The sequence below is a fragment of the Hippoglossus hippoglossus genome, chromosome 8 (genome assembly GCF_009819705.1).
Source record: "Hippoglossus hippoglossus isolate fHipHip1 chromosome 8, fHipHip1.pri, whole genome shotgun sequence".
Taxonomy (NCBI): Eukaryota; Metazoa; Chordata; class Actinopteri; order Pleuronectiformes; family Pleuronectidae; genus Hippoglossus; species Hippoglossus hippoglossus.
This window is the reverse complement of record NC_047158.1, coordinates 15,879,182-16,000,768: the sequence shown is the minus strand read 5'-3', so window position 1 is coordinate 16,000,768 and position 121,587 is coordinate 15,879,182. Positions and strand designations below refer to the sequence as shown.

The window sequence follows — 121,587 nt, the reverse complement described above, 5'->3', positions numbered from 1 at the left end:
GCATCGCACTTCATTTATTGACGTGTTTGCATTTTGAAATCAATCCCAATATTTTGATGATTAACTCAATCCCCCTCGTGTGTGAACCTGGCTCCACGGAGCTTTACGGTGACCGATTATTCGCCTTTTTACATATTCATCAATCCCGTCTTTCTCAGTTTTCTCTGTGTGTGTGTGTGTAATGGTGGAGTCGCATCATGAAGCATAAACAGCAGATCACAGAACAGGCAGCAGGGAGGGCAGCCCCCTGACGTCATCGCACATGCGCCGCGGGGGCTTCGGGCTGAATGACTGAGGCGCGTAAGCAGCACCGCTCCTCCTGTTCATGGCGTGAATCGTCGGCAGCGGGAAACTCAGGCGTTTTTTATATTCTACTGCGCTGAAAACGTCGTTCACAGATGGAGGAGGTTGATGTCGAGCCGGCGACCACCGTGAGTAACCGCTGCAGCTCAGTTTGATCCCTTTTTACCGCCACTGGTTAGTAATGCTAACAAGCTAACTGCAGCCGAACAACCTGTCAACGAATCTAAGTTGAACGAACCCGCTCAGTCCTGTAACGGGTGTCAACTACACGAGGAAAAACCTCAGAGATACACGTGAGGCTTAAGAGTAGAATAGATCCAGCCAGGCAACTCGACTAAAACAAAAGACGAGGGCTAAAGTACATTTTAATTTGACAATGAGTCGGGATTTGTGCTCGACTGCAGAAAATCCTGAATGTGAAAGCAACTAGAATTGATTTCCCAAGTCAACCCATGCATTGTAATATGTCTGCTTTCAAATATTACGTCAAAAATCACTATGGAATTTGAAACGAAGTGTTTGAAGAAATCAAATTCCAGGCAGCATTCAAGTGTCATCTTTCCATCAGCTTTTTAAAGTAAGATAAGAAAAGTTCATTCAGTAGTTAGAGCAGCAGGCAAGTCAGAATGAGGTAGACAAGAGAATAAAAAATCTAAAAACACACCTTTTTTTGTAATGGTTTGTATAGAAATGGTATAAAGTAAAGGGCAGTGGCACAGGATGACTGCTCGAGCAAGTAGAAACAAAGTTTGTACACAAGAAACACAAATATGTTAAAGTTATTTTCTGCTAGAAACACTGCAAATAGTATAAGTAGAGTGACATGACCAGTGTTGTAGAGTCTGACAGCCGTGGGAATGAAGGACCCGTGGAAGTGTCCGTCTCACACTGTGGGTGGAGCAGTCTGCTGCTCAAAGAGCTGCTCGGGGCCCCCACAGTGTCGTGTAGGGGCTGAGAGGTGTTGTCCAACATCCTCATCTCAGTGGAATCCAGAGGGCAGTCCACGACCGAGCTGGCTCTCCTCACCAGTTTATTTAGTCTTTTCCCAGTATATTATTAGAGTGTAATGACCCTGTCTCTCTGCAGAATATTCCCGCAGCCAGTCATGGGAAGCACTTGGGATTTGCGTGGGGCCCTGGTGACATCCTTGTGTATGAGACCCTTTACAAAGGTATGTGTCAATACTAACACAGGCTCCCTTTCTATGCTTTTGCTGTGTTTTTCTGATGTTACTTAACATTCATGGCTTTCTCCCCTTGTGTTTGCAGGTAGTGCCGGGTCGGCTGCTTGTCCTTTCATCCACGAGGTCAGGAAAGACGAGGACATATATTCCCCTATTCTGCGCAAACTCTTCAACGAGTCACACCACATCTTTGTTGGCCTGCAGACGATTAGAGAAGACCTGCCGAGCAAGAACAAAAAACCTCAGTAAGTCTTCTAGTCTTTTGCACTGCATTGGTACCAAGTGACATAATTAAATTAAATTCAAACAACTTTAATTTATCCCAGAAGGGCAATTTAGTTTGGCAGTCTACCAATCACAAAAATACCTAAACAAAACAAACACAATCAGCAGCAGCATTCAAACATCAACATCCACGTGCCAGTGTTAACAGATTGTAGCAAGGTCACGGTAACTGGAAATGATAAGTGACTGCACAAACATGTGTCTTTCTTACTTTACAGGTTTGTCAGCATCAGTAAAAACTACAGATCTGTGATACGAGCATGTATGGAAGAACTTCAGCAAGTTGCAGGTGAGAATTCTGAAATATAACCTCGACGCTTTAATCCCACTGAAGACCAGTGTGATCTCTCAGGGACAGTCAAATTTACCCCTTTGTCTTTTCTGCAGTTTCTACAAAAGATGCTCAAGTAGCAACACAATATGGAAATCAGGTATGTACTGCTGTTGTGTACATCTGTGCTGCTACATGCAAGCACAGATTTTTTTACTTAAATCTCCTTTTGGATTGTTTTGCTTTATAGTGACACTGTCATAACCTCAGTTTTGTTGTGTCCCAGGTGTCCATTCTGTTGGCCATAGAGCTGATCTGGAATCTGTGTGAAGTGCTTTTCATCGACGCAGCTCCTGGTTAGAGTTTGACTTTCTGCTTGTTGTTAATATCCCCTCCTTATGTTTTGTAATAAATGTTATTGTGATTATGAAAATATATCATTGAAAGAAGTGCATGTGTGTCTGTAGCGGGTTCCCTGTTGCTCCACCTTCTGGACTGGGTGAGGTTACACAAGGCTGATGTGGATGAGAAGGCCAGAGAAGTTCTGCAGAGTGAGAGCCCTGCTGAACACCACGACTACTGGGATGTGGTAGGTGCAGCACATACATGTCTTTTTAAAACTTGCAATAACATATATCTGATGTAGAGGTCCATGTGAAATCTCAGTTATCACATTTGTGTGTGTGTCTGTGTTGTGCAGGTGGTGAGTTATGTGCTGCAGGGCAGGTTGGACGAAGCCAGACACATGCTGGTGAAGCAGGCCACCCTACAGCCTGCTGCTAGAAAAATGTACAAGCTGATGGACACTCTGCTCAGCAAGATGCCCTTCTACAATGTAAGTTACAGTTTTAATGTATCCTCCGAATGACTGATTGCAGGGCTATTGCAATTTAAACAACATGTCGGCTCATTAACCAAACTATGGTGACTTTCACCTCTGAACTCTCTCAGCCTGGTGGCAACCAGACGTTGACAGAGTTTGATGTGAAGTGGAGACACTGGCATGAGGAGGTGGACCGCTGCCTGCAGGACAGCTCTTTTGCCAGCAACCAACACCTGGAGACCATCTGTAAGGTCAGTGACCTCTCTGTGTATCTGTAGTAATCTATACATGCTACTGGAGCTCCCATTCTCAGGTATTTGCAATGCCCTGTGTTGCATTTTATTCATTTAAAGTGATTGCAGAGTTTCTAAATCTTAAAATAATAATCCAACACCTCTTTTTTAGATCTTAGTTGGGGATGAAGACACTTTGCTTGCACACAAGGAGTTGCTGAGCACCTGGTACCACTTCCTGGTTACGAGGCTGCTGTTCTGCCACCCCACAGTCAAGCCCACTGAGTTACATTACTCTGCACAGGTACGCAACACTAACTGCTGCTGCACCAGTGAACATTCAAATGCTCTGCCACCTCATTCTTTTTATTCATCTTGTTTGTGTATTTTACAGTCGTGCATGACCATGTTTCTGGACCCGAGGAGCGTCCCAGAGCCCCTGGATAGCATTTTACTAGCAGCCTTTGAGTTTGACATCCATCAGGTCATCAAGGACTGCAGGTAAGACAATTTATAGTTTCTAAAATAACTGGGCATTATTATTTGAAGAAAGACTTTGTCTGTTATGTTTTATGTGTTTACTTTACTTACTGTATTTCCTTTAAAGGTAAACAAAACCACAATTTTCCAATATGTCACTTTTGCACACGCCTGTACTTCCCTACAGTCTGTGGTGTGTTAACCTTTCATCACACTTCCCCCGTTTCTCCTCCCTGTGTCTCCAGCATTGCTCTCAACAACTGGTGGTTTGTGGCCCATTTGACAGATCTGCTGGATCACTGCAAACTCCTGCAGTCTCACAATCTACAGTAAGCACTCTGTTTGGCCCCGTTTGTACTTGAATGCACTTTATTTCCGTGAACATTAACCATATCCTTCTGGTGTGTGTTCAGCTTTGGCTCCAACTTGAGAGAGTTTCTCCTGTTGGAATATGCGTCCGGCCTCTTCACTCATCACAGGTATGTGTGGTTGTCTGATGAGTACTTTCATTTCAATGGTGTCGGTGGCATCATGCTGTTATGATGACCCTATATGATGTTTGTTTGTGTGTTAAGTCTTTGGCAGTTGGCGGTGGATTACTTTGACCACTGTCCAGAGTTTGGTCGCGTCTACCTGGAGCTGCAGATTGAGCGTGTTCCTGTCGACACTGAGCGCAAAGCCCTTAAGGTGCTCAGGATCTGTGAGCAAAGGCAAATGTCCGAGCAAGGTACCACTTTGCACATTCTCTATCCACCTGTGTTACACAAACGCAGATGAAGACCTTGATTCAACCTTCAATGTTTTGTCTTCACTCAGTGCGGAGTATCTGTAAGATCATGGCTATGCGAGCTCTGAGGAACAACCGACTGGGCTCGGCTCTCTCCTGGAGCATCAGGGCCAAGGATGCTGCCTTTGCCACTCTCATTTCAGAGAGGTTAGTTCCCTTAACGATACTTATTCTTCAAGAGGTTTATCCACACTCTGAATAGTTGTTCTGGAACCTTGAGGAGAATAATCTTAAAAGACCACCAGTAGTGAAGAGGGTTAGTCAGATAACTCTTAAGAACTGGATGATGAAATATTGATATGTTCTACCGGATAAGTTACAAATACAGATAAGTTAGTATCAAGTAAGCATCATGTTCATAAATCCAATCTGAAGTGGTCAGAGCATCATCTCATTGTTCAAGTGGTTTATATGTGTGTCTTTGTGTCAGGTTCTTACAGGATTACTGCGCCAAAGGGACGTTCTCTGATCTTGACCTGATAGACAACTTGGGCCCAGCAATGCTGCTCAGCGACAGGCTCACTTTCCTTGGTATGGACAAGAAACACACACACACACACACACACACACACACACACACACACACACACACACACACACACACTGCAGCATCGGTAGCCCTCCTCCACTTGAACAGGTCTCTAGAGCGCTCTCACAACTTGAATTCACATATCAATATAAATATTTTCAGTGAGGGCAGATTGTGACTTGCACAGCTTCTCTTATCATCTGTCTCAGGCTGTCACATGAGACTAAGACTCACAAACATGTGTACACACACACAGAGATATAAATAAAGCTTAAAGCAGCAGCATGTGACTGTGTTTTACTGGAGGAAACAAAGTGAAAAGAGCCTAATCATAAAAAAATAAAATCTAGAGCACATTTAAATAAACGTTAGTTAACTACTGAACCATTAGCTTGTAAAAAGATTTCCATATTCATTAAGAAGTTAAATGAATCATGTGTTTCATTCAAGTCTCTTTGTAGAGAATCAGTGACGTCTAAAGCACTTTGGGAAGAGCCAAGACAAATTACAGTTTAGTAAAAAGTAGATTAGCTGTAAACAAGAGACGGAACAATTCGTAATTCACACAGATCAAAGGTAACATGATGCCGTTATCAAACTCTCACTGGTGATCAGAAACCTTTAACATGAATCACTGTCTGAAAACATTGCCCTCTTTCTATTCTCAGGAAAGTACCGCGAGTTCCACAAGCTGTACGGAGAGAAGCGCTTCAGGGAGGCGGCCAAGCTGCTCCTCTCCCTCATGACGGCAAAGATCGCCCCCCGCAGCTTCTGGATGACTCTGCTGACTGACGCCCTGCCGCTGCTCGAGCAGAAAGAGGTCAGTGGATTTGGATTCTAATAGTTTTCATTCTAATGATGATGTAGGAGAATATTAATGGTTTGCTGGAGATACAGTTAAACATAAGGCATTTTGAAATATGCTATTTTATCACACATCAATGAGACAACAAATAAAAATATGAAATTAAGGATTAATGTCAGTATTAGTCAATTGTTTGGTTCGTAAAACCGTAAAATAAATCCAAATCTATTCTGTTTACTGTCTTAGGAGTAGCAGCCAGTATTCATATTTCAGAAGCTGGAAATAGAGATTATTCAATTATGTTGACTAATTGAAAAACAACTTAAACGATGAATTGAATAAATCAAAAATAGTGGCTGATTCATGTTCTGTAAAACTCTAATCTAATTGTCATCAGCACAATTTCATTCATGTTGTTCCAAACAGAAACAAAGTGTCGACTATTGTCGTGTTGCAGATTTTATCGTCATGCGACAAACTTGTTTTTCTGTTAGATGTGGGGACACAGGAAGAAGGTTGTTCTGTGGTCTGAAATAAAAGATGTCTTTGTTGTTTATTTTAGGTGATCTTCTCCGCGGACCAAACCTACGAGCTGATGTTCTGTTTAGAGGAGCTGACCTCCTCATTGAACAGCGCACCTCCCAGCACCGACAGAACCATGCAGGTATGTATCTCCTCACAAAGACGGTTCCAATTAGAGTGAACAGCATTGGACCAATGGCTCATTTATGCTCCTGCTCTACATCCACCATACAAGGATTTGCTGCAATATTAAAGACGTACTATTTACTCCTCCTCTGATTCGAGTGTGTGTGTGTTTTCAGGAGGAAGACATTGAGCTGACCAAGGTGGAGCTCCTGAGACTCGCTCTGGCCAGGAACCTGGCCATGGCTATCGTCAAAGAGGGAACTGTGGAAACATGAGTGGTGACATTAAAGAGGAAGGCTCTTCGTTTGCATTTTTTTTGTACTGTATATAAAATTCAAGTAATCCAACCGTACTCTTTGATAATAAAACTTTAAATGATTTTCATTCATTCTTTTGTGATCATTTATACAACAAAATAAATGAACCTCAGCGAATCAGACATCCATGGAAAGAGATATTTATTTTATTTCATGCACCGAACAAATGGCACATCATACGGTATGTACAGACCAAACACTCTCCTACATGTCACATGTTCACATAACTTACATACAGTAACTTCACATACATTACATACTATGTACATTAAACACATCCCACATGATAAGCTGAGGACTGTCAGAGAGGGAACCTTAGGGAGGATCAGGTGAACTGATGAAAATGTGCTCATAACAGTTCTTCTCCATCCCACTGTTACACGCTGCTAACTGATCTGCCTGGTGACAGATCTCCCGAACTCACTTTTCCAGTTCACATTTTCTAGGTTCAGTGATGCACTGAAACACTAAAACAGAAAATAATAAATATGACAATCAAATACTCCCAATACTGAGACTGGTAAACATATTTAAATACAAAAAAATGGCTGAAGTGCTGAAACTAATCACATTAAATCCAACCAGTGTTGATTTCAGTCGACTTAACTAGTGGAATGTCCATTATTACCTTTGCCAAGGAGGATATGTTTTCACTCATGTCCAATTGTTGGTAATTGTTGTAAGTTATTTGCAGGATTGCGCAAAAACTTCTTAACAGATTACCACGGAAGTTGGAGTCACTTTCATTAACATTGCAAGATTTCAGGGGTATTTTTAGTCACGTCAGGCATATAGATTTCTACGAGTGTGTGTAATCTGGTGCAGCTTGATTGAATCTAAGGGACTGTTGGGCCATGGCGGAGGTTTGCACTCTACGTGGGCCTTTTGAATTTAAAATTAAATTCTGTGTATAGTGCTGTTGGTCGCCTCACTTTTCCTTTACTCGTCAGTATTTAACATTGTTGGTCCACGAATCGAGAACAAGGCTACATTAGCCTGTACAATGTTTATTTAACCATGAAAATCCTGATACTAAAATAATTATGTAGTAAATATCAGTCCACCATCTTCCTGCAGAAACAAATATGTGACAGTACTTTTCAATCAAACCATTTATTTTCTAGTGTGTTACTCCATCCTCAGAAATCTAGATACTAGTCTCCAGATTTCTGGATATATTCAAGTATTTTTTTTTTGTAGGCTGGTTACGTGTTCAGAGGAATAAATAAAAGCACAACCATTGTCTCTTAGGCTCTGTTAATGCAGAGGTTCACTTCTTTTAAAAACACTTGTGACGCTGCAGTGCAACATTTCAGTCTGAGGCAGAATTCTAATGCTTCTATTATTTAAAGTACATTCAGTAAAATCCATAAAAGTTCTCGTCTCTAAACCATCAACCTGTGAACACCACGACTAACTCACTCACCAGCGATTATCTTTACTTTCTCAGCTTTCTGCAGAAAAGCACAAGCTCTGCATGAATAAAACATTTAGTGTCTGTTGTTAATATCTCACTGCCAGGAACAACAACGACCAGAAAATGAAGAACGACTATAAGGAATGTGAAGCTGAAAGTTATTGTTACTGTAACAACGCTGCTGAATTTCCCCAGCCTCTTCTCCTTTCTCTCTCTCTGGGATGCATGTGAAGACACACACACCCCTTCATGGAGTATGAACCGGTCGGTCCCTGCTGAACGTTAGCAAGCGTGCACGCTGCTATAGATGACCCCATGCCTCTGGTGCGGGGAACTGGTCCACCTCTCCAACCTCGTTGCACGGATGATCTCCCAGTGTAAAAGCCAGCTTGTAGCGCAGACGCACTTTCTCCTGTGAAGACACAACGTTTCAGGGCCTGACACTATGTCTGACTGCTCTGTGGCTCAGAAACTCTGTGGTTTGTGTATTGCCTCAAGTGTTTTAATGTCACCTACCTTTGCTGGATTAGCCAGTAACATGATCTGGGTAATGGAGGCTGGAGGGAGGATGGGGTTGAATGGTGCCAGTTCAGTTCCTGATGGAGGCTGCAGCTTCATCTTCATCGACTGGTGGAGGATGAAAGAAAGAGTCTGTTATTTCCATGTATGCCTTTGTTAAAGGTTCATTGTGTAGAATTTGGTGACATCTAGTGGTGAAGTTGCATGTTGCAGCTGAACACCCCTCACCTCACCTTCCCTTCCAAACATGAAAGAGAACCTGTGGTAACCTTCAGTTGTTATAAAAACTCAAAAGGTGTTTAGTTTGTCCAGCCTGGGCTACTGTAAAAAACATGGCGGCCTCAGTGGAGAGGACCCATTCTATGGTAAAGAAAACAACAACACACTGAAAAGATCACTAGGATTATTTTAGATTAAATTTCTGCCAATAGATCCCTTTCACCTAAATCTTACAAACTGGACCTTTAAAAGACATTTAAACATTACTCTTTCAAATATGGTTTCTGTCATATTAGATAGTTCTTATCACACAGATTCATTGGTTAATAATGGGTCAAGTCCAGTTAGAGGGCTTCCAACAATAGGAGAAGCTGTGCACTGACAACACAACAGACAAAGGAACATATTAACAGAGAAATTGAAGTTTCAACCTTGGGAACAGCAGCTTGCAGTACCACATTGTGAACCGGCAGGGGCGCTGTATTGAGCATGGACACCACCATTACAAGCACATCAGGCCTGCCGGGGGGACAGTCGGACGCAAAGTTGATCAGCACGCGAACGCCATCCTTATCGTAGGCCGTCACAGGGATCACTTTACCTGAAGACAGACAGCCAATCAAGAACAAGCACACACAAGCTATATAACATTCCTCGCTCCCTCTCTCCTGCTCTGTCCTTACTTGGTCTGATGGCCTCCAGTGGGACGTGCACATTGCTCAGGGAGATGTCTGTGGCTCTGGCCGGGCTGCCCTGGAAGGGGGGGTGGCAGGGAGACAGAGAGCGGAACAGTGGGCTCCCCGGGGCCGAGCCCAGGCTCTGGACCTTAGCTTGGGACAGGGCAGGAGAGCCGGGCATGGTCCCCTGGAGAAGATAGGCTGAGGAGGGAGAGCCCTGTCCAGTTAGAAGAGGAGGTGCTGCTGCAAGTGTTCCCCCAAAGCTGCTTCCTCTGGCCGTCATCTGGCTCGTCACACTGACAATCACATTGTGCTCTTGTTACATTGGAAAGTGCAGATTTTCACTTGAACAGTAAAGAGAGAAACAATATAGATAACTGCACCTCTTTTGATCTGAAAAGCCCATCATGGCCAGGTCCTGCAGGTTCTGGAGACTGTTTACGCTGGCGGCTGGCTCAGCAGGGGGCGCCACTGGACCCGAGCAGGCTACACTGCCAAACAAATCCACACTGGATGCCGGAGCCTGACGAGGAGACGAGGAGATGACAGAATGAATCTCTGTTATTACACAATGACACCAGGTCGTCTGGTGAAAGTTGCTCACAAACTCTTTTTAGATTTACCTGCAAGGAAGTCCACTGATTGGACACTTCATTCAACTTGGGTTTTGATTGGCTGCTCAGAGAGGTAGGGGGGTCATTTAGCCCTGAAAGAAGCATTTTATATCGTCACAAGAGATATACTTTCTTCTCATACTGTCTTGGACAAGCAGAGTTCTGTTCAGTTCAGCTGGTTAAACTCTCAGTGAAGGTATCAACATCAGCGAATGCCATGTTCAGACTACACAACATTCAAAATCGTCACACTTCACACAACACAACTTGCGATCGGGAGTCTTGCAGATGTTAAGATATAGTACCTAGGGAGAGCAGCTCATCATCAAGGAGCGAGAGAGCGGTGGAGGCCGTGTCTAGGGGAGGGTGGCTCGGGCTGCTGCTCTGACTGCCATGGGAGCCGGCAAGGCGTTTGGGAGGAGGAGGGAGGAAGGGTATGGGGTTAGCCGTGGGATCGGCGAAGAAAGGTTGTGAGGAGTGAGAGGGAGGGAGGACAGGTTGAGGAGGGCTCGGAGTGTCAAGGCCGGCGAGGTCGATCAACGTGTCCGTGGTCTCTGTGAAGAGACAGGAAGGAGAATTGATTCCGGCAGCTGAATTAATCACAGAGAAGCAGGATGTCTGGTACATAAGCATGTGCACGATTAAAATCTCTCACCGCCCTCACTGTGACCAGCTGTGGATCGAGGCTCTTCACTGTCTCCGTTGACTGGCTGCCCCTCCACTATCTTCTTATAGGAGTTTATGACTCTGGAGAGCTCGTCGCTGGCCTGCAGGATGTCACCTGAGCAGTCAAACGCAGGGGTTACAGAACACACACAGTGACGTGATCAAAATGTAAAGACGGGACTTCTTCAGATAAACACAAATACCCAAACTGTCAAACCTAAATTGGTGTCATTGTCCTCCGTCTCAGTGGCCATTTTGAAAGCAGCGCGCCTCAGCTTGTCGCAGCGCTCGTAGAGTTCCTGAGGAGAAACACATAGAAGGTGCTGAACAGTCAAAATGCAGCTGTGCAAATCAGCTAAAAACGACTAATATTTTCATTAAAATATGGAGTATTAACGATCTAGTCTGTTCCAAAAGTTTTACTCAGGTCTAGTGGAGGACAGACAAATTCGTAATACGATAATGTTTATCCAGATCTGGCTATTATGTGCAATGGGAAGGGATAAGACTGGCATTCACTCTCACGTCAAGTAACTCTGCAGTAGACTCTGGTTTAAATAGTCTCCCATTCGGCAAATTTTGGTGTAAAAGAGGTATCTAGGAGCTGATGTCAGTTTACTATCTCATTTGTGTGTGTGTGTGTGTGTGTGTGTGTGTGTGTGTGTGTGTGTGTGTGTGTGTGTGTGTGTGTGTGTGTGTGTGCAGACCCACACCTTAATGATCTCCTTGTCGGAGTCAGAGGAACTGTCTTTATTGTAGTGGGACAGCATCTCAGTCAGCAGCTTGACGTTGATGTTCACCTCGTCCAGCGTGTGCAGTCGCTTTGAGAGCTTCTGCACTCGGGCCTCGTCCTGACAAAGACGACAAGACACAATGTAAAACTGTTGATTCCACATAGGAAAAAAATATATATAACTCAGCCAAAGTCCAACAGGTTCTAAGTTCTTTTAACGTGTCCCCATAGAAGCCAGCAGGTCAAATAACAGCAGTGTAACATCATGAATCATTAATGTTAACGTCTCACCTCTTTCACCATGTTTTTGATTAATCTGTTGGCTTCCTGTAGATCTTCTGGATTTTTACTGCGGAGAAGCTCAGCAAGCAGCTACACACAGACACACACACAGAGATCAGTTTGATTTTGCAGTAACAGATTTCCATCCTTCACTTATAAATTGTTTTTAAATTGACAGTCTGTGTTTCCTCAAGAACAAAGTATGAGAGTAAGACAAATAACTTCTTCTTTCACGCTTTCTTCTCATGTGTGTTCGATAAGGATGATGATGTTGTTGGCCTTCATTTCCAGCAATTAACTTTATAAAGACATAAGACAAAGAATGGATCTAGAAAGGAGTTGAGTGTTCTTTGCTTCCCAAAACCTGCTCCCAGTACAGAGCAGGTCTTGTGTTTCTGTAATGCCTCACCTTTCCCATGTCCTCATTGTCAAACACCGGGTGTTTGGGTCGTGTGGGAGGGGAGGGAATCAGAGTCCTGTCCAGCGGTAACTCTGGATCACGTGTCACGAGGCCTGTTGAGGAAGAGTGCGGAGCGGATTAACACGATTCCTTTGAGGCAGCTGTTTTGAATGAGGAAGTGAGAGGAAAGTGAAGTTGCTGTGTGTCCATCCACATCTCAACACACCCTGTCTTCTCAGCGTCTGGTAGGCTTCACCGATCTTGGCCTCATTGGGAAAAGCGATGGTCCAGCTGTACAGCATCTCTACAATCTTCAGCTTCACCTTCTCAGGTGCACTGTCGCCCATGTACTGGAAAGAAGGGGTGAGGAAAAAGAGGCTGAATCTTAGGATGTACAATCAGCCGGCTTTTCATAGAGTCTGAACCCATGTGATGACTCACCTTCGGAGACACGACTTTAATCAGCTCATTCAAAAATCTGTACTTTCCGACTTCGTTATGAAACCTCCTCCCGCAGTTCTTCATACACGCCTCCAACACCTGCACGCAAAACATTTAACGTGAATGGTTCAGTGTCGGAGAAATAGAAAAACAGCTTGTTGACATTTACAGTGTGGGCAGAGTTCTAGCTTACTGTCAGAGCCTGAAGTGCTTCCCATTCTTGTGGTGAGTGGATTTTGTGGACGAGCAGAGTTACAGCTATCTGTGGACTGCAAGAAGAAACTCCAGGTGAAAAAAATTTCCTGGGCTGAACCATGTTTTTCCAAAAAATTGTATTTCACAGACATACCCCTCCAATTCCTTGTTGATCTGGTCACAGAAGCCAATGATGTACTCCCAGTCCTCCTGTCTGTTTGATGGATGGGTGGCTTTATCTGTTGCAGAAAGACATTTATACTTTTATATACTTATTTAAACTGATGTAGAAATGCTCATTTTGCAGTGTCTGTTGTTGAGCTTCTATGATGAGTTGATCAATTGAAGAGAAACTTTATCGTTTAAGTAATATTTTATAGCAACGTTGCTGTTCCTAGCTTTATCATTAATGAGGATTTGAGGAATCACATATGACAGTATTTTTTGTTTGTTAGTTAGTAAGAAGGATTACAAATTAACTACTGGGCGGATTAGCACGACAAGGTAGAAGGATGCTTCAGGAAAGAACCTTTCAAATCACTCAAATTGTATTTGTGTCGCCCATATTCACAAATCACAATTTGTCTCATCGGGCTTAACAAGGTGCGACATCCTCTGTTCTTAACCCTCAACAAGAGTAAAGAAAAACTACCAAAAAAACCCTGTTAACAGAAACCTCAGAGAGAGCCACATGTGAGGGATCCTCTCCCAGGACGGACAGAAGTGCAATAGATGCCACATGTAACTGAACACATCAACAAAATTACAATATTTAAAACATCATTATTACTAGTAGTAGTAATAGTAGTGGTAGTGGTGGTGGTGGTGGTGGTATTGAATGAAAAATCTGTCAAATAAATGGAGTAAAATGTAAAAAGAAATGTCGTGGAGTAAATATACAAAATGGATCAAATATAAAGCATAACATGGGAACACAAAAGCAAAGTAAAAGTACCTCAAAATTGTACAGTATCTGAGTAAATGTTCTTAGTCCACTTCACCACTGACTGTGGATCATGAAGCAGCGTGGATATGCATCGCTGCGAGTCTGGTGATCAACATGACCGAGCAGTAATTGTTACCACCCTCCCTCTTTAGTGAACACTGGTGTAGTGTTGTGTTATCAGTGCAGCGCATTCATCTCACTCACACACACACACAACGTGTTTCATAGAGGATGGAGCTGTGGTGTGGGTGTTGTCTGTTTACCATATGTATGTGTCTTTCTGTCTGCTAGACTATGAATGTGTGTATCTGTCTGTTAGTCTATACATGTGTGTCTGTCTTAGTCTATATGTGTCTGTGTGTCTGTTAGTCTATACAAGTGTTTGTGTCTGTTAGTCTATACATGTGTTTGTGTCTGTTAGTCTATAAGTGTACGTGTGTTAGTCTGTGTGTGTGTGTGTGTCTGTCTGTCTGTTGGTCTATACGTTTGTGTGTCTCTGTCTGCTAGTCTATACTGTGTGTGTGTGTGTGTGTTAGTCTATACGTTTGTTTGTGTGTGTGTGTGTGTTTGTTAGTCTATGTGTATGTGTATGTGTATGTGTGTGTGTGTGTGTGTGTGTTTGTTAGTCTGTGTGTGTTTGTTAGTCTATGTGTGTTTGTTAGTCTCTATATATGTGTGTGTGTGTTGTATTAAATCTCTCCACCCATCCTCCTCCAGCTCGTCGCCGCTGACCGACACCGGGACCTGAAGCCTCCATCCCCGCTGACATCGCCTCCTCTCGCCCTCCCGCTGCTCTGACACCCGCACCAACCTCCTCCTGCTAATTCCACACGTTATTTAATTCATAAAATGTGATGAAACACTCACTGAGCCAGGATTCAAGCGACTCTTCTTCCTGGTACGCCATAGCACTTCAAAACATCGCGTGATGTCACCGGCGTGTGCGCCCGACTCCAAGATTGATGCTCGGAGTTATAAACAGAATAATTATACAGTTTATGACATTTGAAAATAAAAAAACATACATTTCATTGAAGTAAAGAATTTGCAGAATGAGGAAGTGCCGTTATTAATTTTTTTAACTTTTCCTTCAGGCACCCTACAGGATAACTATGCCGGGGTCCTACCTGATACTCACATTGGAAAGATGGCGGCCTCCGTGTCAGGACTGTTAAAACCCTGGATACCAAGGTTGGCAAATATTACTTTTGAGAACATACAAACCATATTCTTCGATTTAAAAATGATTATGCCACTTACGTATTTTTCTGATCTTTCATATCAAACCCCGCAATGTTGTTTCATGAGGTTTTATCGTTGTTATTTACAGCATTGATCCAATAATGTCACGAGAGTCGATCTTTTTAAATAATAGTATTTTACTGTATGATGAAATATTCCCAGAAAGATGTTTTAAATCTGGTTGATGAGGTAATTTAGTAACTAGTATAAAAGATGAGATATTATCCTAGTGGGAAGTTTGCCTAGGACATCAGTGTTTGTAGTATAGAAGCACAATCAAATACATTCATCTGCATAGACAACATTTATATAAAGCGTACATATTGAAAAAAAATAAATATAGAAAACAGTGATCACAGAGGAAGAAGACTACAAGCATCCACACCAAAGGTGGTGTTGAATCCGCTGAGTTCGATGGACACATAAAGTCACTGGTTAGTTCTTGAAACGGTGTTCATGTTGTGTTCACTGTCCGCAGAGTGTTCCTGGTGAGATGGAGCAGGTACAACCCTTACTACCTGGAGCCAGAGGTCAGGAAGGAGGCGTACAGCATTCCAGAGGCAGAGCTGACCGCCGAGGAGAACGAGCAGCGGCAGCTTAAAGCCATCCGACCCATCAAGGCAGCGACCAACGGGATCACCAGCTCGGTGTTCAACGACCCGGTCGTCAGGTGAAACCACCAAACCGTCTCAGGTCCCTGCTGGAGGGCAACACTCCTGACTACAGTTCAGTCAAAGCTGATCCTTTTTTTTTGTCTTTGCTTTTCAGTAAATTCATCAACATGATGATGAAACATGGAGACAAGATTCTGGCCAGAGATATCATGTCACAAGTAAAAAAAAAACACTTTAGAAACAATCTTCAATCTCTTAAAGCTCAAGGATTTGCTTTTGCCTAATAATCTACTGTCATTTGTCTTTTCTCAGACTCTAGAGAGCATCAAGAGGAAACAGGTGGAGAAATACCACAAAGCTCCCCAGGGGAAGAAGGAGGAGATTGAGTGTAACCCCTACACCATCTTTCACCAGGCTCTGGACAACTGTAAGCCTGTGGTTGGGCTGGCCAGTGTACAGAAAGGTGGAAAGTACTATCAGGTCAGTGTTAGGTTACTAAGGTTTGATTTGATCCTGTGGCAATAAAAAGCATAAGCATAGAACCTGTTCAGATTCAGATCCGATCACAAGTGGTCACTAGAGACACATTCAGGACGTATTTTAATGTCAGGTGTGAACAGATAGACTTAGTACTGTCTTCTTTTGATTGGAATTCTCTGGACGGATGCTCATACCAAGTCTGAACAGGTCCATAGAGAAGTCTGACTGTATTCTCCTCCCCCAGGTGCCCGTCCCTCTCAGTGACAACCGACAACGCTTCCTCGTTATGAAATGGATGATCACAGAGTGTCGGGACAACAAACACCGACGCACGCACATGTATGAAAAACTTTCCCAGGAACTGATGGCAGCGTACATCAAGGAGGGCAACGTCATCAAGAAGAAACATGAGATGCACAAAATGGCGGAAGCCAACAGAGCATACGCCCACTACCGCTGGTGGTAGAAAAAGATTCCTTTGGACTGAGGAGTGGGACCGAGCAGACGTTGTGCTGATCACGGAATATTCTGTGACACATTGTGTCACTCAAAGCGCCACTGTAAATAGTAACCACCATGATAGTCCTTCGGTGGAAGGACCCCTCTGTACAAAGTGCTGTTAAAGAAGTGAAATATACACAAACTGACTGAAAACCTTGTCTGATTTTGCATTGAGGAATTGTATCATATAAATAAATAGTTGTACTCAGTTGCATTATAAATTGAAACACAGTAACAAAAAACATGGAACTGATTTGAGGAACAACTTCCAGAGATTTATTAGAACAAATAAATTTGCATTCAATGTACAACTCAACCATAAAGTGAAGTAAAAATGCTGCAACGCTGTAATAAAATATAGAAACATACAGTATATTGCAGTCAGGTCTGTGCCCTGCCATTCAGGGACTTTAATTGTCTACAGCATGTAACCTGGTATTTTCTACTTTAATCATGTCTATTAAACATTCAGTCTGATTGTAGTGACAAATACCAAAGTTTATGTCTAAATCATCAAACTCTACTAGAGAGAAAAGATTCTGGGCGATATTCTACAAAATGTCCTAAATCCTGTCAATTTGGACTTAACACAGTTAATGTTTCACATAATTTTTTTTTTTTAACATTGAGGATTCTTTCTGGGAATTCACACTTGTTAGATTGGTCCGCATGCTGTTAAAGTAAATTTTATGTTAAGCTTTATGTACTTTTACACAAACAGGTTTGCAAAATAACTGCGGTAATATTTGAACCACGTGACATGAGTCGTATGCTTGTGTCTGTCTGATTCCAAGGCACAGCTTTGGTTGAGGATATCGGCGCCGCTACTGAGAACAATAAACCAAGGTAACAGCAGACTCCAACATAAAAACTCGAGTTCAGCTACATATCGTCATCAGTGCTGGTGGAACCTGAATTCAAATGCAATATTTTATATACCTGTGAATATATGAAGGAAGGAAAATAGCTACTCAACTAGCACCTTGACTACAACATTAAGAGCGTCGGTTACTGAGTGTTGAATTGGCACGACTTGTTAAACAAACAAAACTTGTGAATCCAGAAATCGATTAAATGTCAAACTTTTTTTTATCCGTTTTTATATATGAAATGGAACGATTCTCTTATCTATAAGTTAAGTTTTAAGAAATATAAGAAAAATAAAATCCCTGAATTAAGACATGTTTCATCTGAACTTCACAGAGTGGCAGAGAAACTGTAACAGAAATCCTACAGGACAAGTTTGACCGAAACTTCCACTAAACTGCAAATCAAGACTCTTGTCAAATTCAACTCTGCACTATAAAGATTTTCACTACATAATTAAAATATTTCTTTTCAACCGATTAAAACATTGGTCACACAACAACAGAATGTAAAGCAAAGACCATATCAGCTTGTATCTGACTGGAATGTCCTTCAAATTTGGTAAAAAATAAGCTGAAATGTTTTCTCAAAACAGGAATGCCAGAAAAATAAAATTAACAACATAAAACATTTCTCCAAACTTTAGAACAAAGTGTACCCGAATGTGGCTAAACCTCGTTAACTGAATTTCAGCTCCCTGTGAACTATTGCACGTTCCACATCCACGGCACGTCTCAGTAATATCATCAAACGCAGGGAACACTCCAGCAAAATCAAAGTCTTTTTACACTTCATGAGCCGCCATCTTCACGAGCCCTCCGTTGAATACTTGGCAGATGTCGCCGCTGGTCATGAAATTGCTGGTTTTGCGCTCGGTGGCGAGCGCGAAGGTATCCAAGGTGCTTGAAGGTTTTTCCAACGCAGCTGCAAAAAAGCTGCTCGGCAACCCCACACACTTGCAACTGTCCTAGTCTGCGATTTCGCTGTAGTAATACTTGTGGGCAGTGCCGCTGAGCAACCAACCCCCGGCCCTGAACTCCAGGATCTCCAGCAGTAGCAGACGGGTCATGGAGGTGAGGCCCTCCTGCAGCAGGAAGCCGTCCCGCAGCAGGAAGAAAAGCTCGTCCATCCGCAGGTTGTTCACCTTCTCCAGCTGTTCTCCGATGCGATGCAGCTGCACTACCAGGCAGTCCACCTGCAGGGGGGGGAGGGAGAAGGGACACCTCAGATACATACTCTGTAAAGTTTATTTAAATGAAAATAGACCTAACATGATGTGACAAAGGATGCTAATTAGAAAAAACGATATTCTTAATAAATATCCGTGCAAACATTTTTACATCATGAACAATGAGGAACCAAGTCAAAATATAACAACAGAATATTTGTCTGGTCTTTTACTATATATATCAAAAGAGAGATTTTTTTTTAACATTCTCTTCCTCACCTCTTCCTCATTCATTAGAGCATCAGGTTGGGAAAGCCTCATCAGGCAGTCATACACAGGATGGACCAGGGCCACCATCGGCATGTTGTTCACCTAAATGTCAACACACAGCATTTTGAACTGACTTTTAGTTATGTTAAAAAGGAGCACATCTCTCATGACAGCAACCATATTAAATCAGCTACACGATATATAATCAAAGACATCAATCCGAGAATAACTTCACAACAGCGACGCCCTTCCAGGCTCTTACTTTGAGGTAATCGAAGACGTTGCAGATGAACGTGACGTAGCACACCCACTCCTGCAACGAGCGCCCCCTGGTCTCCTCGCGGGCCTTGAACTCCTGCTGGAGTCGGTTCAGCAAGTTTCTCCTGAACACGATTCCGTTGTTTTGCTTGGCCTCAGCCTGCGCGACGTGACAAAGGAGAGAGAGAGAGAGAGAGAGAGAGAGAGAGAGAGAGAGAGAGAGGGCGATGACAGAGGGTGAAGTATGGACAAAAAGCAGGGAAACACAGTGATGTAGGTAAGCTGGCTTTAGAGCCTCCCGTTGCCTTTGTGTACACTAACGGTTACACATTGATTGAGTAAGAGGATTAGGAATTTGGTAAGAGACTCAATCAGATCTTTAAGTCTTGTTCTAGTTTCTTAAATCCTTCACCCTCAATGGCGCTCAGTGTCTTAGCCAGTGTGCTGCCATAAAACACCTAACGTGGACAATAAGCCCTTCATGGTGTCGTCGGTATGGACCTGCACGATGGTGTAGCAGATGCGTCCGGCCTCTTTACTGAACACCTGGTCCTTCAGAGACTGGTCCACGATGATGTCGGAAACTTTGTCCAGGTTCACTGCACTGGGATCTGACAGAGAGAGAAAACAGAGAGGGGTTGTTTGGGGAGAGTTCATCTTCTCGACACACTGGAAGCAGACGGGAGCTCAGTGGGATGCTGACCTTTCAGGGCTGTTTTCAGCAACATCTGAGTGTCCAGGTCAAATGACTGGATCCTGTAGTCGTCAGTGGAGTTTTCCATTGTAGACGCTCAATCACACCTGAGAACAGACGGACGGCAGAAGTTTGACAGCAGTTTTGAAACAGTGGAGCGTTTGACAGATCCGAGCCTGCATAGAAAACTCAATACAGAGCAGAGCACAACAATAAGCACACAATCCTGTGCTGTCATCACACAGGCTGCTGCACGCAGCTCATTCAATGGGGGATCGAGAGGATTACACGAGCAGACCCAGCTCACATAAAAAGGTCGCTCCCTGCTCCAGGTCAACACATTTCACCCACAACACAACACAACGTGTAGTAAATTTAACCAGCTTAACTCCAGGCTAACTGCGTGTAGCATCAACATTAGCTTAGCGTCAACGTTACTTGCTTTATCGCCACGTTAGCGAAGAGTGAATACAACACATTAGCTGACTCGTAAACACACAGACAAGTTATATGCTAGCATGTGAGCTTCTCAGGAGCTAACAGCTAAACTAACTAATGTTATTAGCGAGTTAGCTGCAGCAAATCCACGTTTACGCTGCAGCCCGCGCACGTAAAAAGAAAGAAATAAAGACAGGAAGCTGCAGGTTGAGTCAAAAGAAAACACAAAACAAATCTCTGGCTTAAGACACGTCGATACATTGTGATTATTTTACCTGATAATCACGGATTCTTCCCATTGACTGTGATCTGGTCTGATCTCCGTCTGAGGACCCGTCACAGCCCATCAAAGACGGCGCGTGGAGGTCAAGAGGAGTCTCTGCAGCCAAGACAAACATCATGAAGCTGGGCTGGAATCACAGTGTTTAAGAACTGATATCACAATAAGAGAAACGCTCCTGTGCAGAAACATAAATATACACGGGGATGAAATGAAATGGATGAATATCGAGTGATAGATACGTAAATAAATGTCATAAATTAGTTATTTCCGTCACAAAATTGACAGTCGCACAGTTTCAGGACATACTGCTTGTATTTCTAAATTAAAGCTCTGTTAAAATATCTACATTCAAATTAAAGGGAATATTCTGATTTATACAGTGTATACAGTGTGACTCAGAATAAATCACGTTTTGATTTTGGAGTGATTCAAATAAATATACAGGTAATACAGAGGAGACTGTATTCTATGCGGAGCAGTGAGTGATCTTGCCGCAATATTTCTTCTCTGACAGGAGAACCCGACCCGGAAGTAATACCCGCGGTCCATGGCGTGTGATGAGCGGCTATTTTCGTCCTGATATGTCGGATTTGAAGTTTCCGGGTCCAGATCTGTTTCTGTAGATTTTCTTTACATCCAAGCCTGTGGGCTGCTTTCATGACGGACTTCTGCCACAAGGTAAGATCCCTCGACCCCCCGGTGTCCCTGTTGTCTCCTGAGGGTATGTCAAGGTCTCCGTTCGTGTCCTCTACTTCGCTGCAGCTGCTGCATCTTCTGATCCTCACAACATCTGCTGCAGGTTTCTGCTCAGTAACATCACGTGGATTCACCCAACAGCTGTTTACTTACCTTACATCTGTGTATCTTCATTTACGTAGCACTTCTTAAAACAATGACAAGTAAAAATACGTAAAAATAACATGAATACAAATAAATACACAGTCATGAAAGAGTTGTTGAAAGAATAACAACACAAACTACTAGCTAGTCATTTATCGTATATATCATAATATAACAATTTGTAAGGGACCATTCTGTTCGACTGGTACATTTTGTTGCCAGTATTTTTAATGTAATGGAATAAATCAATAGTCCCACTGTGGTGTTGCTACTTTAACCTAAAAAGTAAAGAACTTGGAATACTAGAGAAATCTGAATAAATACAAATGAAATGATCCCTTGTGTTATTGAACTTAAACGTGTGAAAACAGATCTTACATTCAAATTTTTTTTTTGTCTTCTGCACACCTGAATATTTCAGTGTTTTACCATTAAACGAAAGCTGATGGTTAATTGACCTAACACAAATGGTGAATGACTTCTGTGTGCAGTGTTGACGGGTGTCTGAGGTCGTGGAGACATGGTGGGCTTCGACCCCGGGGCTAAGGGGCCAGCTCACCCCCCAGAGGAGGCAGCTCTGGCCGGGTCGGCCGCTGGGATGGTGACCCGAGCGATCATCAGCCCGTTCGACGTCCTTAAAATCAGGTTTCAGGTAATGGATGTAGCTGACAGCTTTGTTTGGGAGGTAGTTAATCAACTGCTGTAGGAAGAGAGGAGTGCAGGTCATCATCCCCTGTGACCAGATCTCTATAATAAGGATATTTCATGTTAATAGATTACGGTAGATGATGAAACAGGTTTTCTTAAATTGTATTTACTGGTGGTTGTGCTCCAAACTTCTAAACCACACACGTACAAGTAAAATGTAAGTGCAGCTCAGAACTTTGACGAAGAATAGGCAACACTGTTTAATATATTTAATCTTCACGTATGAAAATCAGTTATTGTTTGCTCTAAATGTCTAAACTTAGCTTGTGAATAAAAATCAAAAGCTGTGTTGAAAATAATGGCAGTCAGATATGTTGCTAATGATGCATTTATTTTGACTGTTAATCAAAGTTGAGGTTTTCGCTGACAGATCAGCTTTGTATTAAAACCTTAGTTCAGTAGTCAGAAAGGTCTATTGTTGTGTTGACGATCCTGTGCGTTCATCAGTGTTTCTCTCCTCCACCAGCTGCAGATTGAGAGTGTGTCTTCACAGAGGCCGAAGGGGAAGTACTGGGGATTGTTTCAGGCGTCGCGCTGCATTCACTCGGAGGAGGGTCTCTCTGCCTTCTGGAAGGGCCACGTCCCGGCGCAGATCCTCTCCATCTGCTTCGGGGCTGTGCAGGTGGAGCCTGTCGACTGCACGTTCACACAAAACCATCCTAATAACGCCATCGCATATATTTATGAATCTGTGTCTGCGTGCTTTGCAGTTTGCCAGCTTTGAGCTCATGACTGAGGCGGTCCACAAGTCGACGCCGTATGACAGCCAAACAGCAGGAGTTCACTTTGTGTGTGGCGGCCTGGCTGCCTGCTCTGCCACAGTGTTCTGCCAACCTCTGGACATACTGCGCACGCGCTTTGCAGCTCAGGGAGAACCCAAGGTGGGACCAGTTCTACTGTAGCTGTCAGGAAGTATCTATGATGGTAGTCCAGATTTTATTAGGGCAACAAAAAGTCATTGTTTTTATTGATTAATTGGATGAGATTTTATTTAAAAAAGAAAACCATCGGCCCTCTCTTCGTTTCAATGGAAAACTGCCCAAATTTAACTGAAATGCAGTAAAGTTTGTTTTAAAGGAGACGTATAACGTTCAGGTTTATAAGTTTAATTTGGGTTATTACTTGAGTTTACATGCTCTAATGTTCATTCGATCAATTTCACATCAAAATGCTGCAACTCCTCTATTCAGCCTCTGTCTGAAACACTCGGTTTTAGCTCCTGTCTCTTTAAGGCCACCCCCTCCCTCCCGATTGGCCAGCTGGCCAGCTCTGTTGTGATTAGTCAACCACTTCCAGCGCGTGTAGGAAATGTTGCTTTACCTTGTGAGAGTGGCAAATAATTGGGATGGTTGTGACTGTGGATTGTGCTCAGAGTAACCTGCTTAGTTTAAAGTTAAACAGACAAATTATTTTTAACTGGTTAACCCATGGATCTATTTCCTGCTGCTGTGATATCTGGATTGTCTTGTCAGGTGTACAGGAACATGCGACACGCCGTGTCCACAATGTGTCGCTCAGAGGGAGTTCTGACTTTTTACCGCGGCCTGTCTCCAACACTCATGGCAGTGTTTCCTTATGCCGGGCTGCAGTTCTTCTTCTACAACGTCTTTAAAAATCTCTTGGCTCCGCCGCCGCCAAAATCTGGGAACTCTGGAGGTCAGTGGAGCTCAGATTTCTACGTCCTGCACATTAGAGGCCACACATGCAGCAGCTACAGCTCTAAGTACTGTGACTTATTTATGTCCTCCTTTCCAGGGAGCCTGACGAGTCTGGTCTCTGGCAGCGGAGCCGGAATGATCAGCAAAGCCATCACTTACCCGTTTGACCTCTTCAAGAAGAGGCTGCAGGTGGGGGGCTTCGAAGCAGCCAGACTTCACTTTGGACAGGTGAGCTCTTCTACCACATACTGCACGTTTCAACATGTTTCAAGTTCACATTCTATTGTCTCATGTGTCTCACGTGCAGGTGCGGAGCTACAGAGGCCTGGTGGACTGCATGGTGCAAATAGCCAAAGAGGAGGGCGTGCGCGGCTTCTTTAAAGGCCTCTCACCCAGCCTCGTGAAGGCCGCGCTGTCGACAGGCTTCACCTTTTTCTGGTATGAATTGTTCCTCAATGTCATGCGTGACCTCAGGCAGAGGCGGAGAACAGACGACCTCACCAAAGACCTCGAGGAAAGATGATCGAGTTGAAAATGTAATGAGGACAGAATCACGCACATCGCTGACGCACTTCCTGTATGCCTTGCTCTTTGCACTGAGATCTAACTGGGTCGATGTTTGGTGATGGTTTTATGGTGTTTACATGTAAGAACGTCGTGACCTCATCTTACCTGTTTTTGTGCTGTCACTGCACCTTGTGTTGTACAAGCTTTGGATTTTACTTTTTTCTAAATGTATATATTAATATTTTATTCTGGGGTCTTTTAGGGTTTATGGATGCTTGTTCTGAACAGTGCCGCAACTTTTTCCATCACTGACGCTGACTTCTCCTGACATTCACTCATTAAACTGGGGGAAGAGTATCCAGCAAAATACGCTTTGTTGTGGTGTATTCTCTTGAGTATAGGCCAAATGCTCTGCTTATTCAGAGTTCATCTCTTAAAAAGGGATTGGGTTTGTGTCCAACACTAACTTTCAGGTCATTATTTTTAAAATAAAGGTTTAAAGTTTCCCCGATTTTATTTTATTCCTTTATTCTTTATTACTCTTATTCTTAATTCCATTCATATAAGCGCTATCAACAAAGATCTCTTACACAAGTATGGATACAACAGTGTTTAATTTAATTCAATTTACTGAATACAAAATCCATCAACAGTATGACTAAAAATGAATAAAACAGTAAAACAACATACAAACTACATGAACCAGTCTGAGAACTCAGTTAAAACACAACATCAACAAGTATGAGGCCGAGAAAACAAAGAAAAACACTTCACAAATATTTAAAAGCAGCTTCCGCAGTCAAAATCATGCTGTTACATACAGAAATGTCCTTTACAGACACTGGCCGACAGAACTCACTGTATTAAATAAATAAACACTTGGAGAAGAAGATAGACTTCGGATGATAGTCCTGTCCTTTAAAATACACGTTTCATAGCAGCATCACTAGATATGAAGCACGGACACTTTACTGGGTATTTATTGTTCGTACTGTTCTATATACACAAGAATACACAATCACCTCACACCTGACTGTGGAAAATCGTAACACTCAACTGATACAGTGCCCCAAAAAAAACGTCCCCACCACATAAACAGATGTCAAACCACATGTTCCGGTGAACAGAGCCGGAGACTCGAATTGTAATATGTAAAGTTTATGTACAGTGACCGAATCTCGACATAACTCGTCAAGCTTGGGTTGAAAATAAGCTGATGCTCCCGTGGGATAAAAACGTTTTCAGGAATGTACGCTACACTCGATCTGACTAATTGAACTCCACACTGTCTGATTCATAGCGCTGGCTGTTTTCTGGAGGAGAGGGGGAGAAGGAGGAGCCTCCCAGCTGCTGTGACTCTCAATAGGACGCACTACACCTTACGACCTCGCAGGCCTTTCTGCTGCAGTGATCAGGCAGCCTGTCTGTACCTGTGCAGCCTAAGAGCTGTTGGCTTTGCTGTAACACCAGGACGGTGAAAAGTTCTCCTTCACGTCAGCTGGCTGCGGAGGGGGGGGGTTGTTGTGGGATGTGCTGGGCAGGCATCCTCCACTGATCTCACAGGTCAAGGGGCGTTATAGTTCACCGCTCTCATTCTGGCTGGGGACTGGAGTTCCAGGAGAAGAAGTTGGGCAGTTTGAAGATTGAATCCCTGCGCCCTGGATCGGGCAGCGTCAGGGTCTCTGGGGCGGACTTCTTCCTGGGACGGTCCTTGGGCACCGACAGGAACTCGGGGGCTTCGGTGGAGAGGGGAGTGGACGGGGCGCTGTTAGGGCCGCTGCGGGCGCTGGACGGCAGGGGGGTCTCAGAGATGGAGATGGCAGGGGGGAAGGAGCCGATCTTGAGGTTGGTGGCCTCCTGTGTGGCGCGCTCATACTCTCTCACCTCCTCCATGGTCATGTCTGATGGGATGGAAGAGTTACAGACTTAGAAAAAGAGAAGTTACACTAAAATCGACTCAAATTCCGACAAAGAGAAGTGCTTGGTGTGTGACGATGTAAAAATACTCGATAAAACTGAGAAGAGTTGATGAAATGGATGCTGACTATGATTATACTTAATAAAACAGTTCAGTTATTGTTCTGTCAGTTTCAGTAATATGTAAAGTATGTCTTTAAAGTGTCTTATGTTGGCTTATAAAGATGGTTTCTTTTAAAATATTTGGATTAAACTTCTTGGAAACACAACAGCAGTAATGGTCATCTTCACTCTGACTTTACATTAAAATCTACATGAATCCAGAGACTGGAAAGATCTGATCTATTTAGATCAGATGATTCAAACTGAGCGGTTCAACTTCAGTCCTTTGTAAATCTGAATGGCTGCTTCTGTGTCCTTCTCAATCCTCAGTGAGATTTCCTGATACAACAAAGGTTAAGTGTACGATCGGGGCTTTGCCACAAACATCAAACTGCCACCTTGAGATTTGTGAGTTACAGAATGAACAATGGTTCATGAGCACTGCCATTGTGTTCACTAAGAAGACACTTACTGATCCACTCATCCACCCAGGCAAACGCCTGCCTGTGTCCTAACAGCAGGACATCTCGAATCACCTGAGAAGAGTTAGACAAAAAACAGGAAAGAGAAGAAAGGGAAGCATGAGAGGTTAGAACATGGAGGAGGAAAAGCAGAGAGCGACAGAGGCAGGAAGGAGAGAGGATGTGACTCAGAATTTAGTTAACTCTGAAGGCCATAAATATTCTCATTTAAGTTCTAAATGTTTCTGTTCACCCCTGGAGGACTGTGATTAATATGACTCACTTGTGGTGTTACCATGTGAGTAATGGCTCTGCCTGTTTGTGTGTGTGGGCCAGGAGAGGACAGGGACAGTCCCCCCCCCCCCCCCCCCCCAGGGACAGATGCTGCAGAGGGATAGGTGAAATGGATTTAGGAAATAGGGGATATGAAGTATAAACTCTGGAGCCGTGGTAAGGAGAGCAGGTGCAAGGCAATCTGCGGAGTGTGAACAGGGCAGATGTTGTCGAAGGCTCACTTGGTTCATGATCAGCAGATCTTGTATCACGTGGTCTCGGAGCAGAAAATAAAAATGCCTCGGGCACTGACACCGATAAACATGAGGTCAAAGGTTTGGCTGAGGAAGGAGAGGGTATCTACACGTTGCCATCACAAAAACATAGAAACACACATTTATCCTGACCTTGTGTACAAACTGCTCCACACGCGTTTGCAGGCCCCAGACCTCAAACTTAACTGTGACCAGTTTGTAGGAGCACATGATGGGGTCTTGCGAGTCGATCCATCCTTCCTGCAGGACGCCTCGGCTCGTCTTCTTCGATTTGAAGTGACGCAGGTCCTACGCCACGTTGAGAAAAACAAGTCTTTTGTCATTATTTCTCATAAGCTCATATAGCATTGTATCACCTGCATTCATTACGAGCCTCATGCAGAGGGCAGCTAGGCGGCACAGTGGGATCCCCTAATCACAAACCTTGCATGCATTAATCACCGCTCCCTATACACTAATTATAATGTAGTGCTCATTTGTCTTGGGGTCATGTGTCTGACTGTGACGGAGTGTGTGGGGGAGATACACAGCTCTCTCCATCCCTGTTGGCCTGGGGCCTGAAGGGGCCTGTTGCATTTGACTGCACATGAAATGCTAAATGGTCTGTATTTTATTTTTTAGTTTCAGGCAGACAAAGAGGGAAAAAGATGAGGGGACACTTATTAGAGCTTGGTTTGTTTTGTTTTAGACACACCTGTAATAAATATGCATATATGTGAATATTTGAATTTAAAATGTAACAGGCAGCTTTGACTGATAATTCAGATTTTAAGTTTCCTTTACAAAATACAACAATGGATGCAGAAGAATGACATCCAGTTCTGGTTAAATAACAGGCCAATGACAAACCCTGCAAAGCCCCAAAAAAAGTTTATTAACAAACTTAAATTAAAATGGTACGCAAAGAGCGCATCTGCCTAATTAAACCACATTTAAATTCACAAAATCCATATATTTTTTAATTTGATAAGCACCAAATTTTATAAACGCATTAATATGAGTCCCTTAAACATACCAGATTTCCCCCCCATTGAGATGCATGTATTATTCTCTGGGAAATCAACAACAATGTGAGAGAAATTAAACCAAATCCACACCAAAATGTAATGTCTTCTTCTCAAGTATCATGGTAATCTGCGCAGCAGTTTTATTTAATACACATCATGGATCCAGGATTTTTTGACATGGAAGATTTTTTCAACATTTTCACTGATTTCCCAGAGAACAATTCATGGATCTAATGAAAAACAAATCTGGCACATTTATGGAGCTGATATCTATGAGTGTGTACAATTTGGTGCAGCTTCATTGTATATACAGGGACAGTTGGGCCTTGGTGATGGTGTTTAATCTACTAGATGTCTTATCTTTTGCCTAAACGTTTTGGGGAATTTATTCTCTTTCTTGCGGACACATCGTACCTACTTATGATTTCGGAGGAGCAGCTTTAAGGAGCCCTGAAACGCTTCCTTGTTTGTTATTTATCCACTGTCTTATTTAAAATGGATGATATCCCCACCAATAACCGTGGTTCATTCCCGTTTGACACCGGACCCTGTTGTGCAGTGAGGTCTGACTCTAGATCCATTTACCTTTAAATCAAATTATATATTTAAATCAGCCGTGTGACATCCACTTTTAGCTCTGGACGGCATCTCTGAGCTATTCTTAGCACCGAGTCGATAAAAGCAGAAGACCATAAAGCTCAGAGGGAGGCGTGTGCATGCATGTGTGTTTGTGTGTGTAAGTTGTGTGTGTGTGTATATGTGTGTAAGAAGGGGTGTCAATAATGAAACACCACTGCAGTGCTGTCATGACCTCTCTTGATTATTAATAGCTCTGCTTTTTGTGACCACCACATCCTGATCGACAGGCCTGCACCACACACACGCACACGCACACACACACACACACAAACACACACACATGTCACATCAGACCAACACACAACACAGCTAATGTCCATCACCTCCCCCACACATAAACATGAACATCCCTCCCTTCCATCACGCAGAGGAGGCAGATGACCGGCTGGTTGTCAAATATGAGCTGTCACTGCACAGGGAAGATAAAACACGATTCTGCACATCGCTTTGGTTAATTTGTTGCCCCTCCCTCCCTGCAGCTTCTTCTTCTGTCCGTCCCCAATCCTGTCTTCCTTCTGCTTCCCACCTTCCTCCTTCCCTCCCACGTGTGCACTCATTCACTCTCCTGTACGCTGTGTGCTGAGGTCAGTGACTTGCTCTGCCCCACCTCTGACTCCTTGTAGTGGCGCTCAGGGATCTCATCGTAGGCGATGTCCACGGAACACACCTCCGTCTCCTCTTCTCTGGGCTCGCTGTTAAATATCTGAAGAGGAGGGAAAGATTTGAGGTGTGAGCAAGGACATCTGAATCACAAATGCACTCTATGGGTTGACAAATGCTGTCGGATGATGTGCTGACGTCGCACAGGAAAGCAGAGGTTCAGAGAGGTTTTGACAATGTGATCATTTCCTGCTGCCTTTAGGAGAAGGGAGCGCTGATGACATGATGAGCACCTTCCTTCCTCGCTAAACCGTGAGGATGGATGTGACTCACACAGTCAGTGACACACCATGTGGTCAGTGATTTCTTCCTGCGTGACTCACACAGGAACAACAGAGCGATGCCGTCTAGATATCTGCTTCTTTCAGGACACTTTCACCGCCACTGAGTCACTGAGCGTTGATCGTACTTGCTCGGATATGAACTTCAAACTTTTACACAGGTTGCAGCAGAAGAGAGAAAGGGCCTTGAGAGGGATGAAGATGAAGATGAGAAGACTAAAGGGAGAAAAGAGAATAACTGTACAAATGGTGAAGGCAATGGGGGGGTGGGGGTGGGGGGTGTTAATTTGAGAGAAGGAAAAAACACTTGTTAAGACCAGTTCCAAATGTGAGATCACGGCCATCTGTGAATCTGTTTGCAACGCCTCTGACCCGCCACTGAGAGGAGCTGCGTCCTCTTGTCTTCAGCTACAGTGTGGATCCAAGCAGCATTGCATAACCTTTCCTCTGCTGCCTCAATGTGTTAAGTGGCAATGGGGAAGAGGTGGGGGGGGGGGCAAGTTCTTCTGACACTGATGAATAGGAAAAGCCAACACATATTATACATTATTTTTTTTGCACAGGAGTTGTGTTCAATTCCCATTTTTTCTTCCTTTCATTAATACTTGTCTGCGCTGTACCTGTCTTCTGTGACAATAATGCCCCCCCCCCCACCTGTGAGGCCAATGACGTTCAGTAACTGAACTATGACACGGTTGTGTGATGTCTTGCTGCTAATCGGGGTGAAGTCACAGGATCAGGGGTGAAGTGATTACGATGCAGAACAATCGCTGATTCCCTTTGTATCCTTCTGTTCTGATTCGGAGGCTTTGAGGCGAGAGGATTGTGATTATGGAAAAGACTGAGGGATATGGAGAGATGAAGTAAGGTGTGCAACAGGGCACTGTGAAAGATACAGGCTGATAGTAGGTGAAACAGTGAATAGAGCGAACCTGGAATCTGCTGAGCGACACGCACCCAACCACACGGCACTCTGAGCTCTACTCACGTTATCATTGCTGCCTTTGTTGTCCTCGTACTTGGTTTCTATGTGGATGGAAAACTTAGGCAGGAAGGAGCACTGCAGGGAGGAAAAAAGAAGATGAGACAGTAAGAAATCGATATCCATCCATTAGCTATATCGTTTATCTTTTTAAGGGGCGCGGGAGGGGGGGTACATTCTGGACAAGTTGCCAGTCTATCACAGGACTGACACACACACACACACACACGTTCTCACCTGCAGGCAATTTAAAGTTGCCAATCAATCTTCAGAGTGTGGGAGGAAGACGGGGTAACCAGAGGACACAGGCACGCGGAGAACATGCAAACTCGACACAGAATGTCCTTGGCCAAGCTGTGGTTTGAACCCGAACATTCTTTCTGTGGACACCACTAACCACTGTACCACCGTGCCGCCCTCAGGCTCAGGAGGTGGAGAACATTTACTTAAGTACATTTCTCATGTATCAGTGCTTTCTACTCCAACTACTACATTTATGCAAAGCATAGCGTTATTTGTTCACACTGTATTTTTAAAAATATTTTAAAATCAAATCAATAACGAGAAGGGAATCGAGACATGGACGGTGATAACCTTGTCTCATGATAACTGCCCAGTTTAATGTAGGATTGGACCAGATCACATCCCACAGGTGTCGACTGACCAACAGGATGAGATGTGAAAGTAACTGTGTCTCTGTGTTTTATCACCTAAACCAAATGAGAACTAATGATTATTCTCTCACTATCGAGATTTACAACTGCTCTTATTTCTCATGAGCAGCACTATACACACACACACACGCACACACACACACACACACACACACCATTATGTTGCCTTAGGGCGTGTTGACTGCCTTTGATCATCTCTTAAATACAGCAGTTTAATTATTATACAACCAAAGAGCAGAAATACTGGTTACATAAACTGTTTATGTACGAGCCTGTGTGTGTGTGTGTGTGTGTGTGTGTGTGTGTGTGTGTGTGTGTTTATGTGTGTGTGTGTGTGTATGTGTGTGTGTGTTTATGTGTGTGTGTTTATGTGTGCAGCACAGCAGGACAGAGACAACACAATGGATCAATCTTGCCCTCCGCCACAGGAAAGAATGAGCTGTAAGGCGTGATGCTGGGAGCCCATGGTGAATACATAGGTTCTGTGTGTGCGTGTGTATGAAAGGGTATGTATTACTGTGCACAGTGAAGTAATCAGTGCTGCCTAAGATTACTGGCCTTGTGAGTCTCAGAAGAAAAATTCAGTGTGTGTGTGTGTGTGTCATGAGGCAGTGATGGCACAAGCACCCTGAACACAGACTATAAACACTTGTTTAACTTACAAGTGGACCTTTTCTTATTAGAGGCCTCTAATTAAAATTATACCCTGAGCTGCTTTGCAGAGTTATTCGTTCACTTTCACATGAGCTGCCATGACCTTCCTCAAATATCCAGATGTTCCATGTATGTGTGGAGTCTCGGGGGAAGAGATCGGCCTTCTGCTGATGTCCTGTGTGCTTCATTGGTGTTACCTCGCTGCCTTAGCTGGACATGCTAATGTCCATCTGTTGCCCCTGAGCAAATCATTAGTGCTTTTCTTAGCGACAGTCAATGAAATCGGTTTTACCTCTAAGAGCTGTGGGGTTTGTTAATGTCTTCAATGGGAAATTTGCCTGATGAGTTGGTATTGACAGGTGGATCGATGCAGCATGGACGGAGATGTAACAGTGAGGAGGAGATCTGGGCCTGAAGGTGAAGCTCTTACATGTACATCTACATTTCAACCTTTATCATCGTGAAGGAGATCCATAATAAATGATTTTCTTTTCATCAATTAATGAATGGATCATTTCAGCTCTAATTTCATCAGCCAAATGGATGGTGCTGCTTTGCATAAAAACAGAGTGAGTTGATCAAGATTCTGATCAGGACCTTCCTGCAGAGGTAGTCCAGCTATATCCAACTGTGAGATGACACCAGACCCACGACATACTGGAGGGATTAGACTCTCCTCCTGGCTTAGTTGCAACTGGATCGTCCCCAGGAGGAGCTGGAGCTGTGCCTGCATGAGAACATCTGCTGTCACCATGACTTAGACTCAACAGTTAATGTTTATTATTACCGTCTCCACAGGACCCTTTTAAAAATACTTTTCAGTTTCACTTAGTGTGAATGTACTTTTTGGAATTTAATTTTAGAGTAAGCTGTGTTATTCTCATTTTTCATGATCATTCACAATATAAAATATATTCAAATTCAAAAGCAAAAAAATAAAACAAGGTAAAAATAAGCTACAGTTTGGATTTGAAAGGTTCTTGGTTGCCACCTGGTGGCTGACTGCAGTATAGGTCATAAATCTACGCAGATGTGCAAGATGGCAGCGGACGTATACCTTGATATTTTGGCTTCATTTCTGGAAAGTGGGAGGAAGTGGAGAGACATCTTTCTATACAGTCTGTGCTCTATGTCACACTAACTTTGACTGATGTGTTTCAAATATGGGATCGTCATTGATACGTGTCATTGCAATGGAAAATGTTAAAACATTATTTCTAAGACACACACACAGTTATATATTCTGTTCTCACAACAATGTATGACCATCTGTGATGCGTGAGAATCAACATGTGGCACCATTCAAATGTCAGCCAGCTACTATCGATGCTGCACCAAGACATTTACATGTAACAGTTTAAGTGACCATGAATTCTATGACTTTGGAGATATAGGTTGTTATTAGAGAACGCACACCACACATGTAGCCACGCTCACCTTTAACCCTCACCACACTTTACACGTCAGCTGTCAGATCCCAAAGTGTGATGTGTGCGTGATCGTGCATGCGTGTATTCACATCAAAACTACTCACCGTGTACTCTGACCATATTCCCAGCAGAGGCCATCATTATAGCAGACAGAAATGGGAGGTACGTTGTGGGGGGGGGGGGGGGGGGGCAGACAGGTCGAGGAGAACAAAGGATTGAAACGGTATGAGAGAGACAAGAAGAGAATAGAGGAGAAAAAATAATTTAGTTCAAAATGGAAAAGGACCATTAAGCCTCAGTAATAACACTTCAGTCCCACATGAGAAGAGCCCACTTTGACATGACAGCCCGATCTTCTTAATCTGAGTGACAATGATATTTTCTTGTGTATGGTCCCACGGAGGCCACATGCTTTTGTCACATAGACTGTAAATACAGGAGCGCTGCAAGTCCCCGTGAAACTGCTCATGTTGTAATTGTATCTCAACATGCTCATTATCAAGCTCAACATGACAGTGAGGTCATGTAGCGTCTGCGGAATGTTGATAGTTAAACACCTGTCAGAATTTAGTGGCATTTAAAGCAGTTCCTTCTCTGTTAAAGGTTTATTTGCACCGTTAAAAGTTGTTTGAGTGACTTTAAACGAGAGTAACACAAAGTAGAAAGCAAACATCCACCATGGCCAAACAGTCCTACACATAGTTCTTATAGAAGAATATAGAAAAAATGCTTATGCTTAATGGATTGGTCGTTGCACTTGGCAAGACACCTTTGCCTTTTACACTCCCGCTTGAGGCGTGGAAACTCGGAGCAGTCTTCTCTGAGAAAAACACCACCACACCACTGGAAAAAAGGCAATGAGGAAACAAACAAAACGGTTTCTGGCCCTGGCTTGTTTCTTCCAGTAGCACCTGTGCACACTTGGCAAACCGTCATGGTGGTTCTTCTATAATTTCCTGCAGCATGTATCATTTTAACCAACAGTCTCTACAATCATCCTTTAGGAGCCATGTGGAATCTCTACGCTCCCTTATTAATAACATTGATGGTTGTGGAGATCTATCGCCTCCGTCCCTGTTGCGCTAAATGCATGCCAGGTAAAACAAATTGGGGACGACCAGCTTTAATGACGCGGTGCAGCGACAGGAATCACAAGCTTGAACGAGGCTTAAATCCGTACACCCACACGAAAATGAAATGTGTTCTTCCGTGGCCCCATCCCTCCGCCAAGGTTGGTGGAAATCTGTTCAGTAGCTTTTTTTTATGATCCTGCTGATGAATAAACCAACAAACAGACACAGATGAAGACATCTCTTCCTTGGCAGAGGAAATTAAACACATTATAGGAATGCGTGCAAACAACAAACTTTTGACACTAAGGATGTTACAATAGATGAGTAGTGCACAAAAATGCAAATCAGACAATGTTATGCTGTCACGGCAGCCATTGAACTGATCCTTCAAAAAGCAGCAGCAGCAAAGTAATGATGCAAACTGTTGAGAAACAACAAAAACTAGAATCCAAAAGCACATTCATGAGGGACGATTTGTGAATTTGTGTTCATATCCAGCCTAATACACTTTATTATTTTTCAGTTAATCCTGGCTCTCCTCTCTCTTCATCACTTCCAGCATCCCTCTTGACCTCCGTCTCTCCAACCCCTCCTCCCCTCTCGCTCATGGTACAGAATATTGCTTCCATATCCCTTTGCCCTCACAACGATCCCATATAATGGCTGCCAGGAGGTGAACCGTGTTTGTAGGGAGCTGCAGAAAATGGAAGTGTGTGCTCTTTTTGTACAAATCAGCAGTAAGCCATATTATCGCAGAGAGAGAGAGAGAGAGATTCTTATTATGAGATACAGAAGTTTTCTGCAACACCACTGCTTGTTTTTGTTACATAATATAATGTACTGTAGATAGTTGGTGCATGTTAAGACGTGCCACTGGATGAAATGGGTGTGCTTTTGTCTATAAATGATAAAAACACAGATGTATGGTTAAACCGTTACCTGTTATGGTGTAAGGGTAATAGTTCCAGGCCTTCTCTGTGACATAGAAAATCTTAGGGACGACTGCTCTGGCCCAACTGGGCAGTTTGCTGAAACACAAGGAAAAAGGAGTGGACGGTTTACCGAACTGAAGGAGAGGAAAAGGGAGAAAAGGAAAATCACTGATGAGATAAATACATGTAGACTTTTTCTGTACAATCACAGTTGTCCTCCACTCTTTCTTTTGCTCCATCACCCAGAACAGGAAATGATAATCATCCAGCTGTGTGCAGCCACGATGGAAGACGTACAGGGCAGCCATGATGGCCTCTGGGGAAGTTAATTACACTGATTACACCCCACCCTGCTCCCTAAAGTGGACCAGAGGTTGCACCGTGATCGATCTGGGAAGGACAGGGAGGGCGGAAAATACACAGAACTAGCTATTACTCAGCACAAATGGATTCTACATGCCGACAGCTGCAGCTAAACCTTATTGGGTGTCCTATTAAAGAAGTGAAGGATTACTGAGAGAAGGCCTGGTTCAGCTGGAGGGATAAAATGCCACAGGTGAATACAGCAGATTTCCTTCTCAAACTTTTTGACTCTTTTAACGACGGAGCAAAGTGCTGATTGACAGAAGATGTTGAGAGAGCTAGAATTACTGTGATTGTAAGCCTCACTATGACCTTGGACTGCTGGAATCTAATCAGTTCATCTTAGAGTCCTAATGACAACTGGACACATTTAGAAGAAATTCCCTAAATGTAGAATTGACAAACATGTTTTGTGAGGTCACAGTGACCTTGACTTTCGACCTCAAATGTCTGCTCAGGTCATCCTGGAGTCCAAGTGACTGCTGATGAAGTGTTATGAAAACCACCACACCTTTACCATCAGAACTAATCAGTTCATCTTTGAGTTACAGAGAAAGTTTATTTTCCCTCAGACACAGGTCGCTACAGCCTGAATCAGTTGGTCCAGATTTCTGCTGACTGAATATCAGCTGGTTAAAAATGAAAAATAGATCATAGATCATAATAGGACACAAAGCCATAAATAACCTGTACCAAATTCCACAGGATAATTAATTTTTAATCCAGCCAGTGATTATTTATACTCGCCCATTATTCTGTCTCGAGAAGTGGTAATTGAATGTGGAGATTACACTGGTTTGTAAATGACTGTCTGTATGGGCCACTGGGAAATATCTCCAATGTCCTGTCACTCAACCAGAGGAGTGTCCAGACACAGCAGACTGTCCTCACACTGCCTTAAATATACACACACACACAGGGCACGCACACACACACAGGGCACACACACAGGGCACACACACACACACACACACACACACACACACACACACACACACACACGCACACACGCACACACGCAGACTGCGGCTCTAAGATGGGAACAGGTGGTTTGTGGGTGGGGAGACGCAGGCGCGGCGTCCGACAGTGACTGCTCAAATTAACCATCACTTACACTGACCTCATCTCCTCTGCCCACGCACACACAGTAACACTCATACATCCAAGCCAATGCACTTCACACATATCACACAAACACACACACACACACACACACACACACACACACACACACACACACAAACACACTCACACTCATTCAAACCCTCCTCTCCTCTGAGTTTGTCAGCTACACTTCTCTTTTCCCAAAGGCCCACTTACTTGTCACTTCTGACCAGGAAACCTCACCCGCTCTGCCTCTCACTGTGTTTCCATGTGGCTCTTTACACTCTGTCTCATTGTCTTACTTTTAGGAGTGAGGACTTAGTTGCATCAAAAAGAGGAAATGGAACTAAATGCTGCAAATTTAATGAAGGAAAACAAAAACAAATGTATGAAATTACCCTCAAACATAATTTTTTTTTACCTTTAAAGATGTAAAAGTGGAGAAACTGGCGATCACTATGATTGTAATGACAGGGTACAGAACCTTTATATTCTAAAGGTTACACCTAAAATGGCTGATTGAGATATTTTATAGTTTCATATGATTTACATAACACTATGCATTACTCTCATTTCATGTGGTTTCTCTTTTGTGCTGCTGTTAAGTGTAAAGACACTCTGGTGCAATGCGGTCTTATAGAATCTTTATTTAGTATTAACTTGTCTTTCCAATTATCTGATAAACCCAAACATGCAAACAGGTAAGTCTGACTTGTTGAATCCATTTTGCTAAATTGTCGGCGATGTCGTCCATTTGGGTAAAAGCCCATATGTCCCACACTCAGTCGTCCATGTTGTCAAGTGCTGGAGCTAAACACTGAGCCAACATGAAGTCAAGTGCAGGTCTCTGCTTGCAGCTCTGAGCCCTCGATGGAAATCAATAATTTCAAATTACATTACGCTGATTGGAGTTGGCCATATTGATGGGTTTATGCTCCTGCCGACTGTTTGGTTGTGGATTTATTGGACTTATTGGAGCAGGTGATGATAGGCATACAGTGTACGACTGGCCAAGAGCTAAATGAATTACTGCTGTCGATGTAAGCCATGAAGTGATTAATGCACCAAAAACTACTGAGATAAAAAAAAAAAAAAATCATTCAGACCAGGAACAAGAACCAGAGACATTTACAGCCTGCATGATAACGTAGGTTTCTGATGTGTTATACAGGTGTTATCCAGGTGTTATCCAGGTGTTATCCAGGTGTTATCCAAGTGTTATCCAGGTGTTATCCAGATGTTATCCAGGTGTTATACAGGTGTACCTATGATAAAGTGGTCACTGAATGTAAAAAATCTTATCTCTGATGTTATCTTGCAGGCTACTCTTTAAAACCAATTGGTGTACACATGCTCCTTTTCAATCATTGTAGATATAATAAGGGAAATCAATGTGGAGTTAAGCCAGGACGTCAACTGTATTCACTTCATGAAACAGTTACTTAAAAATCCATCATATGAATTAAATTAAGTCAATTAAGAAGCAGAACGTACACAATTTTGTTTTACGCTGCACAGAAAAAACGTTTTCTATGTGTAATTAGGGGTTACGAGCATTCAGAGGAAATTCATTCTGAGAGTGAGGAGATCACACTTCAGACTGATTCAATTTTAACATACATAACAGAAGAATCAAATATTCAATTTCACACTTATTAAGTTTAACAAAGCACAGTAGCTGGAAAAGAGACTTGGACAGAGATGAAAAGAGCCACATAACTACATTTACCCCCTTTTCTTATCCCTGAAACACAACAGCAGTGCTCATGGTGCAGCTTTGATATTTGGTCATATTACATAAAATATAAAGGACTGCTTCCCCATGTTGATACGAACGCATCCTTAGACATCTAACCAATGGGTAATCTTTGTGTTTACATCAATGATTGCTGTGCTGAGTGGCAGCCATGCAGTGAAAACCTGTCATTGTCAAATCTCCCCCTAGTGGCTTTATTAGCTGCTGCGTAACGTTGACCTGCGATGAAATGCTGAGGATTTTTACAAAGAAATGAAATAAAGTAGATAAAAAGATCTGAAATTAAATAGAAGGAAAGTTTATAGAAGGATATGGCTTTGACATTTCTGTGGTGACAGTCAAAGGCATGTTTGTCCTTTGGTGATCAATAGGTGTATTATACAAAATTGAATTGAACATGTGGTTGATGGGAAGAGGAAGACACTCACTTGTTGAGGTAGATTCGTTTCTCTGTGAACTGGCCTGATCCGTGCTCGGGGTCTTCATACGGCTCGTTCTGGACCACCTCCACCCCCTCTCCACGTTCGCTCTGTTCATGACTGTGTTTGCTGATCATATACAGCTGGCCGATCCGGTACTAAAAGACGGACAGGAAACAAAACAAAAGGAGAAAATAGAGAAGCCTGAGATCAAATCTATTTTTTATTAAGTCTAGTGGGATGATCAAGGCAGATGAAAGAAGACATATTAACATCGCTATGGCAACACACTGTACTTAAAGGTGCGGGCTCTTATGAGACTGCTCTGAATGGAAAGAATATGTTCCCGCTTTAAGTCCAACAGTTGACTCAACGGTATAATTTTATAGTTGCCGTAAAAATAAACGCAGAAAGATCGCAGGATTACCGCCCGGGACATATGGTCGTGACACCTGGGGACAGTCTCCATAGCGGAAGAAAGCTGGGGGATTAGGAGCTGTCTGCAGCATAGTGACATAGATCTCATATCAGGTCAGGACCAAGCAGCACAACGGGAGCAACAGCAGCATCAGGGGACAGTTGGGTGACACATCTGTCAATAGCCACAATCTTTCATTCATCACTGGCTGACCCACTTGGCCCAACGACAATGTCCCTCTTGGGCGCTTGGCAGACAGGAGTGGGGTGTCGCGTCGTAACTATTTTCCATACATTTGGAAAACGACAAACACTGGAGTGAGAACACTCCAGGACGGAGATTTCCGACTGCTTGTAGGCCTATTTCCGACCTGAGGAAATCGATATGCCCCCACCCCTCACACACACACAAGCACACATACAGACAGCTATGTTAAGCTAATGGAAAAAAAGATGAGGACTGCCTGGTGGGATGTTGACTTCAGTCCCCGCATTCATCCACAAAAAGCAAGGAATGGAAAGAAGAGCAACGTGATAGTGCAAGTGGAAAAAAAAAAAAAAAGGTGTGCACCAGTAAACAAGCTCAGGTTGTAACTTGTATGACAATGCCAGATTTTTCCATCTGCCGACCATGAGAGAAAAAAGCAAAGGGCAGCCATAAAGTATTCCCAGCAGGAATGTTGATGGCGGTGTTTTCTGACTGAACAGCTGTTGGAGTCCGGCATGATTTTTCTGCTGGTGACACAGTCACGGGCCACGCGTAGCACAGGAGGAACCTGTCTTCAGTCACACTCAAATTTAGAGCAGAAACAATCAGTAGATCCATCAATCAATGGAGCAAAACGGCCATTCTCCGGTTCCAGCTTCTCAAATGTGAGAATTACTTTTTTTTAGCATTTTCTGAAGTGACGTAGAATTTGAAAAGTTTTGATTTGTTGAAAACAAGAGGTTTAAGACATAACCGCGTGTAAAGGATGCTGGGATGGGCATTTTCATTGTTTCCTGATGATTTACAGACATTATCAGTTAATAAAGGCAGTTATCGTCAACCACAAATTTTACGGATATTTTCGGGAGTTTGTCTTTCACGTGTGAAGAACGCAGAAGGGGATTGTCCTAGTTAGACGTGTTCACAACAACTGGAAAATGTTGGAAACATTCAGGCTAGGAAAGCCGCCTGGTTGGAGCATGTAGAAGGTATTACGTATAAATTCTGCTGTGGAAATACTGTGTTTCTACAGGATATTGACACCGGTGTCGGTCCTTATCGCCAAAAGCTTTCAAATCTTGTGGCACCTCTTTTTCATCCTGAGATATTTGGAATCTTGGACATTCCCGGACATCTGTCATAAGGACCGGCAGTTCAAGTATCAGAGCAACTGACTCTGACATTTGCAGGCTCCCATGCAGCCTCTTCTGTAAAATGTATTAACCTGGTGAACATAGAAATCGTTTAGCTGCCAAAAAATCATTCCCCTCAGCAATTGACAAATATGAACTTTAGCAAAAAGGAGATTGAAGGTAAGGTCTTGAATTCATCTGTGAATACAAGAGACGGAGAGTGGGGGACTTCATGACATTCACACTGCTAATAGAAGGAGGAGGTTATTGTACAAATCATAATTATATTTAAAGAGAGTCCTGTTTGTGCAGAAAGAACCAAACAGACAATGGGACGAGACAGTGGAACGGCACACATAAATCTCCCTGCTGAATGAAAAGCATCAAGGTGGAGTACGAGTTGAGAGGAGCTCTGAGCGCCACTCGGATCACACTGATGGCTATAGCAACAGTGTATTAACATAAAGCACCATCTTTCCCGTCTCTCGCTCGGCTCATTCAGGGATCAGACATATTGCGTAAACATGTCAGCCATTGTGCTTATCTTCCTCCAATGCTCCCTTGTACTCAGCAACCCTCACTGCGGCCTACCCGAGAGGTGTGGTCGATGAATGACTGTCTGCTGTCATTGCTGCCTTTAGAAATCTCGCTCTAATGACTCAGCGGGAGAAGTGGCCCTCGCTCGGGCCAGAGTATCCATGAATAATCTGTCATTGTCTTTCACTCTTACAACAGTGGGGCCATTGGGCAAGAACGTGCCGGTTTGACAACAAAGAGAAAAGTGTATTATAATTATCGCTCTATACGTTTCTCTTCCACCTGCCATTTGATTGATTTGCATTATGTGTCTTCACTCCACCTCCACTTTCCCCCCCCTCATTTCATCTGTCTCCTTTGTGAACTCCTCTTCTCACTCAGCTCAGTCAACTTGACCACTAAATAGCTCAAACTAATGGGAGATCATCATTATATATGGAGCTACTCTTAGTGCCAGATATTACAGGAGTTTTAGACCTAACAGACTTTACAGAGGGACCCCTCTAAGCTAAGGCCTACTAAGCTAAGCTAATACCATATGAGAAACCTAAATCTGAAACTGAAATGTTTCTATGAACCTATTAACGAGGAAACACTGACATCACAATATCAGTTTAACACACTAAAATGGCCAAATAACAATACATGCTGTTTGCTACTGATATGAAACTGAGTCACTATTGCTCAATGTAGAATTATATAAAATACAATTTAAAGATCAAAGCATGGAGCCTAAACTCTCCTCGGTCCCTCTGTTCTAACACAACAGCAGGTGGTTGGGAGCTGTGGTCATTGTGTTACAGCCAAGGAGTGTGTTAGTGTGAGTGTACGATAATAATCCTGAGACACACACACACACACACACTTCAGACAACACCAGACACATTGCCAAGATGTAATTAAAATTCAACACAGACAGAGTAATTACTGCTTTGAGCGCTCAGTATTCATTGATAACTGACTGTGCTCTTGTTGAGATAGCTACGTTTTGATGTCCATTTCAGACTGTGTCAGGTGTGTGTGTGTGTGTGTGTGTGTGTGTGTGTGTGTGTGTCTGTGTGTCTGTGTGTGTGTGTGTGTGAAGAGAAGGAACGATCTTTATCCTCATACACAGGCAGACTGTCTTTATCTAACCCAGTACTGACACCAAGGAGATCAATACAGTGTCCCATTATTAAAATGATTGGCCCAGTTAATACAGCAATCATTGTATAGTCATATTATATATATATATATATATAATAAGTGTAATAGTGTTTTCCTAACTGAACACCATCATTTATTATATAATTTAATATTCTCTTTTATCTCATCAACCCATCTGGAGGATGAATTGTTTTAATATCAGAGGGCAGACACAGTTATAAACATCCTGCCTCTCGCAGCAGATGCACACAAATAGTCGCCAAATGAAAAATTTAAATGGAGACAAATTTATCAAACAATATGCTAGAAAACATGTTCCAGAACTTGGACCATAAATATGTTAATATTTGGAATGAATAACATGGCAGTGGCAAATGACTCTTAGTTAAACATTTACTCCTTTGTCCAGATATGAAGCTGTGCAACATGAAAAACAAGTCGGATCCTGATATTTGTCAGTTCACATCCAGATAAGGACACATATCACGATATAGCCCATTTTCTACAAAATGTGATGTCAGTTTTACTTTGTTGAATTGTGGCCATGTCTTCGCAGATGTAAGTTGAGATAACAGCAGCCATTAGCTCCGTCCATCTTCATGATACTCTGCCATATGTTGTGCTGCAGGCGAAATCCTCCTCCAACATCTGAATCTGGGGTTTGTTCTGAGCACTCAACTGTTCTTTTGTGGCTGTAATCCATAGACTCTCTCCGTCCTGTTTGACATGATTCTTGTGTGGGTGGTGAAAGAGGCTAGCGGTGAATCTGTTGTGGCGACTGGTCTGAAACATTATTTCCAAAGTTTAGTTTTCTACCCTGTATCAGACATTTCTTTTCATTCCAAACGTTCATGTAACAGAACTAAAGCACAAACTCTTTGTTTTGTCTTCCTGTTCAAGATTACCACGATCGATGGCCGTTTCCCAATTCAGGGGTCGCGTCCTTCAAAAGCTACATTTAAAGACAGATCGTGTCACCGCAGCGCGACCAGGGGCTGTCCCATTTCGAAGGGTCCTCTGAATGTCATCCGAGAGCGACAGAGGCTCCAAAAGGCGGAGAAAATTCTTGGCAAACCTATCCCAGAATTCATTGCTGACTCCTGTCTAAGCTTCCCTTCGACCAAACAGCAATTCCTAAATTCCTTCACTCAAGGTTGCCTCACACTCTAGAACTGTAACTACTTTTCACAAGGACTAAAGAACAAACACACACATATACACACACACACACACACACACACACACACACACACACACACACACACACACACACACACACACACACACACACACACACACACACACACACACACACACACACACACACACTTATGCTCTTGTTCATCTAAATGTTCATGTCAGCCAATGGACACCCGGGCCAGTCACACAAATAAAGATCATTACCCATCATTCTTTGTCTCGCAGCCACACACACAATCGTACACACGGCACCCTGGTGTAGTTTGGACGTCCACTGCTTGGACACCTACAGGAGCTTGGATTGTGTTGCACCTCCCTGCAGGAAAATAAGTCAGATACTACACTCACCTTCACTATTCCGGCCTTTTGTTAGCAAAGCAACTTCAAATAATATTACAGAAAAGAGTGCATTCTACCGAGAGTCACTGGGCTCATTTATCTTTCATGCTGCCCACAGTTTAGGAATAAGTGGAGAAATTGATTTAGTCTCTCTGTCACGAGAGCACCACAAATTCGGCGGCAGCAAGCACACTCTGCCCATTTATTGCTTTCTTTTTGTGTGTGTGTGTGTGTGTGTGTGGCTCCAGTGTGTTTGAAGGAGATAGGGGAGAGCCCCGTAAAGAAGAAAGGAGGATTAGAAACCTCTATTTATCCCTACGGAGAATGGCGGTTGTAGGAAAAGTCAATATTACGCTAAAGAATGATGATGGAGGGAAAGAGCAACACGTGTCACAGCTGCCTAATTACATGATGGTTTGATGATAAATACACTTGTTGGAACACATTTCGGTTTCTGTGTTAGCTTTATGAGCGGTGGGGCTGGACTCAGATGCTGCAATGAAGTCTGGGTGACTGTGGTCAGAATAATTGATGGTCCCCCTGCTGCTAAACAGAAAAGTCTGTGTACTAATAAACACAGTTGAGGCTGAGAGGGGAGCTTTCCATCAGGCTCCCTGTGTCTATGTAAACAAGAATCGGCAAAAGCACACACGCAATAATAAGAACATATAGGTGGGTACAGCATTTAAGAAATGTTTGCAGTGGTGTCGGTGCATCTGCTTGTGTAAAAACAACAGCCGATCATCTGCTGATCTGTAAGCGCCAGATATTGCATTAGATCTGATGGAGAGTTTGGCAGAGGGACAACACTCCCATCCATTATTACATAAAATAACAACTTTGGTCAAGATGCATTAATAAAAGAATAAGGGTGACATCTCACTGTTCTTATTCAATGGTCGTTACATTCTGCTCATATGCAACAGTATCTGCATAATTTCCTTCTCACCCCTTTGTCTCCTTTGCTCAGTAAATGCACAGTATGAAGCAACGTGTATTAAGATGTAACAGAACTAAAGCACAAACTCTTTGTTTTGTCTTCCTGTTCAAGATTACCACGATCGATGGCCGTTTCCCAATTCAGGGGTCGCGTCCTTCAAAAGCTACATTTAAAGACAGATCGTGTCACCGCAGCGCGACCAGGGGCTGTCCCATTTCGAAGGGTCCTCTGAATGTCATCCGAGAGCGACAGAGGCTCCAAAAGGCGGAGAAAATTCTTGGCAAACCTATCCCAGAATTCATTGCTGACTCCTGTCTAAGCTTCCCTTCGACCAAACAGCAATTCCTAAATTCCTTCACTCAAGGTTGCCTCACACTCTAGAACTGTAACTACTTTTCACAAGGACTAAAGAACAAACACACACATATACACACACACACACACACACACACACACACACACACACACACACACACACACACACACACACACACACACACACACACACACACACACACACACACACACACACAAAGCTCTGCTGGCTCAGCAGCAATGCAGGCAGAGAGAGGGAGTGAGTACAGTATGACTGCCTATATCTGCTCCATTTGTGCTGAGTCAGCAAAATGTGAAGGTGAGTGTTAACTCTCCTGTAGTAGTTTGATAAATTCGCACAGCAAGATGCCAAGGATGTCAGCCTGCGAGGTGAGGCGATGCGTCGCTGCAGCTCAACACTGCCGCGCAAAAATTGACAATTCCTTTCCTTCTCTTTCATCGGGTTCAAGAGAAATGGAAAGATAGTGAAAGGTCGGAGATAAAGACAATACAGTAATACAGTAGAGACAGGATCTACCCAAGAGGCTCAGAGTACAACCGTTGCGTTCTGAATTGTAGTTGTTTGTTACCTGGGCTTTACTTCCACTAGAAAGTATTTTATTCTAAACTATAGAGTCAAAAAATCAATTTTTTAATTTGTTATGCAGCAGCTGTTTTGTAGCACTGTTCTTAACATTTAATCTCATGGATTATGTATTGATGTAATGAAACATATCCTTACTTTATTCAGTTGTTCCTCTGGTTGTGTATTTAGGGGTGTAGACAAAACTCTGAGAACACAAAGGGAGGCGTAGGCGTGGCAGATGAAGCATTTGTTTTGGTTTGAGATGCTAACGGCAGTGAATATCGTACATAAAACCTTTACGATTTCCGCCTACACCTCAGTATATGGGACGTGAAGGGAACTGTAATTTGTGTAATTAAAAATGGGTGAATTCTCAAACTCAATTTAGGGGCAACCACTAAAACGGATTGAAGCGGATCTCACTACAGCCCTGAGGTGCACAGAGATATTCTTGAAGCCACTTGCCGCGAGCAAAATTGCATGTTACATAAACTTAGTGAAAGAAGTGTGGGGGTGTAATTTATTAATACTGATTGCTGGAGGTGGAGAGAGCACTCCCCTGTCTTCCCGTTTTCCTGCGCTCTTCCCTCTTCCATCCAGCCTCTCTGCAGTGTCTGAGGTCACTGAACTAAAGATTACATAATTCAAGATCACTCACTACGGATCACTCCGCTGTGCATCATCTCTGCTCCCTGCCGGGCTGCACACACACGGCGGGTCTGCCGGAGAGATGTGCTTATATGCATGCATGTAAGAGCAGAGGAAAAAGAGCGAGGAGAGAAGGATGGGAGACGCTTCTGCTGAGGTGGATGGTCGAACTCAAGGTAGAGAAGATGAACGGGAATGAGAGAGGTTAAAGAAGGCAGTGATGCTGAGGCTGGACGTTCAGGGAAACTGACAGCCATTACGTAAGAGGACGTGATTGAAGACTGCTGTCCGTCTCTTTACCTTCAACCCACTTTTATTCCTCTTCTCTTTCATTCTCTCCTTGAAGCAGGTGACTTTCCCTTCAAAACTTTTCTCGCAAAAGATGGCTGCATTCCAATTCTGAATATTGGCTTCATTTCTGGACAGTGGGAGGAAGAGAAGACTTCCATCTTTGTTGCTGTGTGTCGTCATGGCATTTGGCATTTGGTGTTTTAATTGCTGAGACTCGTGTGACGTTGGTTCACTTATTTATTAAGTACAGGGAATGTTCTAAAGGTGCTTGAAGTATGGAAGATGGAATCGATTATTGAAATAAGATTCCCACATCAGAGAAACTCTGAAGGCATCTGAGGCGTCTCACTGTGAACTGAATGATGAGGGGTGACATGCATTAGCAGCAATACTGACTTGTAATTGATGTTATTTGTGCCTAAACCATAACATGCATGTAGTGTGGATACCCGGCCTGGTTCGGACAAAGACGTATTTGTATTGGTCACGTTGTCTGGGCTGATGTTTTACACTGCACATGTCTACAATAAGCTATAACAAGGAATAACCATGCCTGTCAGCAACAGAGTAACACAACCTCAGAGCAGCTTTGTGAAATGCATCAGGCTCGGGTCGGGTTCTGACACAAAAAACTGAATGCCTGTTGGAAATGTGGCCCAAGCCGCACATTAGTGCACAATGTGTTTTTCGACTGCAACCAAATAAAGATTTATTCTAGTAGCAATTCACAATATCCACAACACTGCAAGTCTATCACATTCTTCATCTGCAGGAGTAAGCCTTGTGTCAGAAGCAGGTGTATTTCTTTTCACAGTCCTCATTCAGTTCTTTGATAAACAAGTCCCCCCCCCCCCCCCCCCCCATGTTACATAAGCCTTTTGTCCCCACTGTGTTTTGGTACAACTAGAATTTCAGGTTGCTTGGGGAAAACCATCTCATTTATTATGCATAGAGCAAGCACAGTGTACGTCTTACAGGCCTGCTGAGATAGACGGAGATGAGGGAAATATGAGCACAAAAAAAAGCAGCGCAAGAGAGGAAGAATGCGAGAGAGGCCACCAGTATTACATTGGTTTGCTCTTGCATAAAATATCAACTTCTTCATTTACTTGCTACCACCTCAATTGTCTCTGCCCCATAGTGGAGACCAATGTAAGCTGATGAAGCCGTGCTGATGAGAGAGGGCAAGGTGAAGGCTCCACGTACAGTCGACGAAGAAGCAAAAAGAGAAACATAAATGAAATTCACTCATTATCTTCTCACCACTATGCCGATGGGGGAGTGGGTGAAGTGTTTGAGTCCACAAAACACTTCTGGAGTCCTCGGGGTTTAACAGCGTTGCAGTTGAATCCAATACAATTGAAGTCAATTGTGCCCTCTTCTTCGTAATAAAACAACAGAAAAAACATAACATGCCTCCTTACTGCTCGTGTGGTGTCATCCAAGTGTCCGTAAGCCCCGACATTCAAATTCAACTCGAAACGGCGTCATTTACACCGTGTTGTAAGCCTAAACGTCCTCCGATAGCCTCCTCGGATTACCTCGTTTTGAGTTGAATATGAACATCAGGGAGGCAGTAGGAGGCAGTAGGGAGGCATGTTATGGTTTTTCTGTTGTTTTATTACGTCTGCAGAAGCGGTCACCTGGCTAAAACACGGTTTACCCCCTGAAACTCCTGAAAGTGTTTTGTGGATTTTCATTTTTCTGTGAACTATCCCTTTAAGGTGACGCTTCACAAGCTATGGCGTGAAGCTGTTACATATTAAAGTCTTTCTTCCTCCCCAGAGAGCAGGTGAGGGGGATGTGACAGGAAACGACTGGTCCTCTTAATGATTTATTTGTGGCAGAGTCTTAGCATCATAGCAGCAATCTTTATCTTGTATTCACTGTCATAAAGACAATAAAATAATATGCCCAAACATCTGTTATATATTGTTGCATTTTACTCTCCTGAGACAAAGTGATTTCTGGTTGGGCAACGATAAATTTGTTTGATTTTGTGTTATTGTGTTTTATCAAAGCTCATCACTATGGAACAACACATGGAGGATTTTCTTCAGTGCTTCAGATGTACAACCATGTGCTGTGATTTCCCACAACTACAGAACATCTAGCGCTGATCAGATTAGATCTTGAGTTTGTGCGTCAGGGGCTTTAATATTTCAGTTTCCTCTCTAAAGTGTGGTTTCCCTCCGTGCTTCTGTTGAAAAAGCCAGTTATGCGCCGCACTCTCCCCATGAGCCTGGCTACTGCTGGCAGATTGAATCCCCGCTGTGATGCCAGATTGGGCCTGCGAGTGACACACTTCACATGCAGGTATCTCACTCACAGAATGGCAACGGTCATCTCAGAACCAATGTCTGTGACAACCACCAGGTTTTTGTGTTTGCATTCTCGTGCCGCATCTTGCAGGAGGTCTGCTCAACCTGGCGTGACTTCTGCGTACTGATCTAGTTTGGGAACTGTTGCCAGCCCTCACTGAGACAAAGAGCTGTTGTAGTGGCATAATATTCCACTGCTCGTCATATCCACACGTCACAAGTTAATGCAACTGCAGTCTACTGTACAACCGTGTCTCTGAATAAAAAAACTTGCAACAGTCACATGGGTTCTACAGCTTTGAGCATTTATATATAAAAAAAGAAAATGTCTACATTGTATGGACACAGATGTTTGAACATGAAGTAGATGATGGTTTGTGTTCTTTTCAGCACTTGCTCTGATGTGGGAGCTTTATCTAGATAAGTGTTGGTGTGTTTTTCTGTTGATCTGATTTAATTCAATCTGATTCGGTTAACGTACTGTGGCGTGTGAGGTGAGGCAACATGATCCTTGTATTTTATTTTTCTACAACACTACTTGCATATCTCGTGTGTCATATCCATCCTCCTTCCCTTCCTTGAGTTGAGAACCAAAATGAGTGCAAACGTTTTATTTAAACACAAAATGCAAAACAACTCTGCTCATCTCGCCTCATTTGGTGGATTTGATTATATTATTCTTTTACCAGAAATGGAGACACTTAGCATCTGTGTATCAATATGATATTGTCACACAAAATATCATGTTGCATTGATTTTTGTCCCCAACTCCCATATGCTGCAAGAGGAAATGCTGAGTTTTCAGAAAAGGGGCAAATTGTAGTCAAGATCGCATTTTACATATTTTCATAAACTTAGATTTATGAAAATGGAGTATTTTTCATTATGTTTCGTTTCTCAATTCATAAACCCAAATATGTTCAGTTCTTCCTTTATATGTAGTTTTTCAGTGCGATGACTATGTGTCATTTTGATGCTTTATCACTGAGCTCCTTTTTTTATCAATGAGACACTTCGAATTTTGATTAAATGATGACATTTAAAACATAGACATTCATAACAACAAAGTCAAAGTGAGGGTAGCTGTTTCTGTATATTTAACACGATGAAGAAAAAAATAATAATTATGTTAAATAATTCTGATTATTTCAGGCCTTGTTGTGGAGCCCTATTTCATTTAAGTGCACATCGCAGTGTACATCAGTGACTAATAGGGCCTCAGACACTGCAACATGATCAATGGTTATCACAGAAGAAGGCTGCTCATTGTGTCTTATGGGGACTGACACACTTCATGTCACAGCTGTGGGCGGACACTCGAGGCACCGAGGGAGGAGCACTGCAGCTCGGAGGGCGAGCTGATGCAAGGGCCATCTGCACCTATGTGAAAATTATTTCATACAGAGGATGTGTCTGCAAGTCCTGTTCTGCTCAAAGTGATAGCAAACACACATGTATACACACACACACACACACACACACATGCAGACCGACACTTTCAAGATGTTCACACAGAAACAATTGCAAGTGAATCTTCATCAGCAGCATTCAGTATTTAATCAGGCAGATATTGGACACTTGATGAGCACTGATGAGAAATTGGAGAGGAGATGCTGTGAGATCCGGATTAAGAAAGTGCTAGATAGTGTGTGTCTGCCCAACGTAGTGCACATATAGAGAGAGAGAGTCATTTTGAACAAAGAGTACGGACACAAGGCTCTGTCTGTTTCCGTATACGTATCAAACGTTGAGCATAAATGAGCCTCAAGTCTTGAGAACACAATGTAACATTGGCGATATAATGCAACGAGTGAGTTATGCATTTATAGCAAATGGCCGAGAAACAGGCTTTTTTTCCAGGGGAATCTAAATTGAGAAACAATCATGTGTCTCTAATCCCCTGATGATGGAAAGTGTTGTTTGGATTCTTGACGTTTAAAAATCTAATTAACAGCAGAAAGCTGAGGGAAAGAGACGTGGACACAAAAATAAACAGTACTTCGGCTCCCACAGCAGCTGCAGAGGGGTTTTAAAGGACCCTCTCAAACAAGACACGCACACGCACCGGCTCACACACGCACAAGGGCTCACTCATACTCACAGAAACTTTAACAACCAAACAGTGCCAAAAGCAGCTCTTTGAAAAACTCACATCGCTGCAATTAAAAAACAATTTGGAGAAGAGAGGACAACTTCAGATCAGTGTTGACAAAAGACGATGACGCCACAGGGAGAGAGAAGAGGATCCAAGCTGCCGGCCACCTGCACTAGTGGCATTGACTCGTTGCCAAGGAACATTGAGTCAGAGAAAAACAGGCAGGGATAAAGAAACATGGAAAAAATACATTTTCTGTTTTAAACAAAGTGCTTGTGGACTTACGAAAATGAAGGACATAGAAGGTGAAATAAGCCACGACTCCACAGCATGAGAGGATTCATTCCTTCTGCGTGGGCGGTTTTAAATTTGTATTTGTCATGCAAAAGCTTGTTCCAATTACTTCCCAACTCTTTGTGCACATATTCGCCCAAGAGTTCAATCAAAGATGTTCTCCTTCTCTCCGTCTTCGTGTGCTACTCTCGTTTCCCTCCAAGTGAAGCGTCTGTGTCACAGGCACCGTCTTTGACTAGGTCACAGTTACGTGTTCATGGAGATAAACAGAAGAGCCTTTTGTTCCTCAACTTCAGGAGGAGCCTATTCTCTTTTCCTCAGTGCAACAACGCAGTGGATTCAATAATAGTTCCAAGTACTAGATGCAGGTTTGCACGATGCCCCCTCCACCCATTAATCCTGCAGACGACCGCATGATTAATTGTTTGTTTTTAAATGTGGGCAGCACATTAGGTCGACTACAGTGGCACTCAATAGAGCGCAAACCTCCGTCAAGGCCCGTCAGTCGTCTTACACTCAATCAAGTTGCACCAAATTGCACACACTCTTAGTCAATCAGTCCACTAAATGTGCCTGATTTTGAATAATCCCTTGGGAAATCAATGAAAATGTCAAACAATGTCCTAACTCACAATGTTAAACAAGGTAATAACAGAAATTCCCAGATCCATACCTTTGTTCAAATACCTGCCAAAATGTAATGGGGGTCTTTCTTGACCATGTCCCATTCTTACACCAAGTTAAAATCTACACACACACTGCACACAAACCTTGACACACACTGCACACATACAGAAGGCAAAAAGAGTTCTAATCAGCTGTGAGCTGCCGATGTTCCTATTGCAACCAGGGACACTCGTACCTGGACTCTAGTATGCACAGCATGTATCTGTACACACGCCCACGTACTGTAGATGGATACGTACATTCACTTGTGTGTTCGTGTGTGTTTGAGAGGGAGAGAGAGTAAGAGAGAGCAAGAACAGGAGCACCTTGCTGTGAAGCAGCACATTCACATGCTGTAGCCTTGTTACAGAGCCACGTGCCAGAAGGTTCGGGGCACATGCAGAGAGAAGTGCATGTTACTGATGGTAACTGTGTCATGGTCAGGTTGGGAGCTGATTGGGTTTATGCCAGTGTGGTATGGAAGGGTATGGCATTGAATTATCTGTGATACAAACATAAAAGAATTTGAGTTTATCAATATGAATGGACGTGGCAATAGTTGTGTCCAACTTCGGGGCCCGGTTCTACGAAGGAGGCGGCATTCGCGGACCCTGTAGACTGCGAAAGGCTGAACCGAAATGAGGTGGTCTGGTCTACAGAGGATTTCCAAGCTTGTCCAGCTCTTTATTGCATTGTGAGCTACTTTGAGCAGCTGCACTTACAGCAGCTCAGAGACACAGATAGCTGGCTTGTTAGCTTCGTCCCCTTCACCAAATTGGACAGCTTAGTTGGTCCTAAAATGTTAACTCCGAAGGATGCGGCCTCAGAATTGAGACACAGCTAAAGACAAGATGGGCGACATTGTTAAAGGCAGGGTAGGCGATCCCACACATTTCAGACACACTTTTGGTTATATGTCTTGAAGTTGTCTTTACATCCTGATAACATCTAATTAATGAAACAAAGTCTGTCAACTGTGGAAGCCGTAAACAGCTCATCCAATCATTTCATTCTTCACTTTCACTTCGCTCCTCTTCCAAACACTCTCACCTTCATGTGTTTTGGGGGCAGGGCTTTATTTTTTTGGGGGGGGCATTGTATACTTTTATTATCTATCTACGTTTGCATCGCCGACTTTTCCCTAAAGTGTCTTGAAGAGTATTTTTGCACGACCCGCTGAGCGATCACGTGTGGCTGGTGATAATATGATAAAATACACATTCAAACTCTGAAAAAACTTCCCCAAGAAAACATAGAAAGCTGAATATGAGACTAAATTACCAGTTGAGACATTTTCTTTAAGTTGGATGTACATTTTTTGTTATGTAATTTTAGCAACCCCCCCCCCCCCCCCCCCCCCGCGTCAATCTGGGCCAAATGACACACCACTATTTATTATCGTATATTAAGTCTGATCACATACACAACTCATCACCAGCCAAGGCGCACAATGAGTCCTTATACATTGTGATCACATTATAGTGCGGCATGCCCAGCTGCTGCCCCTGTTGTGCTGCATCTCTCCTAACACCTGTCCCATAACTCTTCTGACACATTCACAATGTGTCAGCGCAGCTTCTATTCTCAGTGGCCATTGTTTCTCCTTGTTTAGACAGGATGTTGACAATAAGTGAGGTTTAGAGGAACAGGAAGAGACGAGGTGTGTTACAGGCACAAATGGAGGGATGGAGACGATTTAGAGTTTCCTGTTTGGATGAGGTGAACGATGTTGTCTTCCGATCGTACTGGGAGGAGTGCGGACACACACAAACACATGCTTTGTTCACACTAGTGTTGCTGAAGCAAACTCAATTAATCCATCACCCCGAAATTTGAACTCAATTGAACTAACTCAACTAGGAAATACAAGGCATGGTGCAACTATTTAACCAAGAAATGAAATGCTGAAAAGATGTGTAGCCTGTGTTGAAAGTCCTTAACGACCAAATCTGAATAGAAATTTGTTTTAATTCAGTCCAAATAAACACATTTTTTATTTGACTATTTGATTATTTCATCCAGAAAGAACTCCATCCACCCATCCACTTTTTTAAATATTCATCATCCTCTATCGGGCTTGAAGACGTTTTTTGGCATCTTCAAAATGTCTGATCCCAAAAAGATAAAAGCAATGAGCAATGACGTTTTAGCCTCAGTGGATGTTACATAACAAGCTCTCAGGTGCTCCTATAACCAAGAGGGAAGAGCTCCTCTTCATCCTCTTTAAAGTACACTCAGGAATTCTACATGAGTGTACTTGCTTCTTATTTTAGTCCATGTCTGTATTCCCAGCAGAGGTACAGAGCTGATGAGTTACAAGTCTTGCAATTTTTATCAAGTGAGCAACATATCTGAGGTCCATTACAGGAGCAGAAGACAGTTTTCTCAGAATAAATAGTTTGACATTTGGTGAAATTTTCAAATTCTCATTTTTGCAGATAATAACCTAAATACTAAATAAAAAGGGAAACAGGAAACATCGACTCCATCCAAAAGCAACAAAATTGTCCTATTTTAAAGTTTTATGTTTTTATGTTTTATGTTTTTATGTTTAAAATTCACTTACTCGTGATTTATTTTGGTTTCTTCCATTGAAAAATAAAATAAATCAATCCAGCAATTTCCAGAGGTCTTGTCATTGCCGTTAAGTTGCCAGGCAACCAGAAGAAACTGTTCTCTGAGGTTCATGGACACATTTTACACAAGCACTTACACACACAAAAAATGGTGACCTGACAGCAAGGAGAAGTCAACGTGACCAAGAAAAGGACAGAGGAAGGGAAATATACACGACAGGTTCTTCCATCCGTCCATTTTACTTGTTTGTGCGCAAATAAGCAATTAAAATGAATATAATCAAAATTGACCCTCATGGTCCAGTCATGTTGATGCAGAAACCACGATTTGACCTTAACTTACATCAAGAAAGCTCAAGGTTATTTCTCCAAAACATGGAATTATTCTTTTAAAAAGTGCCGGGAAATGTATTCTGTAAAAGTGGAGCATCACCAAGGAGATAATATGGGTTTAAATATTACTGACAATCATTTTCAGATTGCAGATTTAGAACAGGGATGTTGCAGATTTAGAACAGGGATGTTTGCCTTTCTGCACATGCACAAATCCACTCAATACTGCAAAATAATTCATATATCAATAGGGCTGCTACTTCCTGGAACAAAAAAGCGATGTACCCATCTTCTTGGAAATAGTCGCTACAATGTGCATCAGTGGTCTGTATACGTGCGAGGGCCTATTTAAAGACGTGTCCCTGCTTTCTCTAACCCCCTCACAAGCTCTGTTTGAAGCTCAGTGCTGCAATGTGCGGAGCTTCACACACACAGCCAGCAGCATTAACGGGGCACAACAGATGTCAGCCTTTGGCGTGAGACGGGCTGTAGACAGTTACTGATTGTATGAAAAATGATCAGATCATTGGTCAGAGATGTATTGACATTGGATAAGAAAGGTTTGTGTTTTATTACAAAAAAAACCCCATAACACTGAACTTTGCTGTGTAAGTCAGAACACGAAAACCATCACCACACTGCTCATTGGTTATCAGGTAAGACAAGTTCAAGGAGCACATCCCAAATCTGTCTGTTCAAACTGCTGCGACTGTACTTTCCACCAACAACGACATGAATGAATGTATTTTCTTTAGTTTTCTAATTCATCTCCTTGGTAACTGACCTGCTCTGTCTGTGCTATTTGTCGCTTATTTGACACGTATCAAATGATTCATTGATAAGAGATCTGATCAACTGTTGCTTTTCTACTGAACATTTCTACTAGTCTCTCGGACTTTTATCTTCATCTGTAAAGCCCGAGCATTCGGTATCTTATTGATGTGGCTGATGCATTTACTTACCAGTTCTTGTGGAGACCTGTTTCTAAATATAGCATCATGTAGTCTATAGTTCTCCTCTGAAGGATGAGACGTTATAGCTAATGGATGCATTCATCTGTGGTATCATTTCATCATGTCTTGTCCTTGTCAGTCTCTACACTGTCAAGCAGCTACAGGTGGAGGAATAAAAACATAAAGGCGAATGAGAAAAAGATGCTTGCTGCAAACTAGGGGAATTTGCAAATCTTAACTGATTTTAAAAACATGGACATAAATGTAATAGATGTTTAATCTTTTAATCGTGAGAGCGCACACACTAGACGATCCAGTCGAGACTCACTGATGGTCAGAGGCTCTAGTTGTTCCTCTCTGGCTGTGTATTTACTGTCCATGTGATTTGGGCATCAGCATAGGGTGTAGGGATTAGAGGCTATGGATCCTTGTGTGTTACTTCGCACTCCTGCAGCTCCTTTGGGGGCAGGAGAAGCAGGTGGCTTTACCATTTGTCACGGAGGCCAGGTCAATAGCAGATTTGAGAGCAGCAGAACAGAGTCAATATTGACAAAAAGATTAATTTAGGAAATACCAGCTTCAGTCCGATCTCCTACTGTTTCAAGGTACATCTATCTAATGAATCCAGATCTCCATCTCTTTGTCTGTCCATCTGTCTGTGGCTTGCATTTGATGGGATCGCTGACCGAGGTACAGGGGGTGAAAAGCTTCCTTTACAACTGGGCATGTGTCTAAATGTGTCTAAATAAACAAGGACGGCATCATTTTGTGGCCACGACTACGATTGATTGGCATTTACCTCGGCACTAAATTCATTAATCACTGATTTTATTAATCACCACTCCACCACATATGTTGAGTGACCAACAGGTGCATGATGGGTGTGGCTAAATGTTTAAATACTGACAGTGGATCCCTCACCCTCGCTTATACCATCAGTGAGGTGTGCACCACCTTCCTGCTTTGATAACCCCTGATGTGACTGCAGGTTTTCAGCTCAGTGTTATGAGAACTTGGCGAACCTCCACCTGAATGCGCAAACAGATGGAAAGGGCAACGGGATAGAGGCTGGTTTGGGACTTGGGAGATGAGGAGGCTAAATAAGCGAGAGGAAACACCAGTCTGTACACATGTTCTGACTGGACGAAGGTCAAACACCCAGAACATCATCATAGCAGTGACTGATAGGTAAATATCACAATTAAACTGCTGCACTGATAAGAAGGAGAAAAAGATTTGTTCACCTCAACGTGACTACAGCCCTCTCTCAGAGAAAAACCCTAAACAGGAAAATCGTTGCACCGTGTCACTTTGACATTGCACATGTTGTTGATGCTGTTACAATGATGTCTTTCCTCCACTTTGCTGTGTCTGTTGTTCAGTGCGAGGACCCTCACCTGTTCTGACAGCTGGTCTGTGTTTCTGCTGTGACTTCATTTCAGGAACATTTTTCAACAGTGAATTGGAACATGGTGATGCATCATTCCCAGTGCATTCACTGCCTTCAGTGCCACAGGATGAGCCACAGTGTCTTCAATAGGCTGGAACTGGTCAAACAGATGTATCCTTGTTATCACTATATTGTTTTGTTTCAGCCTTTCTCTACATTTTAACATTTTGTACTTTTTGTACGAGTATATTTTCTACACAAGTACCTTTACTTGAGTACAAACTCCAGTGTTATCTCCACCCAATCTGTAGCTGTACATCAGCACTGACTCAAAGTGGAGACCGAGCTCCATTCTCACGACTTTCGGGGTCTAATTGAGTCTGCTGCCGTTATTAAATGAAGACGGGAGACACACACTCCTCCTGTCTTGTGGTGTTCTTGTTCCCTGAGCCCACACTCCGCAGCTTATTAATCAGGAGCTGATCAAGCAAGCAGTCAGACTAATTCGGCTGCTGTTCAGGTGCAGAAAAGACACTCTGTTCTTTAATCAGTGAATGGGTAATTAATTGCAGAAGGATCTGCGTGGTAATTGATGAGCTATTCAAAGCTCGGCTCGGTGTAATCTGAAAATCAGTGTCATGGTGACGCTTGTATCGTAGTATCTACTCGAGTGTGTCGAAAGCTTTACGTATTGAACATATAATTACACAATATTATAACCTAGTAATTTATCCAAATGGGTACGTTTGTTGTGTCCTTGCTTTGAGGCGTATTAGAAAAAAATACAAGGAATACATAGACACACGTACTGGAATTCAGACTGGTCGATAGATGCCTCTATAACTCCCTTTTGTTTTGGTGGATTGTTAAAACAAATCTGTGCTTCAGTTTGTCAGTCTGTCGCTCAAATTATGTCAGAGGATATTTACCTTGAGCCTTTTGAGTGTGTTGCGCTCAGCAGGGGGCTCATGGCTGCAGAACCAGGCCTCATTCACAATGAAAAGTCCTCAAGGTGATCCATATATCTGTTTATGGCTGCTCTACTGCATTCAGATACAAACACTTCAAAAACAATTACAGCGGCCCGAGCAGAATAATGCTGATTGAGGCAGAGTCATTTACCCACAAAGCAATCGATCACCTTCTTAAAACATGCATTCTCTCTCTCTCTCTCTCTCTCTCTCTCTCTCTCTCTCTCTCTCTCTCTCTCTCTCTCTCTCTCTCTCTCTCTCTCTCTCTCTCTCTCTCTCTCCCCCTGGCTCATCCTTTGACGTCCGACAGATTATCTGAGTGTGCAGGTTTCTCTCCATCTGGCGTGTGTGAGCCAGGTCACTGTTGGCCTGAGCTACGAGCTCCTCGGGGGAACAACCAAGGAACAGGCTTCTCGGTAGTCAGAGCACAGAGCTTCGACTCCAGGGACGTAAACAAGATCGTGGCTCTGGGCCTGGACGTGCTGTGGGGAGTCTCAGTATGCAGGGACACAAACTCACCCCCCAGGGAGACTGACCTTACACTGACTGGCTGATGTCACCTTAATCAAAACAGGTGTCTGTCTCTTATTCTGCTGCAAAACATAGCACGTTGTGATGAGTGAAACCAAAAAAACAAAAGGTACAAAAACAGGCTCGTATTTATCGCATTTTCTAGAACAGAAAGAGATTCTGCAGCTCTATAGCTCAATATTTGATGCACTAGTCAAATGAATTGCCTGAACACGATGACATGAAAGTGTCTTTTCTTCTCAGCAGTGCTTGAACTTTAATCACCATTCAAAGATGAGTCTCCTTGATAATAAAATACTTGAGCTGTCTAGTCATGTCTTCTCCTCCATGTATCTGAAGTGCAGCCTGTTGTTCTCATGCAGCAACGCCACACGAGGAGATTCATCACTCCTATGATGTGTTGTGTAAGCAGAGTACCTAATATAATATCGCCAGAGCACAGAATTAGTTTTTATTCATCATAAATCTGAGGAAAAATATAGTATCCTGACACCGATGTGGTCCATCTTGCCTCCCAAGTATAAGATACTGAGCCCCAAATTGCCCCTGAACCAGTGTGAGAGTGTGTGTGTGTTGACAGGCACTGAAAAAAGATGGGTGTGACCAGCAGTGTTTGTTACGACTTGAAAAGCAATACACAACTCATTACCATTTGTAGATTTGCACCAGTCCAGATGACACCACCACTGATATCTCATTGGTTTGGTGCATTGATTTATAGGAAAGAGCAATAAAGAGCAGTAAATGGTTTTTCTGCAGTTTGTTTACATTAGAAAACTAGAGTGCACACCTCCATCTAGGACACACAGTCCCATGAAATTCAATCAAGCCACAACGAATTGCACACATACGCACAAATATCAGTCCCCTAAATATGCTTGATTTTTTCCATCATGACCCATGAATTATTCCCTAGGAAATGAGAGAAAATGTAAAAAAAAACCTCTCACAATGTTAAAGAAACTGATCAAATATTCCTGGACCCGTGCCCTGGATTCTTGCCTGACGCAAACCGCATCCTTTTGAGTTTCAAGAAAATCGGTTCAGGTGTTTTTGCATAATCCAAACAAAAAATCAAAAGACATCACCTCCTTGGTGGGGGTAATAATGGTCTACCTGAAATCAGAAGCTGTTAGAGGAGAAAGCCAATTGGGTTTGGAGTTGGGATGTTTTTTGAACACTTCCAAGATAATGTCTGTCTCTTACACACACACACACACACACACACACATACACACACACACACACACACAAACACACACACACAAACACACACACACACACACACACACACACACACACACACACACACACACACACACACACACACACACACACACCTTGGATGATTTATGTGTCTGTGTGCGGGGGGGTAATTGCGTGCATGCTGCGAAATTAATAGATTACAAATGTTCATTTGTCAAATCAATGACAGATCAATAGATTATTGTCATTACGGCATCAGATGTAATAGCCCTTAGCTGGCCGCAGAGGACAACAGAGTGTTCCATCACCACTGGAGCGCGGCAAAGCGCCGGGGCCAATCAGGCTCAGGACAGGATGTGATGAAGCAGCATCCAGGTCATTATAAACATGACACTCACAGAAACTAGGGTCCAAAACAGGACAATCAAACAACATCAGGATCACCCGACACCAGGAGAGGCCGCTCAGATCTTGTCCCAAACTAAGAACTATGCACAAAGCTTTGATTGGCCGCAGAGGAGGACTGTATATTCACAAAGAGCAGAGCGAAGATACAATTTAATCACAGTGTCGATGAAACACTATGGCAACACACTCAGTGCACAAGTGTGCTGACTCCCTGTAAACGCTATTACATCGTAACCGGGGTTAAATGGTGTGTAAAAACCTTTATGATGCACTTCCACTCAATAAAACACTTCAGGTGGAACATCTGTTGTTCAGGTAACACTGGAATGAAGACAACAGCAGGAGGGGAAAGTTAATGCAGCCCCAGCCTCAACCACTCTTTGAAGAAAGAAACACGAAACTCGAGTTTCCCTCCATGCAATAAATGTCATGACATAAAAAGGTAACACAAATGGATTAGATAGGGGGAAGCAAAAATCAATAGAATACAGGCAAGCCCGAACTGGAGCTCTGTCTGTTGGTGAAATATTGGATGTTCTTTGCATCGTCAAATGTCCAAACACAGCAGTGTGTCTTTATGGTGAAGCTGCCTGTGTGTCACTGTGACCTGAGGGGAACTCTCCTTCATCCTTCCACCTATACACCAAGCTCCAAACACAGAGGGTGAATGTGTCTCCACAATGGAAACGTGTGCATTAAATCCACACTGACACTGGGTTGTGTAAAACATACGCAGTGGTTGCGTAAGGGACCAACTCCTAACACACCCAGTGGAGAGGGAACTTGTGTTCCCTGATGTTTGGATGAGGGTGAGCTAGTGTGCATCTCTCCAACTCACAATCACACACTCAAAGTGAAGCACGTGCAACGATTTGTCCTTCTCCACCTACAATACAACAATGACAGAACGGCTCACTGTGCTGCTGATGTTCACAGCCCGTCCACTTGAACAGACACCAGGTGGAGGCTGGAGGAGAGACAGCAGCAGCTCCACCGCGCGGCCGGTCCTCGGACGCGCGTCTCGGCCGCAACGAGTTCAGAATGTCCCTTTGGTGCAAAACGACGAGCGGCGCATCGCTGACAACTTTACAAACATCAGAGCTGCAGGTCACACGCACCGTGCTGGGCTGCGACCCGCGTGAGAGGATCGGGGTGCAGGAGACGTGTGGAAGCATCACAAGAAAACTTCACCTACCTCCTCCACTGTGAGGGGCATGCAGATGCGGTACTCCTTCATCAACATAGTCCCTTCTTGCACGGCGGTGGTGGAGGAGAGATGCTGGGCGCTCGTGGCGTCAGTGCCGGGCTCGATCCTGCGAATCAATCCTGGAACTGAGATCGATTTGCTCAGCGGGGAGGAGAGAAGGGATTCAGCAGATCCCTCCTGACTCCTGCATCAGCAACAACAGCCCCTCCGCGTCTCCACACACACACGCACACACACACACACACACACACAGACACAGACACACACACCAGGTCCCCAAATACTAAGAGGCTCCCTCCAAATAACCCTCCTGCAGAAATCAGCTGCTGGGACAATGTCTGCACTGATGTCCAAACAGTTTGTCCTCTGCAGGGAGGAAAGTGTCAAGAAATTCGCACCAAACTCCAGAGAACAAGTCGCTTCTGCAACAGCAAAAGCTTCACTGCAGCTTCTCCTTCCCCGCACAGGGACTCGAACCTCTTTCCTCGTGGTTTAAAACACTCTGCGTTTCACTGCGATTACTTGAAATCAGTTCAACCCCACGAATGCACCGACCCTCTGGCTGCGGTGAGTTTTTTTCCTGACAGCTCCCTCCAGGGATGAGCAGCCGTGTGGAGCAGCTGCCTCCAACCAGCGAGGAGGAGGCAGCGCTGCACCGGAAACACACAGGAGTTCACCCCGCAACATAAAAGCATCTCTGCAAAACAGGAGGCCACTATTGATCTAGTGCATTACACGTACAAGTGTATCGTATTGGAGATTATTAGCCAGAATGTAATTGATTGATCCGTTTTCATAATTGGGCGTTTACACCAAACATTCGATAAGATCTTATTTTGAAATAAACCGGAAGTTGTTTTTCTTTCTGGCCGCTTGACACAATGGAGCTTCAGAGAGAGAGAGTAATAATAATAATAATATTCATATTCATATACACTTTATTTATATAGCACCTTTCCAAACAAAGTTACACGGTGCTTTACAAGTTAAAATGAAAAATTGAAGGGAAGAAACCATTTGAAGATACAGCAAAAGAGCAGAGATTGAAAAAAGATACGATAAGAAAAGAGTAAAAACAAGATCAAATCAAACATTATAAAATGATTGAAATATCAGAAATATGAGAAACCACGACTTAAGAGAGATTTAAAAGAGGTGTGATGGACGACAGAGAAACGTGATGGTGGACTACCGGTGGAAATGAGCAGCAGTGTGGACAGTCCACGGTATAAGAGTGAAGAGAAACATAATAAATAATAATATTACAATAAATATATAATATAATACAACAATGATATTTCAAGTCAAATCGAGTGTTTGCCATTCTCTGCCCATGAAAAAAGCTTAAAACAACAACCTCCACATAGGAGCAAAAATAAGTCTCTGAATTCTAAAGAAATAATAATGTGACATACCATATTGCCAAACCCTAAAATCGACTCTTCAGCACACACACACACACACACACACACACACACACACACACACACACACACACACACACACACACACACACACACACACACACACACACACACACACACAGTGTTGTGAGTCCTAAAAATCAGATGTGCAGTGCTTGTTTCAGAAGGTAGATGTCACCAGAGACCAATAAATGATGTGGTTAATGTAACCATCACACATCTCTTTGTAAGATCTTGACAGTGTAAAATGGTTCTGTACAATGTTAAGTATGTGTATGTAATTAAATACTTAGATAATGAAACATGAAATCAAATAATGAAATTTATGAATCAAATCAATAGCTGTTTTTAAAAAATAGATGATTTAATCTTTAAAGAGGAAGACATTTGAAAGACAATTACAAATTTGCATACCAGTAGTTGTTTAAAAGGTCACGTGTAGTTTCTATTCTCAGTCAAATTAATTAAGAATGAGCTTACTGTAACCTTACTGTTCATTGGTTTTGCTTAAATCAAATCATTGGACAGTCGGTATACTGGCTGGAGGATTCCACGATTTCCTCTGTGTTGTGAAGGAAGGAAACAGAAGTGAATACGTCTCAACTGAAGAGGGTGCACGTGTGTTGTGTATCTGAAATCCAATTCTCACACAGCCAGTGTCTGAGAACAAGACTAAACACATTTAATGAGAACACAGTTGTGTGAATGTAGCCTCAGATTCATGAGCACAGCAAATAAACATGCATGTGCACAAACAGAAATCTGATGGTAAAGTATATTTAAGAGATCTTTTTAGTGATGTTCAATTCAGGGGACTGAAAGCTTCAGCTTGTGTTTCATGAAGTAGCTCATTGTGGATTTTGAAGTTCACCTCTTCAGCCTCTTTTCAGTTTTACATTCCTGACTATTTTTTAGTGTTACCCACAATTCACTGATATTGAATGCGTCGAACTTCCCTTCATCTGTTCAATGTTCTCTGTACCTTATTGCCCTTTAAGCAGAATTCTTCCTTGTTGCTTTGCAGACTGCAGATGCTCATTTTTGTAATGAGGAGGTTTAAGGTTTTTTCTGTCTGATGACGTTTCCATGTAGACCCAGTGTGTGCGTCGATGCTGCACAGTGGAACACAGCTGAACCCTGAAGCTCCTTTCCGGCCCAGCAGACATGTGGTTTTATCTGAATGATTTCTTGTCCTTCCAGATTTCACTTGAATGTGCGGTGAGAGTTCAAGTGTGACGGTCAGGGCACCTGCTCTCACTTTTCTACAGATATAATGCCTGTACATGAAGCCCTCAAAATCCTCTGCAAGTGGATTTAAAAGGAAAATAATATACGATGTTGGTAGTGTCAATCTAATGACACCTGCAGCAGTTAATGACACCTGCAGCAGTTAAGCAGACACACACACACACACACACACACACACACACACACACACACACACACACACACACACACACACACACACACACACACACACACACACACACACACACACACACACACACACACACACACACAAGCGCCAAAATCAGTTTATTCCAGCTGGTACCATTGTCGACAGAGGAGAAACTGTTGCTAAGAAACCTGGCTTCCTCGCCTCTTGCTGCTCAACATCATTAGTTGGCCTTTACTGTCACTTTGCTAACCCCGGAGCCCAGTCAGTCCACTGTTACTGCAAAGAGAGGAGCTTGTTCCCTGGCTTGCTCAGTGGTAGGGGGGGGGGGGGGGGGGGGGGGGGGGGTTAATAAGGGGTCTATTTGAGCCATTGGTCCTGCAAAGAGAACACTGGTGTCGGATGAGCACTGCAGGCCAGTTTGATGATTGTATTACGTCCAGATGAAGAGGCTGGAGGTAACCTTCTTATTTAACAGGGAGGCTGTGTCAACGATTCCTTTCTGTGAATTTCTTGTCATTCTAAGATTTAAATTGACATCTTTCATCCTCCTTTTACTTGTTCTTGTTCTTCTCTTCTCTTCTCTGCTTCGTATTCTTCTCTCAATGAGATGATAATACAGTGAGAATAATTGGTATCAGACTTTTTTTGGATCAGCCTCTTACTCATAGACTGTAGAGAAAGATGGACGACATTACTGCTCTGCAAAAGTGAAGCCAAAACATCTTGATTGCCGTCTGGTGGCTGGGACCATTAAGGTAAAGAATCCTGCTTCCTCTGTGTTCGTGCAAAGGATTTGGACCAAACATTAGGACCATAGAAAGTATTGTAAATTGTAATCAGTCACTGTTCCTGGAAAAGAAGATTTTATTGTTTTAAGAACTTTAAACTTATCAATCTTTAAACTTCACTCATCAAGTAGCACAGTTATTTACAGTAAGTTCCCAGGGTTTGATTCCATGTCATCCATTAACCAGGCGTGAGGCACCATAAATGCCCGAATCAGGCCTCTGCAGAGCAGTGAATGGTGGCCAGTTCATTAGCGAGAGGAGACGCTGGCTGATGAAGTGGCTGCAGAGTGTGAGGTGATTATGTCAGTATAATTTGGAAATCATGGAGGGTATCATATGATACGTACATGGACACACTTATCCCGCGCTGTAAGACTAAAAGTCTCTCACACACACATGAAGCACCAGAAACTTGACTTATTCCAGCACTCTCTCTACGGTGTGTTGTCAGACGCACACCAGAGCGTTGACAGGTGACATTAACGGTGACACTGACAGCGATTTGATGACAGAACACCTTTGAGGGATTTTATGAGGTGAGGTGACAGAGTTTGACTGCAGATAAATTGCTATCTGTCTGTATTGCCTCTCTGGCAGAGTTAAAACAGCACTTTCCACAATAGCACCTGTTCCCTGCTTCCTGGGGGCCCCAGTTGTCAAAAACTGAAAGGGATTTTTGACCTGGATTGCTTTTTTTTTGTCCATTTGTCTTTCCTTCAGTGTTTTAAATGGGTTGTTTGTGTATGTAAAAGTTCTGCAAAGTTAAAAAGTTAAAAATGAGTAAGTACAGGGATCTCCTCTCCCCCACAGAATACCCTGCTGCTGAACCCCCCCCTCCCTAAACGCCTCTTCGGTAGTTTGGCCGATGCTTCCACACCAACGTGATGTCACAATGCCCCACAATGCTGCTAGTTTGGCACACCCCCTAACAAAGTCAGGTAAAGCCAGAGCAGACCTACATGTCCTACCTGTGCTGGAAGCGCTTGACCAATCATAACAGAGTGAGCCAGCAGGAACAATCAGAGCAAACTAGGCTTTATCGAGGGCGGCCTCAAGGAGACAGCAGCTAAAACCAAATGTTTAAGACAGAGGCTGAATAGAGGAGCTGCAGCAATGAACAGTATCAGGAAAGGGATGTGCTTTCTTTACATTAGAGCATGTAAACATTTTCAAGTAATAACCCAAATTAAATGATGAACCTGAATATGAATATAATATGTCTCCTTTAAGATTTTTAAGACAGCCTGCATTATAATTAATATATTGATTAAGGGAACCTTTTTTTTCTCCAGTGGAGTTAATCGAAAAATTCAAGAGATTTAAAAATCGACTTGATTTATCCAAAATGGACACGTTTTCTTCAGGGCGTCTGTGTTGATCGTAAGTGCAGGATGATTGCTGCAGCGGAACACTTCATCACAATCAGAAAGAGGAAACATGGCCACGGAACAACGAGACCCACTAGGCTGCAGCATCAAGCAGCACTAGCCTCTTCATCGCTGTGAAATGTGGATAATTTACTAAATGAGGATGGTGAGATTTTCACTAACACATCGCTCGCCCCTCCTCTTTCGCAGCATCTGCACTCATCCTTATCAATCATGCAGATGCAACCTTTTAGAGCCGTGATTGACGCGTCGACGTCAAGACTAGTTTCCATGGCTACACTGTGATCCAATCCATTTCTCAGCTTTCCCTATCACCGGTCCAAAAACCCAAAACATTTCAGAGTGGTGGCACTTCAGGACCAGAATTACCATGACGGGAAAATGTGCCAGTCCTATAAACGAGGTAACATAATGTGCCTTTTCATCCAGGTAATATCAGGCTTCCCATTTCCCAATCTAGTGGGTCAGACAGCCGTCTAGGTGTCATGCACATTTCATTTAGAGCAGAAGATTGTCTCTTGCATAATGTATAATGAAATCTGAACTTATTGCCAGTGCAGAGATATTGCTGTGAGAGATGTGGCATCTTTTTTCATCTTGGGGCTCAGCTTGCATTTCTCCTCTAAGATTAAACGACAACCGCTCAATATCGCAGCTATTAGGGTGCAATGTTTGAAGGGAGAGGTGTGCAATGAAATGTGCATGTGCATATGGGTTTGTTACTCGTGCATGTGTGCTCTTGTGTGTATGTGCAGATGTGCTCGTGACTGTGTGTGCTAAAATTGCAGTTTCTTTTTTTTTTTTTTTTGTGTGCAGACGTGATGTTTATGTCTCGTCAGAGTGGCCGCGGTGCATTTTAGGCCTGCTGACAATCCCCTGCTCACAGCCAAGCTGCTGCCTCCATGTCACTATGGAGACACTGGTTGCTATACATCAGCCAATCACTGCAGAGTAGGAGATGTTGAAAAGTTGTCGGTTTAAAGATTCTCTGTGTCGTCTGATTTACACCAGGGAAGTTAGTCTGTCTCTGTATGTGTCTTTTTCTTATAATATTGTGATGTAAAAATTTGATAGAGCAGAATGGAAAATGTCAAAATTCAACACAATGTGCTTCTCATCATGAAACAGCTTCTCTTGATGCAGAAAATCTGTTTTGCGGAGGCTGGAATCTCAATAGAAAAGTTAAATGTGCTGTTGAATAACCGATAGAGCTGCTTCAGTTGGAGTTTAAAATTCAAGTTCAACAAAAGCTTACCTAATCTGTCTATTTTTGTCTAGGTGCTTGGTTGCTACGGTGACCCTGAAGTGCAAATCAAAAACGACAAATGGGAAAACAGAACAGCAAATCAGAACACACAACAACAAACCAAACAACACAACAGCAAATAAGGAAACATTAGTTTAAGCTTATTTGCTCTTGTGTTTTTTTTGATTTGTTGTAATATTATGTTAGGTTTTTTGTCGTTGTGATTTGCACTTCAGGGCCCCCGTATGTTTCAGGTCTTTCACTTGGTTTCTGATTAAGAGGATAGGTCATGAGAAGCGATCACATTTCAATTAAACATGAAGTGCGACTTTGTGGTTCAACTTTCACCTTTCATAAGAATTCACAGAAACCTGCATTTTATCAAGTGAACGTTGAGAGGACTGCGGTTGCTTTTTAACAGAACATAACCAATAATGGTAGAAAAGTGGGGAGGCAGCTGAAAGGAAACTGAAAGTGAAGAGGGGACGAATTGAGGGAGACAAAGGGGATGAAAAGGGAGGAGGAGGAAGAGTTCAAACGAGGGAGGTTAGAGAGAGAAAGAGATGAGAAAGATGAGCTAATGATCTTTCAGATGGAGGCTAATGAGATCATAGAGGGGCTCTAAGGTGCTGTCTAGACTGTGATGAAAGTTAGACACACACACACACACACACACACACACACACACACACACACACACACACACACACACACACACACACACACACACACACACACACACACACAGGCCTCCCCTCAGCCCTCCCCTTCCCTCTCACCTGTGGAGTGGGACAAAGACACACCATGAATTGATGAGTTCCTTCCTCCAAGATTACTGTTAACAGCTCGACTGTAGCTGTTTGAGCTCTGGCACAAATTTCACATCTCGATAAGAGAATTTAGAAAGAGTGAATTCAGGTAATGTGGGACATCTAAGCTCCAGTCGGTTTATTTCCTGTTCTAACTAAATTTAGTAAACAGGACTTTCACTGTAGGTTTAGCAAGGACTAAAACAAACTAATTAACTAAAGAGATGTAGCATATGGTCTGCAATTGTCAAACAGGAGTTAATGGTAAATACAGTCTGTCCCTGTCTGTTTAAACTGATAACTAGCACATAATTAGTTAGTTCTCTAGGACAGAGATGATCTAAAAAGCATGGAAGGGTCTGTCCTGTTGTCTGCAGCCGAGCGTGCAGGAGGCCGGCAACGATTTATAAATTCTGCTGGACTGCTCTCCAAGTATTTAAATATAAAGGGCCCATTCTAGGGTAGTAAGTAAACAACAATTTGTACAATTTGAATGAAACACACTAGTGAAAACATCACCAGAATTATTTTTTATAAAATTTCTGCCAATAGTTCCCTTTCACCTAAATCTTACACACTGAACCTTTAAGCTGAGAATTCAAATATCAGCGTTAATACTCATGCTTTAAGTTGTTATTTGTTTTATGGTATGTTTAAGTTGTGAATTGGTTCAGCTTGTATTTTTCTTACTATCCTCATAAACCGGTGTGTGGTGCGTTCTGCGTGGGCTGGAGGTCTTACTGCTTTTTTGACAGCCAACATTTTAAAACCCAAAATGTCATGAAAGTGGTTTCCCCCTTTCAAGGTCAGAGAGTCGAGATGGTAGAAAAAGTGAAAAGACGGCGAGCAGAGTGACAACCTTTAAGAAATCACACGTCGAAGAGAGTCAGATGGAATTACAGACATGTAAAAGAAGCAGCTGGGCTCTCACATACACTATTCATAGCTCTGACGCACAAAACTTGTTCTTGTTCTATCAAAACAAAGTTAAAATAGAAGCGTTGCCAAAGCAGGACTGATCACAGGTGGGTGGACAGCCAGTAGCAGGGTAAAGCATCATAATGGAAAAGTGTGGCAGCACTAATCCGGTTCACAGGATTTTATTAGACACAAAGCTGCTAACAGCTTTTGTCAACCTTGAAACAGTTCCGCGTGTTACAGGGGAAATTTGTTCGTACCCAGCGGTGGTACCAGATCAGGCTGTGGCACGGCTGATGGACTTGAGGGGGGGGGGGGGGGGGGGGGGGCACATCAAGCGTAATTAGAGGCAGCGTCTTTAACCACGAAAGAGAGTTTTGTATTGTGTAAGAGCGGAGGTGAACATCTGTGCGAGTGAGCGGGGACGTTTTTTTTTCCTACTCACTCCTTCTGTTCATTGGTGCAAATGCAAATGGATGCTGTCAATATTCTGGAAGTTCAGGAGGCGTTTTTATTCCTCTGCACACAAAACTTTCAGGACATTCAAGAGTCATACCGTTATCATTAAAATCCATTGTGTCCTTTTCTCGTGTCCAACAAAAACAGCATGATCTTTCCCTCCTTCTTTCTCTCTCTCTCATTCGCTCATCCATCTCTCTCTCTCTCTCTCTCTCTCTCTCTCTCTCTCTCTCTCTCTGATTCTGTCTTTCACTCTCCCTCTCTTGCAGTCTCCATGGTGACTATGAAGTTCATACCAAGGAACAGGCATACATACAGTATAATGAGAAAAATTAAAATCAAAGTTGAGAAAAACTTTGGCTGTACTTTTGTGCTCTCCTCCCACGTTGCCCATGAGTGAGTCACAGGCCTGCGTGATGGACAGTTTTACAAAAACAAGTGAGGAAAACGGTGGTGGCCAGCGTCATTCAATGGTTCAATCAGCCCATGAGCTGTGAGGCAATGTATTTGTCACATTTTTCTTTTGTGTGTAATCTCATGACGTGGTTGTGTGAATGTCTGCTTGTATTTTTGACCAAATTCAGCAGTACAAGTGATCAAAAGAGAATAGAACTCACAGGGAAACGTTTTTGTGTGATTATAATAGGAACATGTCCAGATCAGGTGATGGTAGCACTTGAGTGGAGGATGCAGGAGGCAGGACATGACGGCTCCAATCACCAAAAGCTCTTGAATCTCGTTGTCTTACCAAGTTGACATCTTCCTTGTGTATGGCGCTTGTTTTTACCCAATCCTGACATATTTGTATTCTTTTTGCCATTTTGCGTCTGTCGCCCACTCGCTGGCTGTGAATTCTCCGGACCTTTTCTTGCCGTGTTCTCACGTGGGCTCAGTTTTTTACTGGGAGGCTGGCAGGAAAGGTTATGGAAAATGTCTGGAGCCACTGACTCAGATATTTGCATTCTCACCTAACAGCCCCTCTGGAAAAGTTCAGGAGAATATATAGAAGTATCGTATTTGAGGCCGTCTATATTCCAGGGTGTGCACCGGCTCTCGCTCAACTTCAGGTGTGTGCTATACACTTTATCTCCATTCTGTATAAAGTTAACTTTATTTTTTTCTGTTAGATAACAAAAATGACATACAAACATAAAACACAAAAGATAAACAGAGGGAGAAAGGAAAGTTATTTCAAGTTTTTTTCATGATGACGAAACAATTGGAATACAGAGCAATCTTAGTGACAACAGGTACAACACAATTAAAGAAAGACAAACTTAGACAAGGGGAACAAAGAAATAATTTTCACTCTGTTGCTGTTCACTTTTCCGAAATATGCAGTCCTCTCTGGTTTTGTCAGAGCGAGTACAATTCATTTCTTCTCTTCCTGTCTCTGCCTTTCTCTTACATAATAGGAAAAAAACAAGCATAATGGTAGTGTTCAAATCTATTTTTCCACAAGGGGTGGACTGAATAACGCCTCCATGCTCATCATTCTTAACAATTATTTCCTCTTTGTGTGTGTGTGCGTATGCGACTGTGTGTGTGTGTGTGTGTGTGTGTGCATGTGTGTGTGTTATTGCCTGACCTTTTCTACCACCTCTCCTCCGTATTGATTGTGAAAACAGACTTGGATTAATAATTCACAAAAAACAACCAAACAGTGGGAGTTTTGACTGCTCTGGTTGCCCATGGCAGCGAGACCATAGCATGTGTTTGCATGTTTGTGTGTGTATATCCATCCACTGTGTGTCCTTGGGAGCATTTATTGTGTACCTGGGACTGCGTTGTTGTATATGAATTGTATGTTTTACACAAACTCAAGGCCTCTGAACTGGACAGATACTGATATCCCGACTTCTGTTCTCTCCATCCAATCTTCTCTTTGAATGCTGTGGGTGGATTTGTTCAGTTTAATATGTGTCTGTTTGAGCTTGGTTATCAGCAACAGTTTGAAGAGCCGCTGAATACATACCATCACAGTGGAGACGCATCTCAGCCTGCATGTGTTGAACCACTTTGTGTAATCACGTGAAAAAGGTGACAAAATGTCAAGAGAGTTTTTTGGTGCTAAGGTCCGACGGCGGTGACCCTGTGCTGTAAAAAAAACAAAACATGATTTCCACAGTGGGATTTAAATGTCAGGTCCTGCCTCTGACCCTGACAGCTCTAGAGATTTTCATGTTACTTCAAGCTGCGTAAACGCTTCGTTCTAAATGTTGACTTCCGCTAATAATTCAGTGTGGTGTTCCCAGGGACCAGTGGTGATCGGGTTAGATGTGACATCAGATCTCAACCCAGAGGACTTTTCATCTCCAGACCCATGCACCATCAGCTCCTCGCCCTCCATTCTGCCTCCAGGCTGGAGTACAGCAGGGTTAAGATGTAACACCGGCAGCGCGTTGGGCTCCTGCGCTTGGTTGGATTGACTTATTACAGGTCTATCTCCACTCAACAGTCACCACCGATCCAAGTCATTAGAGAGCAGAGTGCCTGCTTGAGAGAGCAGCCGAGCAGAACGATGGAGGGAGAGAGGGAGGGAGAGAAGGACAGAAAAAGCTGATAAAAAGAAAGTGGAGAACCAATGTCAAAGAGAGGAAGAGGAGAGGAGGGAAATAGAGAGATGTATATTTGGAAGAAAGAAAAACAAAGAAACGGGGTGATTAATGAAGGAGACGGGGGAGAATGGGGGGGAACCCGCTGAAGAATTGGAGACGTGAGATAGAATAAGAAATCAGGAAATATCTGCTAGAAGAGAGAAGGACACAGAGTGAAGAGAGCAGAGTGTGGGCAGCACAGAGAGAGAGAGACACACAAAAGAGTGAACTCGGGACAAGGAAGGTACAAAATATGTGTTGAAGAAGAAAAAGAAGAGAGGAAGATGAATATGGTTCAGCAGAGTAGAAAGAAAGATGGTGGAGGTGAAAGTAGAACTTCAAGCAACCTTGAGTGACGCTGTCATTGTTGCCCTGAGTTGAAGAGCTTATCGTTCAGTAGTAGATGGATTCTCTTTGAAAACTGTTTTATTTCTCTCCAGCTTCAACTCGATGAAACCTTTTTGAGCATGAAGGTAAATAGAGCAGGTTGAATTAAGAAAACAATCAATATTATCAGAAGATCCGCCAAGACCCAAGAGTCCCCTCATGAAACCACATCTAACTTCACTAGATCCAGATTTTTATTTGGATCTGCACACACTCATAAATATCCGCCTGTTCTTCCCTGACCCGTACTGCACCCTCCTAGTTCCATGGTAATCCGTGCAGTGTTTTTTTGTGCGATCCTTTTGCCAGTCAGTTGTGTAGTAAGAATTCCCAATGACTCCCGATCGCAGGACAGCAAGTAGTGTGGTGTGAACTTGCGCAGCGATCCAATGACTTTGAAAGTTGTGTAGTCTGAACTTTAGTGTCATCTGAATGTTACTGTGACACTGCTGCTGTTTTTATTGTTTTGCTCAGGGTGTGGAACTTTAAAACCAACAAAGCCACGTGGATCCCGTTCAGATCTGGTATAAACATTGGTCCTGAGTGATCGGATCACAAGTGGTCTGAACGCACCCCGAATGCTTGCGTCTCAAAAACCGATTCCTCAAATTAAACTTATCTTTACGCTTCTCAGTATCCACACGTTGATTTGTTTGTGGTCGCCACCACAATATCAACATCAACCAACACATAATAATTGATACTTGACTTCAATTGGAAAAATCAACACAGCAGAGCTAAATGAATCTCATTTAGCTCTGCTGTCTCCTCTCGCTCTCTCTCTCTCTCGCTCTGTCTCTGGCTAATACACACACACACACACACACACACACACACACACACACACACACACACACACACACACACACACACACACACACACACACACACACACACACTTAGTGCATGTTTATTTGCATAAACAGCGGGGAGGTGAGATCCAATTACAGGAGACACATCCAGGACACATTTTCAGGTGTGAACAGATGAATTTTGAGCCATCTACCTGTGATCAGATCTCTCAGGACAGATGTTAATACCAGGTGTGAACAAGGCCTGAACTCCAATGAGACATGTACTTGTATAAACGGGGCGTCAGCGAGACTCGGGCGCATCCACGTCACCTCTGATAAAAACCCCCGTGATCTTACAAGGCACTTGGAGCATGTTGAGAGTTAAAGAGGTATAATGGTGCACTTTGTGTCGCTGGTGAAAAGTGTGGCTCCGTCTTTGGTTTGGCTTCTGTCGTTGCCACTCGCTGGCAGAGCTTGAAATCTCTTGGGAGTGTCATGTTTGCTTCTGCCAGTCACTTCCTGTGTCCATCTGCACTTTTTCCAGATTTGGGTTCAGCTTTGTCTGTTGGTCGCTGTCCTCGCTCCTGCTCCGCATCGCGCTCATCATTTTGGTTTCAATTCACGTTCCTCGTCTTCCCTGTCCACCGGGCTTGCGAGAAATCTAACCCTGTGATTTAAAAAAAAAAAAAAAAAAACATTGCCAGGTCATACGCTCTCTGAGGGACACGCCTGAATGGAAAATGCTTGCACTGTACTGCTGTGTGTGGAGAATAGTACCAGCTTTGACAGCACTCAGGCAGAGGTCATGAAAGGGAGCGGCGCCTTTACATTCATGGCGGAGACTCAAAGGAACCGGATGACTCAGCAAACATCAGCTTACCTCATCGACAAAGTGACACAAAAGTGCAGGAGCCAGGGCAGATCTCAGGCCGAGCCGTGCTCATGTGTCCGGATGCACTTCTAATAAATTCACAATAAAATTTGATTTGATTTGTTATCTTCTTATTATTTTTCGGTAGCGTCCAGCACTCCACTGACCTTACTGTCTTAAAACCTAGAAACCTCAGAGAGAGCCACGTAAGGAAACCCTCTCCCAGGACGGACAGAAGTGCAATAGAGGAATCAACAAAATTACAATATTTACAACATTGATTTGAAGAAAATGTTTGTAACATGAAGGAAAGGCGTGTCAGTGTTTATAGTATTTATACATAAGAACATGTCTGATAGAGATGAAGGGAGCAGCAATGACAATTGAAATGGTAACGTTACTTCCAGTAATGGTAGAATACGTGAGTAGGGACATTGTATCTGTCTGTATGCTCTATTACTGTGTGATCTTCAAATAGCGTTTCCTATTGTTTGCCATCATTTTTTTATTTTGAACTCGTAAAACACCTTGTAACTGTGTTTTTATTGAAAGGTGCTATATCATATATGAATGTTTAATATTGTCACATTACGTTTTTCAGCTACACATCAGTGGTTGCAGGCTTCAAGCCCTATTTGTACAGCGGCTGAAAAAAAAAATCCTGCACCACAATACAACCGCATTTAAATCTATCAGATCTAGATTTTTATTTGATTCTGCATGATCAATGTATATGTTGCAACGAGCTATATCTCGCAATGTTAAAGGAACAAAAAGATACCGCATCCTTCCACCAAGTTTTGTGGTAATCTGTCAAGTACCTTTTCACAATCCTACGATCTTACAGACAAACAAACACAGCATACGGATGTGGGCCACTTCAGGCAATGATGCAGCACTTCTGGCCAGGACAAAATGGATGCAAGCCTAAAATGGCCCACTTGTAAAATAGAATATGTGCCCAGAATTTCCCAAAACAGATATGGGCCTTTTTTGGCAAACATGCGGCGCTCTAGGCAAGGTGTAATCTGGATGTGAACCCATGTGGTAAAGCACAAAACAAATTTTTGTCACCTTTGGCACCTTTGGTTGAAATGCAGTATTCCTATGATGCACCTGCGACCCAGATCTGGCAAACGGGAGCGGACCGGCCCATTGCCATCACTCCATGCAGTGTGTAGGCGGATGTGGGACGTGGGCCGAATCTGGTCCTGAAACAATTTGGCTATGTGAACAAATTTAGATGACATTATAACCTTCTTGGCAGAGGTAATGACGGCACTGCAGATAAGTAAGTAACTCTGATTACATAACTCACATCTACATGCAAATAATTGTTTTTTTAACATTATTGTTTCACGAATCCAGAAAGAAATCACCCAAAACCTGTTCTCACTGCTACAAAACATTTTTATTTTCAAGTGATCTAACAATGGTTATTCTAATGATCTAATGATGTACCTCTACTTACCTGCATGCCGCGTTCAAAGACATTCACAAGGTTGTAAGGTTGAAAAACACACAATACTATATAGTAACTCAAAGCTTATGTAAACATGTAATTAGATAAGAGTGAGGCGCTAACACGAGGGAGACGCACAAGTGGTGTTTACATATGAAAGCAATCTTAACAGGCATTTACTTGACCTTTCCCACAACAACAACAATTACACATTCAACAGCACGGACACCCGTATTTGCTGCTTTATTGATTTTTCTCTCTGTTAAGCAAATTTTAATTATTTACAGAGCCACATCCGTCTGTTCACAATGTGTAAATCCTGTTTTTACCAGGTTAGTTTGCACAGTCAACATTCAACATCATCTGCAAACACATTCGCTTCCAATGCGTCCGTGTCCTCGTCCAGCTTTTATTCCAGCCTGGGCACAAAAATGTGTGATCCATGAGCACAACCTTTTTGTGTGTTATTTTCAGTCACAGAATACGAAACACGTTGTTCCTTGCATGTTCTGTAAACAGGTAAATGTATATTTAATAGGGGGAATTCCAGGGATCTAAACACATGCAGTTGTTAGAGAGGACATACGGCTGGGATTCAGTGGTCGCTCTGCCCATGCTCTTCTCACTGCTCTAAGATCAGATGAATGATTTAAGGAACTTTATGCATCTATTACATCCTCTGGTGAAAAGTGTGACTCTTGTGTGTGAATGTGTGAGCAACGACACGAGGATCGCCCAACGTCTGATAAAGAAAAGACTGGAAAAAGCCATTTTTTATTTCCTGAATAAATACATACATTGACCCTTTGTCAGTAGATTAACATATAAAAGCCAAACAAGGAAATCTGCAACCTTACTTGATTTTATGCTGTGTGTGAACAGAATGGAAGCAGAGGGGAAATAACATGATTATGCCTTAGTTCATATTAACTTATTAAAAGAGTGATGGTAAATATTACGTGTGGGGAAAACCAATGCTATAAAAGTCTTTTGCTTTGCACTGTGCACAAAAAGTCATACCATCATGACCTTTATAGTTTTATTTAAGTTCCCTTGGGGAAAGAAAAAAGACAATCACGGACATCGACTTCACAAATCTAAAATAAATAGTCTGGCAAGTTGTTAACAATGAGGTGAATATTTTCTTCAAAGAAAACATCTCTTATTTCTACGCTGTTCACTTCAAATTAACAGCTGGTTCCTGTCCAGCTGAACATGACACTGCAAATTATATAAAATAGTCAATAAAAAAACTGTCAGGTTATTGTTTCAATTTTCTAAAATATAAACCTGTACAATTACCAAGTCCCATTTTTTTTTGATGGCGGTAAGAAAAATGGAAATGTTCTTCTCAGTCGGACCCCAGAGCCAAAACTAATCACTTCTTGTTTCCCTGTATTTAGGGAACTTTAATTCCACTGCACCTGCACCAGCTGACTGGCTCCAGGGCCAGAGAAATAATTCAAATATAACCTGTTACGACGAAGATGACTGTTTTGCTAAGAATATACAACCTTTGTGTAACGTATACACAGGAAATAAGAATTCCTGCTGCCGTCAGGTGAAACCAGATTGAAAAATAAAACGAGAAAACTGAAAAGGTCAGCTAGGATTCGAATGCGACTGTAATTAAAAAAAATAATGCAATGGGATTTTCATCTGACAGCAACAATGTACAGTCTACAGAACAGAACAATCTTCAAGCTTTAAGCTACTATTTTACAATCATATGCAATAATTAAAGTGTATAAAGTCTATAGCATACTTACCCTAAATATGTTTTTAGCTTTGGGCAAACAGAAAGAAAAGTAATATAACTTAATGATAAAACATTACAAACATCAATATTTTGAAAGAAATTCTAAATGGATGCTTATGGTATATTTTATGTAAAGGTTTGCTTCATAACCCACAGTTATAGAGAGCCACAGTCATGATGTAATGCACAGAAAAAATCCAGTTCTAGGGAATTCAAGTGGAGAGTCGGGCCTTGGCGGAGGGATACGCTCTTCTACTATCCGTGATTCACATGATCAGGTAGTCCAGACTTTGAATCTCTCTTAAGGCTCTTTAACGTTTATGTAATTTTAGTCTCAAGGTTTGAACCTGTCTTATCTGTTGGTTGTATGTCTGTATTTTTATTCTTGGGAAACCAGACTAAAACCTCTTTCACCCTGATGCACCACTGGGGGATTTATTAGATAGAAATGTCCCAATTCAAACCAATTTTTACAGCATTCTTTGATTTCACTGCTATTAACTCAGTGGAAATGTAAAATAATATCACGATATTAATATTTTTTATGGCTGTTTTCTGTCAGAGGCATCTTTGTGCACAAGAGTTAATGCTTTGGAAAATAGGATTGATAAATATGTGGGACGGTATAGGGAGCCTGTGTGTTTTATTTTATTTCATTTTTTGTATTTCAACTATGCCTGTTACATCCCCTGTGTCTATTCTAAGGTGTCCGGATCGGCGTCCATGCAGGTCTCCCAAGGATTGCGAGGCATGTGGGGCATGGAGATGAGAAGCAGGGCTCCTCCGCTGAGGATGAGAAGAGTGAAGGAGGCGCAGGCGCAGGTAAAGGACCAGGAGTAGTAGTATTCAATCCAGATGGTCTCATCACTGGCGATCATACGTTTGACAGACTGGCGCATCACCTCGACGGAAATGATGATGCAAAGGCCTGGGTTCCAAAACAGAAAGGAGGGATTGTAAAGGGCAAAACAGTTTAATCAACCAATTTTACAATTCCACATTTACACGGCAGGATTTTCAGATTTATTTTAACGCTGTAAATGTGGTTTTCGTTGGGAGATCACACTCATCACAGTTAATTTCATCCCTCATACAGAATACTTCAAAATGTTGTCCCAGAGCTACATCAGCTCTATCACTACTTTCCATCTACCCACAAAAAAACCTCAGCAAAAAAATTACCTTTTCAACTCTGTTAATTTAGCTGCATCTGTAATATTCATCGCAAGAGAAAAAGTGTGTGTGACGCTGACGCACTACTTTTCAGGTTGAGCTGTGAGAAAGACACAAGAGAACCAGAAAGAGAAACTGATTTGTGATCCACATCGTGTGTTATATCTGACCTGCGAAGGCAAAGAACATCCCGGCGGGTCGGAGCAGGTAGTCACGGCCCTTCCCAAAAGAGAAGATGACACAGAGAGTGCCCAGAATCATGAAGAACAGACTGAATATGGCGATGGCTGCTGCTGAGATATTGTACTCTGAGGAAAGAGAAGAAAAAACAATAAGAGGCGGGATGCAAGGGAGACGGCAAGATGGAGAAGACATAATTATTGTTTCAATATTGCACTCGGGCGAGTTATGACACGGATAATTAGCCTTTAAATTAGTCATTTATATAAACTACATGACAGATAAGATGCTGCAGGCTGAGAACAAGATGATTAGAACATCGTTTTCTCCTTCCGCCCACCTCTCATCCTGTCTGTTTGTCAGATAAAGATAATCTACTCTTTCTTTCTCTGTAACGCTCCAACTGTGATAAAAAATGATCTGATTCCACTCAAGCATTTCGACTGTGGAGCAAACACCAATGTGTGAATTAACCTTGAACTCAGCGTCTTAGGCTCCTTGTTAGAACCCGTGTAGGAATGCATGTTTTTCTGTTTACTATTAAGCTCGGGAGGGGCTGTGTGTGAGAACGCAAATGTCAGAGTCATAGGTTCCGGATATTCTCCGCGGTTTTCCTGCCAGCCCCCTGGTTAAAACAGCCGGACATTGTGCGGAGGATTCACCACGAGCGAGTGAGCAATGATGCAAAACTGAAAAAACTAAATTATCTCAGGATGAAAGTTCAAGTAGCCCAACTTTGTTCTTACAAAAGAGATATAAGAATTAATTTTTTCACGAATGACGCCTCACCAGTGCATCTTTGTGCTGAATGCTGTTACTTTTGCTCTCTGTTATGTTACATGCAGATTTGCATTTATTTCTTGCCTCTTATTCTGTGTTGTTCTTTTCATGTCTGTCCTTAGAAGGCTGTGTCCTCTTTGGTTTTCAACCTACAGACCTTAACGTGGTTAGCAACACACCACTATAGGACTTAGACTGTGTCCTGGCTCATAGGAGCATAAAAGTACAGAAATATGAGGAGGTTAAATCAAAGTATTTTATAATGTAATCGTAAAATTGACAGGCAGCCAAAGAAGAATCCTGGAACAGGGGGATGTGAACACAGGCTATAAGAATGATCGACTGTATGATTGTGTGCCTTTATGGGAATCAGGCTCATGTTTTCTTGCGTGTCTTTCTGTGTCTGTCGGGCGCTGAAACAGAGGAGGGAACAGAGGAGCTATTTCCTGGAAATACGTTAACTTTGAAAATAACAATCTCGCTGCAGTGGGTGAGATAAAGGGATGAAAGTCAGAGGACAGGGCAGCAGATTTCTTTACTTCTCTGATGTGAGTGATGGTCTGCAGTAAAACAACACGTAATCCAGGCAGCATTATCTCGTGTATCCTAGAAAATCTATTTTCTATTGCAGTTGGTTAGAAAACGAATGTAGAAGACAGGGTTGTCTTGTTTCATCGGAGTCTCGCACATGACATACATGCATTTCCACACATGTTCCGTGTTGTACAATGTGGGTATGTGATGTTTGAGCTCATGCACATTTAGTAAATTTGATTTACTCCCATTTTCTTTTACTTTAGTAGAAATGGTTTCCGTTATTCACTTCAACAGTCTGTGTGGTAAAGAGAAGGCACCCACCTTTCTGGGTCTTGACTTCAAAAACTTCAGCCTCTTCCCCCGATGTGAAGTGTTTGAAGTAGGAACAGTTTTTTGCTGCAGAGAAAGACAGGATGAGAGACGAGGAAGAGAGGGATAGAGAGAAATCAGAGGGGAAGACGACACATGGCTCAGACTCTTCGATGTAAATGTTAATTCTCCAGCTGGAATCAAATACACATGGATAAATGAGACAGAAACATAGGGTTTTGGTGAGGGTCTTGAAGTCTGAATCTGAATTCTATATGTCAGAAATGATTTGTCAGCATGCATAGTTTGAAACGCTTCTGCATGTTGTAGGTCTTTCTCAACTAAACAGATATTAGCACAAAATAGTAAAACTACACCCCAGAATAACTGCAGTACACTCCTTCCACTAGCATACTTCACTTTACCTTCAATTATGGAGATGTGTAAATGTGGGACTCTACTTACAACTGGACATAAGTCTTAAAATCAATTTACAGTCTTTACAGAAACCTTAAAGAAGTATGTATTGTATGCATGGCTTCATAATTTATTTTACCCAGGAAATCAGGGTTGGTGTGTGGCCACCAGCTTGCAAAAATGTAAGGTTATTGACTCATGACTTATATGTTTGAGATCACAGTGTCTTTAGTTTTACCTTGTAGGAATAGCATAAATATTCTTCTCAATAATACCATCATGTGTTTTAAACTCTTCCTGAGAGTCAAGCTGCAGTTCTGTAAGCTGGATGCAGCCTCTGTATTATCTCATACCCAGGAGCGCATGGCAAACCCAGCAGCTTGAACCCTCCTGCTTGAAAAACATTCTCTGTGCCCATGATGGTAGAAAATGAAATAAAAGGTGTGTGTTATAGAACCACACATCTTTACTTGTGTCTAAATCGGTAAAGAATCGGCTTTCACAACTGTTCCACTTCCTCTGTTTGTGTTTGATCAGGTGTACATGTAACACCGCTCTCCAAATCCTCTCCAGTATTCTGCAGCTTTGCAATCATCCCAAAACAAATGTCTCAAACTCAAATCCTTCCCCGTCCTGTCGGCTGTGCGCTCATACTTTTCAGAAGTACAGTTCACACAGGAATAATGAATTTCTGCTATTTCATGGCCCCAAACTTTAGTCCTTTGACCACAATCTCCAATATTGCCTGATACAGAAAAAATGATTCCTGGGTGCTGTCCTTTCCAACACATTCATTTATCTGTCGTCTGTCTCTGAGGGGAGCAGGGCTGAGAGGGAGGGCTGGAGAGGACATAAAGGCCAAGTGAGTGTCCCCTCGTTCCTCCACTCACCATCCGTTCTCACTGAGATTAAACCCATAAAGCAGACAGGTGCTCTCTCTGTCCACACCGAGATGGACAATGTTTGTGTGTTGTCTCTCTCGCTCTATTTGTCTCTCTCCCTCTGTGCGTGAGTGTGTGTGTGTGTGTGTGTGTGTGTGTGTGTGTGTGTGTGTGTGTGTGTGTGTGTGTGTGTGTGTGTGTGTGTGTGTGTGTGTGCACTAGGCAACAGTGGAGCTGTTTGTTATCCAGGACGAGAAAGAATCACTAAAGAGGTAACCTAGCAACAGGCTGCTGCAGGTCTTGGCTAGTGCTATCTATTTACTCATGTAAAGGCATATTAGGGCGTGTGTGTGCGCGCGTGTGTGTGTGTGTGTGTGTGTGTGTGTGTGTGTGCGTGTGTGTGTGTGTGGGGGGGGGGGTGTATCTGCAAATACATTATTTTCATTAGCCTTCTCTCTCTCTCTCTGTGTCGTCACCTCTGAGATAATGCATTTCATTCAGAAATTATTCAGACCACTTCACGTTTTTATGCTGCAGCCAAAAACATATCAAATGAATGAATCTACACTAATTACCCCTTAATGACAGAGTAAATATAATTGTTAGATACCATTGCAAGTTTATTGAGGGATACTTGAGTATTAGGATCCTTTACTTGGTACTTACAGTAGTTGAAGCACCACTGACAGTGATCACAGCCTCGTGTCTTCTTGGGTATAACGTGAAAAGCTTGTCAAACCTGGAACTGGGGAATTTCTGTCTTTGTCCTCTGCTGATCCTCTCCAGCTCTGTCAGGCTAGATTGGTACACAGGTATTTTTTTTTGTTCTCTCCACAGTTCGGTTTGGCTCCAGTTGAGCATTGTCTCTCGGCCGTGGGCATAAGGTCATTGTCCTGTTGGAGGAGGAACCTTCAAACTGTATCTTATTACTTTGGCTTTATTGTGTTATAAGTGTAGAATGATGAGTGGAAAATGTATTTAAATTATTTTTGCTGCAATATAACACAATAAAGTCTCTATGAGGATTAACAAAAACAAGACATGTATACCTTCGATTTAAACTGAGGAAGCTTCAAAAGACTGAACCACTGTTTATCTGCTGGAGGATGAATTAGTAAAGGATCATGTAGAAAGCACTGCAAGAAGATGGTAGCAATGAGCCCTGCTCTCCTTAGTTTGGCTACTATCTCAAATCCCTGTGTCTCAATTCAGGGCGTACCCACGAAGACCGCCTCCTTTATGTGCCGCGTAGACCGTAAAGGCCAAACCCAAATGAGACGCTCAGGTCTACAGAGGCTCGTCCCGCCCTTATTGCTGTTGCCGGGCAACAGAGCTGTAGTTGGACACGACGAGAAAGATTTAATGCTCCTTGGTTTTTTAACATTAGCCATTCAGTTGAGTTGAAGCATCAGACGTCTCGTCACTTGCCGGCACCATTACCTCTTTGAATAAACGCTTCATCACTGAAGGGCAATGAATCCTGGGATAGGTTGGGTCAGGAAAGATCCACCTGTTGGAGCCTTCGTTTCCTGGGGATGGGAGGACGCATTTGAAGGAGCCTTGGAAAATGGAACAGCCCAATCATGCCGCCGTGACGAAATCGGTCTTCAAGTGCAGCCTCCGAAGGATGCGTCCCCTGATTTAAGACACTCATGTCTTCTAGTTTACAGTCAATTGGTACTAGATTTGCTCCTCAATATCTGCATTAAATGAAACAGCAGATTGTCCATTTCACACAGAAGGAGTAGCTATACTTACAATTTCAATATATTCATTAGAAAAAAATGTATGGTTTATTTTTTTCAAACTATTGATGATTAAAACAAGGTTAAACAATACATCGTGTGTATCCCATAATCTTGTAAGTGTATCGTAAGTGTAGATGGAGAAGATTCAGTCTGGGTGTGCCTCATCAACCTTGCAGTCATGGCTAATGGGAAGATTTAGTTCTGGGGGCAGCGTGATAAGAAGGCGGCATCGCCTGTCATTTTAGTTTTGCCTCTTTCCATTAGACTCCGCTGCCACCTCCTCTCTTTGATATGCAGCTTCTCCTTTACACATTTCTCTCCTTCTCCACCTGTCATTACACCTGTCACCTCAACTTCTTCTCTCGGTTTGGTTTGGTTTTCCATTTCCATCTTTTTCCTTTGGTTTCCCTGCTCACATCTCTCCCTCCACCCACATTCCCTTTATCTTTGGAAGTTTTTAGGACGCACCCACAACGTGCTGACTTTTAACTGAACTATGCTGATATTTTTACATATCATGACGGCTGTGCAGACAATTTACACTTTGAAAATAGCTTCTATCACTTTTTGCAGGACTTTGGGTGTTTTTTTTTTTAGGTGTTGAAGGGAAGGGGGGTGCTGTTCTTATTCTAGCCAGGCAGGATGACCGACTAATTCTGGGTCAATGTGAATTGGATGAGTGGTGGTATTTGAATGGCTGCTGCACTAGGAGATGTAATAACTGGGGCACGACACCTTGCGGCTTTTCCTGTACACGTATGTGTGTGTGTATGTGGCCTGACCTTTATCCTGAAATTCAAAACACTAGAGTCTGACTGACTGTCGTGATCACGGTCACCAAAAATGGCATCATAGCATCACATTATGTAAGAGATTTCAACAGTTATCTCTGAGTATCATATGCAATGTTGCATGTTTCCGATTTACATAACAGGGAGTGATTCATTCACATTTTGAAAAGCGTACTTGTTTTCTGAAGGCCAAAACAGCCGCACACCTCTACAGTTTGGGAGCAGGGACCCGGCAGACTAGAAGGAAAAAGGGCTCTTTGAGTAAAAAAGTAAAAGTGGTTGTTCAAGGTGATTTTCAGGGTATGAATTGAGGCCACCAGCCGTGTTAGTCTCTTTCCACTAGAGAACCAGAAAATATGTTGCGATAAAAAATATCAGATGATAAACTCCTTTTCTCCCTTGCTCCCTTGCACACACGCTGTATATGTGTAGGAACACACCCATGCAACACAAAAAGCACTGTTTATGCTCTTTCGTGATCCATAAAGCATTTGTTTGACTTTTACCACACACTAAAGCTGTCATGCGTCGTTTGTGGGAAGCAATTTCAGAAGTCATTTAGGTTTGCCGCTTTGCTGCCGGTTGTTACGCAACACCTTCGCAAGAGCAGTGTAATTGAGCCCATATGAAACTGTTGGTGTATGCACCTGTTGACGACTACCTGTCTTTGGGAAAATGCCAATGCGTGTGATTAAATTCGGTGACTCTGCGCTCGATGATGTGATCGGTATTCTGCACTCTCGTAGTTTTTTCTCGTTTTTTCAACAATCAGCCTAAAACACATCTATTACACACATAGAATTCAAAAGCAAGTTCAGTAAAGCTGCTGTGATCATTTTTACAGTCAGCCTCTCCATTAGGCCACAGACACATCCAGAACCTCACTTTCCCATCCTACAGCTATAGGTCGAAAGTGGGAACCAATCAGGCAACAGTTACTAAATTCCCAGCAGCTACCAGACCTAATCACAACGCAGAGTTCGGTGCCTGAGCTCTGTACTGAAATAGTTGCCCTGCTTAACGGCGACATAAACATCACGTGCCCTAGTTAACATTACACTTAACTGTGGTGGCAACACACTTGGCTCTGGCAGCACGTACCGACAGTTAGCTAGTAACTAGTTCAAACTGGATTCAACATGAAAAACAAAAACAACAAAAAGCCTACAGCTGAATGGGTTGAAGTCCCACACAGCACAGGGACGGAAAACACGAATGCAAGAGCCACAACACAACTGCAACAGCCACAGTTGACAGTGTGGGCGAGTTTGGAGTATTTAGCTGTATTAAGCACTCAAACTGATTTGGTGTTAAATGATTGTAGTTGAGTTTAGTGCCCTCTGCAGGTTCTGTCATTGTTTAGGTACTGGTACCTGTTTGAAAGTATTGATATAGCACTGGTATCAGAAAAAACCCAAACGATACCCGACCCTATAACATAGAGTATGATCAGGGTATTTAGTACCATTGTCTTGTTGCTTAATGAATCATCTCAGTGTTTATTTTTAACTCCATTGACATTACAGGTTGAACATTGTAGAAAATGACTTCATGACGCAGACCATGTCACACGGTGTTAATGTTGTTGCCTGAGGTTTGCTGGCTTGTTTTTATAAGAGTAAAAAATCAAGTGTGCAGCCGATCCAAGCCTTCAGTGCTCAGCCGGGCTGCCCAGCTTCCTGATAGCACTCTATCAAGGTGGAGGCAAACCGCTGAGGTCAGAGAGCGGCTGTGTTTCTCTAGCCTCTCCTCACCAACCTGGAAGATTGACCAGTGGGGGATCAGCAGAGACAGAACCTGACATTCGGAGAACCAGGGCTTGAAAGGCCTTTTCTCTGCCACTGGAGGACAATCACCGAACAGATTAGTTTGGATTTACTCATTTCCTCCCACAAGCCTCGACTTCCTCCTGATGAACTCACTTTCAGGAAGCAGGAAAGAACCCGACCAACCATACTCACTTATGGAAGAAAGGGTAACTGGTTTCTCGGTGTACTGTGGTCAAATTGCTTGCAGTTAGTTATTCTGTTGGTGATTGGTTGGTACAGTCACAGCATGAATCTGCTAATAACATTTGGGGTCAGTGTCTGCACTTAAAGTAATGAGTTGTCAACCTTTGCTCCGATTGTTTTGTGCTATTTGACATCAGGGTTGTGTTGTTCATGCACATTTGATTTACTTATTTAAGATTTCCCTAAACTGCTTTTTTTTTCTCACACCGTTTCATCTCTAATCTCAACAAAGTTCCAGCTCCACACTCATAGATCCATCTCTGACAATAGCTGGGCCACAAATGGGGAATGATGGGCTTTTATAACAAAAACCATTAGGCCGGGTTCAGTAGCAAACAGCCACGTCTCCAAATCCAAGTGTGCAGGCCCCATTGTGGTTGTGGGAATGTCGCTACAGGGGTCTCTGACAAAACAGCTGACATTTCTTGCTGCACAGTTGACAGGCAGCAGCAGATTCAAGGAGGGTGGAGCCCTGTACACCGAACCGAACTCTCCTCGCTGCACCTCAAGACGAGCTGCGGCAACTTCAGTCCATCATATGGTTTCTCTCTAGTCAAGACATTATGTACATTTCAGGCTGTGTTGAATATCAGAGAAGCAGCTGCGATCCTGCACAGATGTTGGCAAACTATTTTACTGCTGCTGTCAGACTGTGGAGATTGTAACTGGATCGTTCATCGTATTTGAGTTGTCTATCAGCTACCATATGCCCTTCTGTCATTTCCACAGGTGATTGACTTGAAGGGGGAAAAAAATCTCTTAAAATATTGAAATTTCGTCCTCCCTTTTAAACCAAGAATGTGTTCTGGAGGAACACTTGTCAGATTTCTATTACAGACACCTGTCACACCTCCTCTCTGGTTTCAGACATTTTCCTGAAAGTTTCCAGAGGGGCTGTTTGTGAGAACGCCGATGTCCAAGTCGAAGCTTTGAGCAAATGTGAGAATCCGGCAGTGAGCGAGTGGGTGGTCGTTTTGACGACGTTTCTAACACACAATGGACACAAAACAACAAAAAAGAAAGTTCAGTATCTGAATGTTCAGGACATTTTCCTGTTTTTGAAAACGTGTCTGAACCGGACAATCTCCTGTTGCTTTCTTCATATGTGAAATGCAAACTCTGGAAAATATCCAGACCCAATTTAACCCAATTTACCCTGAGTTCATGACTGAAAAAGGCGTCTGTCCACTGGTCCTGTTGCTTTGTGGCTTCTCAACATGCGAGACATAAAACTTAGTCCAGTATCCCCTGTCTTCATCCTCCTTGGACTCTGTAAAAGTGCTCCCCCTCTCCCCATCAACCGTGGTATCCCTCCCTCTAACCAACCATTCACACTTCATCTTTCTTCTCCCCAATCCCCTTCATCCCCTCCTGAGTCTCCCAGGTGCACTCTAACTCATGAGCTGGAGTGGGAAGCCACACTCCATTAAGGCCTGTACTGATCCTGAGGTGCCGCAGCCGGAGGCGAAGTCAATGACAGAGTCCGAGTGAAATCTCTCTCTTAGGCTACAAGGCACGCGCACACACAACCAGTGGCCAACGCGACGCAGTTTACCTCAGGGCCGGCTCTCTTGTGATTAAAGCCGTAAGACTATTGTGGAGAACTTTGAAAAGCAAGACTGAATACTTGTTTGACTTATTCATTGAATTGCCTACTGTATAAAAGGGAGGGAGAGAACCTTACAAAACTGGTTTGTGTCTTGAAGATCACTGTCCTGCTTTTTTTTTTTTATAGCTTGTAATTAGCTTGTGAGTATGGCTAAGAAACGGTGCGTGTAGACATTGTGCCAGCCAGGGTTTGTCAGTGGCATCAGAAAATACTGATTGAATTAAGTGACTTCCTTAGAACACTGCTCTCCGGTCAGCCTGTTGATCAAAGTGAATCCTCAGGTCTGCTTTGACACCGCGAATCACTCTGAGCAAGAGACGTAGACGTTAAAACGCATCTTATGATCTCATAATTTAAGGTGCGTTACGGTGTAACGCCTCCTGCTGTGATCAAATAGCTCAGAAGAAGGTGCAACAGAGAAAATGAAAGAAATAAGGGCCTCGCTTGCTCCTCATCGCGCATGAAGAGTCTCTGAGGGCAGACAGAGACGGCTCGTGTTTTTGTCACGTTAAATGTGAAGTATGGCTGCGATATGCTTCCATTACACACTCGACTTCAGCTGTTTGAGTGCGCTTAATTGGCAGTCTGTTTCTGGTGCATTTACAAGGAAAACTTTTAAAGTGTGCAGATGAAACCCACGTACGTCAATGTTGAGGCTCAATTATAACTGTGATGAGCAGACGGACGATAGCATAGACCGCCCTATTCAGCTCTTAAATCTGTATCTGCTTTGACCTTCATCTTTACACTGATACACGAAGCAGAACTGCAGCATTAATATTTCTTTACCGCTTCAAGTCCACTTTCCCTCAATAAGAAAATAAATCCTCACTGTGACCATACATCCAGGGTTGTTTGGAGTCCGAGGAGCTTGTCAGTCAGCACCTATACAACAAATAGAGATGCTTAGCCCAAACATTTCTGCCATGCTTCCATACCTCCAGGTAAGCTGATGGGGCCGCAACCTTTGCCCTGGGGGTCCTCCTCCACGATGAAGATGCTCTTCTTGCAGAGCCTCCACAGGCCAAAGTGGGCTGCCTCGCAGGTGGCGTTGAGCTTCTCCACGCGGGGGCTGAGCACGGCCCAGTGGTCGGTCACCACCGCCGCCAGCATCGCCGACATGCCCACCACGATCACCACAGACGTGATCTTGACCTTGGTCGCCTGCTCCTCAAACATGCTGCTGCCCGATGTGTGTGTGTGTGTGTGTGTGTGTGTGTGTGTGTGTGTGTGTGTGTGTGTGTGTGTGTGTGATGGTAAGAACAGTCAAGGTTGTTTTGGTTGTGTTTTTCTTCTGGTCCTTGATGCCAGATGTTGAATCCAGAGGTTCCTCGTCTTGTCTGAAGCTTCACTGTACACTGATGTCCTCTCGTCTCTCCTGTTCTTCTACGGCTCTTTTCTTCTCTTTCTCTGCCTTGTGCCGGGTGGTTGGTAAAAAAAAAAAGGGACCAGATAACAGTGCCCTAGTTTCTACCTCTCTCCTCTCCTCCTCTCCCTCCCCAGTTGCCTTTGGCGAGCTTAGGCCATTCAGCTTCGAGATGAAGATGTACCGGGAAGTGCTTACACCTATTACACCTATTACTCGACCATTGGCAGGAGTTGGGTCACGATCAGACGCTTTCATTTGACATTGAGGTGATCCAATACCCAGGTGACCCGATCAAAGACAGTGGTTGCAAACTTAGGGCAATATTTGACAGTCCTGATCAGTATCTCACTGTCATTCCTGATGTTATCAATCCATTCTCTCTCTCACATTCTCCATCAGTCTGATCCGTTTCCAGGCTCAGTTGTCTCGGGCTCTGCGTGCCAGGGGACTCCTTGGGTTGGGGGGGGGGGTGGGGGGGAGTTGTCGTCTGAATGAGCTGATCTACATAGTCAGCCAATCAGCAGTCATGGTTTGAGGCAATTGGGTCCCACCTGACTCCAGCAGCTGATCCAGATTTGGAAAGTGAAAAAGGGTGTTGGCAAAGGACCTCTGAAACTGGAGGTTTAGTTGGCTTCTGTGTTTTAAATCAGATTGGTTTCATACAATATATATTTTACTAAAGCATTGAGATATAGCTTTTCCACTATGGGTTTCCCCCCCATCATTATTCAAAAGCGGTATTTCAGTTTAAGAGCAGTAGTTATTGATTTCACATTCAGATTTTGTAATGCTGCCACTCAAATAGCCCTGCTTGTGCTTAGATTTGCTCTTCTTGCACTCGGACAGATCATCGACATCTGGCATTCTATTGGTTGGGGGAATGTATGACAGACTTGTTGCACAAAAACATCCATGCGTGGAAGATTAGAGGAGAAGTCCGAGAACAGACTTTTAAGGCAGACGCAGAAGCAGTGTGAGCCAGAGGAGAAGAGCTGAAGCTGGAGCGCAGGATATCTAAGCACAAGCAGGATTTGAATGCAAGCCTAGGATTCTGAAGATGTGAAATCATTGCAAAATCTGAATGTCAAATCAACAAGTCCTGCTCTCAAGCTGAAAGACCAAGCACTAGTAAAAAACTCTATATGCCACCTACTCTTAAAATCTTAAAATACATGGTTACTGCTACATGTTAAATAACATCTTAAGACTCTAAATTGAAACAATATTCTGATCCTGCACTCAGATGCTTTTGATGATTGTGGCTAAAAAACGTCAATACCCACCTGACTGTTCACTGCCTATCATTTTCATAGTTTTTCTCTCTTTTACTATCTCTGTCTAATAAAGGCCCAAAAAATATAAACTTAAGAAAGTATAAAAACATGATACATCTCAGAGGCATAATCAGCCTTCTCCCTATGAAGTACTTGAGTAAATGGACAAGCTTTTTATAAACCACTGTGCCCCACTTTAGACAGGACTCTGGCCCATTTTCAGCCCTGACAACGCTCACACAGCTCTGGCTTTTTAACACATTACATGGCAGGACGTTTAAAGGAAGAAGTGGAGGCACAGGGTTTCATGATGATGCCTGTGTGTGTGTACCACTCTAAAGCAGAGAGAAGGAAAGAGGTGGGGTCACTTGTTCAAAACGAGTGTTCATGTTTGTGTGTGGAAAAGTAATTGCTGGGTCGAAACTTTGTCGTAACGTGAGGGAACCAAAGTGCCTCATTCAAACACCATCAGTAGTTAACTGAGCCAGGAAATTGATCATCAAAGACAAATCATCTCTCTCACTAACTTAAAAAAAAACTAGAAACCCCACAGCAGGGGTCGAGAGGAGATGAGAGACGGTTGTGTTCATTATCACGTTCCACCTGGATGCATTTGCAGCAAAACTGCTTTTTCTCCCAGAGGACGAATCCCTCGCCGAGGCTGTGACAGCGACCGCTTGTCTTTTAAGTGTGTAATAACACAGCCTGTCTTACTGGGTGACCCTCTGACCTGCTTCATTTGCTACACGGCTCCCTGGAGACTGTAAAGCGACGGAGCACCTCGCAGCTGCTAAGTCTCCAAGCAACAGACAGCAACGAGTGCCCCAGCGGTGACGCGTCATACCAGCGTGTCACACGTGGAGGGATCGCCGCATGTCAGCCGAACAGCAAGGTGACACACAGGAAGTGGATGACAGCACCTGGCAAGAAGGACTATTTATCAACATCACCAGAAATATCACTGGCAAACTTTCAACAGTCTGCGACGACAGAAACATACTGAAGCACTTTGGCTGAAATCAGGATTGACACGTCGAAACGCAACAGCGATTAACTTCAATTACAGCTGCCAGCTTCCCTGTTAGGATTTTTATTCCAGGATGAAAAACAACCTTAATTGGTGGCTAATTTTACCCGTAGCTGAATAGATTGCAAAGCCTTCAGAGAGACCCGCCTGTGTTCATCTGCTAATGACAGGCAACATCACTCCAGCTAAATTAGATTACCCATGCCCTGAGGCCATTTCTATGAGGGTCACGTTAATATTCTTCTCTAAAACAACGGGATCAGTTAGTGTGCACCTTCGCCTCAGTGACGCCATCCTTCCTCGCTCGGCTGTAGCAAAAGCGGTGGCCCTGGATCTACACGCAGCAGAGGTTGGGTGATGTCGGACTGCGAATTGCGAGTTAATGAGTGCAGATTGAAGAAAAATGAAATTAGGTGGCGATTACAAGGGGCTGATGTAGCTGTTGTACTGCAACATCAGATGTTACAATCAAAAGATAATTTCCCCAGCTAGATAAAGAGCTCTGATTCCTCCAGTGAAATCTCACCAGCACAATTACACACATCAGACAGGGAAATTTAGTTTTATTCATCAATCTTATATGGGGCACATCGCACCACGCTGTATCCCTGATTGATGGTTCTACATGAATTACCAGATAAGAAGAACCAGAAAACTCAACAGAAACCTGCCACACTGGTGAAAGTCTGCTTTTCCATTTACAGCTGCATATATAGGAAGCATATGAAAAGCAGAGGAAACAAAGTTGTTACACTGATGTGTTAAAGCTTTCATTCTGCTTAGTAAAAACATGATGTGGCAAAAAATACATTAATCTCCGGCCCAATTTCTCTGCCCACCACCTCTCAGGTTCTCTGTGCCCACTGATTGAATCAGCCGGCCGACTGCTGAGATTCAAAAGGGATTTTAAAAAATGGTTCCATTTTGTCAGGCTAGCATCTCTCAGAGCCAGAGTGACGTCTTTTTAACATTTAGAACTAAGCGCTCGGCCATTAGCACGACGCTGACTTATGATTTAGTTTCTAAGGAAAACAAAGCAGAGACTCTGGTGCTGGAGGAGCTCATAGCTCATTCTGAGGCGACAGTGATTCAGTCTAGTGCAGATGAAATGAGGAGGAATTCAGAGAAGGTCAGCCGCAGAAATCTGAAGAACTGTCTTCAATGGAAAACAAGCCCCACTGAGATGAATGCAGTTTTTGTCATTTGTAATTACTGCTATATAATTCCGTATCAGATAGTTTGAACATAAATGACATAAAACAAAGGCACCTCACTGTCTTTCTCTCGCTGTGATTTTTTTAATTATGCATCTCATCCAATTAGAACCTTCCACTCTGTGTGTGTTTGCTCAAATGTGTATTTGTGTTTATTTCTAGACAGAAATTGACAATGTGCTTATTTCACAACAAGAGTAAGAAATTAATCAATATGAAGACATACAGTAAAGTACACATACACAAAAAACAATATTCAATAGTGTTAGATTTATTCTTGACTGATATTAGCTTGTTAAACCTGAATATAAGATGTTTAAATTGATGTATGACCAAGGTCGCATTAAAACATTATTATGAAGAAGTTCATTGAAATAATGCTTTGAAGCTTCTGTTCATGTTTTTGCACATTTAACTTGTTTTGTCTTCTTTTTTTTTTAAATTTTTTTATTGTACTTTTATATACAACTTTACAGCTTTTACATTACAAACAAACACATTTTTGATATTTTCCCTCACACTGTAGTATAAGAGTGTCGGGTCTACACTCAGAATGGATCGCACTGCCGGCCGATTCTTACATGAGCCCAGTGTCGTACATGAGGCGGTATCTCTAATGGAATATCAAACACGCTAAATACAATCAAATACTATTGTGCGGTTGAGTGAGCTCGCTTGCCAAACCAGAACCAACTGAATAGCCCTCAGACTGGAAAAAGAAAAAAGAAAACCCCTCCCCAGCTGGTTCTTGGAACAAGATGAAGCAAACACTCACAGCATTTTCTACATACAGGAATGGCGTTTTTTTTTTTTTTTTTGTCCTCAAGTAATTTTCACCAGGTTTGTCTTTGTCACTGGTCCATTTCACCACAGCACTGGCACGAACGCAGGAGAGGACTTCAAAAGCGTTCAACCTGCCGCAACAACACAGTATTTCCTGAGAGAACTAAAAGAAAGAGCAGAGATGGACATGCAGGGACGAGAGTAGACGCGCATGTCTTGTCATTAGAGCGGAATCCTTCAGGGACGTGGTCGCAGACAGCTCCCTCTGCCTCTGTCTGGGTTTGACATGGGAGCGGGGGGGGAGAAGGCAGCCGGATGGACTCAATGGGCAGTGTGATAGACAGACATGCGTTCTCCGCCTGACTCTGATCCTTATCCATTTAACACCATGGATGCCAGGGATCCACTCACAGCAAGAGGAAGTCCTGACCTGTAACGTTTCCACAGCTCTGGGGACCACCCCCCTTTTTCCCCACTTGTGACAGCCACATACACAATGTCACATCCATCGAGAGGTTGTGATAGAAGGTTGGCAGACGGATATGAAAGTGAATAAAAAAAGGAAAGGAGGTGTTCCACCGACAAATCCAAGATTTTGTTCCACCGACAAATGTCAGAGAAGAATAGGATTAAGGAGGAGGCCGCAGGGGAGACAAAATCCTTCAGTATAGCTGCTTTCAGACACTGAACCCAGGAGATCCTCCGGACATTGTCAGGAGGGGCTGTGTGTGTGAATGCAAATGTCCGAGTGAGAGCCTTTGGATGTTCTGCGGACTTTCTCTGGCCAGTCCTCTCGTAAAAAGTCTGCAGTAGCCAAAGTGAGAACACAGCAGGAGATTCACAGCAAGCAAGTGGGTGTGTTGATGATGTTTCTGACACGCGACAGACGCAAAAATAAATAAAAAGAAAACAAATATCTCCAGAAGAAAATACAGGTAGAAGACACTGACGAAGATGTCAAGACAGTTTCTGGAGATGAGGGCTGACACTGGTGTCAATGTGCTGTAAACAAAAACATGTGATCTTCACAGAATTGCCTGCTGCATCAGCCCTCACCTGGACGCTACAGACATTTCTGTTTCTCCTGCTGCATTTCTACATGTGTGAAAGGAAACCTCCGGAGAAAGTCCGCACAAAATTCTCCGGACTTCCTCCTGAGGTCATATTTGAAAACGGCTTATGTTTGGAGGACTGGATGGGTTGACTTGTACTATGTGCTAAAAATACAAAACATTCAATATGCTACAACTCAGCAAGCCAAAACATTTTGTTAAGACGGTGAATGCAAAAAGATGCTTTCAAAATATTTATAATTTGTTTAAAAGGCCATATATTATCCTAAAAGACAGTAAAGACAGAGCCTCTTTCATACCTGTGGGTGTAAGGCAGGACCAAACTGGTAATGAGGACACAATATAGCTTTGGAGAGAGGTCCACACTTTGAACTACACACATACATACATACACAAATAAATCCAACACTTTCAAGTTGCAGAGGAGATTCCATGTAGCACCTTGTTAAATAACTTACAGGTAGAGTACCGCTGATTGGCACAGCTCAATGCTTCACTTTCTCATGTTTGCCCACAATGTGGAGAGACCATTACACAAACTATTACACAATCAAGGGCTGTGATCCACACACTGTTCAACTAAGTATTTTTGACACAGTTTAAAGATAACACAAGATTTGCATTGGCGACGGACAATGGCAACTCTACCCTGCTTTGATGGTCCCTAAGAGCAGTTAAATAATCAAGTTCTCTGAAACGGCTCATCCTCCATCCAGCTGACTGGCCTGTAGCCTCCCTCTGCTCATTTTCCAGAGGAACCAGTCTCTGAGAACTGGGCCTCGAACATGGCAGGCTATCACAGGCGCTCAGGCTCCAGCAGGTCCGCCCTGAGACTTTTTCATCATTTCCTGTTCACCCTCGAGCCCGGCAAAATGCTCCATCACACGGGTGTGGTCCTGCGATTCACCCCGTCTTTTAAATCATTGGGAAAACAGTTATGGACCTGGAGGAACTCGGCAGCAGCCTCATGTTCAGGGCTGTACGTGTTGTCCGTCACGCTGTCCCTCGTCAGGGCGTACATGGAGAGCTCGTCCATGGGACCACTGGAGGATGGCATCCCCTTCAGCCCGACCACTGGTGAATTCTCCCGTGATCCCTCCGTAGAGTGAGAGCTGGCGCGCGACGTCCGCCGGCGGTAGCGGAAGCTCGGTATCCTTGAGTAAGGGGAGGACGACGAGAGCGAGCGGATGAACTCGCGCCGCGCCTTCCAGCGGACCTCCTTGTTTCTCTCGATGTAGATGTTGATGGCGAGGACGGCCACAGCTTCGGCCACAATGAAGGAGAGGGCGCCAAAGTAGAAAGACCAACCATAGGAGTAGGTGTACTTCTTGTCATCATCACGTTTGTCACTGGGATCTCCTGCATTGCTGGAGATGTAGACGATGATTCCGATTATGTTGCTTAGACCTGGATTTAAAAAAACGAAACAGAAAGACAAGAAATGAGCAAAGAAAATTCAGAAAAAGGTCGTAAGGATGTGGATAAAACAGTGTTAACAAACTTTATCAGTAACAATGAGACCCTCTAACTACCACTTTCATCTTCCAATGATTACGGGACTCGCCCTTAATGACATCCTCATCACTTGTGCGAGAGGCGTGTGTTGATTGGAGATCCTGACCCTCAGTCTTTATGATTGCAACCCTGACGAATTGCAATATGTGACCACAGGTGCTACATCAAGCCGCCTTTGTTCATTATCGAACCCCCCGCCCCGAACACGATCACCCATCGCTGCAGGAGCGCGGCTGGCCGTGCTCATAACCCTCCAGCTCACCTGCAGCGACGAAGAGAATGCCTGCGCTGAGGAGAAAGTTGTTTGTCTTGTTGTAGACTCTCCCCAGGGCGACACACAGCCCCCCCAGCATCAGCAGGCCGGTGCTGAGGATGGGGAACACACTGGAGGCACGCACTATACCTGCAGAGACAAAGGGATCGTTAAGTAAGCCACGGTGAATGCTTCAAACACAGTTCATTGACCGATATTTGATTGAACAATGGAGAGGCTAGTTAGGAAAACAAAAGCACAAATGAATGAATCAATCCATCAATCATTAGATTCGATTATAAGGCCTTTTACAGATGCCAAGATACATCGATAAAAAGATTAATCACAACCAATCAGGCTGTGGGATTTGTTCATTCTTTTAGTAACACAGGTTGTAAAAGAAAAAGGAGACTCTGTTAAATCATTTGAATTTTCATTACCCTGCTGAGCCCTCATCGCTCCAGTTCCGCCTCCTCTCCGTCCATTTTGGAGAACTCCATTATCATTTCTACTTTGGGGCCTTGTTGTGACAAAGCTTTGCTAATCAGCTGTGGGATGTAACAAGAGCTCCCACTGACGATCACCTCCCCAGAAATGAATCACTCTGCCATTTTACAACTTTCCAAAGATGGATGAGCGTATTCAGCTGTGAAGTCTTTTATGAAGCCCTCCTTTTATTCAGTCGTCCTAATGGACTGAGGTTGGACTTTGTCTAAAGTCTTCTTTGTTACTTTCTGCATATTAGGCAGATACTGAGTTGACTGTGCTTCAGACAGTGGTCCTCTGCTGATTCAACATCTCCATTTTAATCTAACGACTAATCACAAGTTATCTGTTTCTACCAGTTTTTACAGAATCCCATGAATTTTAATGCTGCTGCTGCAAAAAGAGTCTTCAACACAAATGAGATTAAATTCTCCTTGTAGTAGGCACAGCTCAAAATATGATAAAAAGTTCTGGTTTTCGTCGACCTCTGTATTAACAGGCATCACTTGATTGGAGACTGCTCTAACTACTGGGTGATAAGACGTGTACCCTTTACCCTGTAAAGTAAAAGAGACGCGCATGCACTTACGCAGCAGGTATTCAGAGCTGTCTGTGTCATAGTCGTTGTCGTCAGGGAAATGGTTGATTCTGAAACAGCTGCCTTGGTTGATACCTGCAGGACAGAAAGACAGAAAGACTGAGTCTCCACATGAAAAATGAAAGACTGTCCACATCAAGGAGATGTAGCAGTATTGTGGGATGAGTACGTGGACCTGAGAGCTCAACACACTGCAACTTAAGAAAACATGCAAATGGAGAAAACATCCTTTTCCCAACACAAGTGCAGCAAATAGAAAATGCACTGCAAATACACACACAATCAAATACTCACAGCACAACCGAATACAACACAATCAAATACTCATAACTAAATACAACACAACCAATTGTCTTTTCAAGCAAACTGAAAGTAAACTGGATTTATCCGATGCTTGGGGAGAGGGTCACACTCTGTCTTTTCATTTCTCAGTCTCTGTTTGGTTGCACTTGGCTGGAGGATGTGCGCGGCCGAGTCGGAGCCACAGTTGCTCCCCATACCCGGTGACTGGTTTATGTAACACTGTGTCCACTGGAGTAAGACCCTGCTGTTTGTCTTCTCTCAGACAAAGGAGGATGGAGCGGGAGGTCGCCCCTCAGACGAACTTGTTACTTTTCACGTGCTAAGGCGAGGAAACAGGAGCAGCGGGGTATAGAAGGAAAACACGGCCTTATTCATTTAACTGGGCAGTGTTTGGTTGGTCTACTGTTAGCAATGATTAACACTACGAGGCAAGTGTTATTCATTGCTCAACAGTAGAATTTCCACATTGTGATGTGAGGCCCTGAAGTCAAAGCTGTTCCTCTTTTCTCATAAACACTTCATTATAAAAAACATTTTCCCTTTTGTTTTAGTCATTAATTAAATCCTCTTGGATTGTGTTGGATAGACTGAGCTGGATATTTGCATGTAGCACACAAAAGCTACATCTTCTCTGGGATTAACTCATTACGCTCAGTGGTTTTCACTTCAAACCACTGGTGAGACTTTGACCTTTGATTTGAAACTGAGGATCACAGCTCAGTGCACACAAACACATTCGAACAGGGACCATCAACGTGAGGAGGGGCACCGCCGGTGTGTCGACGATCAGTTCATACGCTTCCTATGCGGTTGTGTGATTAAGATTTGCACTGCCCGCAGGGATTCGATCGGTCGTGGCGCTTGTCCAAATCAGGCTCAGGTAAACGGCTGAGTGCTGGGGGGGACAAGAAGCCTATTTGAACAACAAAAGACTGTACGGTTGGTGGGTTTAATGGGTGTACTCAGTGCAGTGTTGGTAATGCTGGGAGCTCTTTGGCTATTCATTCGCCATTTGGGCTGTGATCCCCCTCAACACTTCATCATTCTGCAAACAACACCCACGGTATTAAAGGTGGGCTGGGCTGTGGCTTCATTTGCATATTTTTACATAAGCATATCAGGTTTTTTCTTTCTGTGTGTGTGTGTGTGTGTGTGTGTGTGTGTGTGTGTGTGTGTGTGTGTGTCTGTTCGTGTGTATCTCAGAGTCCGGGAAGCAATTGGCCATCCGCTAACCCCACCAGCCTTAGTTACCGTTGCTCCGCCTGTCAAGCATTTGGTTCTTGCACAAGCACATAACTCGGCGTTCCTCCTGCAGTCCACAGACCTGCAGCCCAGGTTTATCGAGGTGTGATGATGACTGAGTTTAGTGAACGGTCAGCTGGTTACACCTCATTAAAACTTAGCCTGTATCTCTCAAAGCACCAATGACTTTTATTTATCCCCCCTCAAAAACACAAAGACCCCCTTTTATCCCTAATTGCGTAAAAAAGGCAGCAGATTAGAGCTGAGCGACCATCGTATAAATGTCAACCATCCCATTAGCTGACAGCCCTGACAACGAGCGAAAGACACCTGTCGACTCCATTTCCCAGGTGCCCTTGGGTGAGCGGCGCTGCCATCATTGTCATTAAGGCCACGCTCGCTTCCATTAACTAGGTCTGCCGCTTAATAAGGGACATCAAATTAATTAGCATCAAATCACTCGGTGGAAATGGAGGACAAGTTTCTGTGTCTAGTCAAAAAAAGGGCTGTGAGCTATTTAAGGCAGCGACGTGAGACTTTGTGCCTGGTAAAACACACACACACACACACACACACACACACACACACACACACACACACACACACACACACACACACACACACACACACACACACACATCCGGCTCACAAGGTGAGATATAAACACAATGAAGATAACAGAAATACAGACACCTTTGCTATCCTGCTAATTGGTGTGTAAACACCACACACTTGCTTGTAACTGATTTTAGAAGCACATTTTGTAAGTGTGTGTGTGTGTGTGTATGTGTCGACAGTTGTCTGTTTATTTCACCCAGAAACACAAAGATTAATTTTGACTTGTGCACACGGTATGAGTCTAGACAGCAGCCACTCCTCTGCCTCGTCTCGTGTGTGTGTGTGTGTGTGTGTGTGTGTGTGTGTGTGTGATATAGATTGGAAGAAACAGAAGACAATATTGCAACTGATTTGGAATCTGATTATAAGCCCCGGCCTCGCTTATGATTTATGAGTGACAGTTATCAGCTCAATGTCTATGTTTAGCTTGTGTGTGTGTGTGTGTGCAGGGTCAGATGGACTCTTCATGAAATGAAATAAAGTCTGAATACTGACAAGCTGCGAGGGAAGGAGGAGGAGGAGGAGGGAGGAAGTGGAGATAAAACAAGGGATGAAGGTGCGAGGAAATGAAACACCAGAGAGCGGAGGAATGATGGGGAGAGTGGTCACATTTAAGAGAGACTCAGCCAGAAGATGATAGCAGGGAGGCAGCGAGGGAGAGATTAGGAAAGATAGAGCGTTAAATGGACAAAACGTGGACAATGCAATAAAGGTTGGATGGTCAGTTGTGCAAAGTAACAAATGTCACAAAGTCGAGGCAGGAGCTTGTTACACATGTTTTGAAGGTGTTGATGATGGACGAAGATGATAAAAAAGTGTTTCATGTGCAGATTTGTTTCAAGGTGATCATGTTGTGACAAACCGTGAATTAACCTTACACAGTCAACACATTACATGGGGAGTAATGGGTTCCCTGGGCCTGACTGGAGTTGGCAAGCCCCATGCTAAGCATCTCCTCCTCTTCACCATGGCAACCGCTGTTAGCCTTTAATAAGCTCATTTACATAAACATTCTCCGAGGACGCTTTTGACATCTTCATTGTAGTTCGGTACCCACCAAATAAGAGACGGCACTTCCCCGGCAAACCCCCCCTTTCCTTTCACAGATCTGTCACCACTTAACAGTACACGGCTGCAAACACAACAGGGATACTCGCACGTTGTATTGGGAGCAGCTGTCACAGCGGCGGTGCCACAGAGAACAGGATGATGCACGTCGTCATTATTTTGAATTAGCCCAGCCAATAAGGGAGCCGCCTCAGGGGAATACACCAATAGCATTGTCTCATTGAATCCAACAACTGCTCACTCTGGTGTTTCCAGGAGTACAGTGCATCATGACAACGAGCTCCATGTGGCACAGGCCTCCAGTCCCTCATTTTCACTCGGCGATAGCTCTGGAAATAGATTGATGAATAAACCAATCAAAAGTGACTTTAATATTGCATTTCACTTGAACTGCGTTGCCTCCGGTGGGTGATACACCCGCAGCAAAGCAACACCTAACACATCTTAAGCAATTAGGAGTAGCGGCACCTTGTTCTGCTTCCCCCCACCCCCCATTAATATCCTCCTTGCTTTCAGATCCGCGACGGAAACTGCGACCGCTGACGAGGGAGAACACTCTGTGGCTTACAGCAGGTGGGATGATTAGGTTTTATAAAGCTGTAAACAGATAGAGCACCGCTTCTGCGACTTGATATCAAACGCAGACATGCACGCACAGCTCGCACAGACACAACAACACATACATTTATTACTTTGGAAACATGGGACACCAGAACAGAATATAAAAGTGTTGTTGTGCAATCAAAACAAACCTTTTTTCCTTTTTTCAGTCCAAGTGAGGGGGAAAAGAGAGAAGCAATTTGGTGCAGATATCAGTGATTCAGTGTTGATATGACTGACACTTGGCTAATTAAATTTTCAACAGACTGCAATTTCGTCAAACACAGCTCTGCATGTGTTGCCAGATTTTTGGGAGAAAATTAAACATCTATTGGCACATGTAGCTTCCCTGTTGTGAAGGTTGTTATGCATTGTCACTAACTTGTGACTAAAAGCTAGTATTATCTTAAAGTCTAAAATATACAAGTATAATAAAATTTATGTAGGCCTACTAAATAATATGATGTATATTGTTATTCTTGTTAAACCGCAATTCCTGTCTTTCCCCTTTCCAGGTCATCATGTGGTAAACCAGGTGCCAAATCACGAAAAGCAACTGTGGAGCCAAAATAGACTCAATATATTGATTAAGTCTTTATATGTGATGAGTAGAAAATGTTTAGCCACGCGTTTGAGAAGATGCATCGTGCATTGTTCACCTACTTGCTGTGTATTACAAATGACCACTAGAGAGCACACCACAGATTTGCATGCTGTGAATAAAAAATCTGGGTGAGGGCAGCTTATGTTTCCCTCTGAGCTAATGGCCGAAAAGCAATCGGGCGCCACCAGCTGGGATGTGAGGCCCTGAAATCAACAATGTCCCGGATTTTTGTTGCTGATGAACCTGTCACAGACGGCCCTATACACTGCCCCTATTATTCAGGCGTGTGTTGCATTTTGCAGATGTGTAGCGTACATTTCTGAGATTGTACACGAAGGGGCACAGGATACGTGAGGCACCTACAATGTGTACATATACAAGCAAGTATACCCACAGCCTTAAGCCCAATTCATGCTTCTGCGTCGAAGCTACGCCGTATGTACGCACGTAGCCTACGCAGGGGGCCGAGCATTCATTGTTGCGCGTAGGTGAATGAGAGTCGTGCTGTAACTACACAGCCGAAATGCGAGTGGCGGTAGATTTTCTATGCTGGTTTTGAGTGGCTTCCGTATTTACACATTTTCTGGCGTCTCTGTTTACTTCAGAACAATGGCGAGTGTTGCTAAGTGGATCGTGTTGAATTTGGAGTTGATAGATGTTGAAGAGCATGACATTTTGTAAAATATATTTAGCTTTTACCACTCTTGTGTGTGTATGTTGACTATGAGGCTAGCACCAGTTGCCATTAGCTTAGCTCGACACAAAGACTGTAAACAGGAAGAAACAGCTCGCCTGCTACCTGTCCAAAGCTTGCTAAGTTAGCTTCATGCTTAGTGTGCACACATGTGAGCGACATCGATCTCTAACTCTCAATAAGAAAGTCATTAAGTGTATTTATTAAAGTGTCCTATTGAATTGCATGCTATTACAGAGACATTTGAGGAGAGGAGGTGAAATTAAATGCACCAATAACTGAAAGGAACTGAGGGTTTGTGCTATGACAGAGGGAAAGAGGAAGCTTTGATGAAAGAATGATGAGGATGGAGGAGTTAAAGTTAAAAAAAGGGATGAATAAACAGAGGGTGCACATCAAGCAGGAGAGAGGACGGACGGAGTGACTGAGGTGGAAGTCGGTGACCTGCTGGTTAATTGCTGCCCCGGCTTTGCTTCTCAATTGTCGCAATTTAATTACAGACTTGTGGAGCAAGGCCCCCGCCATCTCTGCTTCGCCACTCGCGCCAGCCCACCTCCATCTGGATGTTTACTGTAAATATGTACCTGCTAATTGGATTATTCATAAGGTTAGTTTTCACTCTAAGAACTGGCATTTCTATCCTCGAGTCACACATAAGCAACAGCCTCTGGCGTGCTGCCGATTCCCATGCAAATGAGTTGCACTGAAGGGAGCCACCCTGGCCTCGCCGAATCCATGTGGGAAAACAAGCCGAGGAAAACAAAAACTCGAGAGAAATGAAAAAGGGACTGCATGAGTGACGGCGGCGCTGACCTCACAGTAAAGTCGCTCCATTCAACATATTCCTGCCGGTACCTTAAATGTCATGCACGCCTGCTGAGGAAGAGGAAACGCTCGTCTCAGCAGGAGTAACGAGAAACACTAGACCACATTCATTATGTGGTTGTGTGAAAGACAGAGAGGGAGACGGGGTGCTGGACAGTGTTACCACAATGTGTTGTCGCCGAGAGAAAGAGTCGCTGCAATCTGTTTCGGCCAAATGTGGTGATGTTTTCCCCAGTAGCTGTGATTCACACAGAGCCGACCCCCGTCAATAAGCCAGTGTTTTTGTCATCATGAACAGAGGGATGTGTGTGTGTGTGTGTGTGTGTGTGTGTGTGTGTGTGTGTGTGTGTGTGTGTGTGTGTAGGGTGGGGTGTGTGGGGGTCTTCCTTTCTTGTCTTCTCCTCTATACTTATGAGTCTCCATGACAACAGAGCCACCGTCCAGCAGCTCGCAGCTTTTAGCAGAAGCACAGAAGTGAAACTATTAACACTGGAGAGAATGATATGATAAGCCGCTGCCTTTGTTTGTGCAAATTATGCTTTCAAAAAAGACGCCTCATTGCACGGAGCCGGTCCTTTGTCCCCGGCCTCATCAACATCGATTCAGTCCCTGCTGTCATTAGTCCACTTTCATGAGTTACTCCCCACGTTATTTCTGATGGGAAATCATGGTTGACATAATAGTTGCCCGGTGTTTGTAATGTATTGTCGTTTCTCGGTGGGGGGGGGGGGGGGGTCTCGGAGTTCACATCGTAGACAGCCACCATGCAGCCAAGCATGACTCTCCAGAAATTGAAAGTGTCATAACACATCAGGTTGTTATTCGCATGTGTCTTAAGTGTCCGTCTTCGGCACAGGATGAGCCGGCAGAAACAGTTTGATCACAGACGACAGCGAGTCTCTTAAATCTGGACAATGTGACTCAACAATTCACAGAATGAACTACAGACACCTGGTCCTACACAAAAACTGATTTTTACAAAGGTAACACAAGTTTTTATTTTGCCGTTTTGTTGCAACATATTCAGCTGTTCTGGTAGGAGGTGACAAAGTGGTTCAGGTGCTTTTTAAATGAATGAATGAAACCAACTCACTGTTTATCCACACAAACAACAATATAATAAACAGATAATACACAAAATTACATTCTCGAATGTGGCATCTGAATTTTATTTCTGTATCTAAAATATTGCTCCAGAAATGGAAAATAAGGCTGATTCTCAGGTCTCTGAGCAGCTCCACTGGACCTACTGCTGGAACACAATGTGCTGTGCATGGTCCACACCTCCTCCTGTCTGAGTGTGTGGACACACAGTTTTTAACTCTACCATTAATGTAAAATTATTTTGACAGAGAATTTCTAATTACACGCATGTATGGCGTTTCTGCATTCTCTATATGTGATGACTTTAAAGGTACATTTAGTCCGTTTTGATGTATTTCTAAAATGTCTCTAAAGTAAAATACAGTTTTTACTTTGATTGTTTTGCTTTACTTTTATGCTGCAGGGTTTTATTTGTATGTGAAGCCGTTTCCATGATTTTTTTTTCTGCGTCACGACAGACGTTTGTGCCATGAAGAAAACCACCAGTCACGTCGACTCACTCATGTAGAGCTGAAGCTGAGGAGTCAAGTGGTGGCCGGAAGGAAGGTTGGTCAATGAATGAGTGTCTCTCTGCCTCTGAAAGAAGACGTCACAGCCAACGCAACTCTTTTCCAAACATCTACTGCGTAAAAATCATCCAAAACATTTTTTCCAAAGGGATGAAGAGTTGAAATTAAAGCCGTTTCCCTCAACTTCTACAAAAAATATTTATTTCTATTTTGCATGGACATGACGTGAACTCAGAGTCATCTATTTTTAATTCACTGGGCATGTTTCCATAGCAATTTCAGGGATGTTGCCAAGCAACAGCATCGGATACAATGAAGACATGAATGAAAGTAGACTAATAGCGCGCACATTTCCTGACTTAAAAGTGAATGGGCTCAGACGCGCCGGTTTGGCACCGCATCCTTCACACAGACTCACACTCAGCCATATGTATTGTGCGGGTCTCGGCTTGAACAATGCGATGGAACAGTTGGCAGACAGCTTGAGCTGAGTGCGTATAATCTGCCCCTTCAGAACTGCTGTTTAAAATCCCTACTCGCGTGTACATCCACACTTTCTCCATCTGATCTATAGCCATAGAAAGTTGTTCCACACGTGTGATGTGTTTCTTGTCGTGCGCCTATCTCCCTACATCTGCTGCGCGTAAAGGGAGAGCTTGGCTCGTGCGCTCCAGCGGCTGTGCGCACCCAGAAACAAAAGATTCCTCCTTGGGAAAATAAAAGTGGTTCTTTAACATCGTTGCAGTCAATGTTTAATCACCACATATATAATGTATATACTTTCTTTCATGTCGTATATGAATCCAAAGTGAGAATAGACTCACCCTCAATACAGCAGATTCTCCACAGCCCGGAGTGGGTGAGATCGCCTTTCTTGGTTTTGGGCTGCGACTGGGTGTCATCCGAGGCATTGGTTGCGTTGCAGATGTACGCCCGCGAATAGAGCCAGTAGTCCGTGCCGATGGCGATGGTCATCAGGCTGAAGGCAGCGAAAGCCCCCACGGTGGCCAGCAGCGTTTGAACCCCGCGGTCACACCAAGCCATGACGCTTCATACTAGTCCACACTCTCAGCGGTCCAGCGTGCACGCACCGGAGCGCGTCAGGGCGCGGATCCTTGGCTCATAATGGATCAGGTCCGTGCACAGATTTCTTCTCATCTGCTGAAAGTGGACTGAAGAATGAGTGAACCGTTCACCTGCTGCTCAAACCCAACTGGTGGCTGCTGCTGTGGATGTGTGATGACACCAGTTGTGTCCACTCCAGAAGCTCCACACAGGTTTGAAGCGCACAGGACAGCAGGGCAGCAACATCATGTACCGACTCAGACGCCTTCAAACCTCCTCACCACTTCTTTCTCTTCTGTTTCTCCTCTTTTATCTTTGTCTCAAAACACTTTCCCCTCTGTTCCCACACTGATTGCGTCTGTGTTAATAGCCATGGCCACAGAGAGGGCTACGTCAATGGCTGTTAAGTGAGACCCCACCCTCACCAAATCTAACCAATGGAGGGGATGTGCTGTTGAATAAAGAAATTAAAAAAAATCTTATGTCTGTCTACAACTGAATGCTTTTTTAAATGAAAAATAATTTTGGAGAAATATTAATCACCCAAACAAACCAGGGTCTCGTCTCAGAATATATGAATATCACCAAACATCCAGAGAGTCAGCTGTCACAGGGGTGAGGGTGAGGGGGAGGGGGAGAGACTTAATGACAGGCTTTGACACAATGGTGTTTCTCTCTGTGGTGCACTAACGCCAAACATCCATTTCCCTGCGGAAACGACTATTAAAAAAGCAATTAAATGCTTGATGAGTGCACTACTACCCACACACACAAACACACACACACACACACAGACGGATAGACAGATAGATGGATTCATCAATAGTAATACTGTAAATTTACATCCTGAGAAAAAATCTGTTCATTAATGAGAAATAAATAAAACATACAAAATATCCATTTCTCAGAGTCACTCACGCAAACTCTTCCCCCCCGCCTTCCTCTGACTTCAATCATGCAGCTGACAAATTGGTTAATTAAAGATGCAAAATAATCAAAAACAAACACAACATTCATGGCAGTATGAACAAGGACACACGTGCTTAAAGGGATAGTTCACACAAAACTATGAAAATTCACTCATTATCTACTCCACCCCTCCACTTTGCCAATGGAGGGGTGGGTGACTTTTGGAGTTTCAGGGGTAAACAGTGTTGCAGCCAAGAGCATAGAGGGCGAGAGCTCGTGCGGTGTGATTCATCATGTTGCCCAAATAAAGTGACATTTTATTAGTGTAGCCTTACTGTTCAGTTGAGTTCAGGAATAGTGACGGTTGAATTGAGTTGAGATGTTTTTTATTGAGTTATGATTTTAAACAAATTTGACAAGCAAAAAACTGAAGTGAAATCAGATCAGCTGATCAGATTTTGACAGAAAACAGTCTGGAAGTACCATCAAGAGCTTTTTTTTTTTATTATCAAGCCGGGACCTTTCCAGTGGAAGCTGTCCAAAGAAGCACCTCCCTTAAATGTTTCCCCTGCTGGTTGGAAATTATTCCATCAGGCTCAGGGATGCATTAAGCATGTCTGTCTTTGTTCAAACTGGCATGAATGTTGTGTTTGTTTGTTGTTAAAAATTATTTTGCATCTTTAATGAACCAATTTGTCAGCTGCATGATTAAAGTCAGAGGGAGGTGTTTGTGTGAGTGAGTCAGAGAAATGGAGAATTTGTCAATTATTCACATGTTTTATTTATTTCTCATTAATGAACAGATTTTTTCTAAGAATGTAAATTTACAGTATTATTATTGATGAATCTCACTCTGTTCTATCTATCTATCTATCTATCTATCTACCTAAATGTTGGAAACTTTTCAAATAAGAATAGACTGAGATAATATCAGGTGTAATATTGAGACCATAAATCAGCTAAAAAAACTTAGTTTAAAGTGTTTGAAAATCAATGTTTTCTTTTGGCTTGAAGCTTTTCAATGTAACTGAAATAAACATCTGTGAAAGATTTGTTTTTATAAATCAGTGGTGATTCAACTCTTTATTTCTATATTTCTTGATATAGTTATTTCCTCTAACTACCACCCAGATGATCACAGATTTCTCTTAATATTACCCAATGGATGCATCAATTAAAACATGTTGGGCTTTTCTCTTTACTCCCGCTACCTGAAGGTGGCGCTAAATCGCTGCTACACCGGAGTAAGAGGGAATTCTACCCATGGTCCTCCTGTGCATGGGAGCAAACAGCACAAGGATCGGACTGTGATGTAGGAGCAAGGGGCCTCCACGTGTGTTTTACGCATGCGCACAGCACTGTGTCCTCGCCGTGGGTCTCAGCTGGCTGCGAGGGCGCATGCGTAAATCTGTCCCATGACGTCAGTGCCGGCGCCCTGCGTGTCTCCCGGACAACATCTGAACAAAGGCCTGCCCCCTTTTTTCATGAGGATTTCTCTACCGCCGTCGTTACTTTACGTGTAATCACGATTACTAAATTGGATTACGATACTTTTCTTATATTCCGACGCGATGCTGACAGCAGGGAACGCGTCCGTGATGGATGTGGATCCGCTCGAGACCAGCGGCGAGATCAAGTCGGCCATGCACACTTGGCGTTTTCGCCACCATTTCACATACAAGGCAGATCAGGGAAAGAATATCATCGTGCAGTGTAATCTGTGTCTGCCGAGGGTCAACCTGCTGTCCACGTCGAAAACCTCCACGTCCAACCTCAAGAAGCATTTAGACGTGAGTTTCAGGGAGTCGTGTGACTGTGCCGATCAGGTCCGGTTAATGTTTGAAAGAGTCAATGAATGAACAGCAGCCCCCCCCCACCCCCCCTGTGATTAATCACGTTACATGGTGCTGAGTACCAACCCGTGGCGCTGGAGCCTCCCCACGTTCAACTCCTGCACGAAACTCAACCACCGTGTTGTTTTCAATTCTCTTTTCTTTGCAATGTGAAGTTTGTGCACGGATTGGAACACAGAGCGTGCAAATGGCACACCTGCGACCAGTAACACAAACCCTCTGGTGTTTTTGTCTTTCAGAGAACACACTTGGGCTGCGAAGCCTGTCCTGACGTCAAGAGGGGGAGGAAGAAAGAGGAACGCAACGGCGAGGAGAGCAGGCACTGCCAGCTCAAAAGGCTCAAGGCAGAGATCATCTCTAAGTGCACCACCCAGGCAAAAGTCGACCACCTCATCTACAACTTCATCGTGGAAGACTGCCTGTCGTTTTATGTGCTGGAGCAGCCGGGCTTCATGAAGCTGATCGCAGGCTTGACTGAAGGGCTGAAGTCCATGGACAGGGTGACCTTGTTTACAAAGGTGGACCAGGGCTTCTCCAGGATGCGGGAGGAGCTCATGACTAAACTCAGCAGCATCCAGTACGTGTGCACCACGGCTGACATCTGGACAGCCAACAGCAGGAGCTTCTTTGGGATGACCTGCCACTGGATCGACAGCTTTTCTCTGGAGAGGAAGTCTGCCGCTCTGGGGTTTGCCCGGCTGCAGGGCAAGATCACGTACGACACAATTGCTGGGCGCATACATGACATCCACGTGGCCTTCAACATCGAAAGCAAAGTTCAGACCACGGTCACTGACAATGGCAGCCCCTTCATGAGCGTCTTCAAAGAGTTTGCAGTGGACAGCAACGATGACATTGGGTTCTATGAGAATGTGAGCACTGTGCTCGAGGGTGAGCCCGAGCAGGACATGCTCCTGTTCCTGCCCACTGTGCAGCGCTGCGCGTCACACACCCTGGAGCAGATTGTTGCCGAGGACTTTTGGCAGGCGGTGTCACAGGGGCCCATGTGCCAGCTACATTACAGCACAATGGCCAAGGTGTTTTCCATATTTAGCAAATGTCACCATCTCCAGGTGGGTATGGACGCAGCGGAGGAGATAGGAAAGATGGCGCTTGTTGTCCCTTCTGTAATACGTTGGAATGTGGAGTACTGTGCTGTGCAGAAGATCGTCTCTCTCACTGAGCAGGAGCTGACAGAGCTGTTCGCCCGCCTGGAGGTGCCACGCATGCAGCCAGAGGAGATGGCCTTCCTGAAAGAATACGTGACTGTTTTCCACCCGCTCGCTTTTGCACTGGAACTTTTTCAAGCCGAGCAGAAATGTTACTTGGGTCTGGTCATCCCGACCGTGCTCAGTCTGAAGAACAAGCTGAACGAGCAGAAAGACACTGCAACCTACTTCGGCGAAGTCATCAACGCCATTGCGGTGGCTATTGATGTGCGGTTCCTGGAGCTGTTTGCCAGCACGGAAGCAAAGATCGCAACAGCGACGACGCCGCAGTTTCGCTTGTGGTGGATGGCTGCGTCCGAGAGGGATGAGATGTGCTCCGTGTTGGCCACTGAGGCGTCGCAGATGGATCCCTGCATCGTATCCGAGGCGAACCCCAGCCGGAACACGTCCACCATCGAGTCGGAGGATGACTTCTTCAGCTACGGCTCCGCGAAGCCTAACGAGCAGATCCAGCAGCGGGGGGTGATGGAGGAGATCCGCATGTACATTGAAGGAACAGGGAAGAGCCTGGAGTGCCTGCAGGACTTCCCCCGAGTGAAGCAGCTTTTCCTCAAATACAACACCACCCTGCCGTCCACGGCGCCCGTCCAGCGTCTCTTCAGTCAGAAAGGCAACCTGGTCACGTCGCAGAGAAACTTTCTGACCGACGACTACTTTGAGCGCATTCAACTTTTGAGATACAACAGCAACTTGCTCTCTTTGACCACAGTGAATTAAATGCCATGAACTCTGTCTCTCAGCCTTTTCATTGACACAGAATCAAACCACATTGTGCTTAAATCGTCACAGGAACCCCCTGAGTTTATCATCTCATCACAGATGACTTAGCCCAGACGGGTTTTCTAAAGGAACCCTGACCTGTTTTGATAGGCGTCGCTTATTTCTCCCACTCCACAATGGCCTAAAGAAAAAATCTGAATTGACAATCATTGACAGTGACATTCAAGGACTGGATATACTGACGCTATCTTTTCAAGTGTGCTGTCGTTTTGATTTGAAGTAGCCACAGGGTTAAAATGAAGTGATTGTTTTGGTCTTTCAGTTCAGTTAGTTTTTTCTACAGCTATTCAAGGAGAATGCGTCTCCTGTCTGTATGTTTTATATCATATATAAAGATATGTGACATTTTAGTCTCACCTTTTGTTCCTCCACAAAGGTGAAAATCACAAGTGATCACATAACTGATGTGTCGGCTGTCAAGACGCACCGAGAAAACCGAAAGATTCCAGAGCTGCACAGTCCCGAGTGTTTTCTTTGCCATGTGCCCAGATGTCAGTTAAGAGCTTTGGTGTTGTCTGACCGCTGCCTGGAGACCAACAGGAGACTGTCAAAACACACACACACAACTGTTGAAAACATGACACTTGTGAAGATGCTCAACCAATCTCTAGAGAGCAGGAAAAACCAGGGGAGTTTTTTTATCTAGTTTTCAACATTATTGCCTGTGTGACCGTATTTACATATACACACACACACACGTATAAATATGTATGTGATGTTGTTTGACTTTGCTCGCAGCACTCACAAAGGATTATACTCTACATAAACCTGAAATTGAGCTGCTCCAAATTCTATTCCTCTCAAGACAGACGGACAGGGTATCTGGATTCCATTCTGCAACACTTCAGCTGATAAGGAGAAAACACCTCGAACAACTGGTTGCACAGAAAAGACACACGTCCACAAAGTTCCACTCAACAGGTGTCGAGCTAAATGTTTAGTGTAGTCAATGGAACTGTCGTGTTGGCAACACTCTAAAAACTACATGTTACATTTAAAATTACTTCCTTGAATTATATGGTTTCAACTGGAATATAAACAAACATTTATCTGCACTGGATTTCAATATTTTCACAACTGAAGTACTTAAGATTCTTGTTTGATCTGAGCTGATACTCGTATCTCTGCTCTGAGCAAATTTTTAACTACATGAAGGATTTTAAGTTTAGTTAAACACTGCAAATCGTCATTTCCTGTAGTAAGATTTCATTTAAATATTTTGCTCATATCCCAAAGTCTCTTCCCATAACATTTTCTGTCTTAACTCTAATGTCCTTAATGATGTGATCCAGTGTAAAAGAGAACAACTCCCTTGCTTTTTAAGTGCGGTGGGAAGAGGTGCAGCTCTGCGTGAGACAGGATCATCTGGTGAACAAGGTTCGACTACATGTTTAGAAAGTCTTTATGACAACCCTGCCACCTGTTGGACACAGAGGTGCACTTCAGTGAAAGCCACTTGTTTGGTTATACTCCAGACAAATACATTTAATGACAAAATTCAAACAAAGCTCAGGCCCCAGTTCAAACTTTGATCCAAAGTAGAAGTTTTAATGGCTTCAGGAAAACAAATGGTACAAAGTATTACTTTTGAAAACAAACCAGTAATACCTGCCACCACACATTAACACACGCACACACACACGCACACACATCTAGAACAGGATCATGTTAGGCACAAAGTGGGTGGAAGGTGTAGTCAGTACCTTTGATTTAATCCATCACCAAGCCCTTGTCTTTACAGTCCTCTCATGCTTCCTCCCTTGCAAAAGTAGCATAGAATCTCTTGTGATATAAAAGCAGCATGGCAGAGACAAATACTCTTTAAGTTACTTTACCCATAAACCACTTTGCTTCTACTGAGTCTCTGTCAGTTCAGTGATATAATACCGTAAGGAGGGAAGCATTAGAAAGCTTTCCAGACATGGCTTGGATATCTTAATATTCTAATGCCTTTCTCTCACTTTGCTTGTGTAGGACACCGTCTCTGGTGTCTGCTCCTGGGACAGCACCAGTCACTGCAGAACTGCCTTGGCGGGGCTAAAGTGGCCCAGGTTCTCGCAGGACTTGAGCCAGCGCTGGACATTAGCGGGGGCAGAGGAGGCCGAGCCACTTTGCAGAACGCAGCAATAGCAGGCGACGTCAGCCAGGGAGAACTCCGGCCCCGCCAGCCAGGGGTTGCGGCCCAGGGCAGAGTTAAGCGCCCGCAGGACGGCAGCTTGCTCCTTGGCACTGCCCTCTGCCAGCTGGAAGAAAGCTGTGTCCACCCAGCTGTCCACCATAGTGGCGAGGGCGGGATCGCTGGGGTAGGGAGCCAGCAGCTTGAAGAGGAAGCGTGCCACGTTGGCTTCACCCTCGATGGGACACATGTTCTGGATGCTAAACTTCATTTGCAGCTTGGGGACTGTGGATAGAGCACAGGTGTCACATTGTAACAAGGACACAAGCATTAACAACACATGTCAATATGCTTATTATTGCTCATATGAATACAAAGCTCTAAAGAGTAATTAGGTTCCCAATCAAGTGCCAAGCAAAAGAGATCAAATCAAACAGCTCAGGTGTGTGTGGCACCAACATAGAAATCAGGTTCATATTTTATATTTATACTATGTTAACCTTCTGCTTTGATCTACTACCAGTCAAACAAGAATGTTTCCTTCACCTCTTTGTCCCTACACTTCTTGTCCATCCACTAACACACACACCTTCCCTCTCACTGTGGCCTTACCGTCTTTCCATATGAGTGTGAAGCCCAGCTGGAACAGGTGGCGCGCATAGCTGTCTTCGTGGCGTGGGCCGAGGCAGGACAGGAGCTGTGACGGGACGCCAGCAACTGAGGAGTGGACGTGGACGGTGGAGAGCACCCGATAGCGCTGACACAGCAGGCTGTGGAGCACCAGCAGGGTCAGAGGTGGCTGTGCTGGGTTGGCGTTTATGACGATGTCGCGGAGAGCGCCGTGGTCCTGATACAAACAAGACAGAGGTAAGCAGCCGCTCTATCCAAAAAACATTCTGTGTTCAACATTTATCTTCCATAACGAGACATAAACAGCTTGCACAATCTGGCCTTGCGATCAGTCCACACCCTCATTTATGCTTTGAGACAAATTCCATTACGAGCAGATTGTACCATTAAGCACAATATTTAGAACTTGTAAGGACAGGCAGGTATCATTAGAGATGGTCACCACCAAACAGAAAAGTCAGATTATGTCAACTGAAAGAAACAGGGACACACTGTGAATGCATCACTAAAGCGCTCCAGTGTCTCACCTTGCCCAGTAGCGAGTCCAGGTCTGTGGTGCCCTGGAAGGCTACGGAGCTGAGGGTCTGGGAGGAGAGGCTGCTGCTGACTGTCAGGTCCAGATCGGCATCTGGGGTGGTCACAGTCTTGGCCAGGCCCTCCACAGCTGCTTTCAGCTCGTACAGTTTTCTCATGATCTCATCCTGCCGAGCCTCCAGAGCTTTGACGGCTGGGTCCACCTCGCCGTTCTGGGGAAACAGAGAAAATTCACAGTTGAGACAATTTGAACACAACTCTGCAGAGGTTTCACAGCCAGGGTAAAAGCTGCAGGGGCAACATTTAACTGTCCCTACACAGATAACACAGAGATAACACTGAGAACATGTTTAACAGACTCTCTGGCTAGAGATGCACAGTTGAAAAGCACGGCCTTCACTCAGGACCAAAAACCAGTTCTTAAAATGAAAAGAAATAACATTGTGATCATAATAACTATTGATATCGACTAATGTGAAAAGTATTTTATGTGCCTTATACCTGTGCTCACGGTGAAATAAGAATGGTTAACGCATTAACCATGTCACGAGGCTGCCAGACTGTCACCATTACTGCCTATGTGTATCTTTATTTATGTTATATTTCTTATTTCTTTAGTTTTATATATCGTAAGTTTTATTCTTGTGCTGTTTACACCCTTTTCTTTTTAAATACACGTACATCTGCTGCACCATAATTTACAGGCCATAAACAGGCTGTGTTTGTCTAATGCACAACGTTGCGTAGCTTCAGTTATTTATCTTTAATTCTGTATTTATATTTGGCCTCAACACTCGATTACTTGTGTATTTCTATGACCTTATACTTCAAATATTTGTATTGTCAACATCTCCATTAGCACATACTTCTTTACAGCGACAGCTTTGTAGTAATTCCGGTGGCTGGACTTTCATCTCACTCTTTATTATTCTTATGCTCTCGTGTTTAACTGTTTTGTGTGATACTGGATGCCTACATTTTCTTCGGGATCAATAAAGTATCTATATGTATGCATGCATGTATATATAGTTTTCTGCGGTTATCTATGTTGTTTACTTTGTTGTACTGCACACGTCCTGAAGAGCTGCTGAATAGATTTCATTAGTTTTAACCAATAACAATAAATATCTATTCTATGGTGTTGTAGTTACTGCACAGCTGGAGTACAAATCTCTAAAAATGCAGTGACAGTTCTTTATTATTAATAGTAACACTTGATACAGAGGGATCATCTATAATCGACGGTTGATGGACGGTGGAGGTGTGATTGTTGCATCAGCTAAAAGTGACAGCACCCAATGCTAAGTTAGCCAGCTAGCTTAGCCAAACGCGGCTAACGCTAACATACGCTTGCCAGAGGAGCCATGAGAGGAGCGGAACGAACTGCGGACAACAGCGAGAGGTAAACACAAACTAATAACGTGTGAAAAAAAAAAAATAAAGCTCTAAATAAAGATGAAGTTTGTCGAAATGAAGTTCACAGTTACCTGGAGCGCGTGTTCGGGGGAGCAGCCGTTGCCCTGCTGCGCGTGGATATTTGGTAACTTGTACATGCAGGTTGGTAAATCAACCTTTATGTCCCCGGCACAGACGGACTTTACCTGGTACATGGGCATGATGGAGGACAGTCTGAGACCTGACACTGAGAAACTGTTCAAATCACTGTCCCGCACACAGGCGTCTTCCTTCGGGGATGAGAAGTGTTGACAGGCGGCAGCAGGGACCAGAGCACCGGCCAGACCGGAAAGAGGCCGCGGCGGCGTCACTTCCGGTAAAGTAGACGCTGGATTAATATATATAAAAAATATCATATTTAATTATTATGATTATTAGGTATTTGTCTATTATATATTATTGAGGTAAAGATGATTATAAGTTGTACTTCTTTTATTGCTCAACCGGAAACTGTGACCCAACTGTTATTTGACATGGTCAGTAAAACGAAAATTATGGGAAGATGTTTCTAAATGTTTTGTTCATACTTTTTTACAAATAATTTTGCATTATTTCGTTAACATGAGTATTATTAATTTGTATAGCACAAGATAAGATGAGATAAACTAAGATAAGACACGAAACGACAAGACACTAGAAAATATACAAGACGAGACAATAAATGACAAGACATGACACCATCCTATACACGGCTCGACAACACAAGTCAAGAGACGACACAAAAGAAGACACACCAAGACAAAACAAGACATGATACGATATGTAATCCATAACATAACATAACACAACACAACACAACACAACACAACACAACACAACACAACATAACATAACATAACATAACATAACATAAGTTAAGATACAGCGTAATGTCAAAGAAAATTCTTGTGCCAGATCTTGCATCTTGATGTTACAACAACAAAGAATGATATAAGTATTATAAAAAAAATAAGGGATAAGTAATGAGGAGTAAGGGAGAACCAGTGCCTAAACATACAGTAAGTAAACAAATAAAAAATAAAAACATAGAAGAATGAACTAAAAACTGGACTTAAATAGGAAGAACCAAAATTATTTATTTCGATAGGCTCCTAGAAAACACTTCTTGTGATGGGGTTTTCTGTGATGCCACCTGCTGTGATGTCTCTCACTGCAGTCAGAGGTGCAGCATAGTAACAAGGCTCGGCCTGTAGAGAGCAGTGCTGCTGCAGTTTTCAGTGGGGGTTCACATTCTGATCCAGGTCTTCGATAAAAATCAGTGTTAGTGGTGAATCAAGCATTTATCCAAACCTCAGGTTTCCGACCCTAAGAAAGGTTAGCAGCCAGTATGTGCTGTTTTTAATCTCGTGGATGCTATGATCAAAAACCTTATACCTTTACATAGTCATGTGAGCAGTCATTTTTTCTAGTGAAAATTTAATTCTGTCATTTTTAATGTATATTTTAAGTGGTTTAGCCCTAAAGCACACACGTTATTATTTAATTTTTTTCAGAGAATTGGGTGCTATTTTCATAAATTTTGTTGCTTTTTCAATAAAAACGAGATAGTGATAATGGGAAAGTGATTATTTAATTAGTAATTATAGGTAAAAACATTAAAATTATACCAAGTGGAGTCAGCAGTTCAGTCAGAGTCAGATTAAAGACGAGTCAGTAGGAATTTGCATGAATATAGTCTGGACGACTTGATATTGATCTCACACACATATTTCCTGTAACTCCACCATGTGTATGTCTGAGCCCTTGTGCTCTCTGTTGTCTTGTGTCTCATCTGACACCAAAGCTCTGGCCAAATAACCCAAATATAATTTCAGTTCTGCCTGCTCCACCAATCAAAATCACAGGCTCAGTCTCACCGTTGTTATTCAATCACAAGAGATTTTTTTTCACCTAATCAAAACCTGGCAACACAATCCTTCACTAGGAAGCAATTGAGGAGGCCGATACCACTCATCCCCCTGTAGTCACTCTCTTCTCTGTCAGAGGAATCGACTTGGTGCCATTTCACACGTGAGCCGCATCCTCTCCTCTTAAACCACCGTGACAAGAGAAGTTTAATGAAAATGTACGCTTGAGTTTGACGTCCCAACATCTTGTCAACCCTGAATAATTCACTGTTGAAGTCTGGCAGGAGTGAGGGGAGGCGGAGGAGCGGGTGTTGGGTGTTGGGGCCAACCTGTGGCGGCTCTGCTGAGGGAACAGTCAGATCTAATGGCCGGACTAATACCTGAGCTAGAAACTGAAGACTGCAGGGGGAGCTGAAACCTGACAGTTCAAAGTAATTCTTTAAATCATGTAGGAACAAGGAAGTCTGTCAGGCTGCAGGTAGCATGGGAGTAGGGTTGGAGGTGACACAGGCCTTGTCGGTGCTGTCTTACTCAGGTACACTCTTACTGGGTCACTGATATAGATAAACAGTGCACAAACTGATGGACGGCAATGGATACTTTGCTTAGAGCTGCTCGGAGTACCTTAAACACAGCTTATGAATTATACGTGGTACACACACTGGTTCATTGTAATTACGGAACTGAAATGTAGACACAGGGTATTACGTTAATGAAAGTGCTTTGACAAGAGAGGAACTGATAATATGTCTGAGTATTTACAACATTAAAAAACTACTTTGATTCCGTTTTTCTCTCAAATATAAGTAAACACAACTTGTTGACTTTAAGTTGAACAAACTTAAAGCCTGACTGATTCATTGGCTGGCTGATAAAAAAAATCCAAGATCAGTATCAGCGTTAATGTTATATATGCACTGATATCAAAGCTTTTACTTTAGTTATCCATGCAGAAAAGATGTGCATTTATGTTATATATACATATACATATTATGTTTATCTTTTCATTCAAGTTCTATATATTTGGTTGTATATGTGTTTTTTTTATGTTTGTTTTTAGTTTTTAGTTTTAAGTTTGTAACTTAAATAAAAATATCAAGCCTCAATTGCATTTCTTTATTATAAGGGTTTAATAATGACATTTATGGGATCATTACCATTTATTTTATATATACATATATATATATATATATATATATATATATATATATATATATATATATATATATATATATATATATATATTACCCCCAAAAATCTGACAAATCTGAAAATTTGTTGTAATGTTTGTTGATGAAAAACATCGTACAGCCACTAACTTCATGTGAAGATGCAGACACTTGTTAGTAATGTTGTTATCTATGTGATTTTTTTTGAGTTGACTGCATGAATCTGCTTCCACATTTACGGATGTCGTAAGATGTTTACCGACCAAACTCCACCTAGACACAAACATGTTCTCCAACCAGACAGTTTGCCTCCATTGTTCGGTTACTCAAACTGAAAGTTGGTCGTGGATGACAGTCCCCATTTTATCTGATTGTGCCTTCTCATTTGGAAAAGTCTGCAAAGTAGCCGTCTACCTGTCCACGACAGCCATTACTCAGTCTGGGGCTGAGTCAGCACATGTAACAGCTGCTCAGAGGTTTAAGCAGGGTGTGGCTTTTAGTTCAAATTGCAAACTTGCGTTAGTGACAGCTCAATGTATATGTGTATAAGAGCATATCAATTAGCAGATACACAAACAATGGCTTTAAACCAGGGTGGAGATTGTTCTCTAGTAATCTCCCTCCGCAAATGCCCCTGTTGTATCATGGAATGGCCACTGATATGTGCATGGCCCATTATTCATTAATGAAGGGAAGCTGCACGCAGACATCATAAGTAGCGGCTCGGGACTAATGCTTGTTGGGGAACAGTGGCAGCGCTGTCATCCCCTGCATTATGGATAGAGTTCCAGCGCGGAGCTCACAAAGCCCATTCAGTCGTCCTTACACGCCAGTTAAATCTTTCACGACGTCCCTCCCTGTTCAGACTATCGGGTAGCAACATCTCTGATACCTGCAGGCTCCAAAAACACCTAAAAGAGTCAAAATATGATCAGCGATTGTAGCAGCAAACCCAGAATGCACGGCCCATCGTCCAAGCGGTTCAGCTTCCTCATTTGTTCGATCACTTCAGGTTGTTATCAGCTGAAGATGGGGTGCACATTAAAGTTTCACACAGACTTAATCAGTAAGCTGAGCCTGACACTCCTTTCTTGATATGAGTTTTTAGTGACAATGAAGCGAGGGCATCAATTATTGAAGTGCCAAGCAGACAAGCAGGCTGAGCCTATGTGTCCATCCCAAAAGGTTTATCCACACACACGTATGGAACAGGATAAAATGTTTAAATATAAAATTACAGAATGGTTAAGTTGGCTAAATTTATTTCTTCTTTCTTCTTCTGATCATTCTTTGTTTGTCACCTAGGGCTGAAGTGTAACATTTCAAGGGAACTTCCGCTAATGATACTATAATACTACCACTGCATTGCACTGGTGAATTCGGCCTTTAACATTTTAATAGTGCAAAACTAGAATAGAGCTCAGTAGAGGTAATTCATCCACCAAGGCCCAATATTCCCCTTGTGAAACCACATTTAAATTCATTAAATTTTTTTTTATTTGGATTCTCACCCATACTGCATCCTTCCACCAAGTTTAGCTGTTATTTGTCCAATTGCTTTTGCGTAATCTTAATAATTACCAACAAATGGATCATAATTACACCCTTTCTGGAAGATGATATGGTAAAAAATATCCACTGCATTTATTTGTTTATCGTGGCATGGCCACGCCTCTCAGGTATTTTATTTTGAAAGTACTTTATTTATCATATTACATAGATTTGCCCAACTTCCTGAAACTACACCACAGAAAATGATGATTGTCAGACCTTACGTCTAAATTGTTCTCACATCCCTGGCCTGTCTCAGCCATGGATTCCCAGAGAGGAACAGTCTCTTTTTATTTCCTCTTTCACCCCCTCTGCCCTTGAGCGCAGGTAATCTGCTTGTCACATTATCTTTTACCCCTGTCCCACGGCAGCAGATCCAGCAGTGTCGACCTGTTGTCTCACATTTCCTTCCTGTTTATCGCTCCTGACCCACAGGGGTCACGGCTCCATTGTTGGCCCTGTGGCTTGTGTTACCTACTGGCTTCCCCAACCTTGTTCCACTTTCAGCCGTGCAGCCCCACACTGGACAGCAGATATG

The 121,587-nt window shown here is 43.2% G+C and overlaps 10 protein-coding genes across 11 annotated transcripts; 4 read left to right on the top strand and 6 right to left on the bottom strand.

The window, feature by feature from the left end:
- The first annotated feature begins 229 nt into the window (after positions 1-229).
- nup85 (nucleoporin 85) lies at positions 230-6,724 on the top strand. The gene is made up of 19 exons (XM_034594455.1): positions 230-431; positions 1,390-1,474; positions 1,572-1,731; positions 1,990-2,060; positions 2,159-2,202; positions 2,329-2,398; positions 2,510-2,631; positions 2,743-2,877; positions 2,994-3,116; positions 3,271-3,402; positions 3,493-3,599; positions 3,824-3,907; positions 3,992-4,057; positions 4,154-4,305; positions 4,395-4,512; positions 4,796-4,896; positions 5,563-5,714; positions 6,262-6,363; positions 6,524-6,724. Exons 1-19 carry the CDS (start codon positions 399-401, stop codon positions 6,620-6,622), a joined length of 1,956 nt encoding a protein of 651 aa, XP_034450346.1. The 5' UTR covers positions 230-398; the 3' UTR covers positions 6,623-6,724.
- A 64-nt stretch (positions 6,725-6,788) lies between these two features.
- On the bottom strand, positions 6,789-14,771 carry gga3b (golgi associated, gamma adaptin ear containing, ARF binding protein 3b). Its single transcript, XM_034594454.1, has 17 exons — positions 14,641-14,771; positions 12,982-13,066; positions 12,826-12,901; positions 12,633-12,731; positions 12,418-12,541; positions 12,201-12,304; positions 11,801-11,881; positions 11,490-11,627; positions 10,994-11,075; positions 10,766-10,891; positions 10,416-10,664; positions 10,120-10,202; positions 9,880-10,019; positions 9,503-9,792; positions 9,251-9,420; positions 8,598-8,708; positions 6,789-8,493 (listed from the first exon to the last, which is right to left on the bottom strand). Exons 1-17 carry the CDS (start codon positions 14,678-14,680, stop codon positions 8,383-8,385), a joined length of 2,109 nt encoding a protein of 702 aa, XP_034450345.1. The 5' UTR covers positions 14,681-14,771; the 3' UTR covers positions 6,789-8,382.
- mrps7 (mitochondrial ribosomal protein S7) lies at positions 14,453-16,845 on the top strand. Its single transcript, XM_034594468.1, has 6 exons — positions 14,453-14,671; positions 14,868-14,964; positions 15,494-15,685; positions 15,784-15,847; positions 15,942-16,109; positions 16,354-16,845. The coding sequence occupies exons 2-6, from the start codon at positions 14,921-14,923 to the stop codon at positions 16,573-16,575; spliced, it is 690 nt and encodes a 229-aa protein (XP_034450359.1). The 5' UTR covers positions 14,453-14,671; positions 14,868-14,920; the 3' UTR covers positions 16,576-16,845.
- Positions 16,846-16,863: 18 nt separating this feature from the next.
- Positions 16,864-20,784, bottom strand: mif4gdb (MIF4G domain containing b). The gene is made up of 6 exons (XM_034594469.1): positions 20,581-20,784; positions 19,877-19,974; positions 19,675-19,784; positions 19,178-19,333; positions 18,925-19,017; positions 16,864-18,672 (listed from the first exon to the last, which is right to left on the bottom strand). The coding sequence occupies exons 2-6, from the start codon at positions 19,953-19,955 to the stop codon at positions 18,445-18,447; spliced, it is 666 nt and encodes a 221-aa protein (XP_034450360.1). The 5' UTR covers positions 19,956-19,974; positions 20,581-20,784; the 3' UTR covers positions 16,864-18,444.
- Positions 20,785-21,106: 322 nt separating this feature from the next.
- Positions 21,107-24,680, top strand: slc25a19 (solute carrier family 25 member 19). Its single transcript, XM_034594453.1, has 7 exons — positions 21,107-21,266; positions 21,920-22,080; positions 22,603-22,758; positions 22,847-23,017; positions 23,609-23,792; positions 23,892-24,022; positions 24,102-24,680. The coding sequence occupies exons 2-7, from the start codon at positions 21,949-21,951 to the stop codon at positions 24,315-24,317; spliced, it is 990 nt and encodes a 329-aa protein (XP_034450344.1). The 5' UTR covers positions 21,107-21,266; positions 21,920-21,948; the 3' UTR covers positions 24,318-24,680.
- Positions 24,681-24,896: 216 nt separating this feature from the next.
- pitpnc1a (phosphatidylinositol transfer protein cytoplasmic 1a) lies at positions 24,897-62,648 on the bottom strand. Its single transcript, XM_034594452.1, has 9 exons — positions 62,003-62,648; positions 39,313-39,461; positions 35,669-35,757; positions 33,761-33,768; positions 30,905-30,976; positions 29,583-29,678; positions 27,462-27,617; positions 26,793-26,856; positions 24,897-26,202 (listed from the first exon to the last, which is right to left on the bottom strand). The coding sequence occupies exons 1-9, from the start codon at positions 62,048-62,050 to the stop codon at positions 25,892-25,894; spliced, it is 993 nt and encodes a 330-aa protein (XP_034450343.1). The 5' UTR covers positions 62,051-62,648; the 3' UTR covers positions 24,897-25,891.
- Positions 62,649-77,311: 14,663 nt separating this feature from the next.
- On the bottom strand, positions 77,312-90,487 carry cacng1b (calcium channel, voltage-dependent, gamma subunit 1b). Its single transcript, XM_034594446.1, has 4 exons — positions 89,691-90,487; positions 81,307-81,381; positions 79,659-79,796; positions 77,312-79,243 (listed from the first exon to the last, which is right to left on the bottom strand). Exons 1-4 carry the CDS (start codon positions 89,929-89,931, stop codon positions 79,011-79,013), a joined length of 687 nt encoding a protein of 228 aa, XP_034450337.1. The 5' UTR covers positions 89,932-90,487; the 3' UTR covers positions 77,312-79,010.
- Positions 90,488-96,026: 5,539 nt separating this feature from the next.
- On the bottom strand, positions 96,027-107,431 carry cacng4b (calcium channel, voltage-dependent, gamma subunit 4b). The gene is made up of 4 exons (XM_034594445.1): positions 106,736-107,431; positions 98,336-98,419; positions 97,270-97,410; positions 96,027-96,899 (listed from the first exon to the last, which is right to left on the bottom strand). Exons 1-4 carry the CDS (start codon positions 106,953-106,955, stop codon positions 96,373-96,375), a joined length of 972 nt encoding a protein of 323 aa, XP_034450336.1. The 5' UTR covers positions 106,956-107,431; the 3' UTR covers positions 96,027-96,372.
- A 1,810-nt stretch (positions 107,432-109,241) lies between these two features.
- Positions 109,242-112,110, top strand: zgc:161969 (uncharacterized protein LOC569044 homolog). Its single transcript, XM_034594441.1, has 2 exons — positions 109,242-109,675; positions 109,978-112,110. Exons 1-2 carry the CDS (start codon positions 109,457-109,459, stop codon positions 111,682-111,684), a joined length of 1,926 nt encoding a protein of 641 aa, XP_034450332.1. The 5' UTR covers positions 109,242-109,456; the 3' UTR covers positions 111,685-112,110.
- A 1,152-nt stretch (positions 112,111-113,262) lies between these two features.
- Positions 113,263-116,783, bottom strand: aimp2 (aminoacyl tRNA synthetase complex interacting multifunctional protein 2). Of its 2 annotated transcripts, none has more exons than XM_034594444.1 (4): positions 116,629-116,783; positions 115,021-115,239; positions 114,476-114,710; positions 113,263-114,148 (listed from the first exon to the last, which is right to left on the bottom strand). In XM_034594444.1, exons 1-4 carry the CDS (start codon positions 116,641-116,643, stop codon positions 113,760-113,762), a joined length of 858 nt encoding a protein of 285 aa, XP_034450335.1. In that variant the 5' UTR covers positions 116,644-116,783; the 3' UTR covers positions 113,263-113,759. The 2 variants fall into 2 exon arrangements, with proteins under 2 accessions (XP_034450335.1, XP_034450334.1); XM_034594443.1 differs by having other exon boundaries at positions 116,515-116,781.
- Positions 116,784-121,587: the final 4,804 nt, after the last annotated feature.

Coding starts and splice junctions, on each gene's coding strand:
- mif4gdb (XM_034594469.1), bottom strand. CDS start 19,955: ATGGAAAACTCCACTGACGACTACAGGATCCAGTCATTTGACCTGGAC. Junction 19,334..19,674: donor TCTGCTACACCATCGTGCAG/GTCCATACCGAC, acceptor CACGTCGCGCAG/GCTGAGGCCAAGCAAAACAA. Junction 18,673..18,924: donor CTCTAATGAATGAGGAAGAG/GTGAGGAAGAGA, acceptor CCCCCCCTGCAG/GTGGACTGCCTGGTAGTGCA.
- slc25a19 (XM_034594453.1), top strand. CDS start 21,949: ATGGTGGGCTTCGACCCCGGGGCTAAGGGGCCAGCTCACCCCCCAGAG. Junction 23,018..23,608: donor CAGCTCAGGGAGAACCCAAG/GTGGGACCAGTT, acceptor TTGTCTTGTCAG/GTGTACAGGAACATGCGACA. Junction 23,793..23,891: donor AAAATCTGGGAACTCTGGAG/GTCAGTGGAGCT, acceptor CCTCCTTTCCAG/GGAGCCTGACGAGTCTGGTC.
- aimp2 (XM_034594443.1), bottom strand. CDS start 116,643: ATGCCCATGTACCAGGTAAAGTCCGTCTGTGCCGGGGACATAAAGGTT. Junction 114,711..115,020: donor TGGACTCGCTACTGGGCAAG/GTGAGACACTGG, acceptor TGTTTGTATCAG/GACCACGGCGCTCTCCGCGA. Junction 114,149..114,475: donor CACACTCATATGGAAAGACG/GTAAGGCCACAG, acceptor CTCTATCCACAG/TCCCCAAGCTGCAAATGAAG.
- nup85 (XM_034594455.1), top strand. CDS start 399: ATGGAGGAGGTTGATGTCGAGCCGGCGACCACC. Junction 3,908..3,991: donor CTGCAGTCTCACAATCTACA/GTAAGCACTCTG, acceptor GTGTGTGTTCAG/CTTTGGCTCCAACTTGAGAG. Junction 4,897..5,562: donor CGACAGGCTCACTTTCCTTG/GTATGGACAAGA, acceptor TTCTATTCTCAG/GAAAGTACCGCGAGTTCCAC.
- gga3b (XM_034594454.1), bottom strand. CDS start 14,680: ATGGCGTACCAGGAAGAAGAGTCGCTTGAATCCTGGCTCA. Junction 12,305..12,417: donor CCAGACGCTGAGAAGACAGG/GTGTGTTGAGAT, acceptor CTTCCTCAACAG/GCCTCGTGACACGTGATCCA. Junction 11,882..12,200: donor ACAATGAGGACATGGGAAAG/GTGAGGCATTAC, acceptor GTCTGTGTGTAG/CTGCTTGCTGAGCTTCTCCG.
- zgc:161969 (XM_034594441.1), top strand. CDS start 109,457: ATGCTGACAGCAGGGAACGCGTCCGTGATGGATGTGGATCCGCTCGAG. Junction 109,676..109,977: donor ACCTCAAGAAGCATTTAGAC/GTGAGTTTCAGG, acceptor TTTGTCTTTCAG/AGAACACACTTGGGCTGCGA.
- mrps7 (XM_034594468.1), top strand. CDS start 14,921: ATGGCGGCCTCCGTGTCAGGACTGTTAAAACCCTGGATACCAAG. Junction 15,848..15,941: donor CCAGAGATATCATGTCACAA/GTAAAAAAAAAA, acceptor GTCTTTTCTCAG/ACTCTAGAGAGCATCAAGAG. Junction 16,110..16,353: donor AAGGTGGAAAGTACTATCAG/GTCAGTGTTAGG, acceptor CTCCTCCCCCAG/GTGCCCGTCCCTCTCAGTGA.
- pitpnc1a (XM_034594452.1), bottom strand. CDS start 62,050: ATGTTGATGAAGGAGTACCGCATCTGCATGCCCCTCACAGTGGAGGAG. Junction 27,618..29,582: donor GCCACTACAAGGAGTCAGAG/GTGGGGCAGAGC, acceptor AACGTGGCGTAG/GACCTGCGTCACTTCAAATC. Junction 26,857..27,461: donor TGGAGCAGTTTGTACACAAG/GTCAGGATAAAT, acceptor AACTCTTCTCAG/GTGATTCGAGATGTCCTGCT.
- cacng4b (XM_034594445.1), bottom strand. CDS start 106,955: ATGGCTTGGTGTGACCGCGGGGTTCAAACGCTGCTGGCCACCGTGGGG. Junction 98,420..106,735: donor GAGAATCTGCTGTATTGAGG/GTGAGTCTATTC, acceptor TCTGTCCTGCAG/GTATCAACCAAGGCAGCTGT. Junction 97,411..98,335: donor CAGCTCTGAATACCTGCTGC/GTAAGTGCATGC, acceptor TTGTCTCTGCAG/GTATAGTGCGTGCCTCCAGT.
- cacng1b (XM_034594446.1), bottom strand. CDS start 89,931: ATGTTTGAGGAGCAGGCGACCAAGGTCAAGATCACGTCTGTGGTGATC. Junction 81,382..89,690: donor CCCCATCAGCTTACCTGGAG/GTATGGAAGCAT, acceptor CTTTCTCTGCAG/CAAAAAACTGTTCCTACTTC. Junction 79,797..81,306: donor TGAAGTCAAGACCCAGAAAG/GTGGGTGCCTTC, acceptor CTCTTTCCTCAG/AGTACAATATCTCAGCAGCA.